The following is a 110,464-nucleotide window of genomic DNA, read 5'->3' on the forward strand; positions in this document are numbered from 1 at the left end:
TTATAAAAATACCATCTATCTGAGATTGCTTTCCCAGAGCAGGCACAGGTGTACCAAATGAGAACATGGCATAGAAGAAAGATGCATGCATGACAGCCAGTCCTCAAGATCAGGCAAATAAAAAAAACCTCAAGAAACTTCTCAAGCAAAACTTTCTTTGAAAAGGTAAAAAAAGCAGAAATGTTTGCTATAATCATGCATTTGTTATTCATTCGGATGTCTGTATTGCTTATGCGTATTTATAAAACGTTAATACTGTAGCATCAGAAACATTACTCACTTGGTGCAAGTAGATCAGATACTTCACTGAGTAATATGAGACTGTGGTGTTCCAACAGTCTTTTTTCTGAACTGGATCTTTCACATTGCACCTGAAGCTGCCTGCAGGGACCAGCTTCATTCCTCCTGCCCACTTGTAAATGACAGGAAGTAAGTTACTGAACAGAAGCTGTGACTTCCCCTAGAGGTACAGGGGGAGAATCTGAATGTTCCCACTTGCTAAGGTTATTTGCATATGCTGCTCTTTGGTTCTCCCATGGGGTAAAACTGATGGACTTTCTACCTGATGACAGGTATACATTAGCATATTATGTCAACAGTCCCATAAAGTGGTCACATATGTACAATCTGGAATCACCTTGTGTGCCACACGTATGAATGGTGATAAATTTGCTGTGTGACTGAAGTTATATGGAAGAAAGAGAAAGTATGAGAACATATGGGGTTAACCAATGGACAGTGGCCCACCCTAATCTCAAAGGCATTGAGCCCAGTTTGGGTAGCCTGCTCCAAGATGGTCAAGAGGATTGGATACCTTTTGAAATACTGTTTTGGGTGAACAGAGATACCCTTTGAAGCACCATTTAATAAGAGGCAGCATGGAACCCAAGCCAACAGGATGGGAGCAGTAGCAGCCCTCAGAATGAGAGCTGACTTGAGGACTGAGCTGAGCAGCAGGCCAGATCAAGTCCCCAGATCAGAGAGGCCTTGTGTTCACATGAGGTCAGGGTTGACTGAACTTGCAGGTGAAGCACAGATGGGATTTCTGCTGAGAGCCAGACATTTAGGGAGCTGGCCATTTATAGCTGGGTTTTGTGTACCTCCAATATAATTTGGGAGATAAGTGCCATTAAAGGTGGCCATAAGGGTTAACGTTTTAATTTCTTAGAGCCAGAAATGGGATTGCAGCTCTAGATGGGGACTTCAAGATTTTTTTTAATGGAACCTCTAGCGAACAGCTAAACCTGCCTCCCCTTTCTACTGCTAATGACATCTGGCACAAGGGTTACACATCACTGTATGGCCATCCAGAGTCATGGTATTTCCCAGCCTTTTCAAGATACAGTGCCAGTCCTAAGAGATGAAGCATCTGTGGAAATATCTGGGTAACAACTGAAGTCACAGGCTGTGATACTCCTCTCCAAACAGGTAATCAATCTCTCAACTACCCCCACTGAATTACAATAAAAATAAGTCATGGACATCAAGTCTTCACATATAAACATTGCCAAAATGTACCATTTGTGACTAAGGGACCAGCTCATTCTGGACACACATGTACAGTACCATGTGTATAGCACACAAGGTTTTGTGAACCCTGTATCTTGATAATCCCTGCTTAGGCCATCTACTGTGGCATGGGTAATATCATCATCCCCAGATGCTTCATCTCCTCCAGGCCCACAGGAACCTAATTAAGTCACATGAAACCACATGATCTCCTCCCCCAGAAACAAGACCTCTGGCAGGGCTGTAACTAGGGAGGGGCGAGCAGGGCAGGCACCCAGGGCACAAAGCTGGGGGCAGTGTCAGTTGAACAGAGGGTGCTCAGCCCACCTGCAGGATTGGGCCCAGCAGCATCAGCCAGAGTGTTCAGAGTGCCCCCCGCCCCCCAATACTGGAAAAATTCCATGAACTCCATCTTAGGTCCCTAGCTTCCATTTTAAAATAAGTAAGTGTCGTTTCACATTTGAAAAATTGAAGGCTGTATACTAATTGGAAGTTGTGGAGCACATGATTGCTACAAGTAGAACAAAGTACGGCCACGAAGTATCTCTGGGCTTAGCATACCCAGTTGAAAGTTAAAATGGTAAACAACTAAAGGTTGCTGTAGACCAAAAGGCTACTTCAGGTCCCATAGCTGAAAATATGGGTCACTAAAGGCTACAGAGTAGAAGCTAAAGGTTACTGGAGGTTATTAAAACTACTGGGCACACACAGAGCAAAAATAGGCTAAAAATAAAACGTGAGACTAAAGGGTCAGATCTGGAGCATGCTCAGTAACGGTCTCGCTGCTGATAGAACAGTGTATCAGGCAGTCAAATGAGATAGTTGAGAGAGAGATCGGACAGCTGACTGAGCAGGCAGAAGAGCTGCTGGAAGGATCGAGAGCGAGAGACGACCTTCAGGGGTTCTGAGGAGAGAGTGACGGTTTAGAACCCCGAGGAGAACACTGCTGAAGAGAGCACCCACCGCAGCCGCCGCGTCACCAGCAGCTGTAGCCGCCACAGCGCCATAACAGCACCAGCTCCACCCATAACATCTACGGCAGCGAGACAAATAACGAACGGAGGAAGTAAGCTTGCTATTAAATTACACTATATAGTGCAGCATAGTCTAGTAGTAGTAGTATTATATGTGTGTGTGAATGAAAGTTTATTCATTGCAATTTTCCTATATGAACCTTAAAGTACAAAGTAAGCACTGCTGTCTGAGAGCTGTTACAAACTGGCCACCTATAGAGGATTGTATCTATGTAGTATCATTTGAACTGTGCATCATTGCAGTTCAGATTGCCCAAACTTGCAATATGGAATTATGTCTGATATTTACATTTAGATTATATATAGTGTAGTAGAAATTATTTAGTTATATTAATAAAAAGAGTATTGCAGGGAGTGCCTTGGGGAGCATCTCATGGCAGCCAGGCTCCACAGGCAGGGGTCCGACTTCAGGAAGTGTCCACTGAGCAACTTTGGGCAGGGGCAAGAGTGCGTCAGGGACACAGCTTTGAGCTGTACTGCCCACCCTGCCTGGGGAGCACCCAGACAGGTATTGAGGGGGGTCTGGCCATTGGGGGGACAATCCCAGGGGGGTAGGGTGACGGGGAGCATTCCCTGGGTGGGGGATTGGGTGCCCACACCAGATGTGAGGGTGCCCCACATCAGGCAGGACTCCCCATCTTTGCAGGCAGGCTTCACAGCCGCACTCTCCGGGTGCTCAGCCCAGCCGCGCTGCCAGTAGCAGCACAGAAATCAAGGTGGCAATACACCATGCTATATGCCACCCTTGCAGTAAATTAATTAACGTTAACAATTAATGTTTTGACTTATTTTGCTAATTTAAAATGACCGTGGTAGACCTTTGCCAATGTTGAAATGAAAGGTACTGTGCTGATTTGAATAAAACCTCGTTTTTTAAAATCGATGTACAGGTAGTATATATATTGTGTGGATGTGGCCCACATAACACAGTAAGCTGCGTATGTGGCCCACAATAGTAAATAGGTTGAGAACTATTGCCTCATAACAACTAGTGGCAGCCCCTCCGGCTCAGCCCCCAACACCACATTGCATCTCTCTGGAGGAAGGCAGCCACAGAAATACTGATCCAGTTTGGGAGCTTTTCCAGAAGGTGGTAGAGAAGCTGGAGATAATGATGTTTTGTCTCTGAGAAGTTGGCAGCTAAAAATCGTAACAAGACACCATGCCCGATGGACCCACTCTTTTAAACAGCCCCAAGCTATTAGTGTTTCAGCTCTGCATCAGGTCCACTTAGTGAAGCACGAAGAGCTGCAACCTCCTGATTATGATCATAGAAATAAAGCGTTTTCTTCCACTGAGCTCCAGGAAAGAAACATCAATAAAGCTAACAAAGGAGAAGTCTACTACTCTCTCAATCAGGAGATGGGGAAGGCAGGGGCCAAGGGAGAAGGAAATGGCTACTAGACAGACTCCTGGAGGACAAGGTCTACTCCCATCTTCTCCTCTGGTTTCTGCAGGCTCCTCCCCAGCATATCAGCTTTGCAAATGCCCATGTTCAGGATTATAGGACCTACTTCAAAAGCAGTACGGAGTCAGGTAGTGATAGACAATTACATCAGCAAGCAGGTGGGTGGCTCACTATGCTCTCCTGTATGCAGAGGCACTAAGTATCTGGGACCGCTGTATTTGTCACGATGGTTAGCCTGTGGCCCTATATTTGATTTGGCAGGGGAAAACTATGTACTTGCAGATCATTTCAGGAGAAACAGCACTCAGATGCATAAATGGTCCTTAAAGGACAAGCTGGTTCAGACCAACTCCTGCAGCTGGGGTCAACCAGTTGTGGACCTGTTCACAATGAGGTCCAACAAGAAGCGTTGCCTCTTCTGTTCCAGAGTGGGCAGTGTTAGTATCCCTATCAGACCCTTCCTTTCTTTCTGCACTTCGGAAGAGTTTTGATACATGCTTTTCCATTGATCCACAAGGCAGTAAGAAAGATACAACAGGACAGGGTAAGGATGATTCTTCTTTGAGTGCTTACTCATTCATTCCACATTAGGTGTGTGCATGCCACATGCACCATTACTGGAGATTTTTCCCTCAGTGGTATCTGCTGGGATGGCAATAGTGCCCTCCGGAGCCGCACGCTCATGCACCAGTATAAGGGACACCAATGGCCATGCACCCTCTCAGTTTCTTCTTACTGCCCGTGATGGATGCTGTAAAAGGTTGGAATTGGAAAAGGTTCAGAAAAGGGCTACAAAAATTGTTAAGGGTATGGAACGGCTTCCATTTGAGGAGCGATTAATAAAAGTGGGACTTTTCAGCTTGGAAAAGAAACGACTAAGGGGGGGGATATGATAGGGGTCTATAAAATCATGACTGGTATGAAGAAAGTAAATAAGGAAGTGTTATTTACTCCTTCTCATAACAAAAACTAGGGGTCACCAAATGAAATTAATAGACAGCAGGTTTAAAACAAACAAAAGGACGTACAGTATTCTTTTCACACAATGCAGAGTCAACCTGTGGAATTCCTTGCTGGAGGAGGATGTGAAGGCCAAGATTATAACGGGGTTCAAAACAGAACTAGATAAGTTCATGGAGGGCAGGTCCATCAATGGCTATTAGCCAGGATGGGCAGGGATGGTGTCCCTAGCCTGTTTGCCAGAAGCTGGGAATGGGCGACAGAGGACGGATCACTTGATGATTACCTGTTCTGTTCATTCCCACTGGGGCACCTGGTGTTGGCCAAGTGTCAGAAGACAGGATACTGGGCTAGATGGATCTTTGGTCTGACACAGTATGGCTGTTCTTATGACCCCTCTTGCTTCAGCAAGTCTTCCCCGTGGTTTTTGGACTCTAATTCTTTGTTGTTGTTTTAAGCATAGTTTTTAGTGTATATAGATATTGTAGTTAGAGCAGTATAAAGTCATTGTCTTTATGAAATTTTAGTCTGTACCAACTTCGCTAGTGCTTTTTTATGTAGCCTTTTGTAAAACTAGGCAAATATCTAGATGAGTTGATGAACCCCTTGGAAGACCTCTGCGTACCCCCAGAGGTGCACGTATCTCTGGTTGAGAACCACTGATCTAGAGTATCCATCTGTTTAGGGAAGGGGCCCTCTGTACATAGTCAATTATAATGTGCAGCACATCAAGTAAAGATACCTTAACAGAAAAGTGAAATGGAAGTTATTTTTTGGCTTGCATGAGACAGCAAAATGTGGCATGCCAACCTTGATTTCATTGTGATACTCTGAAATTCATCTTAATGCATGTTTTGTTATGCATTTTTTCTACAATGAACTATGAAAAAATGTTGTATTTGACTCCCTTAAACTCATCTCAGAATTTGTAATAGAAAATGTATAACAGCCTAAATATAGTGTTCATGTTTTACTAAGATCTTACAAGGGTATTTCCACTGCTGAATGCTCCCACCTCAACAGAAGCTGCCAAGGTAGAAAAATTCAGCTTTCATATTATCTTACTAGTTGCTGGTGTTTGAAAAGTGAATCATTTGCTGCTACAATATGATTACAAACAATCTCTCTACTCTGTATTTGGCACTGGTGGGACTGCTGCCACACTACTATGAATAGTTCTGGTGCCCACAATTCGAGAAGGATGTTGAGAAATTGGAGAGGGTTCAGAGAAGAGGCGTGAGAATGATCAAAGGATTAGAAAATATGCCACATAAGAGACTCAGTTATCCATCTATTTAGTTTAAAAAGAGAAGCTAAGAGGGTAATTTGATTACAGTCTAAGTATCTACATGGGGAACAAAAATTTGATACTGGGCCCTTCAGTCAAGCACAGTTATTCCAATGGCTGGAAATGAAGCTAGATACATTCAGCCTGCAAGTAAGCCATAGATTTTTGCCAATAATGGTAATTAACCATTGGAACAATTTACCAAGAACCATGGGGGATTACCCATCACTGACAATTATTAAATCAAGATTGAATGTTTTTTTCTAAAATATAGACTGTAAGAATTATTTTGGGGAAGACTTATGGCCTATTTTATACAAAAGATCAGACTACATTAACACAGTCATGCCTTCTGGCCTTGGTATCTATGATATTGTTCCTTTAGGATGCCTCCAAGAACTTTAATAGCTTCATATTGTCATACGTAGTAAGCTTACCTCTAAACTCTAATGCCAATGTTGACATTTAAATGTGGATCTAGAAAAGTGCTCACTAAAATGAACAGGCAAATTTTCATTAAATATGTTAGTAAATAATTTAGAAAATCGTGGGTAAACTGAGATTTGAGTAAAAAGAAAAGGAGTACTTGTGGCACCTTAGAGACTAACCAATTTATTTGAGCATAAGCTTTCGTGAGCTACAGCTCGATGAAGTGAGCTGTAGCTCACGAAAGCTTATGCTCAAATAAATTGGTTAGTCTCTAAGGTGCCACAAGTACTCCTTTTTGTGTATACAGACTAACACAGCTGTTACTCTGAAACCTGAGATTTGAGTATTATGATCCCAAGTTGAGAACGGTTTTCTTGGAATCTCTGATGTTTACAATATATTGAACTTTAATAGAAATATTATGCACACTAGTTGCATGCTGAGTGTTAACACAAGAGCTCTTTTCAGCTGCATGAAAAATCTACTTTCTGACAGAGGGGAGGAGTTCTCTGGCCATCTCTGATGACACACAGTCTCCATGGCAACAAATCCATGACAACGCAACAGAGGAGGGTACTGCAGGCTGCAATTTGAGCTGTCTGCTTCAGGAATGCAGTGGTTAATGGCTGAACGGAAGAGCTAGGAAGTCAGCAAATTTTAATGACCAATTTTGATCAAGTAAAGAACACCCCTGTATGTTTTGGAATAAAATGGATAACTCTTTTGTGGAAGAAGTGGCTGCATCTTTGGTTAGAGAATTTCTCAGCAGAAAGGTAATTTTGTCTCATTTTGCTTCAGTCAATGCATGTGAGAGACCCTAGCAAAACAACACATGAACACACACACACCCCGCCAATGAAAGAGATTAAGGGATGCTTGGAGAGGGGAGGGAAGGGGAGAGGAAAGACTTTTTCCAGTTTTTGGGTGGTTGTATTTACATTGTAACAAGCTATTAGAATAAAAACAGTAGACTACATTTCCCATAAGGCATTTCTTTAACAGTAACACTTCTGAATACGGAAGTTGGGTTTTACCTAGCTTAAGAAACATGACTTTGGAAATAAAAATCTGTTTTGTTGAAAATGCCCCCATCGACACTTTAAAAAGGTTATGGAATATTTCTGGGGGCTACTGGGAAGTGTCCATTCTGATACTGTCTAAATATTAGGTGTTCCAAACCTAATAGAGATCAAGCAGTCAGAATGGATGTGGGGAGCAGGGGAATACAGAGAAACAGTACAATCATGAATTATGCATAGGGGACTGATTTCATGGTTGTAAAAAAATCCCATTCTAAATGTATTTAATTTTCAAACATTCATGCAGCTCCCTCTGGAAAGTTTCAGATATTAAAGGGAAAACTGAAATCCTGATAAGGGTTAATTGAAAAACTAGTTTTTCTGGAAGCCCCATTTAAAAAAGCTACTCCATGTAAGGCGTTATCGTCCACTCTAAATAATGTTCTTGCTGCTCATACCAAACTTAGGATCAGAAATAAAAAAAACACATTTTCAGAATCATAGAATGATAGGACTGGAGGGGACCTCGAGAGGTCATCTACTCCAGTCTCCAGCACTCGTGGCAGGACTATTATCCATCCCTGACAGGTGTTTGTCTAACCTGCTTTTAAAAATCTCCAATGATGGATATTCCACAACCTCCCTAGGCAATTTATTCCAGTGCTTAACCACCCTATCAGTTAGGAAGTTTTTCCTAATGTCCAACCTAAACCTCCCTTGCTGCAATTTAAGCCCATTGCTTCTCGTCTTAACTTCAGTGGTTAAGAAGAACATTTTTTTCCCCTCCTCCTTGTAACAACCTTTTATGTACTTGACAACTGTTATCATGTCTCCTCTCAGCCTTCTCAGAGTTAAGGCCCTAGTTGGTAGGGATTATAGAAAGCCCCACATTCATACATCTCTGTACTATCCACTCTTCACCTCATAATATTCTCCATCTGCACCCCAGCCTATTAGAGCTATAATTTTAGTATATGGTTTGAGATAGTTAGGATTCCAGGATCCAGATGCTGTTCCCATCCATGGGAATTAGTTTAAAACAAGTTTTAATTCTCTATTTGTCTTATGCTACCAACTCTTTGTTTCAAAGTACAGCAGAAGTTATCTGCCAGGATGACATTGTACCAAGATGTTCCAGTAAAAATATTGCATTGCTTTTTATTTTAGACATGTACATAGAACACATAGCGAACCACTATCAAAATTATCAGTTTAAACTGAACAGCGGGATGATGGCAGAATGGGCAAATACAAGACTTGCTTCAAGGTCCTTCATATCCAAAACCTAGCACTTGTGCCAGATTCAGCTCCTGGAATTTATTCTGCCATTAAGCAAGGGACACACTACAATTGAAAAGAGGCTGCTTTTATTTCATTTCTGCCATAGTGCTTTTTGTGTGTTCATGTGACTTTCTATGGAGCTATTTCATAGCTCAGAAGCATGGTGTCTGCAGCAGAGAATCATTCACTAGCAGTTTTGCCACACATCTTTGTGACTGAAGCCAGCCACCTTAACTCCTTAAAGCAGTCTCTCACCGTAACTATCAAGTAGGAATCTCATGTCTCATGAGAGCAAAGTAATTTGTTTTGCTGGATTTTAGCTTCAACCTTCCCATTCGTGGGTTCTTGCCCACGAAAGCTTATGCCCAAATAAATGTGTTAGTCTCTAAGGTGCCACAAGGACTCCTGGTTGTTTTTGCTAATACAGATTACCATGGCTACCACTCTGAAGCCTTCCCATTGTTTAAACTAAAATTGGGATTCTTCTCCAAACCTAGCATTTCAGGGCAACTTTGTATGGAGTCTTTCTAAAGTAGAGATTTTATAAGATATTCAGGTGTAGATCTAATATTTGAATCTTGTCCTGGGACTGCTCTTAATCATTTTTGTGTAATCTTTCAACTCAACCTGATTCATAAGTTCACTAAGTAGTTTAGAAAGAGACTTCATATAACTAAAAGTCGTGCTTTGGTTCTCTTAACTGGAGAAAACCACAAGAGTACTGTAGAAGTATACATTTTGAAATTTTGGATTGGTTTTTAGCCTGCTTTAAGGTCTCTTCAGATCAAGCCCAACATTTTATGTTAGACAAAAGATAATACATTACAAAGCAGATTCAAGTTATTATTTATTAATGGTCAAATACTTTCTGAAAATACCCAACAGCTTGTGCAACACAGGAGGAATACGAGGCCTTCCAGACAGCCATTATCAGATGTCATGCGTGCCTGATTGACCTTTGAACATACAATACATCTCTGTTTTCTACAAATATAACGAGACCTGATCAGTGGAAGTGTTTAGACTATAAAAACATAAGCTACTGTTTCAGATACATGTTATAAACTCACAGCATCCTCTTAAAGATTTTCAGCTGCTGCCTAATTATTCTGGGAATTTATATTCACAACAGGCCCAGTTTTCACTGGTAATATTGGCCGCCCCATCAGATATTAATGAGATTCTGAAGTTCAGCACCTATGAAAAAGTCAAGCCACTGGTGTACATATTTCATAACCAAGCTTTATTATTTTTTATATATTGTGAGCATATAGATTTTATTCCTGACGTACAAGTACTGTAAAAATGTTTTAAGCATCACCTTGGATAATGTAACCATTGTGTTTGCAGTCTTCCCTTGATTAATTATAAAAGAAGTTTAGATAATATAGCAATAGTTAAATTATCTAAGACAATAATAGGAAGCTTAAGCACTACTGCTGTATGTGCTGTAGCAATTATAGCAAGCTTCAAATTAGGTATGACCTATTGAATAAAGATGTTGTAAACTTTAAAGTTGTACAGTTTCCTGCGGTATGTCTAAAATTGACATTTCTTCCCTTGAGGGTTTAAAAAAGACAAGTGCCATTATGGACAGAGAATTTCCACGTACTGCACTTAGCATCAACAATAGAAATGAACTGCGAAATGTTTTGCATCTACAATCTTTGTACAAACAAAACAAGGTAAGGGAATTTTCACTTTTGTACTTAAGTGCCAGAAGTTAGCATCACCAACAGTTATACGTTATTACATGTTAAAAGCAATCTTAAAAAAACTGGTCAGACAAGAATCATCATTATGGGGTTACTTTAAAGTACAAAGAGCTGTTAGCTGGACTTACTACGTGTCATTTCCCATTACTGGTTGTAAAGAATAGACCTGATCTACATTTTGACTTTAAGGAGGGGCTGAGGTAATGAGGTTGTGTAAGTTGCATAGCACAAGGTTAAGGGCTGGAGATGGAACACTAACTCTTATTATAACTTCAGTCTACATAAACGTTATTTAGAGTAGGGAGCAGTTAATTTTCCATCAGAGATTATTCACTTTTAGTGTACCCATTTTCCAAATGAAGTTTTTTGTACACCAGAATCTAACCCAGACAGAATGGATAGTAAGCGTCATCTTGAGTGAGAATTGAACAAGAATGCAACATTGCCTGGTTTTACAGGCACTGTTATCAGATGATGCTTTCAAAACTTTTTGTAAAACTAAGCCTTTACCACTTATGGGCATTGTAGACGATACATTTTTATTTATTTTTTGGTAAGAGTAGGTGTGTTAGCACGGCTGTCCTAACTATATTTCAGTTCAGGTAATTTTACCTACCCAAGTTTCTCCTGCATTTTTATGGGTATATCATGTTCAGCTACTTCACTTGTCCCAAAATACTGTATTGTGCTTCTGTATGTGGTAGCCTTGTTCAACTACAGATGTTGCTGGAAACATTAAATGGTACACATGTAAATTTGTTTAGGATACTTTCGAACAATATATACTATGTAAAATGAGTGGCAATTATCCTGGTATAACCATAGTTATGTTAGGTTTGGTTTTGCTTTTAATGCTCAGCTTTGTACGGTTACACAGTGTAGTTTTTTACTGGTTTCGAAGGACATATGTTTTGTTCAGTACCTTTTCCTTGTTACGTTTACACAGAAGTGGTTGATACCCAATATTTCTGACTTTCTTTTAAAACCAACATTTGAGAAATGTAGTTCAACATGCATGATTGCATTTACTTATATCTAATTGGATAGCTAATGCTAGCTGCAGAACTAAAGATTTTTTTTGCAAGAAAAACAGAACAGAAATCAGAAGTTTGAGTTATTATTGCATGTATAATATTCTAGTTAGTTCAATCCATTATGGTCAGTTTCCCAAGGAGTAGTTTCTTACTGGAATAAACATATCACTTTAGTAATTTCTTTGGATATTGTATTAAGAAATATTTTTAAATATGAAGCCAAGAAAAAAGGACTGGAGAAAGAATGTTTTGTTTCACTGTCTACCTATTCTGTTTTAATCTTCTGACTCTTTAAGAATCTTTAAGGTGTAAAATAAACTGGATCTCTGACTACTCAACATTCCTTAATATTTTCCTGAATCATACCATTTATGAACTAACATGACTTTATATCTGCAAAACCCCTCAGTGCATCCTAAAAGACCATGAGCCGGTTTAAATTGCTGCACTGTAAAACTAAAATGTTTCTCAATCTTCTGTTTTAACTAAAGTTAACTGGAGACTTTCAGTAGTTGTAAAGCAACGTATTCCCTCCTCCCCCTCTCCAGGCAAAGGAGAATCCACTGAAAACAATTCTTGAAGTTATCACCAATTATTTTCTTGAACATTTTGGGACCACCAGATGCATCACAAGTCCTGTAGCTTCAGTTCCACAAGCTAAGAGCTCACAGTCTAGGTGTATAGAAACATCACTAGTTAATGACTACTCAGATGAAGACATGCATGGCAGAACAACTGTGTCTGATGCAAGTAAAACTGAAGTTTACAGGTATAGTTCCATTTTACTTTATGTAAGTATGTATGCAGTCTAATTCCTACATTCAAAATTACAAACATAAAGAGGTTTCAGTTTTTACGTTCAGTTTTGTCACCTTTTCCTAGGTGCCTTTAACTTGCCACACTATTAAATGGGGTACTATGATCAATATAGGTGAATATATTCTAAATTGAGACCATCCTCTTAATTATGTGCTCCTTGAGATTTGTCTTAGGGTGCCCTCTGCTATCATACTTGGTGTTTGACAGTCTCTCTAGCCTACATCTTCATTCTGCTGTACAAGGGGTTCTGAGCTATTATAGCAGATGTTTGAGAAAGTTCAGGTATGAATGCATGCCTTTAAATGAGTGGTGGGCAACCTGCAGCCAGTCCATCAAGGTAATTTGATAGCACGCCGTGAGACATTTTGCTGACATTGACTGTCTGCAGGTACGCCCCCCCCCAACTCCCAGTGACCACGGTTTGCCGTTCTGAGCCACTGGGAGCTGCCGGGGGCTGTGCCTGCAGCTCCCAGTGGCTGCGGTTTGCCGTTCCTGGCCACTGGGAGCTACGGGGGGCCGTGCCTGCGGACAGTCAAAGTCAGCAAAATGTCTCATGGCCCGCAATTAGATTACCCCGATGGGCCACAGGTTGCCCACCACTGCTTTTAGTGATAAATCTCTAGGTAATAAATTCTCTTTTCTGTAACTAGAGTACATAGGATCAGAACCATAAAAAAAGGCATGATAGTATTTGTTTCATCCCCACTAACTTAACAACCTCAAGTATTTTAAGTCCATTTCTACCCAACTGTATATCCTGCAGTGTGGAGCTTGTATAAATCCTTTCTATGACTTACTTTTCAATATTAATGTCCCTTTGTTGTTCAGATGTTTATGTTTAGTTTAGGCTAGATACCATGCTTCAACTGAACACTTTTAGAAGCAGGTTCTTCTATTTGCTTGATCAGTGGTTCTGAAACTTTTGTACTGGTGACCCCTTTCACGTTAACAAGCCTCTGAGTGTGGACCCCCCTTATATAGTAAAAACACTTTTTTATATATTTAACACCATTATAAATGCGGGAGGCAAAGCAGGGTTTGGGGTGGAGGCTGACAGCTTGTGACCTCCCACGTAATAACCTTGCAACCCCCTGAGGGGTCCCCAACCCCCACTTTGAGAACCCCTGGGCTAGATCAATTGAAGGCCCAGAGCCTCTGGCGATTTGAAACATGCTTGGACCCTCGCTCCCATGGCTTTCAAGTCCTCTGTAGCTGCCCCTGCTTTACTCTTGGTTCCTTTAGCAGGGTCAATGCGCGGGCAGGCTGAACAAACTGGATTTCTAAGCGTGTTGCCCAGCTGCCTCTCAGCCAGCGATAAAGCCTCACCCCAAATGAGGGAAGAGCCCTACCGACATGGCAGGTCTGCAGCAGTGTGAGGGAGAGAGATGCTGAAAGCAAACGCGTCCGCCGCACCTCCCCCTCTCCCCCGCAGTGAGACAGTTTGAAACAAGGCGGCGCGAGCTCCTCTCCCCCTCCCCCACAGGCGGGCTGCCCGCCGGCGGGGGCAGCCAGGGAGCTCGAGCCCTGAGGGCGCGTCTGTAAGCTGCGCGCTCCGCTCCCGTTCAACACCTCCGTCGCGCAGGCGCAATGAAGCAGGCGACCGTTCTCTCCCACCCCCCCGCTGCGCGCGCGCAAGGAGGCAGGAATGATTGACCAGCGAGCTCTCCGCTCCGGACGCAGGGCGGCCCCGACTGGCAGGAAGTGTGATGGCGCAGGTTTACTCTCTTTCTGTGCCTCGGTGGGACTCTATGACCCTCACCCTCCAAAGCCGGACAGCCCTAGTCTCTGGGCTTGCGCAGTGTTTCCCTGGAGGAGGCCGGCGGGGGAGGGCAGGGAGGAGTGCCCAGCTGTTTTTAAAGAGACACACCCACGTTGCTCTCTCGCCCCTCCCCAGTAGCATATGGTGGGGTTTCAGGGTGCAGCCAGGGGAGGGGTGACCCCAGTGACATGCCTGGTCTCACCCCCCCTTCTCTGTTGCTCCAAAGATAGCTTGAGAAAGGTGAGTTGCCAATTCTCACAGGAGGTGGTGCTTTTTTTAAAAAAGCCCCAGCTCCAGGAGTCAAGTGATTACCTGAGACACTTAGCTTTCTTTACAGAAAGATTACACTTCTAGCCACTGTGGGTGCAGAGATAAGCTTGATGACGTGACCCCAGTGTACTCTGAAAGCTCAGAAACCAGAAGGCAAAGATAAAATAACACAATGTAGTCACTTAAAAAATAATGATGGTTTGTTTTTGTTTTTTGTTTTGCCAGGCTTGTGGGGTTTTTTTGGATTGCCTGACTCATGATTCTTGCATGCTTGGGGTTGGCGATGCTGAGCGTGGATGCATGTGGGGATGGAAGAAAGTAAATTGAGTGGGTGTGCCATAGAGGCATACGTTGTGGGTTTGTGCTCAGGTGGTATTAATCAGTGTAGCTCTATTGACTGCAATGGAGCTGTGCCGATTTACACCAGCTGAGATTCAGCCCATTTGTATGTTGATCTCATTCCTACCTTTGAGTGGCCTTGGACAGGATGTGAGTAAAGGTGGGGATTTCTCTGTCCCATCTTTAATACCCATGAGGCTGCAGATCTCTGTCAGCGGGGACAGTGGGACGCATATTGGCCCATGCTCTGGCAACACAGAGGGGCTGCAAAGCTGCCATAACAAGAAATGGCATGCGGGACTGCCCACCTGGCTATGCTAAGCCCCTCCACTCCCCACAGAATGTCCAGGCATGAAGGAGTCTGGCTGGAGTATGCTACCTCCAGTGACCCCCGTAACCAAGTCAGCCCGCAGCAGCCAGAGGAGAAATGGGGCAATTACAGTGTAAAACGCCAGTGCCTGAGATGAGTCCTCATTTCAGCCTTCCTGATAATTTAAAAAAAAAAAAAAAAAAAAGTGAGACGGCACAGAATGAGAGTTAGATTTTCTGTGCTAAGCGCTGGTTCCTTGAGTGATGATCTAATAACCATCTCTTATAGATACGTTTACCTCTTTGCAGCCTTTAGAGAGGCTTTGACAAACTCTTAAAAACAGCCCCAGCATTTCCACATGGGCCAGATTTTTAGAGGTAGTTAGGTACCTAAGTTGCAGATAGATGCCTAATGGGATTTTCAAAAGCACATAGGCACCCATGGAGCTTCAGTGCCTTGGCACTTTTGAAAATCCCAGTAGGCACTTATCTGCATTATTAGGTGCCTAAATACCTTTTAAATCAGGCCCACTGTGCCCTTTGCCAGCCAAGAGTTGCATGGCCCTGATTCACAAGTCATGGTCCCTATCACCTCTAGAACTTCCATGTATCCTTTCTGTATACTGTGCCCTTCCCTATTGTGCAATATTTTGGTTGCTTTTAAAAAGCAACTGTTTAACTATTTAATTAAAAGGAATATTTTATAACACAACATATTTTTTAACTTCATGGAACTTGCTGCTGAAGGATCCTAATGATGAAAATAGTTAATTAGAAAAAAAGGTTAAAAAGGTTAGATATTTATATGAACATGTTAACCACTTAATGTTTTAGCCTCTGCAGTTACATTAGCTGGGATCAGAGTAACAGCCGTGTTAGTCTGTATTCGCAAAAAGAAAAGGAGTACTTGTGGCACCTTAGAGACTAACCAATTTATTTGAGCATGAGCTTTCGTGAGCTACAACTCACTTCATCGGATGCATACTATGGAAAGTATGCACACAGTATGCATCCGATGAAGTGAGCTGTAGCTCACGAAAGCTCATGCTCAAATAAATTGGTTAGTCTCTAAGGTGCCACAAGTACTCCTTTTCTATTAGCTGGGATACAAATTATATTGGTACTAATACTCATGCATCAGGGCATAAATTGCTCACCAACTATAGTCAGGAAGTACAATCCCCCCATGATATACCAGTTGGGTTGCACAATACTGTAGATCAGAGGTTCTCAAACTGTGGGTCGGGACCCCAAAGTGCATCGTGACCCTGTTTTCATGGAGTCGCCAGGGCTGCCATTAGACTTGCTGGGGCCTGGGGCTAAAGCTGAAGCCCAAAGGCTTCAAGCCCTGGGTGGCAGGGCTCAGGCTTCGGCTTCACCCCAGGGTGGCAGGGCTCAGGTTACAGACCCCCCACCCCCCACCCAGGGCTGAAGCCCTTTGGCTTTGGCCACCCCCACCTAGGGCAGCGGGGCTCAGGTAGGCTCAGGCTTCGGTCCCCACTCCTGGGATCATGTAATAATTTTTTTTATCAGAAGGGGGTCACAGTGCAATGAAGTTTGAGAGCCCCTACTATAGATGCTTTATGGGGTTTTATACCTTCCTGTGAATCATCTGGAACTGGCTAAAGTCAGAGGGTGAAATTCTGGCCCCACTGAAGTCAATAGGAGTTTTGCCAGAATTTCACCTATCAACCAGATACTAGACTAAGGCCTAATCCTGCAAAGACTTATGTACATGGGTGACTTTACAATTTGAGTGCAATCCCCATTGAATTCAATGTGGCTACTCATACATAAAGATAAGCACCTGCATAAGTCATTGCAAGATGGGAGCCATATAGTATTCTTGCACATCCTATGTTTAAATAAGGAGTCAGAACTTTTGGCAATGTAATATTAGCAAGACACAAAAATCTAAGCCTTACAGAAACACATTACAAAATGTAAATCATAAGAATGAAATACTTTAAAAACATCCTTAACTTTAATCCAAAATCAGTGAGTTTCATTCCAAATGAGAGACTCTTGGCAAGCTTTGAAGGAATGGCAATGGTTAGGCTGCTGGTTTGCTGCGACCCCTGTCCATCATGCTGACCAATTTTGCCTCATTGTTTCCTGGTATTCCTCCCTCTGGCTGTATCTGTCTTGTTTTATACTTAGATTGCAAGCTCTTTGGGGCAGGGACGATTAATCACACTGTTAAACAATAATAGAATATCATCTATTTAAATATTTGTGGATGTTCTCCTACATTTTCAAATACATTGATTTCAGTTACTCAACACAGAATACAAAGTGTACAGTGCTCACTTTATTTTTATTCCAAATATTTGCACTGTAAAAAACAAAAGAAATAGTATTTTTCCATTGCACTGTAGAGCCATCTCTTTATCATGAAAGTTGAACTTACGAATGTAGAATTATGTACAAAAAAACCTGCATTCAAAAACAATCAATGTAAAACTTTAGAGCCTACAAGTCCACTTAGTCCTACTTCTTGTTCAGCCAATCACTCAAACAAGTTTGTTTACATTTGCAGGAGATAATGCTGCCCTCTTCTTGTTTACAGTGTCACCTGAAAGTGAGAACAGGCATTCGCATGGCACTGTTGTATTCGGCACTAAAGAATCATATATCTCTTCATGCTTCAACCACCATTCCAGAGGACGTGCATCCATGCTGATGATGGGTTCTGCTTGATAACGATCCAAAGCAGTGCAGACCGACGCATGCTCATTTTCATCATCTGAGTTAGATACCAGCTCCAGAAGGTTGATTTTCTTTTTTGGTGGTTCGGTTCTGTAGTTTCCACATCAGAGTGTTGCTCTTTTAAGACTCTTGCAAGCATGCTCCACACCTTGTCCCGCTCAGATTTTGGAAGGCCCTTCAGATTCGTAAACCTTGGTTTGAGTGCTGTAGCTATCTTTAGAAATCTCACATTGGTACCTTCTTTGCGTTTTGTCAAATTTGCAGTGAAAGTGTTCTTTAACAAACAACATGTGCTGGGTCATCATCCAAGACTGCTATAACTTGAAATATATGGCAGAATGTGGGTAAACAGCAGCAGATACACAATTCTCCCTCAAGGTGTTCAGTCATTAAGTAATTAATGCATAATTTTTTTAACAAGCATCATCAGCATGGAAGCATGTCCTCTGGAATGGTGGCTGAAGCAAGAAGGGGCATATGAATATTTAGCATATCTGGCATGTAAATACCTTGCAATGCTGGCTACTAAAGTGCCATGCAAATGCCTGTTCTCACTTTCAGGTGACATAGTAAATAAGAAGCGGGCAGCATTATCTCCTGCAAATGTAAATAAACTAGTTTGTCTCAGCAATTGTCTGAACAAGAAGTTGGACTGAGTGGATTTGTAGGCTCTAAAGTTTTACACTGTTTTATTTTTGAGTTGCAGTTATATAACAAAAAGAATCTACATTTGTAAGTTGCACTTTCACGATAAAGAAATCGCACTTCAGTACTTGTATGAGGTGAATTGAAAAATACTGTTTCTTTTGTTTATCATCTTTAAAGTACAAATATCTGTAATAAAAATAATAATATAAAGTGAGCACTGTACACTTTGTATTCTGTGTTGTAATTGAAATCAATATATTTTAAAATGTAGAAAAACATCCAAAAATATTTAATACATTTCAGTTTGAATTCTACTGTTTAACAGTGCGATTAAAACTGATTAATCATGATTAATTTTTTTAATCGCCATTAATTTTTTTGAGTTAATTGCATGAGTTAACTGTGATTAATCGACAACCCTAATTACAAATAAGAAATAATAATAAATTAATTCTCACTGAAGACAGCTAATGGTTTAAAAGCTATTTAGGACTTTATACATACTTTCTCCATTAGGATATGGTATGTAGCACATTAAGATATCATAAGATTAAAATAATGATTTATTTAATTTATAATTCATTCCAGAAAAAGTGCAGGATTAAAAACTGAAGAGCTGTATGTAGACATTTTAAGTGATTTGAGCTATCATAGTCATATATAATTGCTAGATAATTCACAAGTAACTTAACCACGTTATTATTGTAATTTTTTGTTGATAGTATTTGTGTATAATTTCATTTTAAATACGTTTCTTCCCTTGTAGATATGACATTGATGTTCCACGAGATAAAGTCATTCCATCGAAGAGACATCAACATAAAAGAGAGAAATCCAAGACTGTGGTAGAACCCAACAGTGGTTCATCCTCTGAAGGAGATAAAAAGTTAAAAAATAGCAGAGATGATTTGAAAATAACAGAAACTTCTGAGGAGATGAAGACCACAATGAGAGAGAAGCAAAAGTCCAGGTCTAGTCTCATTGTCAGAGGAATGATGGCTGGACCCACTGCAAGTTCACAAGAGGTGCTTTCCTGTACTTCTAGAGAGATTAAATAGAGGGTTAAAGTTATAGATTTCTACATTATATTTGCTAGTAAAGACATTTGAATATAACATGCAGATTGTTTTTGTATATTAAATTACTATATTTAGAGTTTGTAGTAGAGCAGTAATTTAAGGAAGCAACTGTAGTTAGTAATTTAAGAAAATCTTTTAGATGATTTAGAACCATCAGCAATCATCACATTGTGTAATAACTAACCTATGCAACTCTCTGATCTTTGATTACACCATGTATAGTTATTGTTTATTTTCCATTCTCATTACCTTTTATTTCTTTAAGACTGGAATTTTCAAGGGTACCTAAGGGAGTTAGGCACTCAAATCCCAATGAATTTCTTTGGAAACCCCAGCCTAAATCAACAACAGTTCTTGGTTCCAGCAATTAAACTTCAACTAACATTCTCATGTGTTTTGTACTGTACTCTTTCAGCGAGTATTCTTGAAAACCAGCACCAAGATTCATGTTTTTGGTTTTTCTCCCTCTTCTGTTTTTTTATGTCAATGGGAGTTTTGCCTGAGTAAAGAGTGTAAAGTTGGACCTATGATCATTAGCAATGGAAAAACTCACACGATCAGTTTGAGTAATTTCTCAGATGCACGTAAAAGTTTGTGTGTGTATCTGAACTTGTCTAAACCACTTTGGTCTGGAAATAGGACTGGATACTTTCCTGTACTTCCTGGTTTCATCTGAGCTGGGTAAAACCTCAACAACAAGCTTTTGTGAACTATTTCATTTCTGATCCTGGATGACAAGAAGGAGTGCCTGAAAATGCACAATAATTAAGACACCAAAAAAGTTGATCCTTGTTATTTATTTATTTATTTATTATGTTGTAGCACCAAGTAGCACTAATCATGGGCCAGGTGGACCCCACCCCAAGTGACTTATCATATAGTTCTGGCTTGATACTGGCCAAATTTTGGTTGAAGATGCAAGTCAGTTCTTACTGTTATTATCCAAACAGGCTCTCCCCCATCCCTAATAACAGAATAAACTGCATATCCCAGTAGTTAGACTAATAGGGGCTTCTGCTTTCTTGTGTGTTTGTTTAAAAAGGCTGAACATTGAATCTGGTATTTTCTTTATTTACAACTTATTCTAGGATTTAGTAAAAAGGAGGCTTCTGAAACGATCCTCTGGCATAAATAGCACAATGCAATTCAAAGGGGAAGATCATCAGAAAAAATCTTCAGAGATGCCAACTAGTGATTTTCAAGAGATTAAAGGAACTTCCAGAGAGTCCATGAGTTACCTTTCATCACATAATGCCAGTGCTCTGAAAGTAGATATGGAATTTTCATCAAAGATTTCATCAAACTCATACACAAGTTCAGTCAGTGAGAAGCTAAGACATATGCCCAAAGACACAGCTGATCCACTTGCCAAACTCTTATCAGAAAGAGAAAGAACCAAGGTTGAAGAAAGGAAACCAATGGCAAGCTTTGATATAGACACCAGTGAAAAAACCATCAAATTAAATGTTCTTCACAGACATTCAGAAACTGGAAGAGAGAAGAGAGAAAGATCTCCCAAAAACAATGAGAATCGGTTATCAGGCCGCAGGTAAGACTGTTGGGTATCTTTGAAGAATATCTGTAAAACTACTGCACTGAAGAGTTCAGGAAGTGTTGTAGTTAACTAATATTGATTTGTGCAGGAAGCCTAGATATGATTTTCATTTAGCTCAGAGGCACAAAAGGAGGTGCTCAAGAAAGACACCTCTTATGCATTAAGAACTAGCACTGATGAGCTTTGGATTGTGTTAAGATGGTGAATAAGGAAGTATGATATATCTCTTCACATAACCTAAGAACCAGGGGTCACCCAATGAAATTAATAGGCAGCAGATTTAAAACAAACAAAAGGAAGTATTTCTTCACACAATGCACAGTCAACCTGTGGAACTCGTTGCCATGGGATGTTGTGAAGACCAAAAGTATAGCTGGGTTCAAAAAAGAATTAGATAAGTTCATGGAGGACAGGTCCATCAATGGCTGTTAGCCTCTGCCAGATGCTGGACTGGACAACAGGGGACGGGTCACTTGATAATTGCCCTGTTCTGTTCATTCCCTTTGAAACATCTGGCACTGGCCGCCATTGGAAGACAGGATACTGGGCTAGATGGACCATTGGTCTGACTCAGTATGGCTGCTCTTGTGTTTTTATGAACTGAGTCCTGTTGCATCTGAGAAGTATGAGAATATTGTCTCCGTGTCCTCATGTAAAATGAGGGAATATAGAAGGTGATCTTCAAGTCTCTAAGAGGGAGAGAGAGAGCTTCCTTAACCCCAAAAACATATTGATGGCTTTCCCTCTCCTTCCACCCTTATATGTCACTATCTTCACATGGATTATAAACTCTTCAGTGCAGGATCTGAGGTGTTTTATACATAGGAGCTTTGTACAGCTCCTAGCACATTGGGACCTTGATGCTGATCCATGCTTCAGGGCGCTAATGTGAAGTAAATACACATTGTCTAAATGGGGCTGTGATCTTGATTAGGCCTTGGAATAATGCAGGGCTATAGTGCATCAGGTTTAAGCAGGCTGATTTCTGAACATATTAGGATGCTTTATATCTGAGCAGCAGAAGAGGAAAAGGCTAGAGATAGTGTTGTTTTTTCCCTTTCAAGTGATGCTAGGACAGGTTGTCTTTAAGAGTTATCTTGCCTGAAGTTAGAATGAACTTGGCTAAAAGTTTCTAATTTTTGTCTCCATCTTCATTGGCCCATTGCTTATAGCAGTCTATAATTAGGTGCATAAATAAGTGGCCTGAACTGCAAAGGTATTTCAGTCAATAGAAATTGAGGGTGGTCAGCACCTCTTAAAATGAGGAGACTTGGGTAGGTGCCTTATTGTGGGTATAGAAGAGTAGCATTAGGCACCTGGTTTGAAAATCTTAGACTGAATGTAATACTGGTTATTAAAAGAGTAGGTTTAAAACCAAAACACTGAGGATGACCTGATCACTATTCCAAACTGCAAACTTAAATTCTCTCTTTTGGTTTATTTGGTTTCTGTATTTAAATTCTGCAACCTAATGAGTATGGGGCACTGTTGACATCCATGATAGTATGTTAGGTCCCTCCACCTTCCTTTTCGGTGGACTGGAGGAAGCAGCGAGCAAGGGACTCACTTAAGCTGCATGGAGACCAGCGTGGCACTTTTCTCTTCCTGGGAGCCAAAACACGTTTGCAGAGGCTGTTGGATTTCCTCCCCTTTCCTCTTCCTTCACCTGCATGACACCATTATTTGTTCGTGTTAGCAGGCTTCATCTGAGTGATACGGCTTGCTGAACAACCTGTCAGAACACTGTCTTCAAGGTCCCAGCATTCCAAGAGGTTTACAGTAGATGGCCAAAAAAGCCGTTAGGTCACGAGTAAGAAAAAATAAGTATTCTGCACTACCAGAAAGAATTGTTTTAGGGAATACAGGGTGAAAAGAGTGAGTATGTTCCCAATACTGATGAAATAATAGGAGTATAGCAGATTATTTATCACCGCTTTGCATTGTTGCACAGGGCTGGCTCAAACCGAGCAGGAGGTTTTGTTCAAACAAATCGCTTGTAATACCTCCATGCAGCTGCTGCTGGGCCTCGCAGCACCTACCATGCTAAATCAGCACCTGTGGGACAGAGACAAAAAGCAATAGCTGTGCTGAAAGGAATTGACACCGCATGCACAATCCTGCACAATGTATGTATGTCACTGAGCTAAAACAGCTTTGATTCCTCTGATGGAAAGAGCAGATTTCAGAAAGAACAGTGGAGGGAGCTGTTTCATAAACAGTCTGTCTAATCATTGCATTGGTATTAGTATCCTAAGACCTTGCTGACATAGGGCTCTCAGGCTCCTGCCCGGTGCTGAGAACTCTGGCCAAACCCAGCAAAGTGTGGAAGTACTGTGAGCACATGAGTATTCTCTTTGAAGTCAGGGGTCTGCTCCTGTGCTTAAAGTTAATCATATGCTTAAGTGCTTTGCCAGATTTGGGCAGAGAGTTTAGCACTTCAGTTGTAAACTTTTTTAGGTAGGGATTGTCTTTTTTGTTCCCTGTTTGTACAATGCCTAGCATGACTGGGTCCTGGTCCATAAGTAGGGCTCGTAGGTGCTGGAATAGTACAAATAATAAATAATAATAACTTTGCAGGATCTGTCTCAGAAAGTATAACAGTCACTATTTATTGGGAGGCAAAGTTCACTCTCTGTAACTCCCATGTAGTTCCATTGACTTCAGTGTTAACAAGGACAGAATTTGACCCTTCTCGATTAATATTTGAGATTTAGTTTAGGACTGATTGCAGCTGGTTCACCCGCAGGGTTTTGTAACCTTTTTCTTTTTTTCCCTTAGCAAAGTAAAGACATTCCAGTCTTATTTTTCATTCCTGTTTTCTTTTCCTTTTTCTGGCTAGCCATTTTCAAAGGTTCCTATTGTTATTCACCACCCCAGGCACCTTTTGTCTATATATGCACTTGGCAAAAAAAGAAGGCAAAACCACAGTGCTACGTCAAAGGACTATCTGAATATCAATGAATAATGGCTGCTGACAGAGCAGACAAAAATAACTGTTTATAAAAATCTGCTGGAAAAATATGGATTCCTCAATATTTGGGCTCCCACACTTAAGTAAAAGAGAAAGATGAACACCATGCTGTGTTTGCTGTTTTGTGAGTCATTATGTCATTAATTAGTCTTAGACAAGGCAAGAATTGGGGGGCACAGGAGGCTATCTGTTAACTAACTTCAGTTTAATAATGATAATAATAATACTGATCTCTTATGCTTTTCATCAGGAGATTTCAAAGCAATGACAAAGGAGATCAATATCATTTTCCCTTTTCAGCTGGAGAAACTGAGCACAAAGAGGTGATGTGCCTTTCCCAAGGTCACCCAGCAGGCCCATGGCAGAGCTGTGAATCAGAGGCGGATTGGGTGTGTGTGGGGCCCTGGGCCAGAGCAAATGGGGGCCCCTCCCCACCCCTTTTACCTGCAGTCCCCCCTCTCCCCCCCCCCGGCGCTTCTGCTGGGGAAATGAGGTCAGGGTGGGAGAGTCTGCCCCACCCCGCCTCCCCTCCTGGCACTCCTGCTGGGGAGCTTGGTCAGGGCTCAGGGGCTTCTGCCGCCCGGTGCTCCTGATGGGGAGCAAGGTCGGGGCGCGGGGGCTTGCCCTACCCCGCCTGCCCAGCACTCCTGCTGGTCAGGGCGTGGGGGCTTCCCCTGCTCCCTGGTAGGAGTGCCAAGTGGGCAGAGTGGGTTGGGGCTTGGGGGCGCCCAATTGGCTGGGGTCCCTGAGCACATGACCAATTGGCCCAGAGGCTAAATCTGCCACTGCTGGGAATAGAACCCAGGTATCTTAAATCCCAGTCTAGTGCTCTATTGACTAGTTTAGACTAATAAAATATATATATATATATATAGTACATTATATATATATTTAAAAATATAAATGCAAAACTAGTCCTTTACATTCAACAGTAAGTACTGAGGCCAACATTGCATTAGCTTTGTTGGGAGTTTGTTCTGAATAAGAACTGCAGGATTAGAATCTTATTTTTATAGGCACATTTTAGCCAGGTAGACAAACTGAGAAGACATTTGGATTTCTCTTACAACCAAAATTAAATGCCCCGCCATTTTAGATTTACATATAAGAGGAATGATGAACTGACTATGAATGGAATCCTTCCAAAAATGATCAGCTGTAGTAATAAAAATATTCTCCAAATATTCTTAGAAAAGCAAACTTAGTTGCTATTGTTTCTTATTAAGTAGTTTTTCATAAAATAGCTGACTGCATTTAGGAAAATCAATTAGAAACAAAGAGTATGGATGTAGCTTGTGGCATTTATCAGTTTATTTAAAGGACACCATTAGGGATCTCTGGATTAATATCTGATTTATTTACCTTAACAGATATTCTCCATTTTATAGGTCTGACAAAGATTCCAAACATCCACCATTAAAAAGTCAACATTTAACTACATTTACTACACTACCACTGGTAATTGTGGTAAAATGTTGACTTCTTAATGGAGACCTCTCTATTTTTCAATACACTTCTGACTTACCATGCATCCCCTTGTAGATATACTGTGTCTACTGCCATGTAATAACTTTTAAAACATCCCTTTAGTCACAGAAGTTAGAGATGGAAAAAATATCTATCTTACATAGTGCCTATCACTGTGGTGTCTTAGTGCTTCTATACAAAACTAAAGCGTGCAAATGAGAGGAACAAAGGTGTTGTTTTCTCTGTGTTCCTCAAGAGTTAGAACTTGGGAACGGGCTGTAAATATGACACCTTGACATGACTTCATATCAACATTGCTCAATTTAACAAGTCAAAAATGATTTTTCAAACTTCCAACACCAGTCAATATAAAATCTCAAAATCAAGCTGTTTTTTCCTTACCCTTTCTATGTTCATCACCAGTAATGCACATCAGTCTTCAACTATCCCTTTCTATCCTCATTATCTTTTCATTTGAATTTATGGTACTTGAAAATAATGTTAGTGATGTGCAATGCAGTTCAGTCTTCTTTAGCTGTTTTGGCTCTAGCAGGAATAAAAATATTTTTTTAAAAATAAGTGTACAGCACAAAGAGAGGCACAAGGATCAAATATGCTAAGTGTGACAGTGACTTTTCAGACCATAATCACACTATAAGTTCAACAAGTTCAAGTCTGAAAGAGCATATTCAGATATGAGGCTATAAGCTAACAAAGACCTCACCAAACCTTCTAAGCTCCTACCTGAGCAGAGTCTTGAATGGGAATGCAGTGCAAAAAGATAACAAAAAAATGTCCTGCACCTCTGATGTATTGTCATTGATGCTGAACCCCTAAGGGTAAGAATTCTATTATCAGTGAACTGAGCATGCAGAATAAGGAATGAGGATCAATCATGGAACAGAATATATGATCACTGTGGATGGGAAAAATTAAATAGGTAAGAAGACTGTCTAACATGGATCAAATTAATTCTATTGCTTGTCTATACCTCATATAGAATTGAGGGCATTCCATGGCACCTTTTGCCCACCTACAGAGTCATCCTACTCCTGTCAATGCAGCTTTAGGATGGTAGTAGACTTCTAGTCTGATGTGTCCTCAATCTCCTCATTGAAAGGATGAGGGATATGAGTTGGCAAGTGGATCCTTGTATTTGCTGATCCAGCATCCTTGCACCCACCCCTAAATTTTTTTCTGTATTAATGCAAATGGAGTCCATGCAGCTTCATGGCATCTCTGAGGGTAGACTCTCTGTGTAACTGCAACAGTTCTGATGTTTTCAGGACCTCTGTCTACCCATAGCTGGGTAAGAAGATCTGGCCCATCAAACGGTATCATATTCTGGCAGTTTTGACATCTGTGTTCTGCCTGCCATGACATATGGAGCTGAAAAAAATCAATTCCCAAGGAAAACAGGGTAGAGGCTAAAATCTCAACAGCATAGGAAGCATGACAAAACTTAAGACTGGAATTACATGGAGAACCAGGAGACCAAACAAAGAAATTATCATAATGGTACCTTCTGACCTTAGTATCTATGAGATCAGGCTATAATATCTCAGAAGATCCCATTGTCCAAAGGAAGGGATTTATAATACAGGATCAGGAATGAGGCACTTAATTGAGTTTTTACTCATTCTTTCATTGTGAACACTAGTCATCCCTACCTCTTCTGTACTTCTAATTACTCCGTCTATACTGTCCTCTTTACTGCCTGCAGTCTTGGCTAGGAATGGAATGTGAGCTAGGGATTTCCTTTCAAGACTCTGCCAAGGTAGCTGGGTAATTTGAAGAGTAGGGACTGTTTTATGAGCATGTGGCATGGCGTCAGCCTTCTTCTTCCAACCAAAACCTTAGCAGCTCCGTGATGTGCTCCATCTCCACTAGCTGTGGAGTAAGTGCCAAATGAGTCCAGTGCCAGAATTTCTTTTCCTATATGGCAATGCATAGCCTTTCAACCAAAATTCCCCAGATGGGAACGTTTTAATTGTTCCAAAAATATCACGGCAAAGACTCATTATTCAGTCATGAATTCTTTCCAAGCTGTGCTACGCATCCAAACACAAACAGGCCAAGTGTAGTGAATTGCCATAGATACTAATGCCTTCATTGGAACATTAGTCATATTTCATAGAGTCATTGAAATTAGAGATGGAAAAGACCTTTTTAGGTCACTTTGTTCTACAGTATATTATTCAGTGCTATATATATATATTTGCTACAGCACATTTTCCAGGGTTTTGTCCAGTTCAGTCTTTAAATGGCTCAAGTGGCAGAACTCCCACCACTTCCCTTGGGAATCTATTCCAAAGTCTAATAGATCTTAGTTTTAGGATTTTCACCCTTATATTCAGCCTAAATTTTCTTTTGCTTAATTCTGTCCCATTATTTGTAGTTATAGCTGCTTTTACCGTCCTGGTCATTCCTATCCCTGCTTTTTGTTTACCCCTTTTAAGTACCTGTAGACAGTTATCTTATTCCATTAGTCATCATTTGACTAAAGTTTATATATAATGATTTTAATATTTGCTCATAATTCTAACCCTCCAACCCCTGAATTTTTGTCTGTTGCTGCTCTTCTTTAATTTCCTTCCTATTTCTTTCTCGTACTCGGGGCTCCCATAACGGTACAGTATTCTAGGCATGACTCACCAGTGCCATATGGAGATTAAAAATCTTTCTGTTGATGTTATACTTCTTAGTATGTGGTGAAAAATCACATTGGTGTCTCTTGCCACTACATTGCATTGCAAGCTTGTGTATTATTAGTTTCAGTTTTGGACAGTGATGCAAACATAACCTTTCCTGAGTGTCTTCCTCTGAACCATTCTTTATGAGCCAGTGCTAGATATAGGATACGGGGTTAGATGAATCTGTTGTGGTACAATAGTTCTGCATTCCTGTGCCTTGGTGAGTAAAGGCACTTTCTCTATGCTTTGCAATACGGCATGTCTACATGTGACTGTCGGCTGTGAGTCTGAATCACTTTGTTTTGTCTTCTGAATCATCGCTCGCTTTCTCACTCTCACCTTAACTGAGATTAATGAAGGTGGACGTTTGTATTATGCTACTGACAGTTCTTTCTTAGAGATGATGAAAAATTCTTGGCTAAGAGAGGATTTTCCCTATGTGTACATTTCAGTAAAAAGAATAGAAAAAAACCCAACAACCTGAAGACACTTTTTTTGGAATCGGAGTAAAGCTGGGTAGGAAAGGGCTTTGCTGTCCCACAAATATATTCAAGAGTTTGAAATATTTTCCCATCTTTACCCTTTTTTAGTCAAATTAGCTTACATTTTGAAACTATTTGGATTGGAAAACTGGAATTTTTCATTTTGAAAATGTTGCAATTAAATATCTTGACAAATTTGAAACATTTTTTCTCAATATTTTTTTGAGTTGGGAGATTTGTTGAATCTGACTCTGTTTCGCTAACATTTTCAATAGCAACAAATCGGCTTTAAAAAAAATTGACCAAAAGTTGTTGACCAGCTCTAGATAGAAGACCACTGGAAGCAAACAAATATACCTCTTGCCCTCTAAGAAACTCAGTAGAGAAATAAAGGTGACCAGTTTTAAAATACAAATGTTATTTCTTAGTATTTCTCCAGTTATCTGAAACAAGCAAAAATAAAAATTATCAACAAAAACAGTGACTTGGCCCTTTAAATAATCAGCATTCTTGCTTTAAATGAGTTTTAAAACTGGAGTAAAACAGCTTAATTGCCTACAGGAAGACTCAAGCCTATGCTTGTCAATTCTCTATGCTTAATTAGTTTAGAACTGCCTTAGATCTCAGGGTTTTTTTTTTCTCCTGGTAAACTGTTGCATGCTTCCCACCCACAAGCCGTCTGTGCTGGCATACATTAAAATATAAGCACAGAAGATGGATATTCATTTCTGAAGGACTGACGGACCGCGCGCACACACGCACACAGTTTGTCCCTTGTGCTAAATGAGAAATAACCTGGAGGAAGTCTGTTATGTTGGAGCTGGAACAGTTGTATCCTTGGTTCGAGTGGGCAATTAAGGGCTATGGGGCTATGGAAAGCATTTAGTGAAGGTGTACTGTACATTCCGCTAGACTAACTCGTTATGAATCTTGACGGTGCTAACTTCCTTCCATTTATTTTCAGCTTTGCTGGAAATGGCCAAGCCTTTATGTTCTTGGGGAAAGAAGGAATCTTTCCATTTCTGGGGATTCCTCCCAGTTTAAAGCTGGCGTCAAAATAATTGTGTTGATCTAACATAATAAATATTGGTTTCAATGGAAGTGTACATCTGGATACAGTCAATATTGCACTTGAATTTTATCTGCATTCTCTCCTTGTCTAAAAGGAAAATAATAGCTAATACACAAAGCACTTTATTTGAGAACTTCAGTGAAATAAGAAATTCTTGTTCTAAAATGTGTTCATATGGTATACTCTGGGCCAGATCTTCTCTTCTCCCAGGTTTACAATGGTGTAACTCCATTATCTTCAGGAAGGTTACTCCTAATTTATACTGGTGTAGGTGAAATCAGAATCAAGCCATTTACCCAAAGTCTTCCTAATACTCTCCCTAATCTGAGTGACAGTAGTATCAAAAAGAAAATACTTCTTGGTTTTTCAGATAAATGTCTTCTTATTTTTCACAGCTCATTTTTGTTAAGTAGGAGAGAGAATTGTCAAATCCAGAACAGAGCTATTCCACTTGGAGTAACAGATGTGGATGGCTTTCAGACAGTACTCAGCATATCACACTGAAATGACTTTTCAGCAGCCTGGGAAAAATGTAATAGCTGACTGCAAAGGAAAAGTGCTTATCAGCATCGTAACTTGGTTTTTAGTGTTCATAAACTTTTATCAGAATAGTAAAGTGGAGCATCTGAGCCAAACAAGTTCCTCCAGATAGAATAAAATAAACATCTGCAGACATCCACTTCCAGCGTAGAGCCAAACCCTGTCATCCTTCACCAGGCAAAACTCCCATTGAATTCCATGAGAATTTTGTCTGGTGGTGGACTACAGGATTTGGCCCATGGGATGGAAAAAAATCAGTGCTGATGTGATGTTATTAAGACATCATTAATTACTTGTGAGGCAGGGTACGGGTGAGCAGGTCAAGGAGAAAGGTGTTGGACTCCTAACATTACTGAACTCTTGTGGAGCTTTCTCATTTTAGTTTTGCATCTATGATATTATTGTTATGCTGACATCTAGTAACAATATTTATAAAACAAGTTAAATGTCACAAAGACCTGCAGCTGGATTCAACTGTTTATTATCTATTTAAAATAAATTTTCCACCCAACTTTTCTGCCCATCTGTTTTCCAATTTGTGCTTCAAGAGGAGTCTTTTGTGAAGGGGGGCATTAGAACTTGGGTTGCCGCATGAGGATGTTTCTTGAAATTATACGTAATTAGTTAACAGCAAGGAAGAGACAAAAAATATTCCGGGATGGAGAAAGTCATGATTTTACAAAGATTTGTGATATTGACAAATCCTAGTATATTCAGAGCTTGATTCATCACTCTGTTAACTCCATTTAATGCTGGTAGCTCCATGGAAATCAGCAGAGATGCATCAGAATACAACTGGTATAAAAGCCGGGTGAATTAGGCCCTCAGAGTTAAAATGGCTGCTCCTTTAACATATATTGTCTTTAAGGAAGAGGGGGGAGTCATACTGGCTTCAGTAAAGGATAAGGTTTCATCTTTAACTTTTGATTTCCTAGATTTCATTGATCAATGTTCCAGATTTAATGGTACATTTTTAAAATTTAATTTAATTTCCTTGTTAAAAACAATAAACGTCTTTCCAGGAAGGTTATATAATGCATATCGTTTACCCAAGAGTTATGAATGACTCCAATCCTTTCTGTCAGGCAACCCTGTGGATAAGTAGTTTTTCTAAGCATAATAAATATTTTTAAATGTGTTGTTTACCCAGTGGGCTGTAATGCTCTCTTGTTAAATATGTAACTTAATTTATCAGCTCGGACTGTTTTATCTAAACTAACTAAACCTTCTAATTAGCAAGCATTAATGCCATTATCCTACAAGCTGCTGAGCAATGATGGATGGGTCTCAAACTATGCTCTGAGAGGGTGTGGCCTGATTTGAATGACTGTGTAGTGGGGTCTAATCCAGATCTCACAGAAATCCAATTGGCTTCACTGAGCATTGGATCAGGCCGTAGGGCCACACCAGCGTATGATAGGTTTGTTTGATGTTTCAAAAATGTGTTTAATTGTTCCCATAATAGGCAGGAGAGGATGAGCTTTACAATAGTAGCATTTATAGAAAAGGTCAGTTTAGTCTGGGTTCGGCGTTCAACATTAAAGCATTGCAATTAACGTAATTACTTGCACATGCTTCCTTTCCATCCTCTCTGAATTCCCAACCCAGCTCGTCTGTGTGGCCCCATGCCGTACCCTTTGCCATGAGAGTAGGCATGTGGCTTGATCCGCAGCTGACGTCAATGCTGCTGTGTGACTCCGCAGACAGGAAGCACTGTAAGAATAGGACAGTCAGCACCTCTCCACAGAGACTAAACATATCACCTCTACAGTACACTCAGCCTTGAGCCTGGGAATAAGTCTGCACTTGACTCTCTTAACTGGCAGCGAAGTGAACTGCTGTCAAACAAGATCAGGTCAATTTAGAAGTTATGGATTTAAATAGCCCATATTAATATTGCACTTGATTTTTTTCAAATTAAAATGGGAAATAAATGACGGGAGAAAACCTTCAGCTATCTCAAATTGCATTGCACCTTTCATAATGGAAAGTCTGGACAGGTAAGAAAAGCTCAAAGAAAGATTAGTAATCTATTGTGGCCTTTTGGTGCCAGTGGATTCATGGCACCAGATATGTCAACTCAACATTTGTGCATGTTGCCATCTGCCCTTTCAATATTTTCCCAAAACTTCATAGGAAGAGGCTGTGTGCAATTATTGGAAATGTTTAATTGCTTCTTCATTATATTTTATTTTTGGAAAGCATATCAGACTGGAAGAGGACAATCACATGGCCTAAAATGCAGTCAGTGAACAAGACAACTTTCTTAATCAGAGCACTGGAAACATGGTATCTCTAGAGCATACTGTATGTAAAGCAGAAAGGCGGTACACATTAATTTACGCACTTAGGGCTTTACATGTTTCCTTTTCAGTATGTCTGCTTGGGAACATCAGGTGTAACACATTAGGAAGGAGAATTAGTGCAAGAAATCACTGTCCCACAAGAACAATTCTATGTATGGCAGTAGCTCAAAGAGTGTGTTCTCCCAAAGCCTTACACCCCTTTTGATTACTTTAACAGGAGGTAAAGGCTATCTCTACAGTACCTGTTCTCACCAATCAGCTATCATCTTTGTTTGGTTTTGATCATAACAAATGGAGATAAGAGAGCGTATCCGCATGGCCCCACAGTATGCCAACATTTTTATGGCTGACTTAGAACAACGCTTCCTCAGCTCTCATCCCCTAATGCCCCTACTCTACTTGCGCTACATTGATGGCATCTTCATCATCTGGACCCATGGAAAAGAAGCCCTTGAGGAATTCCACCATGATTTCAACAATTTCCATTCCAACATCAACCTCAGCCTGGACCAGTCCACACAAGAGATCCACTTCCTGGACACTACGGTGCTAATAAGCGATGATCACATAAACACCACCCTATACCGGAAACCTACTGACCACTATTCCTACCTACATGCCTCCAGCTTTCATCCAGACCACACCACACGATCCATCGTCTACAGACAAGCTCTACGATACAACCGCATTTGCTCCAACCGCTCAGACAGAGACGAACACTTACAAGATCTCTATCAAGCATTCTTACAACTACAATACCCACCTGCTGAAGTGAAGAAACAGATTGACAGAGCCAGAAGAATACCCAGAAGTCACCTACTACAGGACAGGCCCAACAAAGAAAGTAACAGAATGCCTCTAGCCATCACCTTCAGCCCCAATTAAAACATCTCCAACACATCATCAAGGATCTACAACCTATCCTGAAGGACGATCCCTCACTCTCACAGACCTTGGGAGACAGGCCAGTCCTTGCCTACAGACAGCCCCCCAACCTGAAGCAAATACTCACCAGCAACCACATACCACACAACAGAACCACTAACCCAGGAACCTATCCTTGCAACAAAGCCCATTGCCAACTGTGTCCACATATCTATTCAGGGGACATCATCATAGGGCCTAATCACATCAGCCACACTATCAGAGGCTCGTTCACCTGCACATCTACCAATGTGATATATGCCATCATGTGCCAGCAATGCCCCTCTGCCATGTACATTCGTCAGACTGGACAGTCTCTACGTAAAAGAATAAATGGACACAAATCAGATGTCAAGAATTATAACATTCAAAAACCAGTCGGAGAACACTTCAGTCTCTCTGGTCACTTGATTAGAGACCTAAAAGTGACAATTCTTCAACAAAAAGACTTCAAAAACAGACTCCAACGAGAGACTGGTGAATTGGAATTAATTTGCAAACTGGATACAATTAACTTAGGCTTGAATAGAGACTGGGAGTGGGTGGGTCATTACACAAAGTAAAACTATTTCCCCATGTTTATTTCGCCCCCCCCACACCCCCCACGGTTCCTCAGACATTCTTGTTAACTGCTGGAAATGGCCCACCTTGATTATCACTACAAAAGGTTTTCTCCCCACCTGCTCTCCTGCTGGTAATAGCTCATCTTAAGTGATCACTCTCCTTACAGTGTGTATGATAACACCCATTTTTTCATGTTCTGTGTGTATATAAATCTCCCCACTGTATTTTCCACTGAATGCATCCGATGAAGTGAGCTGTAGCTCACGAAAGCTTATGCTCAGATAAATTGGTTAGTCTCTAAGGTGCCACAAGTACTCCTTTTCTTTTTGCGAATACGGACTAACACTGCTGCTACTCTGAATCCGGTATTCAGTGTAAGCTCTCTTCATGTTCCTATTTCAGGTTGGACATTACTTTTCAGGAAGAGACTTCATTTGGCTAGAAACTGTTAGGTTATATTGTCTGGCACTATTGAAAGTCCTAAGGTTTCTCACAGGAAATGTCAGGCCAGACACTTTCCACATCCTTAAAAACAAATGAAGGTCAAAAACTGAAGGAGTGGCTACTTTCTCCTAGACAAGCAAAGGAGAGAGTTACCACCCACACTGAGAAGACTCATGTGACTGTTAAATGCTGGGAACCCAATTTTTATGTGGGTCGTGCATTATTTAGGGTTGTCATTGCCACATGTACAATGGACAGTGTCTTGAATGTGCCTTTATTTAATGTAAATCAATTTACCTCCCTTAGCTCTTCTGTTGGTCGCTACCGCCATTGTTTGAGTGTCTTAGGGTATGTCTGCACGGCAACTGGAAGCAAGCTTCCCAGCCTAGGTAGACAGGCTTGTGCTAGCAGGGCTCAATCAGCTTGCTAAAAGCAGCAGTGTGAGCATGGCAGCTCAGGCTACTATATGTGGTGTTGGGATGCGAGGGAGTTCCAGTGTGGAAGTTTTAATTTGGAATTCTTCATTAGGAGTAGAATCTATAACTGAACCGCACCTTCAGCATGTTAGCTCCTTGTCCATATCCAGTGATAATTGTAGTTATTTATTGTACTATTTGTGGTGTTTAGATGTTGCTTGTAATTATTAGAATTGGGAGCACTGGCTGTTGGGAGTCTGAAAGGACAGGAAACAGGAAGCAGGGGGAGTAGTTGAGAGGCTGGGAGAGAGAACAGAGGGTGCAGCAGCAGCTTGGTAAAGAGGTTTCCACTTTGAAAATAAAGTCCTGTTGAAGCTTGTTAGTACCTTGCCTGGTTGATACAACATTTTGGCGACGAGGATGAATCTTCTGCCTCTGAACCCACCTGCACCCTTTCTGCAAAGCCCAGGTGAGCCTCCAATTGCTTTTACTACCTGGATCCATATGTTTGAGACTTATCTGCTTGCTATCAGTACTACAGAGATTTCTGAAGTAAGAAAGTGTGCTCTGCTAATCCACTGCCTTGGAGCAGAAGGGCAGCTTATATTTCACACTTTCCCTCTTGCAGATGATAAATATGAGACTGCACTCACTGCATTAAAGAATTTTTTTGTGCCAAAGTGAATGGAGTAGCTAATCGCTACAGATTTCGCCAGCGTGAGCAGAAACCAGGGGAAACTATAATGCAGTATATTGCTTCCCTGAGGAGTCTGATTGTAATTTGTGATTTCGGGAATATGGCAGATGAGATGATTAGAGACCAGCTCATTGAGAAAACAACCATGCTTCATGGAAGAGAATGCTTACTTCTAGAACCACAACTTACACTAGAAAAAGCAATAACCATTGCTTCTCAGATTGAGTCAGCTACAGCTGAAGCCAAAATAATGAGCATGGTTACAAGAGGCACAGTCCAGGCTGTGACTCCTTTGCAGAAAAGTTCACTACCACTGCAGACACACAATTGCAAGAGAAAAACTAATGAAAAACTACTGAATCAGCAAATTCAAAATACGGTAAAAGCATGCTTTTGCTGTTGATCCCCACAACACCTTGCAAGCTACACAGGATGTCCGGCAAAAGTAGCTCAGTGCAATCATTGCAAAAAGATTGGACATTTTGCCAAAGTATGTCACAGAGGCCAGTTCAATCAACAGGTCCATGCAGTTACAATACCAGATGTTACTGTGCTGAGCGTGGACAAAATCACTACTGCACATATTCCAGAACAGGTAAAGTGCACTGTAAACGTTTCTGCCATACCCTCAGGCAAACCACACTCTATTCAGCTAATGCTGGACACTGGCTCAGCAGTATCTGTACTACCTGATTCCATCTATCTGCGTTACTTTAAAGATGTACCTCTTACTGAACCCAAACTTCACTTGGTGTGCTGTTTGAAAAACCATATTCCAGTACATGGTTGCCTGCCAGTAATAGTTACTTTTGGTGATTGCTGTGTAACTGCAGAGTTCTACATTGTCCACAAAGGCACTCCTATCCTTGGCAGAGATTTAAATCTCAGGGTAGTTAATGGACCAATTGATCTTCCTCAGCAAAGCACTCTTGCGGTACACACACCAGTTTCAGCTGGGACCCAACACCAGGTTGAGGAGAAACTCGACTGTGCTTATGGGTTTCTGCATAAAGTTAAAATGCGGAATAATGTGATGCCTGTATGACAGAAGTTACGGCGCTTACCATTTTCAGTCAGGGAAGCTGTTTCAGAGGAACTCAGAAAACTTGTTCAAAAGGACATTAGTGAAGAGATCAACTCCTCAGAATGGGTTTCACCTATAGTAGTGACGCAGAAGAAGGGTGGAGGCATTCACCTTTGTGTGGACTTAAGGTAGCCAAATAAAGCTATTGTGATTGACAGCCATCCTCTTCCTCACATAGAAGAAGTTTTTGCAGAACTCCGTGGAGCAAAGATGTCTTTTACTATTGATTTGCAGAGCGCATACCACCAGGTTATGTTGCATGAAGATAGCAGAGACCTCACAGCATTTATTACACGAGGAACTATTTCGTTTTAAATGTGTTCCATACAGTCTCGCATCTGCCCGAAGTACCTTTCAAAAAATGATGTCACTGATTCTGAAGAATCAACAGGGAGTTCAGTGCTATCTGGATGATATTATCATGTTTGGAAATACTTCTGAGGAGCATGACAATAACCTGCAGTCTGCACTAAACTGCATCAGCACAGCAAGCCTCCAGCTCAATAGGTCCAAATGCAAATGTAGACAAATGGAACTCTCCTTTCTGGGGCATACAATTTCACAGGTTGGACTAAAACCTGATCCAGATCATATCCTGGCAATTTCAAATGCTCCTCCTCCAGATTTGCAAACCTTACGTTCCTTCTTGGGTCTTACCTCCTGGTATGCAAAATTCATTCCCAATTATGTTTCTGTCATTGAACCGTTACGGGAATTACTATGGAGAAGTTCAACCTTAGTGTGGACAACGGATGCACAAACTAGTTTCGAAACGGTGAAAGACTTGATTGTACATAGTCCAGTACTTGCACTATTCAGTCCTGCATTGCCCACAATTGTAACTACTGATGCTTCTGATTATGGACTTGGGGTTGTTCTCACACAACTGCATGAGGACAACACAGAGAGGACTTCAAGGATACTAAGTAATGCTGAGAGAAAATATTCTACAGTCGAAAAAGAAACACTTGCTTGTATCTGGGCTACTGAAAAAATGACAAACTTACCTGGGGGGCCGCAAGTTCAAGTTGTGCACAGACCACAGCCCTTTGACGACGTTGCTCATCACGAAAGGACTGGGAAGAGCAGGATACCGTATTGCTCGATGGTCTGCAAGACTGCTCTCTTTCAATTATGAACCGGAATATAAGCCTGAAAACCAAAATGTGGTCACTGATTGCCTTTCTCGCCTGCCTTTGCCTTCACCAGATGGTCCACCGGAGGATGAGGATGTAGTGGTTGAGCTTATTACAAGCACTCTTACTGCAGTTACAAGAGAACAATTTCAAGCTGCTTGTTCAGCGTGTCCAATTCAACAAAAACTATGGAAATTTCTGACAAAGAGATGGCCCAGTCACCCTAAAAACCTTGACCCAGTTTTGCTGCCTTATTTTAGAGTTTGGGATGAACTTTCTTTGTTTGATGGCTGTGTGCTACGAAGTACACACCGGCTCTTTGTGCCAGAAGAATTACAGTCAAAACTCATACACCTGGCACACAATACTCATCAAGGAATTGTCCGAACCAAACAAAGACTACGGGATCTGTATTGGTGGCCAGGGATGGACTCTCAAACTGAAGCAGTCATAAAATCCGGTGTCACTTGCCAAATGCATGATAAGAAAGCAGTGACATGTACCCCTCCATTACAGCCTGTTCCTCTTCCTGAATCTGCATGGGAAAAAGTGGTGATTGACGCTGTAGGACCCTTTGACACTGCTCCAATTGACTGCCATTATGCCATCACTTTAATAGACTATTTCAGTAAATGGCCTGAGGTAGCGTTTACATCGCAAATCTCTTCTGCTACAGTAATTAAGTTCCTCTCTTAAGTTTTTAGCAGGGAAGGTAACCCCAAAGAACTGGTTTCAGATAATGGTAGTCAATTTACTTCCCTGGAGTTTGAAATTTTTCTAGCAGACAGGAACATTTTACACAGAAGGTCATCCCTATATTACCCTCAAGCCAATGGGGAAATCGAACGGTTTAACAGAAGTTTGAAAGAGAGTTTGCAAACGGCTAAACTGGAAGGGCAATTGTGGATACCCTTCACTACTGAGTTGTTGCAAGCATACTGGGCTACACGACATGCCACAATGCAAAGATCACCCACAGAGTTACTGCATCGGAAACAGATGAATACTAAACTGAATATTGCTGGATTGTTAAAGGCACGACCTAATGCCCTAAATGAGGATGATGTGAGAAAAACAGTTGAACAGAACCAAGCAAAATCTAAAGCTTTCACAGACAAGCGGTGGCGTGCTAAGGAACCAAAGTTTGAGTGTGGTTCCTTCGTTAGAATATGAAAACCTGGAATTTTACACAAAGGGGACCATAAATTCACAGCTCCTCTTAAAATCATAGAGAAGAAGGGACCTTACACCTATCGACTTTCTGTTGGGCGGGTATTGAATGCTTCTTATCTTGCACCTGCCTATGCACCAAGAGGAGATTATGCCAACACCCAGTCTGCATTGGATGATTTCACCGTAGTACCAACACAACAAGACATTGCACTGGAACCGGGGCTTGAGAGACGGTCTGTCAGACCCAGGCGATCACCTGTCTGGACTAGAGACTATGTTATGTAGTATCTACAGTGTTTTCAGTGTAATATTTCTGCCAACAGTATAGTTTCAAATTTGTTCTTGTTGTTAGAACAATAATGTTTATTTTAATTGGGAGAGTTTCTTAAGAGAGGAGGGAATGTGGTGTTTAGATGCTGCTTGTAATTATTAGAATTGGGAGCACTGGCTGTTGGGAGTCTGAAAGGACAGGAAACAGGAAGGAGGGGGGAGGAGTTGAGAGGCTGGGAGAGAGAACAGAGGGTGCAGCAGCGGCTTGGTAAAGAGGTTTCCACTTTGAAAATAAAGTCCTGTTGAAGCTTGTTAGTACCTTGCCTGGTTGATACAGCACTATTGTTACAAATCATAATTAGTTATCTGCATTAAAAACACGTTATTTAAGAAAGCCTGGCATACCGTGCAATTCATATTGCTCAATAGAAATGACTTGTCATCATTATTTACCACTTCTCCAATTTTTGTGTCATCTGAAAACTTTGCCAACAGTTATTTAGTTTTCTTCTAAATCATTGATAACGATATTACTTTACATTGGATCAAGAACAGATCCCTGTGGTATACCACTAGAAATGCCCCATTAGATGATGACTCCCCATTTACAATTACTTTTGAGATCTATCAGTTAGCCTGTTTTAATCAATTTAACATGTGCTTTGTCGATTTTGTATGGTGCTAATTTTGAATCAGAATTTCATGCTATACTCTATCCAATGACTTTCAGAAGTATATTATGTTAATAGAGTTATCATTGTCACCAAAACTTGCAATTTCATAAAAAAACTATATTGAGTTTATCTGACCAGACTTGTTTTCCATAAAACCATATTGACTGGCATTAATTACGCTGCCACCCTTTAGCTCTTTACTGATTGCATCCTGTATAAGTCTTTCCATGATTTTTCCCAGAATCAATGTCACTCTCACCAGCCTATATATACACGGGTCATCCCATTTACCTTTTAAAAATATTGGCACAAAATACATTAGTTTTTTCCCAGTCCTCTGGAACATCTTGTAGCCCAATGTAATAATATAATATTGAATATATAATTGTATTGATTACTTAAGAATTTCCAGTTATCCCTTTGAGGGGTGACAGGTTCTTGTCCCAAGATCAGACCCAGTTTTATAAAATTACTAGATAGTTGGGAACCCCAATGTGCACAGTTGCAACACTCACACTATAGGAACTCTTCTATATTTCCAAATATTTTATTAATACTTTTAGCAAGGTCACAAGCACTCTAACTCAATAAGGTAGATAGAGAGACTATAGAATATACCTCTACACATCCATATACTCACACCATGCCTTGCAGGATCACCTGAAATGTTAGCCATTATCTTCCTCATCATCATCACCTTCCTCCTCATCACGAGTGGCCATCATTCTGGTTCCTTCCAAGGGCCACATTTCTCTCTCTCTTCTACCCCATCAGGCTGGGATGCGACTTTTATGATATGTTGCGCTGACACCACTATATCTAATGCATACTCAGTAAGAGGTTCTCCCCTTTTCCTTATTTGTATTTTCTCATCCTACTAATGCTGAGGTGTCCTTCATCTATAGGTTAGTATATTGCTACATGTACTACCATGTCAACTCATGATCATACCCATCACCCCTTGCTTAAGCAGACGCTGGGTTATTACTTCTATGTTCCTTGTGATGGCACTTACTGGAACATTCTACTTCCTACTATTGAGCAAGGTCTCCCTAGTTCCTAAAATCTAAAGGTAACAGTTGATCTATGCCATGGGTTATGGCCTATTTAAGAACACTTATGCTAACTTACATTTCATCTAATGTCTTACAGGGTATTGTATGTATGTATATAGATATCTTCTTACTGTATGTTCCATTCTATGCATCCGATGAAGTGGGCTTTAGCCCACGAAAACTTATGCTCAGATAAATTTGTTAGTCTCTAAGGTGCCACAAGTACTCTTGTTCTTTTTAGGTTTCTTGTGTTATAGCTAAATATAACGAAAACAGCTAAATATAATGACGGCAAGGCAGTGAATATAATAAAGGCAAGCTAGCTCTATGGGCTCCAGTCTCCAGTATCACAAGAATGGAATAAGGGCTGTATACTTCTATTGTACTGTGTGTACAGCAACAGAACAGTATACAACCCTAGGATTGTTTCAGAACCTGTAGGAATTCTTCTGAATCTCTACATTATTTGAGAGGCAAGATGTAAGTACCATGCAAGAGCTGCAGAATGCATTAAATTGACAAGGAAACTATGGTTTTCCAACACAGTTAGTTATTCTGAACTAGCTGGTGACCATTGCTTATTTTATAAGCACGTTTGTTTCTTTGACCTCCAGCATAGGTTAATATAAATAGGAAACCATAGAGGACACATGCCTTATTGTGCAGAGGGAAGAACTTTCTCTGAGTTTGGTTATCCTATGTAAACAACGTTTTCTATGCATGGAGATGAGATAGGAATGTTCAAATATTTGGAGAAAGTACAGTATGGTATATTTATAATACATATTTTCTTCCTGCCTCATTTTTCTGACATGACGGATGACTTCCTCCTTGCAAAGCGCTTTAATTGTATGATTTTATATGCACAATAAATGTTCCTGGAATAGTGGCCATCTGTTGAAGTGGAAATAACAGTAAAAGTTCTGATGAAGTTTCAAGTAGCTTAAGAAGGGAGCTCACAAATAATCTCCACCTGCAAAAATACCCTTCTGTGCAGGAAAACATCCTACGTGGATCTGTGCTTTTGGTGCTTTCCCCAGTGATATACGCCTTGGAAGTTCTCAGATCATCCATTTAGACTTTCTTTCAGTTCTTTCAGTGGTGGGTCTATGTATTTTTTCATTTGCAATTGCTTTCAGGTTGGGGATTTTTTGGGAGAAGAGGAGTTTGGGAGAGGAAAGAGTCAGAATATTAATTTAACCTGTTTCCAGTCCTTTCTGTTTCAAAAGGCAGTCAGATACTAAGGTGATTGGGCACGTTATAAGAGCCCAGATGGAAGGATGGTCTTGTAGTTAAGACCATGGATGGAGCTCTGGGTTCAATTTCTAGTTCTGCCACACACACCTTGTGTGGCCTTGGGCAAGTCACTTAACTGTTCTGTGTTTTAATTTCCCATCTATAAAAATAGGGATAATAATACTTCCATACCTTTAGAGTATTTTAAAGAGAATAAATTTATTAATGTTTGTGTGGAGCACAGATACTATGGTTGTAGAGCCCATAAAAATTATATATAGAGAGAGACAGAGATGTAAATGCTGGTGCAAGAAAGCATGATAGGCTCCTTCTAAAGGGGGATAGAACATGACCAGTAAACCCTATCCTTCCATTTCAGACTGCCATTGGCAGCATTTGGCAGTCATCATCTCCAACAATCCTAGTCTGTAATCTCTGTAATATATCCTGTCACCTTTGTGGCTCAGTTCATGATCAAATCTTCGACCTGGGACATGGTGAAGTGCAATGTAATGTAAACGGGGTTGAGTGACTTATTTTGGTGACACACACACACTCTTTTAAGTGTAAACAATGCTGATGTAGATAGGAACAATGACTTGCTCACCAAAAAGTACACCAAATGACACTTTTTGTAACTTTCCTTTATATCCAAACCCTATCTGTATTGTGATCTCAGCTTTCAGAGTTACTGTATGTGTAAGACTGGACCCAAAGGGGTTGACCTTGGAGGGAAAAACATTCTTGCTAGGAAGCCAGGTGGAATAGTTGCAATCTCAGAAATAAAAATAAAAAAGCATGTTGTTTTTGTAAGCGTGGTTCAGTGACTTCAGTATTCCGTTGAAACACATTCTGTGCGTAAACACTGATTTTATTGGGACCCTCCACCTGACCAGTAAGTATGAAAATATTAGCAAGTAACGCAGAAAAAAATAAACTGAAAAGAATGATGGAAACCAATATTAGTAAGATCTATTAGAATGTACTGTAATTTACTTGACAATGGTTAGTCCGCTGGTGTGCTGAGACCGTTGTCCATCATGCTGACCAATACTGTTTCATTGTTTCCTTGTGCTCCCCTGTCCTTCTGCATCCATCTGAGGTCTCTCATCTTACCCTTTGATTGTAATCTCACTGGGACAGGGTCTGTGGTTTTGTTCTGTTTCTATAGAGCACCCAGCACAGTGGGGTTCTGGTCCATGATTATCACTTCTAATGCATAATAAATACCACCACTACTACTAACTGTATTTTAAAATACACTGTAGTAAAAAGTCCTGCTATTCTCCACTGTAGCTCAGAATCTTTTAGTATGTTGCTATGCATATTTGCTCTCAACCCACATATTTAGATCTCAGGACTGATCTCATGAACATTAATTATTTTACTTTGACTTACTAGTAATATGGGTGATTCATTTCCTGCTGTAGAGTGTCTGTTTGTTGTGACTCTGTGCGTGCTGCCAGATTTAGTTGAATCAATTCCTTAATGCTTTTATGAAGAAAAACAGCATGGTAGTTCCTACTTTTAAGTTCTAGAAAGGCTTGTAAAGGAAAAAGGTGCCAGAAAGTTATCAGACTGGAAAAGTCCTGAGTGTGGTGTGTATGTGTGTTCTGCTTTCATTCATCTTCTTTCACACAGTGAAAAAAGGAAATTAAGTTAATGGAAAATATGTGATATGGCTGCAACTGTTGCCATAATAATAGTGTGCATAGAAAGAGTGTTTCTGAGGAAATGATTCCATACAGTTTTTGAAAGGACTGTCATTTGCAACACAGTTTTCCAAACAAAAGATGGATGAAAAATGATTCAGTGTTATTATTTTGAAAAAAAATAATCCTCTTTAACAGCGAAGGTAGGAAACTTTTCCTCGGACTGTATTCCCTTTCGTGTGAATTCAGTGGGAGCAACAAGCCTGTGCTACCTCTGAAAATCCGACTGATATTTAGGAGTCTAACTTCATAGCCAAGTTTGAAAAAATTAGCTTTGATCATCATTTGCTTATTTCTATAAACGTTTAACTTGTTGATGACACAAATAAGGCCAATATGTGAGCCAGCACAATTTATATCCCACTGAAATTTTATTTTAAGGATTTAAGTTGGATTTAAGTGGTCCATAGGCCTCATGCAGGAGTGAATTTCACTTCATGGGTCCCAATCCTGCAAGCTGAGTTGTGGGCACCCAAACATTGTACTCATGCAGAGCACCACAGACGTCAGTTGAGACTCCATGAGGGTGTAGAGTCCTGCCCATGCATATGAACTTGCAGGATCTGATCCACAGTGGAGTTACATTTAGTGATACAAATTGATTGCATTATGTTGCAATGTGCAGACTGCTATTCTGGCTTTAGTGATTGACTATATACTATATAGAATGCCATATACTTCTGTGAAAAATTTGATTTTGCCCTAATAAGGTTTGGTGGTTTATACATTGTTTAACTTAATCTTCTGTATTGCTGTTTCATTAAATGTGAACCTTTGGTAATTTGTTCTTTAATTCATTTTAATTTAGAAAGACTCCATCATCCATATCCAATAAAAGTGACCAGATGAAAGATGTACTAGAACTAGGTATGTCATGTCATGCTTCGCTTTGGTCTATCTCTCATATTTTGCACAACAAATAAAACTTAACAGCAATGTGCATAATGGTCTGCTTTTGATCAAGTCTTAGTTGATTCAGGGTACAGACAGTTGTGTTTTAATTTCCTAGATAAGATTGTGTGCTCGCTTCAATCCCAGTTTAACTTTTAGATGCCAGGCCAAAAAAGTGCAACTAGCACTTAGGAAATTTAAACAAACAAATAAACCGCTTTCATTTAATTGTCCTTTGAACAAATTTAATACTAAATTATTGGGGCATAAGAAACAGTGGCTCTCATGATCTAATTTGTATCATCACTTTTCAGAGTGGAACCGTACTTGTAACTTTTTAAAGATCAGAGGTATTAAAGTTGCATCTGTCATTATGATCAACCACTAGCAGTGGGTTACCTGGCGGTATTGGAGGGCAGAATTTGGTTTACCAGACAACATTCTGCATATTACAAGGTTTCTTCTCTTTCAGTTGATTTCGATGATGAAGCAACCATTGGGGAAGTTAGTAGGATCCCAGAACTTTCAACGCTGTATACACTTGAAATAGTATCAAAGGCAATTGATATTTCCCTAGCAAAAGTAAGACACATGTATGATGATAAACACAAAATGATGCATTAAAACCTGTTATTTTTATTGAGTAAGCCAAAGCTACAATAGGTTTTGTTTTTTACATTTAGTGCATCTGAGATTCATAATCCAATAAATCCTAATGATCATTAAAATTGTATTTTTACATTCCTTTGTTAATGGTTCCAGTCAATTGTGCTTCTTTGACGTGTTCTAATTTTTAATCAGTTATTTCAAAATCGGTATTTTAAGGGGGGGGGGTTAGAATGAGGAAGGAGGACTACTGGGGTCTCTTATTGATATTCCACTGACTTCTATGTGACCTTGGGCAACTCACACTCCTCCATCCTTCATTTTATGTATTTGTAAAATGGTAATAATTGTATTTTCCTTCCTCATAGTTATATTGTAAGGCTTCATCCATCAGTTATTTTTTGTAGAGTGCTTCAAGATCCTTGGATGAAGTGCACTATACAGGTGCAATGTATTGTTATTATTTCATAGAATATGTTTGCCGCTGAGAAACCTCACAAACAAGTACAAAATAAGAATTTATTTTCCCCATTTCACTCGGGGCCTAATCCAATGTCACTGAAGTCAGTGGAAAGACTCCCAATTGATTGACTTCAGTTCAAGGTAAATCAGGCCCTTGGTGTGTTGGTATTGTATGTGTATGAGTGGAAAAATGTAGACTTGCTCATTAGCACACCTGGGTTATCACTAGTTGCAGACAAACTGGTTTGAATAAAATAAGAGTTATTCTGTACTTTCATCTCTCTCTCTGTAACAGAAACAAATTTACGTGTTTACCTATCCTCCAAACCAAACCTTTCATGAGGTATAGAGTAATTTGATTCATTTTATTCCCTCGTGCTCCCTCCATTTTCTCATGCATCTTTATCTCTTTTATTTTGGGCAGAAGCAGAAGTATCTAAAAACCATGTGAAGGGCTATTCTTATAGTACTGTACTTCCCACTCAGCCAGAGCTAAAAAGCACTACAAATCTCATGAGAACGATTCACAACCTGATTTCTAGACCAAAGCAGTCTGAATAAGTATCCAAACACTGAAGGAGTCTGATTCTTACTTACATCCATTTACACTAGCATAAAAAAAAAGGAGTACTTGTAGCACCTTAGAGACTAGCCAATTTATTTGAGCATAAGCTTTCGTGAGCTACAGCTCACTTCATCGGATGCATTCATTCATTGACTTCAGTGAAGCTGCTCCAGATTGGGGTCAACAGTCCAAATTTGGTTGGGGCTAGTATCTGAATTTGACAGTTTGTTACATGTCCCAAGACAAGTGTTATTCAAAACTTTGAACAACATCGGTCTCAGACCACCACCTTTGGTAGGTGAAACAGATTGTCTATTCTACATAATGTGCCAGCTAAGGTACTCCTTTCACAGCTTATATTTCATCCCATTGGATGATATCTTTTATTGGGATGTGGGAAATTGAAAACTCTTCAATAGAAGACCATAGCGATAATCTTTTTTTTTTTAACCAGTAGTACATATTATTCCTCTCGTAGTTAAGTTTGAGGCTGTCTTCTGTGAACGTTTCTAGAAGCACCGTTTATCCAGTGATCTACAGAAAAAAGCTCATAATGCTGAGCAACACATAGCATTATGTGTTGAAGGAACATTGCAGGAAAAGGAAAAAATGACTCCTTTTCAGTGGAATTGCCCTGCTATTTACAGTATTTATAAAACAAAAATTAAAAGGGTGGTTATATAGAGTTAGTAATTATCCTGCCACATGCCTCCGTTCTTATAAATTATGGAAAGAAAATATACCTATTGGATTTGTTTTTAAAATGAGAGCTTTTTTCCCTTTTTCTTTTTTTTGTAGGAAATAAAAAATCTTTTGTTTGGCTCAAGCCTTTGTTGCTTCAGTGAAGAATGGAAAATACAGAACTTTACATTTAATAGTATACCACAGCTAAAATACGGCATCGTGCAAAAAAAGGTACAGTAAATGACTTCCTTAAAAGCTCAATGATCTTTACCTTTAACCTAAAGTTTCCAGAAGTTGTGTGTTACCTTAATAAAAGAAGCCATCCTTCGTTAAAAGATATTCCTTTTTCTTTTTCATCACTGGTTCATGAATGGAATTTTACTTCAGAAATCTTCAAAATAGCTAAATCTTGTAAGGAAAGTTGGGCTAGATGGAAAACTTCAGAAGAAAACTCAGGGTGCTCCAGGAAGTATGGGGAATCAGTAGGTGACATTTATTCCTTTAAGTCAGTCCTGAACCATTGCTTTAGGAAACACTCTGCTACAAGAGGTGCCATCACCTTGAGGTCTAGAACATCTTTGGCCATTAAAGTTCCTATGGAGACCAAGAGAAGGAGAGTAAGCCCTGGAATTCTTGTTACATTTGTAAATTTCAAATGGAGACTGTATTTTTCTCTTCACTTCCTAACTTGACTTCACTTAACTGGTTGTATAGTGATGCTTTACAGTGGTAGTTTCTCTGTTTCACTTTAGTTGTTAAACCATAGTAGTTCTGAGTGATATTAAACAATTGCTGTGTTTCATGTAAACTTTTAATATTGGGAGCTTTCCTTGACAGACTGAAATAAACCCTGCTGTTTTCCGCAAGTCAGTTTTCCAAAGATTCACTCATTAGTTATTTAAATGATTTATTGAGAGAGTGAAGAAAAAGTTAAGTTTCTCTGCTGGATATTTGTTCTGGATTAAATGCATTTATTATCTATTATTTATATTGTGGTTGCACCTAGGGGCCTCATTCGGGGCATGGGGCCCCATTGTGCATGGCGTTGCACATAGCAATAATAAGCAACAAAATGAAGTTGCTAACTAGATAAAAATTGCATAACTGGATGCAGTTTAAAATGTGAGCTTGTGGTGGGCCATGCCTCTCTAGGACTTTGGCAGAAGAGTAGATTGAAGCCTTTTTATATTCTTTAAACAGTGTTGTGGCTGACCTGTTTTTGATAATGGTCTAATATGGCAGATCACATTAATGCACAAGGTTATAAAGGGTTGGCTCAAATATTTAAGTATGAACCTGGACTTGAGAACAGTAACATATGCAGAGAGAAGGGCTTTTCATCTTCCCATGACAGTGTCTGAATCAAGCCCATTTAGCACACAACTTCTCTCTCTCCGTTACTCTCTGTGGGTGAAATTCTTCCCTGTGTAGAGGGCCCACACCAGACATATGCACCACTGAAACCCTATTTTGAGAGTTTGTATGGGATTTAATTCATGAATTGATGGGGGGGGGGGGGGGCGGGGGCTCTGCCTAGGGGTTAATTTCACCCAGTAGGAATATAGACCTTCGGGTTTTTTTTCATCTTCAGACAAGGCGCATGTTCAAGGGGCATTAGGAGGAATATTTTTGCTTGATGGTGGAGTAGATAAAACTCCTGTCCTTGGCTTCATAGATGTCTGTACGGTATGTTCTAGGGACTTTCAGACAAAACACAGAGGAAACAGAACCTCAATTAGTAATGCTGACTTTTCAGTGGCTTCAAAAAGCAGCAAAATGCTGCAAATTCAGTAAGCAACACAGATAGATCAAAGGATGGCTTTAAACTTGAATGAAAACACAGGGGTTGTGAAAAGTTCTCACCAGCATCAAACAGTGCTAGTTGTTTTGTTCATCCAGTGTATTATTCGCTTTAGGGAGGCCCATGTGGAGTATTGGCCGCAGTTCAAGCCTGTGTCCTGCAACAACTTCTCTTTGGAGACAGTAACAGAAATAGCGATGTGCGGTGAGTCAACAGCTGACACCAGAAATATTTTCCATTCTAAATTAAACTAAAACTTTATCTTAGTGTGGCCAGAAAAAAGCCTTTCTGAGCTTGGCCCTCTTGCCCTTGCATTTGTATCCAGAAGAGAGAAAGTGCCAACTGCTTTACTTGTTCTTCTTGAGGCTAATAGAAGTTGCCTTTAAACAGTAGATTTTAAAGGCTAGCTTTTTATTAATATACTAGTTTTTTGTGATTAACCAAGAACCGTTCTAAAAAAAGAAACCCTGAATTATGGCCAGCATCAGTTACTGAACCTGCGGAGTCCCATGGTGAAGCAATGATTTCAAAGAGAATGCAATCATGTATTGTAAGACCATGCTATGCATGGGGTCTTTCATGGCAATCTAAAATCCCAATGAACTTGCAAAAAGTTAGTCATATCAGCTCTTTTCCTTGCTAATTTTACACAGCTAAAGTCCCTAATGGGGTTTAAAAACTGTGTATGTCTTTTAATTACTTTACAGAAAAGTTACAGAATATTCATAGCATCAAGGGAAAATTACTTGCTACGTTCTAAAAAACTCAGTGAACACAGCATTTCTGTCTGTGCTAAAGAGACAAATCTTATTCACTGTGGGATTTTATCCTAGTGGGATTTTCATAAGCACATGGACACCTAATTCCCATTAATTTCGATGGGATTTCTGCACCTAGACACTTTTGAAAAGGCTTTAGTGCCTGTCTGCATCTTTAGGTGCCTAAACACCGTTAAAAATAGTCTCTTAGCCCCTTTCTCTACTTGGACAGAAATTCTGGCCCTATTAGGACTTCACTCTGGCCACGTAAATGGGTCTTAAAGTGAGTGTAAGTGTAATTTATTTCCACTTTAAAATTCCCTTTCCTTGCCGGAATTGTGTAAAGGGATGAAGGACTTTTTACATGAGAAAGAGAATCTGCACCAATATATGCAGATTCTTGTGGAAACTATGTGATATCTGTTAAGATTTTCTGCAGTGATTCTTGATGATGTAATATACAATTCTGAGTGTTTCAAAGGCCAAAATTATGATTTGACATAAAATGGGAGAGAATTAGCAGTTAAATTGTTCTGTGAACAATTCTGGATCTCCACTCCTAAGTCTCAGGGGGTATGTCCTCAAAGTGAAACAGTGATTGCACATGTCTCTAATTGCTGGAGACCTGGGTTCAAATTATATGTTAGTCTAAAATTAAAAATCTATTTTTGGATCTTATTTTATTCCTCATCTGTCCTAAAGACACCATTAGTGCATAGATGGGTATAAGTCAGCATTGCTAGCCAACTAATCTCAACATAGGCCCAAAATGAAAATACCAGAGGCCAAATTCTGCCCATTGTCACACTGGTGTAAATCTGCAAATCAATTATTAGTTCCTCACCTTCACTCCCACAGCTGTGAAGGAAAAAAAAGTTGAGGTTTGGGAGCTACCCCATTGTATTTTATACGCTCTCGAAAACAGGCTGAGCCTTATACGTTGGATGGGACTAAAATTCTCTCTCTGTCTCTGTTTCTCAACTAAACAAAAAAATGTTGAACATGCAAAAATTACATTGATACATCCCCAAATGTCAAATGACGTTTGTGATCCCTATCCTATTATATTTAGATTCTTATTCTGCACTCACCTCCACAGCATCAGCTCAAAAAGAGCTCCACAGGAATCAGCATTTAGCAGATAATGGTTCAGACCTATCATTCTTGAGTAGATAGTAACATAACAGTAATATCTGGAACTTGAGAGGTCATAGCCCTTTAGAATATTGCCAGCACGAGAAGCCCCACACTTGCTAATCTGTCTGTTGTACTATACCTGGCATTGTACTTGGATATGATCGAGGTATGTAAAATCATGAGTGGTGCGGAGAAAGTGAATAAGGAAAAGTTATTTACTTGTTCCCACAGTATAAGAACTAGGGGCCACCATATGAAATTAATGGGCAGCAGGTTTAAAACAAATAAAAGGAAGTTCTTCTTCACAGAGCGCACAGTCAACCTGTGGAACTCCTTGCCTGAGGAGGTTGTGAAGGCTAGGACTGTAAAAGGGTTTAAAAGAGAACTGGATAAATTCATGGAGGTTAAGTCCATTAATGGCTATTAGCCAGGATGGGTAAGGAATGGTGTCCCTAGCCTCTGTTTGTCAGAGGGTGGAGATGAATGGCAGGAGAGAGATCACTTGATCATTACCTGTTAGGTTCACTGCCTCTGGGGCACCTGGCATTGGCCACTGTTGGTACACAGGATACTGGGCTGGATAGATCTTTGGTCTGACCCCGTATGGCCATTCTTATGTTCTTATGTATAATATTTAGGCATCAGATTCAAAGCTGGTGGAGTGCTTGAAAGAAATGTCCAGCAGAGGGAAGAATCAGAGATGAGCCTGGTGCTGACCTTTTAAAACATTCTTTTTAACCACAATCGTTTAACTTCACTTTTCTCAGTAATCTCTTTGTGACACTAGTGCGAAATTAGTGCTCTAATGATATGATATCAGTTAAGGCATTTTAATTGTTTTGTCATTTGAAAATATTACACTTTAATGGAAAATATTATTTTGATTTGTCTTTAGATAAAGGATATTCTGTTTGAAAATATATATATATATATATATATATATATATATATATATATATATATATATATATTTCAATTTGTCTTTTTCTGATAAAAACAACTTCACTATCTGACAGCTATCTCAAATCCCTAATCTAGGTTACTTAGGCAAACATATACTGTGAATACACACACACACACACACACGCAGTATACACGGTAGCCTATTTTAAACTCAGTTGAATAGATTTTTAAATGTAAGCCTCATTTTATTGAGGGATATTGTCAAGCTCTTGGGCACAGCTTCCCTGGTTCATCCTTTCATTAAATGATTTCATAACGGAGAGTGCACCGTGCAAATGTGGGTTTCGAAATAGGCTGTTTGGTAGCTTTACTAGGAAAAAGGGAATTCTAACTGGAGATGATAAGGCAGAGACAGCTATTGCTGGGGTAGCAAATTCTTGTATGTATACATGTATTATCAGAGGTGGCCTTTGTTTCTAATATTTATGAGGTACCGATTAATATGTCTTTAAAGATATGTGTATGCTGGAGTTGGCAGTGTGATTACAGCACATCTAGCTATACCCAACCTCACTTTGATTTATCTAGTGCAGCTAAAAATAGCAGTGGGCGATGAGGCACCATGGACCCCAGTACAGACTAGGGATACAAATACCCAGGGTACCAGGTAGGCCTGTGCTGAGTCTCGTGTCACTGCATCTTCACTGCTCTTTTTTAGCCGTGCAACCTAGATTAAAGTTAGCGTGTGTATGCCTGCACGAACTGCATTCACACCTCTGATTACAGTTAGAGATAGTCAGTGTCATAGAAAAAAGAATGTAAAGCATTAAAATCAAATAAAGAACCAACTCTCCCAACCTATCCAAACTAAAGTAACCCTGCTTTCAAAGGTAGGGATCCCTGGCACAAGAGTCAACCCCATAATCATGAGGAAGCCACCTTACCAGGTGAAAAGGACTGATTCCTCATTGACAGAAAGAATGGGGATGGAAAGACATGAGACACAGTAAACCAAGAGAACCGGGGAGAGGCCCTTAAAACCCTCAGGGATGAGTCTGTTGCAGGGCATGTGATTTGAATCATCCAAGGCAGCTAGTGAATGATTCTGGCAGACCACTTCTGGGAGAGAGTTCCAAACAAACAGGGTGTGAAATCATGTTAGTTCCACAATTTTTGTTATTTTGTTTCTTCATTTTTTCTCAGTTCTTCCAGAAGAGCATATCTGTCCATAGCTCCACCAGCTAGCCTCTCGTTCAGAACAGACTTATTGAAATACACAGTGATCGACCATGTTTTACATTGTGGTGCCATGCTCCAGTTTGGGCAAGGAGACAGGAAATTTCCTGAATTTTAGAAGGGACTATCTCTGGTTCATCATATTAGAGAATATGAGGGAAATATAGCAGAAATCATTTCTTTCTCAATGCAGTGAGAACAAAAATTAGCTTCAGTGGAGGGGGAAATTATTAACACATTGCAAATTGATGACATCTGACATATAGGTCAACTAAGAAATCAACTCAGGGGTGGCTCAAGTACTGGCTAAAGGAGCATTAAGAAATATGTAGCAGTCTATTGTCTTTCAGATACGACGGTACATTTTTGAAGACAGTTTCTAACCTTTGTCCGTATTGTAGATGTCTGACACCACCATGAGGCTTAAATTCAGTTTTAGAGTTTATTGCATAGGCATCTCCTTTGGAGTCAGTAAAGGATCATTTTCTGACCATGAAGACCAGGAACCTAATTTCATCTTGGAGGTCAATGGGAAATCTTCCTTCTTTTTCTGGGGCTAAATGTGGCCCAGAACATTTAAGAGGCTTGGGGTTCCATGTTTAATGGAAAAATGGAGTCTGATATTTGGTAGTTTACAAAAAGGAGAGCAAGAAAGATTCAGTGGTTAGGATGCTGTCCTTGTTCTTAGGAGATGAGGGTTGAATTCCCAGCTCCTCAGACTTCTTTAGGGAAGTCACAGCCAGATTTTTAATAGTTTTTCGGTGCCTAGTGGGATTTTCAAAAGTGCCTAAGCAGGTTAGATGCCTAAGTCCATCAATTAAATCAATGGGAATTAGGTGCCAAACCTCCTTAGGCACTTTTGAAAATCCTTCTAGGCATCTACTGCATCTTTGGGCACCAGATACCTTTGAATATCTGGTCCTTCGTTTCACTGTCTCTCAATTCCCCATTTGTAAAATGGGAATAATAGCACTTCCCTAACTTACAGGATGGTTGTGAGGGGCTCAGATATTAGGGTGATGGCAGCCATATAAGTACCTAAGATAGATTTTTTGCTTTAAAGTGGCTTCTCCCAGCCCTGTTTATCTGGAAATTGTTCTCCTCTCCTCGTTTTTCTCATCCTCGTCATTCTAAAAGATTTTATTTTCCCCTATTTTGTGTATGAGAAGGACTGACGAAGTATGCAGAAATTCCCAAAAGAATTCTGGTTAACAGGCAAACGCTTTGTCTTTATGGGCAGAAACAAAAAAGGCCTTCAGGCATGTAAAACTTGAATAGCGAGATGGGTTGTTTTATTCATGAGAGAGGCATATTTTTCTTCAGATGTGTCTGCATAGAGTGGAAGCTGATTCTTGATCAGAAAAGGACAGGAGTCTCCATGGTTGAACTGTGTAAATAAACATCTTTTTCTACCGTACCTGCCTTTTCAAGGTGTTGACTGCTTCACATCAAGCACTAGGCTTCAGATTTCTTCTAGCTACATGAATAAAATAATGGATTTTCTTATTGTTCCTTTACCTCCTCCATCCACAGAATATAATTTTGGCACTGCCCACAAATACCTGAACAACTCAGCTAGGCTACAAGAACATGTGAAAAGGCTATGGGCACATTTTTTTTTAACCTGAGTTCTCTCATCTGTTAGTTCAAATGTCCCATGTCCTCAGAGAGGGAAGAGTTTTCTCACTAAACATTATATTCCAGGCAGACATAGAACTTAAAAATCTGTTTTTTAATTTTTATTGGTTGATGTTTAGTGTTTTGAATTATTAGATCTTTTAATTCAAGTGCTGCAAATATTTTTTTAACCTCATCTCTCAGGCTGGCAGTGCTCTAAGACTGATATTGTCTAAAGCTCAAAGAGGACAACCTTAAAACCAGTGGAGAAAGACTCCAAACTTCCCATTTGGGAGGGTGTATTATCTAGTAGTTACAGCAAGGGGCTAGGAGTCAGGACCCCTAGGTTCTATTCAGAGGTCTGCCAGTTTCTCAATTTACAACTTTTGGTCCTATAATCACTTAACCTCTCTGTGCCTCAGTTTAATTAGAATCATAGAATATCAGGGTTGGAAGAGACCTCGGGAGGTCATCTAGTCTAACCCCCTGATCAAAGCAGGACCAACCCCAACTAAATCATCCCAACCAGAGTTTTGTCAAGCAGGGCCTTAAAAACTTCTAAGGATGGAGATTCCACCACCTCCCTAGGTAACCCATTCCAGTGCTTCACCTCCCTCCTAGTGAAATAGTTTTGTCTAATATCCAACCTAGACCTCCCACACTGCAACTTGAGACCATTGCTCCTTGTTCTGTCATCTGCCACTACTGAGAACAGCTGAGCTCCATCCTCTTTGGAACCCCCCTTCAGGTAGTTGAAGGCTGCTATCAAATCCCCCCTCACTCTTCTTTTCTGCAGACTAAATAGGACCAGTTCCTATAACTCGTGTGCCCCAGCCCCCTAATCATTTGGTTGCCCTCTGCTGGACTCTCTCCAATTTGTCCACATCTTTTCTGTAGTGGGGGGCCCAAAACTGGATGCAGTACTCCAGATTTGGCCTCACCAGTGCCGAATAGAGGGGAATAATCACTTCCCTCGATCTCCTGGCAATGCTCCTACTAATGCAACCCAATATGCCATTAGCCTTCTTGGCAATAAGGGCACATGTTGACTCATATCCATCTTCTCATCCACTGTAATCCCCAGGTCCTTTTCTGCAGAACTGCTGCTTAGCCAGTCGGTCCCCAGCTTGTAGCAGTGCATGAGATTCTTCTGCCCTACGTGCAGGACACTGCACTTCTCCTTGTTGAACCTCATCAGATTTCTTTTAGCCCAATCCTCCAATTTGTCTAGGTCACTCTGGACTCTATCCCTACCCTCCAGCATATCTACCTCTCCCCCCAGCTTAGTGTCATCTGCAAACTTGCTGAGGGTGCAATCCTTCCCATCATCCAGATCATTAATGAAGATGTTGAACAAATCCGGCCCTAAGACCGACCCCTGGGGCACTCCACTGATACCGGCTGCCAACTAGACATGGAGCCATTGATCACTACCCGTTGAGCCCAATGATCTAGCCAACTTTCTAGTCCCCTTATAGTCCATTCATCCAGCCCATACTTTTTTAACTTGCTGGCAAGAATACTGTGGGAGACCATATCAAAACCTTTGCTAAAGTCAAGGCATATCGTTCACCGCTTTCCCCATATCCACAGAGCCAGTTATCTCATCATAGAAGGCAATCAGGTTGGTCAGGCATGAATTGCCCTTGGTGAATCCATGTTGACTGTTCCTAATCACCTTCCTCTCCTCCAAGTGCTTCAGAATGGATTCCTTGAGGACGTGCTCCATGATTTTTCAAGGAACTGAGGTGAGGCTGACCGGTCTGTAGTTCCCTGGATTCTCCGTCTTCCCTTTCTTAAAGTTGGGCATTATATTCGCCTTTTTCCAGTGGTCCAATTCATCTGTAAAACTGGAATAATATTGCTTACCTATCTCAAGGGGTATTGTGAGACTTAGCAAATAATTTTTGTAAAGAGCTTAGAGATCCTTTGATGAAAGGTGCTGCACAAGGGCAATGTATTTTATTTACGGCACATGACATTGTAAATAAAGTCAATTAGTAGATAAGGATTTTCAGGCTTAGGCTTCAAGCCAACAAAAGCTAAATCATTCAGAGTTAGGACTGAAATGAAATTTGAAGGTCTTTTTTGACTATAAAGCATATTCAGCATATAAAATAATCGTATCATAGAATGTAGAGATGGAAAAGATATATAAAGACACGTGGTTAAACTTCCTGCCAGTGCAAGATTAGTCCCCAAGGGACAGTTACTTGTATTTTGAGATAATTTTAAATGTGCCTACTGATGGAGTTTGTACTGCTCCCCCTAGAAGTTTAAGCCATAGCCTATTACTGTAGATCTCACTGTCTAAAAGTATTTCCCACTATCCAGCCTAAATTGGCTGTCTTGATTTTTGCCGCTTTATTCCTAGTTATAAGCTTTTATATTATGCTAAATAATTCTCTGCCTCATTACTTGACACCCTTTATCATGATCCCTCCACCCAGTCATTGCTTCACCAGGCTCCACATGCTAATGTATGTGAATCTTTCCTCGTAAGTGAATCTTAAAAAACAGAGACTGCCCGTTAAAGTTAAACCCCCAGAATTAAAGAAGTTAGTGTGTATCATGCATAGTGTACTAGGCATGTTCTAACAGTGCAAAGAGAATGTCCTGCGTGAGGCAACTTTACTCATTGATTTTAGTCATTTAGTCTCAGATTCTCAAAGGTATTTAAGTGCATAACTCCCATTGACTTCAATGGGATTTAGGTGCCTAAATACATTTGAGGATCTGGGCTTTTGTACATACCACACCTTCTGTGAACCTGTGCACACTGAAAGAGGAGATGTTCACCTTTACAGGGCTGCCTCACTAACAGTGTGAATTTTTGCTTGTTTCTCATATATCCAAAAACAACAGGTGTCTGCAGCCTTCAGATGCTCATAGGACCAAATGCCTCACCCTGGCTATTGCAGATATTTTATGGCGTGCGGGGGGCAATGAAAAAGCTGTGGTTGCACTGTAAGTGGGAGGAGCATTTTTAATTATCATGTAAGACTCTCGTGTGTGTCTAAAATGATTGTTTCTGTTTATACTCCTAAGTAGCTATCACTATGTTTGAAGGTCAGTATGTATCCGTTTAGTCTGAAAGGGTTTATTGCTAATGGGCACATGCTGGCTGGAGTTACCTGTCCTAATAGTCAGAGAAATCTCAGGGTGAATTCCTGGCCCCATTCAATGGGACAGTTTTTGATGAGAATTCCTTCCTATTAATCTGGAAGTAGAACTTTCCCAAAGCAGCTCACTGACTATTGTAATTATATTTTTAAATGTTTTCGAACTACAGTGGGTAACTCAGAAGAGACTTTGAATGTCTGTTCTACTTTTGTTATGATATTATTGTTCTTATATTTTGTTGCAATGAAAAAATTCAGTAAGTTCTTCCATCTATACCTTTTTTCTTTCTAGATACAGAAACATGAACTGATCAGTTGCAAACAAATCTAAAGGCAATCAGAGCTCAGATAGAGTAATATTAAAAGCCAAAGGTCTTTTATTTGGCGTCACTTTTTTTTTGTTTAGTCTTCCAATTCATTACAGACCATGGATTTCTCTTTGTTGTGTTGTTGGTGCTTCTAAAATGAACTGCTGTTTCATTTAATTCTCCTCTTTAGGTCTTCAGGAAGGCAGCAGTTCACTCCAGCAGGAAAATACAAAGCAGATGGAATCTTTGAAACAGTAAGGTTTTATATGTAATCTTCCTGTAATATATTTTGTAACTTCACTTATATAGTGCAATGGGCCTGATTCTCCCCTGGCTCACCAAGGTTTAACTCTACTGACACCACTGTAATTACTCTAATTTACTTGTCAGAGGAGAATCAAAGAGGAAATGACATAATTGGCTCCCAAACTACCTCACCCTTCAATGGGAATTGGGCTTTCCGACATCCTCCTTTTTCCTTTCCTTTCATTCCCTCTCCTCTCCCAGGCCCCAAGTAATAGCAGTTTCCCCTCTTGTAGAAGAGATCTGGAAATGGATCCTTCCATAGCTCTTCACAACACTGCCAGAGAAAGAAACCCTGATTTTCCCTTCTTGTCCTTCCTACAATATTCCTTGCCCTTTGTTTTTCTGATTAATAAATAATTAATTGTAAACTAAATTCTTTTCACTTATGCATTTTTTTCCATCTGAAGATGCAATTGTTTTAATAAAGCAATAATGCATTAAGCCTTACAAATTATAGCTCCGTGAATTAGGGAAATATTTTTATCCCCAAAAACTGAGACAGAATGGGAAGAAGAGCTTTCCCACAATCACACACGAAGCCCATGACAAAGCCAGAAATATAACCATCTCTCCTGACCCTGAGTCACATGATTTGGCCTCAAGACTATTACTCCCCTCAAAATCAAGGGGTGTAAATCAGTGATAAAGAACTGACACTGTTTAAATAACAGACACTGTAGGACTGGAAGGGACCTTGAGAGGTCATCTAGCCTAGTCCCCTGCATTCATGACAGGACTAAGTATTATCTAGACCAGTGGTTCCCAAACTTGTTCTCTGCTTGTACAGGGAAAGCCGCTGGCGGGCCGGGCCGGTTTGTTTACCTGCCGCGTCCGCAGGTTTGGCCGATCGCGGCTCCCAGTGGCCGCGGTTTGCTGCTCCAGGCCAATGGGAGCTGCTGGAAGTGGTGCGGGCCGAGGGACATACTGGCTGCCGCTTCCAGCAACTCCCATTGGCCTGGAGCAGCGAACCGTGGCCACTGGGAGCCGCGATCCGCCAAACCTGCGGACGCGGCAGGTAAACAAACCGGCCCGGCCCTGCACAAGCGGTGGAATAAGTTCGGAACCACTGATCTGGACCATCCCTGACAGATGTTTGTCTAACCTGCTCTTAAAAATCACCAGTGATTTGGTATTCAGGAACTGGCTCCAGGAATCGCCCTTCCGCCCACAGATCATTCTTAAATTAATAATGAACTTCCATGCAATAAATGTCACATATCAGGAACTAACATTTTAAAAGAGCTCTCAGAATATATGAATTTTATAGCTAAAATAGGATTTAAAGTATGTTATTTTGGGAAGTGTTGTTGTAGCCGTCTTGGTCCCAGGATATGAGCAAGGCAAAGTACGTAAGATAATACTTGACCAGATACTACCTCACCAGTGTTGTCTCTCTCATTTTAGTAACATTGCTGAAAAAAGTGAGAGTTGTGAACATCATGGGCTTCAAAATGGATGTGATCCAATTTACACCAGCTGAGGATCTGGCCAAACATACAGATTTTGGTTAAATCTTGATTAAATAATTTGGTTAAATCTTGGTTAAATCTTGATTAAATAATTCAGGCTTGATTTATACCAGCTTATTGTTATCTATTTTAATTGCATTATTTTACATTTTGTTACAGCTAATACTACATAGCATCACAAAATACGAAGATCTGACCATTTTTCTTCAGCAGAATATTTATCAGGTATGATGCATGGAGAGGAAATTAAACTTGTCATTGTTCAGCTTTTATTTTTTCAGTATTTAACGTTTTGTAGAAAACTGTATAAACAACATTTTGGGTATGACACTGATGCGTCCCATGTTTGAAAAAAATGAAGGACCAAATTCAGACCATAATGTAAATGGGAGTGAGTCTTATTGACCTCAATTGGAGGTGCATCTCCTTATGCTAGGGCTGAAAAGCATGTTCAATGAACAAACAAATGTAAACACAGTGGAACTTTTTTTTTTTCCAGTTTGAAACTGGTCCATTTGGGTGCATTCTTCTTACCCTGTCGGTTATCTTTACAAGATCTATCGACCTGTGAGTATTTTTATATTCCTGTTTCCTAAACTTCAGAGTTGCCTTAGCCATGTGAAAGGTGTAACACAGGCAGGGAGTGGTCACCCTTCTAAACCTTTCTAGTTTCCACAGACAGTCCCTTGGCCTACTAAATAATATTAGTTCCGCATTTTCAGCATTCTAGGTGTTGTTTCTTACAAATACAGGGAATACTGCTGATATTGATTGATTCCTATGTTTGGCTTATCAAAAGCTCAATAAATCAGTAAGAGGCTTTCTGTTAGTTTTAGATCAGGCTCCTAATCTATAGCTGGTGAGTTTTTATGGGTGTCCACCGTGGAAAGTGTTCTAGTAGAAAGATGCTGAGCCCAGTCCTTTGGACCACATGGAGCCTGGTTTGTGTGAGATCTGCAGTGAGGTACAGAATGTCCACACAAGAAATCCAGCCAGCAGGTGACACGTACTGTGCTAATTGGGTTAGTCTACTCTAGTGTCTCTCTGCCACATAACAAATACAAACAAAATAACAGACCTTTTTTATTCCGGGCTCTCCAATTCTGGCAGAATTTCTGATAGCCTGCGCAGTTTTACTTCATTTCAGTTTTGGATGATGATTCCGTTTTATATGGTCAGATGTCACTCAGGAAGCAGTGATCACTAAGTGAGTCAGTTGGTTAGTGTAATAGACATGCTGGCTCTAATTTAGAAGCATTCTTTAAGACAGCCTGTTTTAAATTGAGGGTCACCAGCATGTGGGACAATGGGTGAGATGTTTATTTTCACGGCCATCTGTCTCATGACTAGTCAGTAAACTCTATATCACAATGTCAAAGCACACCCTGCAAAAGCCTTTAAGATTCATACCCAAGTGAAAGAGAAGTGTCAATACATGAAGTGAGCTGTAGCTCACGAAAGCTTATGCTCAAATAAATTGGTTAGTCTCTAAGGTGCCACAAGTACTCCTTTTCCATCATCCATTGTATACCATCTCTCAACAATAACTCTCATGAAGAAACCATTTGTGTTTACATAAGATTATGCATTAGGGTTATCAAAGTGCTTTGCTGCAGTTAGGATTTTCTTCCTCTCACCCCTATATTGTGTTGAAAACAAATCACAATTTGGAACTGAGTTATATATATATAATATATATATATTCAATTGCTAATCCACTGAGTTTTGTTCCAGGGTTCACAGGTTTTTTTAGTTGACTTAACATTAACATTGCACTACGTTTCCTTTGCCCTTATGCAGAGCTGACACCCAAGCGGTTGGTTTAATAATAGCAATACAGTATCTGTATTTTATAATATAAGTAGCATTATCTTCATCTTATTGGCTGGGGGACTCAGGCCCAAAGAGATGTGGTGGCTTTTTTTAGGCCACACAGGCATGAGATTTTAAAAGATATTTAGGTGCCAAGTGGGTTTTTCATAGGCATGTAAATGCCTAACTCCCATTGATTTCAGTCCATGAATCAGCCATTAACTAGTACCTATTTCTTAAAGATACAAGCAGTGAGGTTATAGATCCTGTTATTTTTGAAATCCTAACAGAAGGATTATGCCATGTCTACTTACCCGTAATTGATTTCTGTGGGAGTTAGGTGCCTAGACACTTTTGAAAAATCCCACTTGGCACTGATCTGCATTTTCAGGTGTCTAAATATCTTTATAAATCTGATCCACAGTTGCAGTGCTGGTACAAAACCCAGCTCTCTTAAAAGCCAGATCTAGCACCATGCCACTGGATGACTTTCAGAAACTATGCTGCTTTCCTGGCCCTGAGTGAGGTAAATAGGACCCAAACCGATCCTTTGTTTATAAGAAACAGGAATTTATCACTAAAGACAGTGAAATGTATACTCAAACCTCTGCACAGTCTTTAAATAGAAAACTAAACCTTCTTATGTATATTTCAATGACAGATGAGTGGAGATGTCATAATCATCAGTTAGGGTTTGAAAAATAACAAGAGATATGACCTTACTACTCATATCATTCAGAAATATGTGCCATTTCGTGGCTCGTACACAGACGTAGTGAGTGGTTGTTATTTACACAACTGACATAGTTCTGGGTGAGAATTCAAAGGCCAGGGAGAACTGTTATATTCAGGGCCATCCCTAGGGGGGTGCGGGGCCTGGGACAAATCAGCCTGTATGGGACCCCTTGGGGCAGGGGATGCACTGGCTCTCCCCCGGGGGTGCTAGATGGGGCAAAGGGCACGCTGGTGGGGGCAATGGGGCTGCAGCTGCTCCACGGGGTGTGGGCTGAGGAGGCTTATCTGGCGCAAAGTGGTCGGGTGTGCCTGTCCGCTGGGTGACAGTGCTGCCTCCTGCCCAGCCTGGGCTGGGATCCCCACATTCCCTGGCCTCCGCATTCGAATAATGGCGGGACCAGGGTGGGCATGCGGGGCAGGGGAGCTGCGTGCGCAGCACCCATCTGCCAGCACTACCCCGGTTCCGGCAGGGGCCCAAGAGTCCAGAGAGCAGGCAGGGGCCATGTGATCTGTGCGCTGGTGCCATGGGGGAGCCCAGCTGTCTGGAGGAGGTAGGGCCAGACACACCACGCTGTCTCCTGCTCACTGGCTGTCTCTGCCTGATCTTCTCACTGCTCAAGGCAGACAGCTGTTGTCTTCACCGCGTCTGACACCGTGATGTCGAAGTGCGGGGCCCCCCAAAGAGCGGGGCCCAGAGCGGTTGCCCTGGGGACAGCTCTGGTTATACTTAAAGGGATCAAATCCAGCAGTAGAGCTAATCGGGAATTTTCTGTTACAATATTTTTTTCCACAGAAAATGAATGTCCACAAAATCAAAACTTTCCATGCAAAAATTTCAGTTTTGCCAACATTTCTCAATTGTGCATTGAGAAAATCAAAACAAAATATTTTGTTTCAGCTCATGTCAGCCCAAATCAAAATATTTTGGTTCCTCTAACTGAATTCAAATATTTCATTTCAGGTCAGTTTGCTATTAAACTGTGTCTGAGTGGTCACAATGCCTCATGGAAGGTGTAGTTTGGGTGCCTCATTCCACACTTCTCTATGGGCTACAGTCCTTAGCTGGACTACTGATCTCCGAGACTGCACTACAGTCTCTCCTCTTGTTGAACCGATGCAAGAGCCCAGCCCATGGTAGAGAATGGGGGCACTGGGCATTCAAACTACAACTCCCATGAGGCTCTGCTCAGCTCAGAGATACATAGGTGAGCGTCAAACCAAATTAAATAAAATGTTTGAATTCGGTTCATAAAATCACTCAGAAATAAAAATTTGGGAACTTTCTGTTCCACCAAAAATTTCAAAGTTTTGACTTTTCACCACAATTCAGGAAGAAAACAAATTACGGAATTTCCTGCAGGACAGAAATTCCAATTTTTGACCAGCTCTATCCAGCAGTCATTGTAAATCAGTAAGATGATAGGCATTTTTAAAATAGATCTACACAAGTAACAAAGGTGAAGGGTTGCGCTTTCATGCTGCTCTCTGTATTTTGCTTATGATTTCTTCATACAGCATGCTCACATAACCCTCAGCTGCGGAACTGATAACAAATGGAAAGAGGCAAGAGAGAATTCCTAAGTGAGTTCCTCATGATTTGTTGTTGCCTCTGGTTTGGGAAGCAATGCTAGTTGCTAACGATTGTAACTGCATTTTTACTGCTAGTGGTGAAAAAATCAGAAATAATTGCAGTCTTACATTAGACGCTGTCACATCTCTTCAGACTTCCTCCTCAAACATCTTACTCATCCAGGCAATGTTAGGCACACTCTGTTGCTCTATTAGGACCTTTCTGGCACTGATCCATCCATTCAGAAGCCTACTTTAAAGTCCTGCATCCCACCAGAATGGTCCTGCGGTGAGCCCCCATTGTAGCAACATAAAATCTTCTTGGCCTCTCTCCCTCCTCTGTTATACATGAGACCATCAGTTCTATAACCTATTGCCAAACCGAGGCCCAATTGACCAATTGAATATGTTATCTCAGATTCCTGTATGCAAGCACAGTGCATTACCACTTTGAAGCTAGCTTGTCATCCCCTCAAGACTAAATATAATATTGGCTACATCACACACACCGTCAGTGTATTACTCACAAACTTCAGGAACTTATTTGGCCAGTGTGGACCATGGGCATTTCACTGCTTAATAGTAGCTCATTGCAACTAGATTTGTGCACACAGCAGTGCTTATTTGAACCTTTTAACTTTTTAAAAAGTGCTTCTTGTGAATGAAGAAAATAGTCATTTGATCTCTGAAAAACCACCAAAAAGTTAGAGGTCAAGAGGAGGCTGTGTAGGTCATTAAAGGTGACTTATTATAAACCCAGCAAAATGTGAGTCAACCTGTATCTCCTTATTGCGATCCCCAATCTCTAGTAATTGCATCTTTGTAGTCTTTTCTCTTCCACAAATGTGTCCAGCTCCTTCTTGAATTGACTTATGCAGTTCTTCTTCAAGTGCTCACACATGTCCATTCTGCTGTATGTGTGTGTTAGCCTCGTGTACAGTTATTTGAGAACTTTTTCCCTCAGTGGTACCCATCAGGTCAGCCCAAGCTCCGTCTATTGCCTTACGCGGCTGTGCACTGGTATAAGAGGATGGAGCTGCCCACTGATTCCTTCAGTTCCTTCTTACTGCGAGCGATGGTTGTTGGAGTGATCTTAGACTACTTATCACAAGTGTTTCCCTCACTCCTTTGTGTTAGGAATTAGTTAGTTAAGATAAGTTAGTTTTAGCTAGGTTTTTAACGATAGATTTAGTCTTAGGTCTTTTGGACTACATTTTTCATTCTTTAGTACAGGGCTGGGTGCCAAAACGATGCCATGTTCACCAGGGTATACGTCCTGCCACACTTGTGCTAAATCCATGCCAGGCAGTGACCCGTGCCTGGTGTTTGGGAAAATCCCACACCAGCGACAGATGTCACATCTACAAATGGTTTGAACCTCACTCAAAGGACAGAGTGGTCAGGCTCAAGGGTCTACTCTGGGAGGCAGCACTTCAGGCACCACTGGACTCATTTCACACAGAGAGAGCACCGAGTACATCAGCCTCGGTGTGGAGCATGCCAGAGATGTCTGTGGTTCCTTGGTCCCTCTTGTTGGTACCAAAGGAAAGGCTTAGACCTTCCTCAGGCGTGGCACCACATTTGATTGTGTCAGTGCCTAAGCCTAGTAAAGGCAGAGACTCTAGCCTAGGAAACACGGTGGGAAAAGTCTTTTGCTTGAGCAATCTGCAGCTAAAACGAAGAGATCGCTGGCTCTGGAGCAATATATTCACTGATATGTGTGATAAATGATTAAATATAAAATAACCACAAAAGTGACATTCATGCTACTCCACTTGTTAACTTTCTCAATTCAGAGCTAGCCTACACTACCACATGGGGTCAATCCAAGGTATGCAACTTCAGCTACGTGAATAGCGTAGCTGAAGTCGACGTACTTAGATCTACTTACCGCGGAGTTTTCACTGCGGTAAGTCGACAGCTGATGCTCTCTCATCGACTCCGCTTGTGCTTCTCGTTCTGGTGGCAAAAAGTTCCATTAAAAAAAAAAAAAGAACAAAGCAACAACAACTAACTCAGAATATGTGGAAAATGAAACCTTGGGCTTTTATGAAACAGAACAGAGTGGAAAACGCTCTCAAATCTACCAAAGTTTCAGCTGATTTTCCCTCCCCTCAAGCTTTGATCAGTTATATTTGCTAAGCTTAAGTATCAACATCAATGTGGACAAATAGGTCGGTCTTGGTTTAGTATCTTTGTTTACTGTGGCAGGCTTTGATACAAAAGAGCTTCACATGGTAAATACAGAAAACAATCAGCATACTTTGGAAAAATGAAGGGCTGAGTTGAAGCTGCCTGGATTTGAAGTACCTACATGGAGTAAGTTGTATTAAATCAGAATACAGAATGTATTAAAACTGACTGTCTTGTTAATGGAACTACTCACATGCTTAAAGTTAAACATGTATTTGCTGAGCTGGGATCCAAACAAGAAAAAACAGTGAGTTAAGAACAACACCGTGTCCTTGCTTTTATTGAGTCACATCACAACCTTCACAGTTTTTAAACATCGGGTTTTTTCTGCCCTTTTATAAACATCTGTTACCTTTGTAAAAGGACTTTCATACTGTGCAAATGTGGAAAAAATTAGACCATTAATACAAAAAGCCATTAATCTGCCCTGTCATTCCTCATATCTCCTTTATACTTATTTGAGATCTTTACATTCAAAGAGGAGTTTTTCTCCTTCTTAGGGCCAATTCTATTTCTGTAGTGGACTCCTAATTGTGTGTTTGTTAATGTAACAGTGTTGCCATGAAAATGGGTGTGATGTCATCAATTTACTATTACAGCTTCACCTCAGGATTAAGGAACTGACATTAAGTTAAACACACACTTTTTTTTTTATAGCTAGCAAACTGAAGGAAAATCTAAGATAAATAATGAACAGTAACCAGTTTTATGCTTGTTTTGCTATGTCAGCGTTTCCCCCAGTATTAAATGTATGCCTGGTTTTTGGATTTAATGTGCAATTCTCAGCTGTTTTCCATTAAAGACGGGGCATGGATTTTCCTTGGAGCTTGCAGGTTTTTGAATCAACAGATTGAGAACATAAACCATTATAGAGCATTGTTTTTTTAACATGAGTGTCATGCATCTGATGTCCATCTGATTAAGTATTTCAAACCGTCATGTTCAGTATTCAAGTATTTTTGTTTCTTTACATTTTTTGAACTCATGTGTGTGCATTCTTAAAAATTGGATAGAACCTGGATACCGCTCACTAGAAATCCCCATTCCCACTACAGTTTCAGTTAAATATGGTTTTTTTTTCTTTACTTTTCCTAAACTCTTGTGTAATTTGTTTGTAATTTCTAAATCAGGAGTGGCTGCAATGTACTGATAGGTTTAATAAGAGGGACAGATTGAAGTAGGTGAATGGATACAAAGTTTTGGGGCTGATAGTAAGCTGATGTAAATTGTATTCGCTCCATTGATTTCAAAGGAGCGTTGTCAATGGAGCAATGAGAATTTATATCAGCGGAGGCTCTTACCCATACAGTTTGTATAGCTCTTTGAGATTAATGGCACTGTAGTGCTTATAATTCCAATAGGACTCAAGGTTAATATATAATAATACGGTTGAGCCCAGGCAAAATGAGATTAATTATATGTCAGGATGATATTCTGTAACGTGTATTTGAACCAGTCCTGCCTCTAACAGCAGCCTTCTGAGACAGTGTTGGAAAGTATCAGAAAAGTGCATGCGGGCCACTGGATTGTTTTATAACTATAGAAGGGCTCCACTGTGGTATTTTTGTCATGAAGGGATTTCCCGAACTGATACAAAGCAAAAGAATTACACTGGGAACTTACCATCGCCAAAAAAATATTTTAAAAGAATGATATGTGATGATAGAGATGGCTACAAATAATTGGGCATAGGGAAGGGAGTTTTAACGTCAGCATTTGGGTTCCAAATGGAGCAAATGTGTTTCCCGTAAATACAGTGCAAGCTGAAAATAGAAAATACATCTAGTAATAATAGTTCATCTGTAAGACCTTTGAGAACAATCTGGAAGTCCAAAGCTATCATTATGGCTTTATGCAAATAGGTGCCCATTCAGGGCAGCACTTAAGAATGAACTTAACTTTAAGGATGTTCTTAAGCGCTTTCCTGAATCAGATCCTTGGTATCTAACTGGATCATTTTCTTTACAGACCATTGCTTATGACCCAAATCCCATAACTAACTTGATTCCATGTTTTCAGCCTCCAATCAAAATATTTTCTCCCACTCCACAGAAATACTTCCATGCTATCGTAACAGAGGAAAATATTGATAATGTCACACCATGAAGATGCACAAGAGCCCTATAGGGTAATGAAAGAAGGCAATCCCCCTTTTTAATGGCCTTGTACTTGAGCAGCATCTTTTCATTGACTTGAGACCCTCCTGACCTAGGGAATAGAGTCAGGAGACTGGGATTTTATACCCAGCTGAACCACTGACTCACTGTGTACCATTGGACAAAATTCTTAGTCCCTCAGCTTCCCCATCTTTAACTTAAGGATAATGATACTCACCACTGTAGAGTGCTTGAAGACTTAGGGCTTGTCTACACTGGCCTGGTAAATTGGTGCTGCTGTGATTGATTCAGTGGCATTGATTTAGCGGGTCTGGTGAAGATGCGATAAGTCGATGGGAGAGCCCTCTCCTGTTGACTTCAGTACTCCACCTCCCCGAGAGGTTGAAGCTAAATTGGCGGGAGAGCATCTTCCATCGACAAAGCATGGTGTAGACACTGTGTTAGGTTGAGATAAGCTACGTCGCTCACGGGGGTGATTTTTTCACACCCCTGAGCGGCGTAACTTACATCGATTTAGGCAGCAGCATAAACCAGGACTGACAGATGGAAAATGCTATTGAAGTGGTATTATTAATAACAATAATTTATTTATTAAGGTTCTTTAGACAATTTATTACCAGGACATCAAAATTAATGACCCTTTCACAAGCTGCATGTCTTCAACATATTGCATTGCAAGCTGACAAAAATATACAATGCAGTGTCGTTACCTGTATTTATTTTCTGTCTATACAGTGCCTAAAGTGTGCTAGGCCTGTCAAATACCACACCTCTTATTGTACTGTAAATAAATACTCTGGCTCGCATGCTAACTTCTTGGGAATGGGGAACTGTAGTGACAGTATGATTTATAATCGTTGTAAATATTATAGCTATATGTTTGGTGGTTGTTTCCTCCCTAGCAGAAATGATTTGAAACGCAGATGTGTTTCTTCTTGAAAATCTGAGATACACCTCTAAAGTCCCATATTGTTTGCACCTAAAGAGGCAATTAGAACTTCCTTCCATTGTCCTGCTTGTATGTCCCATTGCCCCTAGCTGACGTATATTGTATAGTCCGCTCATTTCGGACAAGGCTATGGCATTTTCAAGATGCAACTGTTTCTAAAACTAATAAGTGGCCAAATTCCAAAGATTATTATCGTTCCATCCATGCCTTGAAAGGTTGTGATCTCTTTATACAAGACTTTTCCACACCACATACACAGTGTTCATGGATTCTTCTTAGCCCTTTTGATTCAGCACAAGTAATATTAGCTAGTAAGGCACTTAGACATCACTGGAACTGGCTCTTGGATTGCCCTTCTCATTTATACACATGAAGTAGTGCACATGTGAACCTCAACAGGTTCAGTTCAGATATAGTGATTCTAAGGACCTCTTCAGTCCTGAAAGCAGGCTGGAAATCTTTAAAGATTTACAATACATCCTGCTTTTGGCACTACAAGTAATACCACAAGAAACATATCTCTACAATATCTGGGACATAACCGGGAACTGCAGAGTTGCACCAACTTTTTTATTCTTGGAACCAAATTTTTGAACTGAAAATAAGGGTTAAGTTCGTGTTTTGGATTAAATGTCAAGTTAAATCCTATTTTAACCACACCAAGTCCACCATAATACCTGTTCCATTGTCACAGACATATTATACCGCTATATGTATTTTTTAAAGCTGAAATTTAAGGGGTCCAAAGACAAGCAACAAAAATTGTTAGATGTATGGAAAGGCTTACGTATCAGGAGAGAGTGAAAAGATTAGAATTGTTCAGCTTAGAGAGGAGACAAATAAGAGGGAACATGCAACAGGTATATAAAACAATGAAATATATAGAGAAAGTCAGTCAGATAAGCCCTTTATCTTTTTACTAATACGAGAATAAGGGGAACCAATGTAACTGGAGTTGGCACATTTAAAACTGAAAGAAGAAATACTTTTTAGGCCAGCACATGGAATTTATTGCCATAAAATTGTCATAGGGTCCAGTTGATTGATTGCATTCAGAAAAGGATCAGACATTTATAGGTATAAGAATATTCACAATTACATTAGAATTATAATGGATATAAACCCTCATGTCTCAGGGCATAATCCAACCACTAACTGATGGGATTTAGGATAAAAACCTTCCTCTTTGGGGAGAGTATTCCATAATTGTCTACTAGGATGTCTTTTGAGTCTTCTTCTGAATCATCTGATGCTCACCACTATCTGAGACAGAGTACTGGAGTAGCTGGACCAGTGGCACGAAGCACTATGATGATTCTGATGTTTCTAAGAATAAAGGACCTCAGAATAGGGTTTTTACTTTGCATATTGTTCTTCCATGTTGTGTATGGTAGATTCTACTATGTATAGTACATATACAGAATTGTCTGCAGTTAATGGACACATTCCATTGATAGCAATGAGAATTTCCCTAGAGATCAAAGACAGACTAACCTGGTGGAGGCACTTTTGTTAGTAATATCTATATTTCATATCTGAAACATTACATAAAATACAAAATCAAGTATGTTCCTAAAACAATCATCCTTGGAAGTAATGCGCATATATGAAGAATACTTGCATATCTTCTTCTAACACTCTTTTTTTGCTCAATAGTTATTTAAGCAAAACACTCTAGTAGCTGTGAGTTTTGTAGCTTTAACTATTGTTGAAAACAGCTTCCCTTTCTCTTTACTGCTACAGTTTACCACTTAATTACTAATTTCTTTTAAAACAACTTGCTATGTCTGCAATGTCTTCAGCAGGTTTTAGGTAACTACATAAACAAGCATATTTTTTCTTAGAGAAATGTACCCAAAACAAATCCAAAAACTGAACCATGTTAGCAACTTTCCAAGCCTTAGAAATGTTAAATCCTGTGAAATTATGATTAAACTTTCCCAAACCTTTTTCAGGGTGCGCAATGATTTTGATGTGCTCACTAACCAACTGATTGGCACCCACGGATACTGTACACAAGTAAGTAAGGGAGGTGGGTGAGTGTTAAAGACAGCATGTGCAAAAAGCCAACATGATATGAACTATACTCCATGAAGAAACAACACTCTTGACTTCAGATTCCTCATGTGTTTTTCCCTTTTTTTAAGTGTCTTCCTCCTTTTTTCTTTTATAAGACTTTCGTTTTCTCTTCTTTGTTCTGAGAGCATCTCGCTTTGTGAATCTTCTCCTTACCTGCCTGAAACAAAAATTTTTATTATTTGCCATTTTTCTAATTTTGCTTTGTTTTTCTAATTTTTTATTTTTGCAAGCTCAGTTGGGACCTAATCCAAAGCTTGCTGTAGTCAGTGGGCTTTTGATCGATACCTGAGTTGGGTTTCTGGTGCATCTTTCTCCCATCCCCATTTAATGAACTGGATGTTCAGTTGCTGGGTTCTTGGGTCAGGGGGACCTAACAAATACCACTGAGCCGCCATGTAAGCATCAATGATGCAGGAAGCAGTGTTTGTTGCTCAGAAATTACTGTTCTTCCTTCCGAGTTAGTATTGAACTAAGGCTGCAGGGCTGGTGGAGTTCCTGTCTTCCAATGAGAAATAAAATTGAGGTCCTGAAAATCTGTAATCATTAAATTGGCATGTCCTCATAAAGAAGTAGTTGTAATCTTATTGCCCTGGTGAAACTTAAACTCAAGACATTCTGTCTACAGTACCTAAATTATTGCTGCAGGAAAAAGGCACCATTCACTTCCTTTCCCAAACCTGTTGTGCGGTGTTGCTGTGTGTGTTAAACATCTTTGCTGCCTCTTGTAAGATGGGGCTGTACTTCCCTGGTGGACTAAGAGCTCCCTTGCTGTAGTTTGTACATCAGTGCAAGTCTATAAAGCTCCTGGGCTCCTTTGGAATAAAACCTGGCTATAAATATGTAAATTTGTTATTGCTATCATAAATCAAGTCTAAACTGACAAGAGCTTAATTCTTTCTGCCTTCAAGCTATGGCAACTTGAAACTTTTTTCCTCAAAATTATCTTCATATTTTGTTTTTTCTCTGTGGACTCTCACAATGTTGTGTATTAATGCTCAGCCAATTCCTTTGTGTGGCATAATCCACTTCTGTGTATTGCCATGTGCCATTAGTGTCAGCGTGTTTTGTGGAGACCTTATCCAAAGTGAGATGTGCGTGGTGTCCCATTCAGTTCCATCGGCTTTATACTCACACACCACTCTGACTCCATGGACTGGCCAACAGTAATATTAGAAGGAACAGAATGAGCAGACTCTGGCAGATGTAGTGTGTAGGCCGTAAGGGGTGGTACAGGCCATGACTAAGCCCACCACTGATTATTGTATGTAAGTGGCAGAGGAGGGTGTTTCGGAGTTGTACTGAGTGAATTTAATACATTGTTACAACATGGAAGGCTGTTTTGTACAGGCAAGATTTGTTCTCTTCTCTGTCCCTAGAAAATGAACACATCCATATAACGCTCATTTCTTGGCCTTTCTTTATGAAACAATGTTAGGAATCTACCCTGCCTGATTTTGAATTTCAATGTGAATGGATTAAATGCTCTCCATGGAAAGCCACCCAATGGCTTTATGAGTTTTGGCTGTTTCAATTCACAGGGCATGGGAGGAACATGTTCTTTGGCCTAGATACACACGGCATTTCGCCCTTTGAGATGTGCTTTGGGATTCAGGTTCCAAGAAGCCCAAACCATCAAAGCACAGCTCAGGTCAAACCCCTAATGGCTCAAGCCCCTGCCACAGTCACAATTTTCTGAGGCCCTTATTGTATTTTAAAGCTGTCCTTCCACAGTGGATCCACCTCCTTGCAGTGTTCTCCAACATGATCTTCAATGGTAATACCATTGCAGTGAGAGGCCTGGGGTTCACACTGGCTTTCAAAGGCAGCAGTGATATGGGCCATATAGATAGATACTGCATCTCCCTGCCTCCACGAAGGTAAATCCATCTCTGAGTGAGTCCAGGTTCACAAAAGTTAGTAAACCTTTGGCAAATCTAATCTGATAGAAAAAGTATGCCCACACACATGCAGAAATGTCAGGAAAATATTATAAAATACTTGTTTACTCAACTCCTAGTTAACCATATCTTGATAATGTCTTCTGGTATTGCAATGTTTCTCAACCAGTGGGTTGCAGCCCCTCAAGGTGACGGGTAATGTAAGTCAATTGGGGGTGGGGGTATCCTTAGCCAGTGAAAATTTTATTACAATCTAAAGCAAAGAAAATCACGCTCCCCCACTCCCTGCATCTGCTCACCCTTCAAGCTCAAGTATGTCAGCCTCTCGAAAAACACGCGCACATCGATTACATAGGCTTAGCATTTATGCTGATACATTTTTTACTCTTACTGTTACAGAACATGTCAGGGCTAGTGAAAATGACTGACTTAGAATAAGGGGTGCCAACCTAGAAAGGTTGAGAATAGTATTGGATGTAAGGTTGTATTGGATGTAAACTGGCTTTCCTGCCCTAATCTGGCTGGCCTTTTAAATCCAGTTGATGTTTCTTCATTGCACTTTGGGGTAGGAATCCTGAAGCACATCCTTTGAAAAGCCCACTGCTTAGCTAATGCCTTTATTCCAGATAAGGGTAACTCCCCACTTCAGTAAAAGCTGTGGTTACCACAATGTGTTGTGTTGATTCTTAATGAGCTGGCGAGATGTATAGTTGATGACTTTTTTTTATATTATAAACAGGAACTTGTGAACTTGCTGCTGACTGGTAAAGCTGTGTCCAACGTGTTCAATGATGTAATAGAGCTGGACTCTGGAAATGGAAATATCACAGTTTTGAAAGGAATCACTAACCGCAGTGATATCGGCTTGCTGTCTCTCTTTGAGCACTATGATGTTTGCCAGGTATGTACCATTTGCTTTTGAGTTTAGTTTAAAAAGGAAGCAATTTACAAATCCGAAACTTAACATAGACTGAATGCTTGCAGTAAGACATTATATTTCACTTACTGTGTGATTGCACACTGGGGAGCCGGCCTGGATGAATCCGCTAGGTGATGCCACCATATAATTTTGCTACTACCACTAATAATAACAGGAACATAGGACATAGGACTGGAAGGGACCTCCTGGTTCACTGCGTCCAGTTCCCTGCTATTACAAGCAGCACCATCATATAATCACAGATCTAAACTTATCAAGCGCCGTTTTGAACTTAGGTTATTTGTCCCCACTTCTCCTGTTGGGAGGCTGTTTGAGAACCCCACTCCACTAATGGTTAGAAACCTACCACTAACCTTCAGCCCAATAATATTCATGACCAGTCTATGCTCATTTGTTCTTGTGCCAACATTGTTGTTGATCTTAAATAGCTCTTTCCTTCCCTTGTGTTTACCTCCCTAATGTATTTGTAGAGAGGAATCAAATCCCTTCTTAGTCTTCATTTTGCTAGACTAATAAAAGACAATGATAATATCTGGCAACATAAAGGGACATGTTTCTTTTCAACATTTAATTTTGAAAATAATATTTTAGTTTCATTTAGAAAGAAAATGCAAAATTAGATTGAAAATTCCAAAATAACCCAGTGAGAGTAATTAACTGCTGGAACAATTTATGTACAGCTGTAGTGGATTATCCATCACTTGAAGTCATTAAATCATGACTGGGTGTCTTTCTAAAAGATATGTTCTCTCACAACCAGAAGTTATTGGGCTTGACTCTGGAATAGTGTTGGAAATTCTATGGCCTGTGTTATACAGGGGATGAGACTCGATGATCACAATGTTCCCTCTGGCCTTTTCAATTTAGGAATCTGTGAAAAGACACCCATCAAGTAATTAGCTAATAATTTGTTTTAACTGATCAAATGCAAATAAATGTATCTGAAAACAAATCCTGACTTTAAATGTTTCCTATATGGCTGAAGTTAGTGGGATTTTCTTAACACTGATAAATTCTAGTGTTTCGTTTTTGTAATGGAAAAAGAGTACTACAGTATTCAGGACTAAAACAATAAAGTCAAGGAAATAACCCAATATGATATTAATGTCCAAATTTGATGAATACTGATCAAAACAAAGCAAGGAAAACATTTGCTTCATCTGGTTCATGCTTCTAGTCCTTCCTTAGTATTATTATAAAGAATGTTTCACTTCCTTGGCTTGAACCTCAAAAAGATTAGCACCTCTTACAGATGTTTTCCATGCTCCAGAGTGGAAGATGTGTTGTATGTAGCACAACATTAAGTGAGGTTAGTATAGATGATAACTCATCTACTGCTCCACTCTCCCCAAAAAATTCTACATTACCAAATCCCAAAACATCTGAAAACCTAACCCCTTCAACTTATTCTTCAGATACTACACTTAAGGGACGTGGCGCCTTCTATGAATATGCAGCTGCTTGAGAATTAGAATCATGATCAGCGATATATTTTCCAAGTCAATTATTCTTACTCAGTTGCAGAAACCCCAGTAGACATAATTTCATTTTTTTTTGGTCTACACTAATTCAAGCATCTGATGCAAACTTTCTTACATTTTATTTGGAACATCTGTCACTGCTGTACATTTGAGTTTTTCGAGTACACCACAATACACACTGGAGGGAATGTAACAAAAATCGGATTCCAGTGGACTCATGTCACCAGGCCTGGAACTCATTGTCATGGTTTCAGAATTAAGGGCCAAGTTCTACTCTCAGTTACACCGATGTGAATCTAGAGTAGCACCAGGAAAGTGGGTGAGGTTACACTGTATTTACTTTGGTGTAACTGAGAGCAGAATTGGGCTCTAAGTCTTTAGAATTGACTGTTTCCTTCTTAGCAGCATTTCAGTAAATAGGTTCTGCATGAAATTACAGTGTGGCAATGAGGATGGTAACTGGAACTAGAAATGGATAAGAACAGTAATTTTTTCAACAGTTAGAGGCTCATGTATGAGACTTATAGTGAATCACAGAATCAGAACGTAGGGATGGAAAAGTACTTTGAGGTCATATCCAGTCAACCTCCCAAGTGTAGGATTGTGCCCATTGTCAAGTCTATCTTGAAAAGACTAAAGCAACAGAGCAACTCTATAGTTGAATACGGTGCACACCATAAAAACGCAATGTTAGCCTCGCTGCCATGATCCAGACACTATCATGTCTTTAACTCTCACTGCCTTTTCCCATAGCTACTTGGTCATCTTAGCTCCTCATTTTCCCACTTTTTCCTAACATGTTAAGTGCCATGTGATCTGATAGGAGGACTCGGAATCAAGAACTAATCTTGGTTCTGCCAGTGGTTCCCCCTGTGGTGGCAATGAGCATGTTAGCAAACTTTTCTACCTTCATTTCTTGATTTAGAAAACTGGGACAATGACAGTTATCTGTTAACTCAACTTATTCATTAAAATGCCACTGATGGGAAATATTAGCTTCAACCCCTTTGACGCAACCAGCACACTGTGTGCACTAACAAGATCTGCTTTACAAATTAACTCACAAATTCACTGCATATTCTCTGTCTTCTGGTACTTCATCTGTTTATCTGCCCTGTGCAACACTCTTCCCATAACCTTTTGTCTGCTTTGCAGGTGCCTCTTGCACTTAAATGTATTAGAAGCAACTCATCTGGGGGAAAAAGATATCCAACCATCTTAGCTAAGAAACGAGTCATGAAAATATGCACATGCAAAATGGGAACTGGTGGGCAAGCTTTATTATCCATCAGTTTGGCTTTTTATTGTTCGGTAATGAGCACGCAGTAGAGATTCTGCTTCATGTATGGATTCTGCAAAGGCACTGTAATATCTCTATAAATTACTGGTGAGCTCCATTATGGAGAAAAATGTGTGTTCCATCTTAAGGTATCCATCATTTAAAAAAATTTGTTCTTGACTCCTTGTTTATTCAAATCCCTTTCTAGCTTGGAAATGAAATGTGTTTCCTTACAGAAAACTTTTTGTCTTCTATCTCATCCGTGGATTTGTTTTCATAGGGTTGGTCATTACTGTTGGGATATTAGCACTGACTTGTTTAAGAAAAGACAAAACAACAAGATTGTGGCATTTCTTTATTTAAACCTTAGATTTTAGAGATTTTCACAGATTTTGCAAGCATCTATAGCAGAAAGACTTTGGTCAAATATAGCCCAAATTTCTGTAGCATTGGACTGTCTCTGATACCACTGTGAGTAAATCTTGACTTCTTGAAAATGAAATGTGAAACTTTTGCACTACCAACCTCTGTTCTCAAAACCACCACTGTTATTTTTACATGTATTATTTACATTGCAGTGGCACCTAAAGGCCCCAGTCAGGGTGGGATCCCATTGAATTAAACACTGCATCAACATGATGAGAAGAACCAAAGAGCTTACAATCACCAGCCTTTGGACCTAGCACTTGCAAATTATGATTGGTGAAGCCTGTAACTGGTGTGGAAATTCATTATTATTACCTGTCTGTCTTGGATGACAGGCTTCACTCAGCACCATGATGTCTGCATGCCTTTTTGAGCTCAAGTTGCATATGGCCTTTGACCCACAGCCATCACTTCATTTGCTATAGATCTCTTTAATCTGACCTGCGTAAGGCACCAGTGATATAATAATTGGTAATAATTGTATGTTGTGGCTGCATATAGGGTCTTGTTCAAAGCCCACTGCAGTCAAAGGGAGTTTGGTCACTTATTTCAGTGAGGTTTGGATTGGACCCAAATCTTTTTCCATTCCTCTCCATTATTTTTCACCTTTTCATCTGTTTCCTATTTCATCATGTGAGATAGTTCTTCTTCTGTATCAAAACTATCCAGTGCCATTTTGTTCTGTGTTTGTCCAGCACTTAGCACAGTGGGGTCTTGGTCCATGACTAGAGCTCTTAGGTGCTACCACAATACAAATAATAATATTAATAAATTACATACTGCTTCTGTTATACTAATGACTGTCTATTTCTAGTTGAACTCAAAGATCTCTGTTTAAAACTTTTTTGTTTCTGGCAGGGCTGGCGTATTCTTCTATTTATCAGTATTCCCAAACATTTGTAATTGAATTTTGTTTTCTTTAATCTACTTGAAACCTGCTACATTTTAATGGCCACAACTGCTCTGCCCCTCATGCCACCTGGAACTGGAAAACATATAATTGCAAGTATACTAAATAGTGTATTACCCAGGGGGAGTGAGCGAATGTTTTATTGCAGGTGGAACAGGTGTGCTGGGGCTGTGATACTCTAGATGTCCCAAGGAATGTAAAAAGGGAATCTTCTTTTACAGTATCGACTCCTCAGACTAACGTTGTGGGAACATCATTTAATATTAATTCCTGACAGCAAAGGTCATTGTAATCAAAAACGTTGTTGATAGAACAGACAATGTGCAGTTTCCTGTAAACACTTAAGCACCGACTAATTATATCCGTTTGTAGTAGCACGTCCACCCCTCATGGATGCCCCCTTGTCTCTGGTCGCAGCATTGCACAGGGTCTGTGTCTCTGGTGTCCCCATATCAGGCTCTCCCTTGCACCTATAATAGCCTTTCTCAGCCTGCCTCTTCTCCCATCTCCCACCTAGATGTTCTCTGGCTTGGCACTCCAGGCAACTCACAAAAACTCCTTCTGGGATAAGCCCTTCTGCCCCTCTCAGGCTTCATGATAGTTTCCTTGTTGGCCCTACCTCAGGGCTTCCCCTATAGGAGCCTGACCTGCTCCTGTAATGTTCTTTCTCCATTGCTTCCTGTCTACTAAACCCTATCCGAGGACTTCTGTTTGCCAGAGACCTGTCTCTTCCGCAGTCTGTCCCCATCTGAGCTCCCTCAGTCTACTTATAAGGCATAGCTCTGCCTTGTCTGGCCAGGAGGCAATTAGTCAATCACCCCCTAGGAGCAGAGCATGACTAATAGAAATTCTTCCCCTTGCCTTGCAGGTGATGGGGGTTGAGCCCTATCACACCGTTACATCCATTTTATCCAGGCAGGACAAAAAGTAATGGGCTTAATCTTCAGCAAGAGAGATTTAGGTTGGATATTAGAAAAGTTTCTAACTACAAGAGCAGCTAAACTCTACAATAGACTTCCAAGGAAGGTTGTGGAATACCCATCATGGGAGGTTTTTAAGAACAGGTTGGACAACCACCTGTTAGGGATGGTCTAGGTTTACTGGTCCTGCCTTAGCACAGGGGACTGGACTTGATGACCTCTTGAGGTTCTTTCCAGCCCTACTTGTCTATGATTCTATGCAAGTGAATCCCACTGAGTTCAGTAGGATTGGGGAGGTTTTAAAAGGGGTATTAATGAGTTAGCAAACTATTGCCTTGATCCCAGACAGTGATCTGTATGGCCGGGCCTTTGTACCCACATAGAATCCTATTGACTTCAGCAGTGGTGCTGGGTGAAATTTTAATAATATATTTGCTGAAAAATGCAGTTTTGTTGACCCAAAATTATTTGCAAATTCATATTGAGTCCACTGAATAGATTCAATTGAACTGAAAAAAATCAAAATATTTTGGAAATGTCAAAATAAAACTTTTTTTTTCCTACACAGAGGGGTTTTTTTACTTTTCAATTCACTAGAAATTTTGAAAAAAACGTTTTGGTTTGCCCAAAAGAATTAAAACAATTTTTTTTTCAGAATTGCCAGTAAACCTATATTTTTCCCGCCGAGCTCTACTCAACTTTGCAAGATGGGACTTTGCAGGAGGGGAGCTTGTAAGTGTAACACTGTAACAAGTGTTGCAGTACCCAAGCAAACAAAAATAAGGCAGGAAATGGCAGGGTTGATATTATAAATAAATACAATTCAAATTTAAATAATGTAAAACACAGCAAGCAGAAAAATTAAAAACTGTGCTAGATAAGATGGAACTAAAAAAACAACCACATCAGCCATGGCCGTTCAGTCACCTTGTTTTTTCTGATGTTGCATCCTCTTCCTATCTGAATTATAAACGTTACAAGGAATGATGAGAACACTAATTTGTATCTGCTCAAGCTGTGTGCCTTACTAAAGCACCAAAAACAGGAAAAAAAAAACCTCTGCCTCATATGTATTGTGTCTGAAGAAAACTTAGCAAGAACGCAGTTGTCCTGTGCTATAAGAAGATAAGCTATGAACAGTGAAATATGTGTAGATTCAGGAACTTTCACAAGGGCAGATACATTGGAAATGATTCTGCCACAGTAAGTGTTGGTGAGGAGAGTTAAATTTGCCATTGTGCAAGTATGAAATTAAGTCAGATGGTTAAAAAGACCACCCACAGAGTTGGAAATGAGTCTTTCTTTGCAGGTGCTCTCTTCTGAAAGGTTGACATTTTCCAAAGATGAAAATTGCCTCAGTGAAATTTATGAGGGTACTTAAGGGATTTGTAAGGGAGGGGCACCGTGGTAGGGAAGTCTCTGTAGGATTGTAAACATGCAGCATAAGAAGATACCTAACTCCCTATATTCCCCCCACCTTTCTGCCTGCAATAGATTAATAAGCATCTGTTAAAAGTGATGAAATATTTTAAAACTGATGCATTATAGTATTTAATTAATTTGTGATACGAATATAGGCTCCTTAAGAGGGGACTCTCTTTATACTTGTCTCCTGTAAAGTACAAAGCATATGGCTGGCCCATAACAAAAATGACAATTGTTAAATATTAATAGGTCCAAGAGCCAGATCTCTCTGCAAGCTCTTAGGGTTGGTTTACACTACCGTGGTAAGTCGACCTAAGTTTTGCTACTTCAGTTACATGAGTAATGTAACTGAAGTGGACGCAGCTTAAGTCGACTTACTGCGCCGTCTACACCGCACTGTGTCATGGGAGATGCTCTCCCACTGACTTACCTTACTCTTTGCAGGGAGCTGGATTACCGGAGTCGACGGGAGAGTACTCTGCCATTGACTTAGCGGGTCTTCACCAGACCCGCTAAATCGACACTGCTGCATCAATCACAGCACTGCCGATCTACCGGTAAATGTAGACATGGCCTAAGTAAATAGGCCTTGCCTAAAGGATTTCAGCAGACCAAGAGGAGAGAAGGGAATCTTTGGGTTTTTATTTACATACTCTGAATGCTGCATGTGCATCAGTGTGATTTCAGCAGACAAAGATGAATGAGTCTCCCGAGTGTGAGACATCAGGAAAATATGCAAGCTCTTCTTACTAGTGGGCGAGGCTGGGCAAACAACTGGCTTCTTTGGCCAGCAAGAGGCATGGGTACAGCATTCATTTCCTCTTGCAGAAAACGTTGGGTATTTGACTGCCATTATCTTCTTGAAGGTGACTACATCAGAAATAGTATCCAGGGTGGGATTTTTAAAAGCCCTCAATGTTGGCCTAAATTTGAAGTTTGATCATTGACTTCAATGGAAGCAAGTTAGGCCAGCAAATGAGCACTTGTGAAAATTCCACCTTTAGTGTAGCATATTCCCCTTCTCACTGTGTTATTGGTCTCTGGTCTCAAATCTTGGGGAAAGCTGATAGTATTTGTTTCATTGAAGCCCTTGATTATCAGTCCTACGAATAACACTACTTTATGATATAGTTAAGACCAACTCTTCCTCTAGTGTAATTGGTGTAGCTCTGTTGTTTACAATAGCTGAGGATTTGGCATGCAGTATTTTAAACACTAGTGGAACACTTATTATGTTAATGCAGTATGTGCTTTTAGTTCTTTGTGCAATATGCATATCTGAGGCTCAGTCTTGCAAGCCTTACTCACATGAGCAGCCCTATTGACATCAGTGGGACTGTTCGAGTGAATAAGAGCTAGAGTGGAACTTTGGTTGGAAACCTTTTTCTATTTCCTTAATCTCACATCAGCACATATTGTTTGAAGCCTTTTGGGCATTATTTTAGCAGCCATTTATGGGATGACAGCATTACAAGGAAGTCACTGTTCACGTTTGTCTTTGATTTACAAGAATACTAATATAAGCATCTTTGTAAAGTGAAATATTTTCATCAATTTCCCTCTCATTTGAAATCTTTTGAAATCTTGGATCTATGTACTTCTCTTATTGTTATTCCTTTTATGTTCTATTTTTTTAACTTTTAACTTTGCAAAATTTCTTCTGTACTTTTGAGCCAAGAATTTACAAACCCTCCCTCTCCAAACTGTTGAATAAAAGGTTGTGTTATATAGACATTAACAAAGTAATGAGTCAGTTACTTATTGATCTAGAGAATTGTTTCCTAACATCACAAGGAACTCTGCTTCAGGAAGATGCTTGATTTTGTATTTATATAACATTTCAGATGCAAAATACATTTCTTATTAACAAAAGTGCATAATTCACAACGCTGAGAATTTTGTTGAGATTTTTATAATAGAATGGGCTATACACCATATGCTGTATTTTTTCTGCTGATTAGCTCACATTGGTGGCTATAGGCAATGTGCCTGAGAATTGGAAGCAGCATTATATATACAATATATACCATAATGTCCACAGTAGCAAATATACCTGCTAGAACCCTCTCCTGACCTCTTTATTCAGTCCCAGGAACTCAGGAACAAAGGAATGATCACCTTAATTGATTAGTCTCGTTACAGTTGGTATGGCAACACCCATTTTTCATGTTCTCTGTGTATATATATCTTCCTACTGTATTTTCCAGTGCATGCACCTGATGAAGTGGGTTTTAGCCCACGAAAGCTTATGCCCAAATACATTTGTTAGTCTCGAAGGTGCCACAGGTACTCCTCGTTTATTCTAATGTTAAGCAGTTCTAAAGTTAACATTTGTACAGCACCTAGCACAATAGGGTTGGGGTCTCTAGGCACTACCTCAATAGAAATAATTATAGTCATAATAAAAGCTATTCTGTTAAAATAGAAGCTTTATTTTTGTCTTTAGTTTCCCTAAATAATTTCTGGAAGATAAAACTGTCAGCAGTTCTATGGGAAAAACAAAGCTGCTTTGTGTTAAGATGCCATATTTCAATTACAGGAATATAGCAAATAACTAAATATCCGTTATAGCTGAAAACTAAAATCCCAACAGGAAGAAAAAAGAAAGGTGTTCCTGATGCATTAAACAATCTAGTTACTATATTTACCCATTTACATGTTAGTAGAGGGGCTGAAATCCTGAACTTGCTCCCTGCTGTAAAATGTACTGCATGATAGTCAGGTCCCAGTAAGTGAACACATCTGCTGTTGCTCACTGTGAACCAATACCTCCGGACATTGCATTGATTTCAGGAGGGTGTCATCGTAAAAGGGCAATCCAGGACTTGGGGAGGGAAGGGGATGGTGTTCATCATGGAACAGATTAAGGCAGGAAAAGAAAATCTCAAATAAATCTCTTATTGACTTCAGTGGATATAGGAGCATGGCCTAAATAATTTACCCAGTATGTTGTAAACACCAGAATATACATACATATACATATATATATATATATATATATATATATATATATATATATAACATGCACCCCAAGAAGAGTTTTTATCCCAAAAAGGAAGACGTGTCAGAGACTCTATGAAGTCCAATAGGGACTTTGCTATTGCTATTGATTTTACGTGGAAGGTGGTCAGATTCTACAGTGGTGGGCAGCAGGATAAAACCCTACGATAGATAGATAGATTAGATTAGATGATAAGTTAGGTGATTATTCAAAAAACATCAATAATACTGTATTTACTTATATTTCAAACTGTTGGGAGATTTAAAAATAATGGCTATTCAAGTAAAGTACACTTTTTTTCCCCCCCATGAAGAATGCTTATGTTGTGCCTTTAGTCTGAGGGTAGAACTTCCATATGAGGTCAGCAGGAGTTGCACATGTGACTTAAGCGCATGATAAGGCCTTTACAATTGAAGGTTAAAAAGAAAGGACTGAGGTTCATCAAAGGCGGCCCAATAATAATGTGTTGATTTTACTCCATCTGAGATTCTGAGAATCTTTCTGTTTTAGTAACAATGGAAAAGGTTGTTCAACGTAAAAAGATTTTATTGTTTTATTCTACTCGTTCAAAACAAAACAAAACCCAAACCCCTGAATTTGAAATGCCAATGAAAAATGTGTTGAAATGCAGGGATTATATTAGATTGTAAACTCTTCAGAACGGGGATTTAGTCTTCCAATATGTCTGTACAGCACCTCGGAATAACTAAACCATGATCATCATATTACTCTGCTCTTTTCAGTGTGGTTTAGTAGCTACGGCAGCTAACTGGATTCTCCTTGTTTCTGAATTCCAGGGATGGAATCCTGGGTCCATTGACGCCAATGGGAGCTCTGCCACTGACTTCAGTCAGGCCAGGATTTCACCCTCTGTGAAAAAGAGGTGTTCTTAATTGTGGTTAGCTAACTCAGGTTGAAATAGCAGTGAAGATACAGTAAATTGGCTTTTAACTTAGGTTAGTAACTTGAGTTTAACCCCAGGCTCCCCTGTAGGCTTTAACTCAAACTGCTAACCTGAGTTAAAGGCCAAGTTGCAGTGTCTTCACTGCTAATTTAACTCCTGTTAATTAACCCAAGATAAGAACACACCTTTGTTGCAGTGAAAAACATATCTGTGTGTAACCTTGGGCAAGTTACTGAGCCTAATTGTGCCTTAGATTACCTAATTGCAAAAATAGGGGAAATAACCTGTACCGGCTTTAGAGGTGTACTATGAGCCTTAATTAATTAATGTTTGTTGAAGGCGATACATAAGTGAAAATTATTGCTGTTTTTATTATTGTACACCATCAACTGTTTTGTTTTTCATGCTATCTCTCTGTTTCTTCCAGGTTGGCTGCTATTTGAAGACCCCTAGGTATCCCATTTGGGTCGTATGCAGTGAAAGCCATTTCAGTGTGCTTTTTTGCTTGAGAAAGGACTTACTAGGTGATTGGAAAACAGAACGGAGATTTGATCTCTATTACTATGATGGCCTGGCCAACCAGGAAGAGGAAATACGGTTAACAGTTGGTATGTATAGGAGAACCTTTGCATTTCCTCCACGGTGACAGTAACAGCATCACACCTGAAAGAAGAGTCCTGATAATATAACCCAAATCTAGCCGGACTATTAGAGGTTTGGTGCCCACTGCCTAGGTTTCCATTATTAGTTACAATAAATAGTGGTTCGCAGCAGGATAATTTTGAGGTTAAGATAAGGGTCCTTAAATGTCTAAAAGTTTAAAATGTGCCCTGTTTCCCAGAAGCTGCTACACCCTTAAAGAAAGCTGATTTCTAAGGGCTAGATTGTGGTCTGGTCTGTCCAGACTCACAGGGCCATAAACCAATTGTGACTTTGGATAGGCTCCACATCTCTGCAGGCGCAGGGGACAGAGTAGATCCCGCAGTCTCAGTATTTCCCCCTCCCTTTGCAGGATGGGTTGGAAATGACAGAGAGGGTGGGGAACAGTTATAGCCTTAGCTTGAACCTTAATGCTCCTTCGGGGACAGCTGAGTTGGTGCAGAGAATATAGTAAGCTGCTGCTAATACGGTCCAATTCCTTCCTTGGACTGCTCGTGAGGCAGCACAGCTGCACACTGCCCTTTAGTCATGGCTAGTTGTAAAATGGACAGTCTGGCCACTCATTAAACAGAGCTGATGTGCCCAACCCTTGAGAGTTGCAGTGAGGAGTTGTGGGTGCTCAGGAGAATCTTTCAAGATTTGGTGTTTGGTAAGTGAAATTGTAGCAGCACCATAGTTTGTGTCATCTTACTCAAATTCACCGAGAGCCCACCCTCCTGGGATGATTATGATGGTTGTATGTTATCTCCATAAATAAACAGGTACCCATATGTGGTCTAATTCAGAAGTGAGAAGACTTACTAACATATATCGTACAAAGGGCCACTAGGAGAGGACGTTTATTATAACTAGCTCCTGCTATCCTTACATACAGCTACTAATTTTTTTTTTCATATGCCCCAATTTTTTTTGAAACAGATGCCTCTTGGGCTGACCTTTTCTGTGATTTTTTCCAATGTTTTTGTAAGTTTGAGAAAAAAACATTTCAGTTTTGCATTGTTAAAGAGCAACAACATACCTTTTGGTTTAAGCCAGTCTTATTAGTTGTCTGTGGTCAAGGAGAATCCTTACTTATTAATTATTTCTAACGGCGGTGAGTTTCACTTTGTGGCAAGGACGTCCCTTGTCAGCATAGCAGTAGAGACCTAGGTTCTATTTACACCTCTGCTGCTAACATCTGTGTCAACTTGGGCAAGTCACTTCACCTCTGTTGGTCTGAGTTTATCCATCAGTAGAACAGGAATAATAATACTTGCTCACACGTTGAGATCTGTGGATGAGAAATTGCTAATTAGTATTTTGTGTATTGTTTCTTTGTACCATTCAACCAACTCTTATCACTCCAATTTATTTCTCCTCTGGAATTAGGCTTGGATTCAGAAGTATGTTTTAAGTTTAAGGCATCACACCCACAAATAGTTTGTACTACTAAATCTTTTCTTATCTTTGGAATTTTGCAGTACTGCATTAACGCCAAATAGTTTCACCATTCTGGCTAGAAAATCTCTCCAAGACTCCTCTGAGCTTGTTGTGTGTCTTTGGAGATAGCCATCCTGCTCAGTACAAACTTTGTTTGATCTAGAGAAAAGTTGGGGTTCTTTAACATCTCCTAAAAAGTGTAACTGAGTCTTCTGAGTCCTTAGGTGCTGTGCTTTCTTTGACCAGATGTGCAAAAGTAATGTTCCTTGAAATGATGACCTTCACCCAGGGCTGTACTTTGTAACCAAGAAGGCAGGATCAAAGCCTGGTAAAGCCTTTTGCAAAAATAGAGAAAGAGTCAAGAAGTGGATAGCAGAATTAACTTCATTCGGAGTGAAATTTTCCCTTGTGTAGGGGACCAGAACACAATCTATGTAGGACTTAACTGATGTACAGTCTCATACTAGCCCTTTGCATAAGGGCAGATTTTATCTATGGTGCTCACTCATATGGACCCATTTGCCGCAAGATAGAGAGCATACCTGTTATCTCTTTCCAAAAAATAGAGCAAATCCAGGGTGGCAGAACTTCACTCTGCCTTTACAGGGCAAAAAGGGCCTTCTTCCACTCAGAAAGTCCTACTCAAATATAGGAGGCAAACAGGCTAATTTATTTGGAGGAAACGATGCACTCCATGAGAACTTTAAATGTCTCTCGTGTTTTACCCATGTGCCTTTGTCAGTCATTCAGAGAATCTCCATGGGTTTGGGGATATTTATTATATATTTTACACAGAACTTTCAGAAAAGAATAAAGGTTTTTTGGACTTCTGGAGAAATGTTGCTGATCTTTATAATGATTACAGATGACGACCATCTGTGTATCTTACCCCATTCAAACATCCTTTGAACTCAGTACTCTTTAAAATGGGGTTCTCAAGAGCATAGTCATTTACTAAATTGCTGGGGGAAATATAACTGTCGTTGAAGTTATTAGAAGGTGGCATTTTCTCCAGAGGCACATTTACCACCCCCAACTTCAAGGCAGCCGCCATAAGTTACAATAAATAGTTTGATTGACTTAATTGAAATGGAATTGATTGAGGCTATTAGGTATTGCATGTATATTTATTGCTGTACTTCCCGTTAAAAAGAGTTTTGTCCCATATTTAAGAAGAGAGGTCTTGTGTGTCCCACTGTAGGCTTTGTGGAAAAATGATTGGTAAAACATAAGTGGTTCTGAATGGCAGGGTACCATTTTTAAATAATAGAAGTACCACTTACGAGGTTTTCAGACTATCATACTTTTCTTTAAACTACACCTTTGCTCATATTACATTACCAGACTCCTCCTGAATGGAATCAGCTCTATATGATAATATTTGATCTGCCATTCCATGCCAATATTGTTTGCAGGATTTGGAAAGAGGATTTAGCACGTAGATTGTCACCACTTTGGGGCAGGGACTATGTTCTTGTTCTGTGTTTGTACAGTGCCTAACACAGTGGGGTTCTGATCCATGATGTTGACTTCCAGGCATGATGATGGTCATGATAAATATCTGAAATGTCTCTGCAGATACAGTTCAGCCTTACACTGAAGATAAAGAAAATGACCTTATTCCTCCACTTGAGCACTGTATTAGGACAAAGTAAGTAACCCTCATCTAAAATTTTGTAGCACAGATAGTTTCAGTTTCCTAACTTTTTTCTCAAAATGAGGTTTTGACTTGCCATAAAATAAATATGTTCAGCTTAGTCGTAAAGAGTTGTTGGTTAACAAAAAGAAAGGACCTCAATGAGCCAGAGTTGGTAACAGAACATATCGGAAATAGGGTTCTGTTCCTGTATGATGTTATGATGACCACATTAACGGGCTGGGATGTTCAATTTAGTGCTTAAAGAAACCTTCAGTAAATCACTAAGAGCTGACCGTGTCACAGTAATTCTCCTTGACTTCCATAGGACCAAAATTGGGCCTCCGAAAGCAATTTGTTACAAGAGCACAAAATGCATGAACATAAGAACGGCCATACTAGGTCCGATCAAAGTTCCATCTAGCTCAGCATCCTGTCTTCCGACAGTGGCCAATGCCAGGTGCCCCAGAGGGAATGAACAGAACAGGTGATCATCAAGTGATCCAACCCCTGGTGCCCATTCCCAGCTTCTGCCAAAAGGAGTGAAAAGGAGAAGAAAAGCCCTTTTTTTCCTGTCCTCTTAAATGTCCAAATTCAAAGCACAGGGAAGCACAAGGAACTGTAATATGAATGGGATTTAGACATGAATGGGGAAAAAAACAGCAACAGGGCAGACACTGCTGTGAGCTTAACAGAGCAAACACTACTTGTAAGATAAACATGCATGCTTTAAATAAAACATGAGCACGGGGGCAGAATAAGGTATTTGTACCGATACTCATAAATATAGTGGATATGCTGTTATAATAGCATTAACTCAAACAACTCATGGTATAGAAGTCATCCTGGTGATGGCCATTATAGGTAAGGCTACAGAACAGTTTCTATTATAATTTTCTCTTTTCACATGCTCACAACTCTCTGAAACATTCAACCTTTTAACCAAAATATTCCATGCTTGGGGTCAGCCTGACGGTGTTTTATTGATCGATTGATTTTTTTTTTTGAAGGTTTGAGTAAAATCCTTTTTATCTCTGGTGGTGGTAAAAAAAAATCTCAAATATTTCCATAGTAAAAAAAATTGTGATCACCCTTTCTTTTATTGTGATAACTACAAAAAACCCCACTGCTATTTGAAACTGCAGTCCTGGATTTTTAACAGGCGTCTATGAGGAGTATGTGATTTCTCAAGATTGCAAAAGACCATGTTTTTACACAATGTTCTGATTGTTTGAAGAAATGGGACTGAGCATGCACAATAGAAATTGGTTTGGTTTTGTTAGGTAAGCTCTTAGGGCAAATTCTGCCCTCAAATATGGACACCACTCCCACTGCAATGGAAATTTCATGCACATATCAGAGGACAGATTTTGGTATTTAAAAATAAGTGTGGTGGTCATGGTTGTGCAGCTATTTAAGGGCTTAATCCAGTTAATACATTAAAGTGGATGGGAAGATTCCCAATTGTATCAATGAAGGGGGATGGGGGATTATGTAAGGGGGATGGGGATTATGTGCGCAACTAGCTAAACAAAGAAATGTATCCTCTCCACTGGCAGAGCTTTGAAAATCCCTTAACTGGGTATCTCTGAAGCAAGAAACGTATGTGCATCATAGGTGAAGACTGTAGCACTTGTTAAATCAGCAACACAAACAGCTCCACATTTTTTAATTTCCTATTGTCATCTTCCACCCTCACCCCCAGTTTTCTTTTAAAAAAACAAGCTGGGACATTAACTGTCTAACATCATTGCAATGCAAAGCTGATATTACACAGTCAGCATCACAACAAGTTAGAAAAGGCACAACATAACATTACAACAGATACATTAGCACAGCTATATTGCATCTATTCTCATGATCTGGCTAAACACACAGCCTAACAGATGACAGTTTAGGATGTGAAACCTATGCCCAAAGAATACACCGGATGGGCAATGCAGACAAAGTTAAATTTGTTGTTATAATCACTTTGTTTCCTGACTTTTGGGGATTGCCATATTGCAACACAATTTTACACAGCGTTTCTTTTAACTTTTCCCTGCATTAATTTTTAGAGGGTGGAATTAAAAATGAATTCCACTCTCAGTGTATCTATATGTATCAGTTCTAAGGACTAAAGGTTGTCTCATTGATCTGTCTGTCTGTCTAGTGCTCTTATTGATAAGTTGCTAATCATTGTACTGGAGAACTGTCAGCAGGCAGCCAATCAAAAAGTAGCAAGTCTAGAGGGTGGTCATGTTACACTCCTTCCCCGAGCCCCCATTTGATTACTGTGTTCCTTAGAATCACCAGAAGGCACAGAGGGAAAATGAAAAACAAATATTGTGTGTTCTTATGTGTAACCGAAAATCCATATGCTAAGTATGTTCCGGAAACAAAGGTTATTATAAAGCAGGCACTGAAGTATACATGCAGAGAGAGAGAGAGAAGGAAAAATACTTTATATGGTACAGGCAGGGCAGAGGAAATACTTCAAAAAACCCCTTGTATTAAACAAAAACAATCCCTAGTCCCTACTTGATACCTGTTGCCATAAGACTCTCACTATGGAGGCAAGAATAGCTGCAAGATTTGGGGCAAGTTTGTTATTTGCCCCTCTAGATTCTCAGAACCAAGAAGTTTTGCTGAGGACTCCAATCCTAGATTGGGATTTTCAAGAGAACTCAATTTTCCCCTTTCTTTCCTGCTATTCTGTTCTATACAGGTTCTTACATCGTGCCCATCACCACAGTAACTGAGCTCCTTCCAGTAGTACAGAAAGCAGTTTCGACTAACATCTGTCACTTTGGTTTCTTCTCTCATCCTCTCCCTAGGGGGAGAAATGGGTGTGCAGTGCAGGGTTTTTGTTTGTTCTTTTGAGGGGAAAGGTTTTAATGTCCATGTTGCTCTGAGAAGACAAGGTTGGAGAAGTGCACTTTGCATTTGCAGCAGGAGGCAACACAGTCCAAACTTTGCCACCCGATGTCGCTTCCAACTGCAGACTCCCAACCAATGAGTCAGAGCAACCACATGCCCTTCCATTGTGCCTCCCAGTTCCAGACATCTGGGGAAACCGTTCGGTTCTGACCACAAGATGCCTGGAATGTGCGTCCTTGGTTTGTCTCGGTGATGCCGTGCAGACTTCAGAAGAACACGCTTGTATCATAGTCCCCGTCCTCAGTTGTTTTCTGTCTTCAGTGGTGGAAATAACATCTGTCATCTCTGCCTGAGGAGGCAAAACTTTGATCTTACTTTATCATCTAAATTCAGCAATATATTTTAGTAACCCGTCCTCTACCTTCCTCTGCAGTTTCCGGGCTATACAGTAGCAGAATACTGCTGTTGTCCTTTGAAGTGACACACTCCACTGGGACAACAGGGATGTACCAAATACCATATGCAGGGCAGCACTGCATGTACATTTCACCCCAAATTACTCACACATTATGCAACAGCCAAATAATCAACACAGCAGCAGCTTTATGAACTTTATTCTAGACTGAATGCTCTGCAAGGGCTTAATGCAGCTTCCTTTGGAGTCAATGACAATACTCCCATGAACCTCAGTGGGCTTTGGATGAGGCCTCAAGTGAATGGCATGAGTTAGATTTTCTTTTGATTGTTAATCTGATAAAGTAGAATTGAATCAGAAGCAAAAATGCCAGGGTAGAGTTGAGGTATATTTCAGCAGGGTAGCGTGAGGGGAAAGCTCGAACTGCCACTCTCTATGCCCTACCTATTCTGCCAATAAGGAAAGAACTTGCCCAGGACCTGACAGTTCAGCACTTCGTGTGAGTTCATGAAAAGAAAAACACTGACATTCCAGCATCTTCAACTCAAGCTTTTATGGGAGGTGAACAACAAAGGGATTTTTTTTCAGCCTACAAATAGCTCAAGGGAAGTGGTTTGTAAATCAGTAAGGAAAATCAGTGTTGTTATGGGAGTCATCCTGATTTTTGCCACAGAATATTTTTTCTATTTTTGTTTTTGCAAAAGACTTAATGACAAAAAAAAAATCATCAGTGTAACATGACTAACATGTGTCTCAAAGTGTACAGGAAGAGTGGCGCCTGCTATAACTATGGTATCTCAATACTTTAGTTGATAACAGCACATTCACTAGAGTGTTTTCTCTACCATGTGGTTTTGCATTTGCCAATCCAGACAGTTGTATCATATCATTCCACCAGCTCCTGATGATGGAAGATGATGTGGTGGGCAGAGTGTGCATGAATGGTGATGTGTCTGAGCTCTGTAGCATTCCCAAAGAGGCCAGGAGAGGATGGGGGTTATATTTCTTAGCTACATTTTATTGCTTTTTTGGTCACATCAGGAAAGATGTTGATACATTGGAGAGGGTTCAGAGAAGAGCCACAAGAATAATTAAAGAATTAGAAAACCTGTCTTATAGTGACAGACTCAAAGAGTTCAATCTATTTAGCGTAATAAAGAGAAAGTTAAAGGGTGATGTGATTATAGTCTAGAAGTATCTACACGGAGAACAAATATTTAATAATGGCCTCTTCCATCTAGCAGAGAGAGGTATAACACTATCCAGTGGCTGGATGCTCTAGCTAGACAAATTCAGACTGGAAATAAGATGTAAATTTTTAACAGTGAGGGTAATTAACTATTAACAACTAGTAACAATTTACCAAGTTTCAGAGTAGCAGCCGTGTTAGTCTGTATTCGCAAAAAGAAAAGGAGTACTTGAGAATAAATTCGAGACTTAGAGACTATCAAATTTATTTGAGCATAAGCTTTCATGAGCTACAGCTCACTTCATCGGATGCATTCAGTGGAAAATACAGTGGGGAGATTTATATACACACAGAACATGAAAAAATGGGTGTTACCATATACACTGTAATGAGAGGGATCACTTAAGGTGAGCTATTACCAGCAGGAGAGTGGGGGGGGGGACCTTTTGTAGTGATAATCAAGCATTATCAGGTGCTAAGGTGCCACAAGTACTCCTTTTCAATTTACCAAGGGTCATAGTAGATTCTTCATCACCGACAATTTTTAAATAAAGATGGGATCTTTTTCTAAAAGCTCTGCTCTAGGAGTTATTTTGGGGAAGTTCTATGGCCTCTGTTATACGGTTCAGACTAGATGATCACAATGGTCCCTTCTGACTTTGGAATCTATGAATCACCGTCTGAACTTTTTGCAATGATTCCAATGTGATTCCAATTCGAAAGTCCACAAGACCTTCAAGCCAGATCAAGTAACTGGTGGTTGGAATGTATTAGACTAGAGGTGTCTCATTTTCAGAGGCTTCTAAACAGGCGCTTGCAAATATCACATGTACAAGTAGCTGTTTGTATGTGTAGCTCAAGTAATGCTTCATCTAAATACCCAGCTGTACTCTCCATGGGCCTGATCTTCAACGCAGTGAGGTCAACTTCAACTTCAATGGGCTTTGGATCAAGCCCGGTCTCTTTCTCTGTGTTTGACAATGCCTACCACGCTTTGGCTTCTACTGCAAATTACTGAATAAATATGTTGATGAATACAGATGTAGAGGCCCATTTGAAAATGTTCTCCTAAATATGTATCTTAGCATTATTTCCAGGGCAGGGCAGTGGCAGAGAAGAGAAGAGAAGATATAGAATTTTCCTGTAGACGTTTGTCTATTGAGCATTTGAAAGAAATAAACACTAGCAGCAACAGCAAAATGTACTTTCCTAGGCTTAGGGTCACAAATACAAATTGCCTATTCAGAGGCCCATCTATTTAGGAATGTGCAAATTACCTAGTGGCATTTGAGAGTTTAGAGCAGTAGTAGGTGCTTAGGGTTAACCCTTATAGAGATCACTAAGAGACCACAAAAAATATATGTCAAATCTTTTGTGGGGAGAGACGTTAAGGCAGAAGACAGTATATAATAGGAACAACTATTTGATTTTAAGTGTGTGCCTCTGATTATAGTGGAAGGGGAAGATAAGGAGTTTTCAAGTGTGTCCCCCCTTTATTTCTCATCTGATGCTTGACCTTAACAAAGTTTAAATAAGATCAGTAATATTATCCCCAGAAAACACATTAGGAAGCCTGGAACTTAGGCTCTAAACTGGGATTTGAAAAGGAGTCTAAGCGGGGAGCAGCTCCAAATCCCATTGAAATCTAATAGGAGTTGGACACCTAGCTTCCTCAAGTGCCTTGGAAAGTCTCACCCTTGAATATTAAGGCAGAAACCTAATAAGAGACCTCTCAGTCTCCAGGCCAATTCAGTTTTGGGGTCCCCTCTGCAGAGAGTACCATCCAGAGTGCGAATGGGTTCCAGTTGAAGCAGTGGTTCCAGAGAGGTGGATTCCTGTTGAATTCACAATGGGTGTGGTTGACATTAATGGGTCCATCCCAATTAAACGCACCCTACACTATTTTTTTAGGAGGGAGGGGCACCACCCCAACTGGCACCTTAACCCCTGAGAATAAAACAATCTCTCTTGTCCTTAGGTGGCAAGGAGCAGTTATTGACTGGAATGGCACAGAACCCATCTTGTGACTGACCTGAAACAGAAGGAAACCTGCTATAACAGCACGTTCTTATTCTCACCAGTAAAGAAGCAGGGCGAAACTCCTGGCTGCCCTTGCAAATTGTGGTGAAGCTGAGTGACATGCTGCATGCAGGCGGGAAGAATTTCACCTTGCGCTTCAGATATTTCATCCATAATGTAAACATCACTTACGTAAATACTGTGTCACTTCCTTTTATGCACAATGTGTGAAAGGAGACAGAGCCTCCACTGCCAAAATAAGTTTTCGGACAAAGCAGTAAAGCTGTCAACTTCTACTTGAGTTCCATTGATGGATTCATTCTGCATCTTGCAAAGTTTCTCCAAAGATCAGACTAAACAGGCCGCACCCAGATTTCTTTGATACTGGCTTTTCCTTCCTCCCCCTCACAGCCTCCCTCACCCCCAAGGAAACCAAGGTACAAACGTGAAGCACTGCTAGAGAAAGAATTATCTTCTTTCACTAGTTTTTGTACTTCACACTTCCCAATGAACTGGTTATTAACACTGTAGGCACTTGCAGTATAGCCTGGTCTACACACAGGTTTTGTACTAGTGTAACTAGGTGGGGATATAATATTTACTGATCTCATTATATTGGTACAAGCCCTAGTGTGGAAGCCAGTTATACCAATATAAGGATCTTTATACCAGTAGAATTTATTCCTCTTCCTATACAGGAGGCTATGTCTATATTATGAACATCTGCAGCCATAGCTATGTCAGTCTGAGGTATGAAGAGGTGGAATCCCTGACCAACATAGCTGTGCCAGGAGAAGCCCCTAGAGTAAATACAGCAATCCTGGCAAAACTTTGCTCTTACTCATATAGCTTGTTTCACGCATGGGGGTGGTTTTACTATTTCAGGACAGAGTGCAGCTATGCTAGCACAGCTGCATCCACACTAGGGATATCACTACAGTACAGAGACTATGGGCTTGTCTTCACTTTGGAGCTAAATCGGTGCTGCTGCAATTGATGCAGCAACATTGATTTAGAGGGTCTAGTGAAGACATGCTCAATCGATGGGAGAGCGCTCTCCCATCGATTTCCATACTCCACCTCAACGAGCGGCGGAAGTAATGTCAGCGGGAGAGCGTCTCCCATTGACATAGCGTAGCGTGGACCCCGCGGTAAGTAGATCTAAGCTATGTCGACTTGAGTTATGCTACTAACGTACCTATGCCACCATCGCCAGACACAGTGCAGATACAGCCTATGCTGACAGAAGACGTTTTTCTGCTGGTGTAGGAACACCACCTCCCTGAGCAGTTAGCTATGTTGGTGGAAGCCCTCTTTCATCAACATAACTGTGTCTACACTGGGGATTATGTCGGCATAGCTAGGTCCATCAGGGGTGTGGTTTTTCAACCCCCTGACAGACCGATGTAGATATAACTTTTCAATGTAGCCCAGGCCTCAGAGCACTTTGCTTGTACAGTATACTGGCATTCCTGTACAGGTAAACGGTTCTAGTGTAGACGTAGCTGGAATAAGCTATGCCACTATAAGCACTTTTATACTGGTATAACTGCATCCACACTAGGGGCGTTGTACCACATGAACTATTCTGACATAGTTAAAGCCATATCATGTTTGTGTGTAGACAAGGTCTAAGATGCTTTGCCTCTTTGCAATGTAAAAAAACAGAGCAGCCATAATGTTCTACATTTAAGATGCACATATCTGTGACAGGTAATGTGCCTGACAGTTAAATAAAAGGCATGTGTGAAAACATATTCTTGTAATTAATCCAGAAGCTACCAAACCCAGAGCTAGGGGTTCATGAATGAACTGTGTGAGGGTTATGTTGCAAATGAAATGTGTAAAACTGGGCCAGATCAATCAAAGGAACAATGGAACAAAAACTTTGAAACAAACCAACAATATTATTTACTAATGAAAAGGCAACAGAGAAGTGGTGTATCTATAATTTATTCCTATGCCTTTGGGAGCAACTATCATAAAATATGTTTTAATGAGGGATTTTTCATGTCTGTTTTTTATGTTCAAAATAGTATCCTAGGAATATCCATTTTTTTAGTTGTCCACTTTGTCATCATTTAATATTTAGTTTCTACTTTTCTATCAATAATAGTAGAATTTTTCAAACTGAATTTTCAGATTAAAACTTAATTTTACATCTGCACGTATTCAGACAAGTTATAGCAGAGCATCCAACTACACAGAAACATATATACACCAAGGGAAATTATCACTAGGGATAGATTGATGAGCCTGTCTGAATGTGAGCCAGGACACCAAACTTGAACAGAAACTTTTTTTAGCCTAAAAAGTCTTTGGATATGTACCCTCCTCCTCTCTTGCTTCCAGTTCCCAGCAAGCCTTCTACCTTCACACATCAGGGTCTCTGCTAGTCTGGTAAGGTCAGCTAGGCCAGATACTGTACTTAAACCTTGTGAGATCAAAACCTTCCATTAAAGTAAAGATCAACAGGAGCTGGCGGATCTGATTTCTATTCCTGGCTCTTCTACAGATATATGACCTTTGCCAAGTCCCTTAACCTCTCTGTGCTTAGGTTTCCTCATCTACAAAATGGGGATAATAATATCTACCTCATAGGTGTGTTGCGAGGCTTGATTAATTACTGTTTGTAAGGTATTTTTTGAATTCTGATTGGAGGGTACTATAGGAGAGCAAAGGAAGTTGAATTCCTGGAGTCAGATATAATGAGAGAAAATATCTTTGTGTGCCCTCTAGCCTGGAAAAACCCAAGTGCATGCAAGATGTCAATAGAACACCTAGCTGGACCCTTGTAGAAAGAGTGCCAATCCCAAGAACATCTTCCATATGGAATATCAACAAAGGTAGAGGGTCTGTTGGAGTTTAGGGAGCTTTTTAGTGTCAGGAAGATAGTGTCAGGAAGATAGTGTCTGGGTGTAAGAGACAGGAAGTTGGGACTTAAGACAAAGGAAATATAGGACCAGGGAAAGAGGGAATGTTTTGTTTACGCCTGGGATGGTAGAGGAGTGGAGTAAGGAAATGGGGAGTTTAGGTAAGCATGTGAATGTCTGAGTCTTTCTCCAAACCAGACTGTAAAGATTTTTGAGTCTCTTCTGTGACTGGCAAGTATTTTCACTGAAAGTTGTTTTTCATCACCGCAGAATCCTATGGATCCAACTCCCTCTGATCCAAGAAGACCTGTTACCTGTAATTGTTATGCCCTCTCACACATACCATTTGCTTTGAAAAGTCCCCTGTGTATCTGAAATCTGAAATTTCTGAATAAAATCCAAGTTCCATTTCATCCAGACAGAAGATACAGTCAAATCCTGTATATCAGAAAGCCAGAAATAAATGTGCTCAGTACAATTCCACAAAAGCACTGTATGTATATATTGATTAACTTCCACTCCTACAGCATAGTTCTCCATGACCTGGCTGGGGCCCTGAGAATCAGCACATTGCTAAGATACTTGCATCCCCTTCAGGGCTCACCATACAGCCACCATCCTAGCTAAAGGGCACTGAAGGGTTTGATCTTCAGAGCTCAGAGATAGCTCTCCAGGTGAGAGGAATCACTGATGAAAGATGTTCGGTGATCCTTCTCTCAAAGGTGATGAGGGCTTATCTTGGTCCTGAGACCAAGGTATTGGGACCCTTACTCAGATCTAATTCTTCTGCCTGACATTACAGAGCATCAACACTATCACTGTTCACGCTATCCACAGGCCTGATGATCAACCCGCTTGAGTGATTCTATTTCATTTAAAATACAAGTGAACACTGACGGTTGCAAATGTATAGATCTCTTTTTGGATCAGACAAGCATAAAGGGCCCCCAGACTTTGTTTTCTCTAGGGGTTCAGTGGCAATATAGAAACACAATTCTCTGCAGAATCAATCTTGTTCCAGCAAATTGCCTGTTTTTTAAACTACATTTTCCTTTTGATTGTTTCCCCTTTTGGTTTTCATTGTCCTGCAAATGTGACTTCCTGAAACTAACAAAGCAGCAACCCCTGTAATATTTAAAACCTGTCATATTCATAAATTGCAGTATATCTTAATTTCATGCTCATTCCTTCTATAGTGTAATAAATGTGCCCTCGTCTGAAAACAGACCCCTTAGTAGACAACAGAAGTGACATATTGTATACTCAGATGAGGATTTGATCAGAAATTGAGTAAATTGTTGTATATAATTTGCCACCTTTGTGGGAAATATACCTTTCAAACCAATCATAATATTAGCATCTTTGATCCCTCACCCTTTTTGAATAATGAATTTGTTAGTAGAAATTAAACCGAGAGATTTGAAAATGAACATTTCATGGGACTAGCCGACCCATGAAAGTTGTTATCATCTCAGAGCTCTTTGGAGTCCTCTGTGAAATTAGTTTGATGGCCTTTATCTTGTTCTCAGTAGAAAGGTGTCCACAATACAAAAGATGCCACTTGTTAACAGTTTCAGCCTGGATACTAAATTTTTTTCTCACCGCTAGGCAGGCCTTTCTACACCAGAAGAATGACTGCAACTTCCATTAATGGTGCAGCTATTGCATTAGAGCTAGTAGCAATGTAAATGCTAGTGTTGCTAGGACTCTTGCTTTGTGTTACATTCATGTCTTGAAAACCTGGTAAAATTGCTTGAGTCCTGTCTATGCTAGTGGTTTAGTACAAATGGAGCTACAACATTGTTTTCTATTACTGTGATGTGAGCCTTAATTTTTCCAGTGTAGACCCACCCCTAAGGTGACAGGCATATCTAGGAATAGGTTGAGGTACACTAGCAGGACCTATGGAGAAGCTTGTCCTAACGTTATTTGTGCTGTCCCCGTCCTGTGCAAAAATGGCAACTTCTTGTCAAACCAGCATCTGCCATGAACATGACATTCAAATTAATTATTTTTTAAAATGACATACTGGGCTCGACGGAATTGAGCTGACATGAGGTGGTTGCTGTAGAAAGCAGTGGGAAGCTATATAACTTGGTAAAATCATACAGCCTTAGGCCAACATTTTCAAAAGCAGCTAGTGTGCTTCAGGTTTTGATTGACCAAACTGAGACGCTTTAAGGAGGCCTGATTTTCAGGAGGCAGGTACGCAGCCATTAAGGGGGACCCTATAAAATATCTCAGGTTGGGAACCCCCAAATTGGGCATCCAAAATCCCTAGTCCCTTTAGCAAATTTTGGCCTTAATTTCTGAACTAACAAAATGTATACTTTTCAAAAAAGCCTAAGCAATTAAGGTGCTTAAATCTCACTTGACTTTCAGTGGGATGCAGGCATCCCAGTCCCCGTTATGACTGGTGGCTATTATTTTTGTTTGATGTTAGTAAGGTCTGAGAACTAAAGAGGTTTATCCACAGCAAGAGAATAATTAGCCACACTGTCTGGTTCACTTTGCTATGTAAACTGTGGAAGCTAGTCACAGCAGGCTCCCATTAAAGTGACTTCCTATATATTAGTACTCTTTATTTATTTGTTTTCTTTGGCTGGAAGATAATAAACCCCACTGTGAGCTCTGAATTGAGGAAGTTGTTTTCTCTCTAGCAACCTTATTTATAACTGGGAGGTGTGAAAAGGTTTCTCTTCAGATATTTCTTTGGTCATTTTAACCAGCATGGAATGGGATTGGAGCTATTGTAGAAAACAACTTATTTTAATGATGTTCTAAGTTAACAAAGAGCTGCCAAATGAATTATATCAACACGGAAACAAGTGCTGTATTAAAAAGAGAACTGTAAGAGATGGCATGTGTCATTCTTTAGTGATACCTATTCCAAGATTCCAAGATACATTTGCCAACCTCATTTTACTTGACACAATGATCTTTAATTCTAACGCTACATTATAACTCATATGTTTTGCTTAACTGTAATGCTTCATGAAAGTTGGGTATGAAGGGTATGCAGTGTATTGGTTATTAAAGATGGAATTCAGCACCGTGCAGAAGTCCTGCAGAATGTCCTTACACCACCTAAGCTCTCAAAGTAGCCCATGAACACACCACATTGTTATCCGGTTCATTGATGTAGCAGAACCTAGTTATGTGTAGGCCAACAATTTCAAGAGCAACCAATGATTTTCAATGCTTTTGGTGCCCACTTGAGACACCTCAAAGGGATTTGAATTTCAGAAAGTGCTGAACACCCGCCTATGAAAATCAAGGGCCTTTAAGGTGTCTCAAGCTGAGCATCCAAAAATTGGGGCATCCATGATCATTAGTTGTTTCTGAAAACCTCATCTGCAATGGATATTATATATAGCAACCTGCTCAAGGGGCTTCCTGCTGCAGTAGCTTTGCTCTTGCTTGTGGAAACTCTGTGAATGGTACAGTTGTTGATAGATACATATAACTGGTGAAATCAATAGGGATCTTGGTGGGTGGTAGAATCCTCCTTGTATGTATGCCGTTCCCACCTCTGTCTTCCATATCCTTATTCACCTTCCATATATGAGCCCGAGAAACCTCCCAGTCAGTTCAGGAGTTAGTCAAGGGGGTTTATGAAAAGAAGTCAGGAGGCTTTTGACAGCTCGGAGATTTGCCAATGTGGTGGGACTGGGTTGGTGATGAGGGTAGATAGCTCAGATCAGGAAACGGGAGGTTTATCAAGGTTGGGATGTGGAGGGAGTCTTGGGGCATGTCCTAGGGAGGATGACACAGAGGGAGTTTAACCGCCCTAAGACTGCGTAAAAATCCCAAAGGCCACTAATATAGCAAAGATGCAGTTTTCTTTTATGTGTGTGTTCTGTTTATTTCCTAATCATTATCTTGAATCCATTTTTCATGGAAATCCAAATCATCAGCAAAAATATGCCAGGAATTCAGCCCATTGGTATTTAGCAAATATTTATTAGTTAATGAAATACTAGCAAAGAATGTGCAGCAGAACATATTCCACTCCAGTCTTTCCTTTGTGCAGTACACCAAGAGTGCGAGGTTAAAAAGCTATATTCGAAAAACAGATTTTCCACTAAGATGTATTTGGTTTAGTAAGTGTTGTGGCTAACAGCCAAGCTCTTCAGACGCTGGATTTTGTCCCATCGATATGACATACTGCAGTGAACAGGGAACATTTTAGGTTATTGGTAGGGAGGAGTGTGGTCCCAGCTGTCCACGTGTGCAGATGTACAGGGCATGATCTGTCCGAGAGTGGCTAGGTTTTTCACAAGGTTACTTTCAAAGAGAAGTTGTAAACCCAAATGAGGAAATTGGAGTAACCGAGCCGTGGATTGAACTGTTATTGACATGATTCATCTGGGTTTTGACAGGGGGAAGGGTGTTCAAATGCTAGACCATAAAAAACGTATCACCATAGGTGAGAGCAAAAGGATGCAATGGTAAAGGATTTTTAAGAATCCTGGGTTAAAAACAAAAAATCCACCTTACATACCAGGCAGTGACGCTAGAACAAATTGTTTCATCCCAGAGATGCAGCACATTGTGAAACATGGACTCGATGATAAACACTCTCTTTTTTTTGAGTCTGTGACAAACGGCGTTTCACCTGCATTTGCTTCTCTCTTTGTTCTATTAACTAAGTTAAATGAGAAGGTTACTACAGTTAAAGCCAAATTCGTTCCCACTATAATTCCACTGAGGCCTGCCTGTTTCCACTGTGTGGAAATATATAGCTCAGTTAGAAGATTAAGATCTTACACAATTTTGTTTTTCCTGGCTAATAAAAGGATTATCTGTCTCTTTGTCTCTCTGTCTGTCATTTTTATCCTAGATGTCTCTATTCATACATTCTATTAATTGGCTATATTTGTTTGTGGTTGTTTTTTAAAAAATTGATATTATGTGCTTTTGATCTATAAAATTAATAGGAACACAAGAAATCACTGTGTTCTAAATCGCTTGTGTTCTAAATGTCAAGACTAATTTTAACCCATTAGTTGCTGGTTTATTATGTTGTGCAAAGCATATATCTTCAGGGTTACAGTGACTTAGTGAGTGTATTTCTTCCATGGACTCTGAGAAGCAAATTTGCTGCAGGTGCCTAATACAAGAAGAAAGTTTTACAAGGGAAGGGAGGAAACAGATGACTATTGTTTAAAGGAATACCATTCTTTGCTTTCAAACAAAACCAAAATCAAGTCCAGTCCATCCAAAACCAGTCATGAGGAGGGTATATATTATCTACAACTGTTCCAGAAAGACAATCCTACAGAACAACCATTACAGGTTATTTTAAATCTCCTGGGAACAGCAGTTAAAAACATCAACAGTTAATTATTAGAATTTCCTATAATCAACCTTCCTTGGCATGACATGAAGTGAATGAAAGCAATAAAGGCAAGGAAGTCCATTGTGCTTTGTCCTGTCTAACTCCTGTTCGGACAGGCGTAGGTTGTGAGCACAAATGTAACCAGCTGTGAATTGTTCTTTTTTATTATTATTTATTTTAATTTGTGGCCTTGGATTGCATTAAATGAGCATGCAAGAAAGGCCAAAGTAAAACATGAGGGCAGATCCTCAGCTGGCGTAAATCAGCGTGGCTCCACTTACTGACTTACACCGACTGAGGATATGGCACACATCCTTAACAATCCCCATAGGGTTTGGATTATTTAAGTTATTATTCTCCACTGCTTTGAGCCTAGAAATTCATGGGAATAAAAGTGTATTTATTTTGTAAAAGCAAGTAAAAATAACAGATACGTGCAGGAAGCCATTCTCTTTAGGGTCTGATTTTGCAAGCAAATGTTCAGTCTTGGAAAGACTTTTGGTTTTTTTTTAACCTTCATTATGCAAGTGTCACGACCCCAGGTTTTCTATTACCCGGTCTCAGTTACTGGATATCACCATCCAGCTTCTCATTTGGAAATCTTATCTCAAGTCACCCGTCCTCTGATCCCATGTTATGAGGAGCCTGTTCCCAGCAGTGGGGGTCCCTGATAGGTATGGTAAGCATTCTTCAAAAGCCACCGCAGAAATCCCCAGTCACCACAGCTCTACTCCAAATGGAATTAATGAACTTGTAATTTGTTATTTACAGTTTGTTATTTACAATTAAAACCTATGAATGAATTCTGGTACTGATCCTGGCCACTTCCTTTTTCAAGCCTCAAAAAGTCTTATTTCATGCCCAGTTCAGGTTTTCTTTTCACAAGCCACAGGGTCCGATGCTCTCCTATCATGTCTTACCACCACCTACTCAGCAACCTGGACCCTAATGGACCAGTCCCTGGAGTCTGAAGAAACCTTTATTGGCAATTTCATCCAGTCTGAACCCAATTGCCTCGAGCTGACAAGTGTCCACACCCCCTCCTCCAACAGTCCTCTTCCCACTGATGATTTTCAATCAGACATTCTGGGAGGCTCCTAGAAACCCAATGCGTCCTCATGGAATCTGTAGGTTTCAAACCATTATTTCACTTCCACCCACATATTTCACCTCCCACATTCTTTATACCTAGAATAATAGGTACGTAACACATATCCTAACATTCTCCACAGCAAGGTATTGCATAGAGAGAGTTGTGTGAGCTGCAGGAGAATTTGTGCTTTGTCTTGGTTTCTGGTTGGGCTCAGTCCTTGATAGACAGAATTGTTTCCTGATACTTGTGCATTGGTGCTAGCTGAGATTCCTGAGAGATGGGATTGCCCTGTATGTTGTTTGTGAACACCTCTGTTCCAGGACAGATGTATATGTGTAACTCAAGTAGGTTACATGTAGAATATACCCAGGTTCTGCATCACTGATTTCTCTTCCACTGGGAAACTAACCTACAAGGCCCTGGACTCAGCGGAGGGGCATTATTATTTATTAATAATTGTTAATTCCCCCACCAATTTGATCTTCCCCTCTTATCAAACAAGGGGGTAGAGAAGACATTTCATTGATGGGGCTAGTGAGCCTTGCAACCAAAGAGAGTCTTTAGGAGGGATCTGAGTAAAGAGAGGGCATTGGTGCAGCACACAAAAAGACTTAGAGACAGGAGTGAGCGAGAAGGTAATTGGGCAGTGAAGTTGGCTTCACCAGTGGAGGGAAGAGGCTACGGGGAGGAGAACACAATAAGAAATTAGATCTGACACATAAGTTGGGCAGAAATCTGCAGTGCCTGGATGTTTATACTTGACATAAATTGAGTGAGGGGAACCCAGTGAAACAATTTTCGGAGGGGAAGTGATGTGCTCAGACTGACAGGGGAGTAGAATCATGTTAGCTGTTGCCTTTTAGATGGACAGAAGGGGAGGCCAGAAAGAAGGAGGAGATCAACAGGGCTTGGACAAACTTTTTAGCTGTTGAAACAGAAAGGAAGAGCTGGGTTTTTGCCAGGGAGCGACTTTGTTAGCTGCTATACCCAACAGCTGCTGTTAGCTCTAACCTGTCTGTGCTCTCAATCTCTAGAACTGGGACTTGCTCCTGCATAGACATCATGATGGAAAATCAGCTAAACATGAGCTCCCAGTACAACACTGTGGCCAAAAGGGCTTAAGTGATCCTGGAATGCATAAACGGGAATCTGGAGTAGAGTATAAAGATAAAACCCAATGCCTCTGTATTTTTACCTCTGTATTTGGCATTGGCGTGACCACTGCTGGAATACTGTGTGAAGTTCTGGTGCCCAGTATTCAAGAAGGATGTTGAAAAACTGGAGAAGGTTCAGCGAAGAGTCATGAGAATGATTAAAATATTAGGTAACATGCCTTATAATGATAGACTAGAGGCATTCAGTCTATTTAGCTTAACAAAGAGACGGCTAAGGGATCACTTGATCACAGTGTATAAATTCCTACATGGGGAACAAATAGTTGATAATAATCTCTTCAAACTAGTGGACAAAGGTATAACACGATGCAATGGCTGGAAGTTGAAGCTAGACAAATTTAGCCTGGAAATAAGGTGTGAATTTTTAACAGTGAGTGTAATTAGCCACTGGAACAACTTACCTAGGGCTGTGGGTCGATTCTCCAACACTGGCAATTTTTAAAAGAAGATTGGATTTTTTCTAAAAGATCTGCTCTAGTTCAAAAGGAATTATTTTGGAGAACTTCTGGCCTATATCATAGAGGCTGGACTAGATGATCACAATGGTTCCTCCTGGCCTTGGAATCTATGAACACACAGCCGTTGTTGAAGGCTACTGGCCCATATGGAATTCATGTGAATACTCTTGGATTCAGGATTTCATTCCTCTTACCCTTCAGCCCGGACCCCAGATTCTTACATGTGCCAAAAGCTCAAATGGGGATGTGCAGTCTCTAATCCCATTGGAATTGGATATGCAGCACTTTCATGAGGTCACCCCCTAAATTCCTGCTTCCTAAAGAATATGGATCAAGTTCTCTTCCTATCCTCTCTGTATAGACAAGTTCCCTGGATCAGAGCTGTCACTTTCTGCCATGTACCTTCTAAATTGCTAGAACATTTTTCTTCAATAAGGTCGTCAATGTGGCACCACATTTCTCATATGTTTTTGTGTTCATCTCTAGTTTTAAACATCTAGTCCAAAATGAAGGTAAAATTAAAGGGTCCACATTAGGCCTTTATTACTGATTATTATCAGTGTTTGTATTTCAGCAGGTAAAAGCCCTGTCACAGATCAGGGTTTTAGTGTGGTACACACATGTAGTTAAAAAAAAAATTGTTCCTGCCCTAAGAGCTTACAAACTAGATAGATACTGAAGACAATAGACATTATGCCATGGCTGAATAGAGCCTTGTGATCAAACACCTAAGCAAAACAATTATCCGTTACCTTATCGTAATTATACAGCTCCTTTAGTCTTGTATTTTTCATGGTTGGGAATGGTTTCTGCTTTGATGTTTCCTCCTGCTGTTTATCACCTTTATTCCTCACTCACTCAGGTTTGGGCTTTGCAGTTTGTTGCTAAGGATTTTAAAATTAAAGGGTGTTGATGTTGTGGAGCAAAAAGCTACTATGATTTCCAAGGAAGGATCTGAAACCAAAGGCTGTATGTATGCTGAATGTAACATTCTGCACCCAGAATAGAGGTGGATAGACAAAACCAGGATGGAGAAAGCAACCAAGAGTTTAACAAATGCTGAGTGATTTTGGGTGCCCAGCTTAAGAAATAAATTGACCGAACACTAAAAATGATGAGGAGTCCTTGTGGCACCTTAGAGACTAACACATTTTTTGTTAGTCTCCAAGGTGCCACAAGGACTCCTTGTTGTTTTTTCTGATACATGGCTACCCCTCTGAAACCTGTGGCCAAACACTGAGGCACGCAAAATCATTACAATTCCCCAATTTTTGAAATTCTTGGTCATATTGTTTGATGCCAGTCAGGGCCGGCTCCAGCGTTTTTGCCGTCCCCCAGCGGAAAAAAAAACCCAAAAAACAAAACCTTGTGGCCGAACACGGAGGCGGAGTGATGGTGCGGCCACCGAATTGCTGCCGGCGACCGAACAAGAGTCGCGTCCCTGTCGCCGAATTGCCGCCGACCGCGAAACGCACTGTGACGGAGCGGCCGCTGAATTCCCGCCCCCGCCGAGGGCGGATTGCCACCCCAGAGCCCGACGTCCTGCCGCCCCTTTACATTTGCCGCCCCAGGCACCAGCTTGGTTCTCTGGTGCCTGGAGCCGGCCCTGATGCTAGTCATGGGTGTTAATGCATCAGGGGAAGGTGCTGGGCCTAAACTATATACATCTATATACATTTTCTCTCTTTTAATTTTGTGTCTGTCACATATGAACATGTCCTGTTACCTGCTTTCTAGAGAAACGAAGGGTATGACAACACTGCAGTCAGAGGGGTCATTGCAGCTTGTGTAGACGTACTCCAGCTAGTTTTAATTTAGCTAGCTCAGGCTCGCCCCTTGAGTACAAGCCTGTCAGGGAGCCTGGGTAATTACTCAGATAGCTAGCCCATGTGCTAACCAGGGCTGCCATGGCTTCACCACTATCCGTAACTGAACGAGCTAGAGTAAAGCCTAGCTGAGGTACGTCTACATGGGCTGCAATCACAGCTCTGATTACCGTGTACCCATACGCCAACTGTTTAGTGCTCTGAGTACAGGAGATGGGACCAGGCTCTCCTGAGTTCTAATTGTGGCTCTGACACTAATGCCATCTGTGACCCACAGCAAATCGCTTAACCTCTCTGTGCCTTCATTTATCTCTAAGCACCAGAGTATACAGCATCAAAGACACTCTTATGCGGTCCAAGGAATGAAGCGACTAATGCTATATTTTTCAACGAATCTCTCTTTGGGTAGCTGCAGAAGCATATTTTATTTACCGCAGCATCTACTCATCCTCTGATTGGGCCCGCTTTCACAGGAGCATGCCTTCCCAGTGATAACGTCTCAGGGCAAATTCATGAATGGGGAGTGAAATTCGGGGGAAGAGACACGTTCTGCATTTCACACATGTTATGCAGCTTGTAGCGGGGTGGTCACCCGCTCCGGCCCTGACAGGGTTAAAACAGCCCAGGGAAAGGGCTGCCCTGGGGGAGTCAAAGGCTCGGCTGATGGGGAAGCTGGCCATATAAAAGGCTATGAGCCAGGAGCTCAGGCACTCTCTCTCTAGCTGTGGAGAGACACAGGCCTGGCCGTCTGGGAGCTGAGCAGGGTACCCAGAGTGGAGCAGGGCTGGGGAAAGCCCAGAGGAGCTGGGGAGCTCCAGGCTGGAAAACCCCCAGGCTGCAGGCCTTACTAAAGGCTGGGAAAAGTACTGGGGTTGCAGAGGGGCAGCCCAGGGGTAGGCAAAGGCAGCAGGTCCAAACCCCCTTGCTGATGATGAGTGGCCATTACACAGCAGTCTGCCCCAGAGAGCGGGGGCTAGATGATGACTGGCAATAGCCACTGAGGCGAGGTGGGGATAGAGGGTTGGCGGTTCCGTGGGGTGGGGAGACCCAGAGACTGCAGGGGGACTGCAGAGGGCAGAACCCCGAGGGAAGGGGCATGGAGTCCGGGAGGGACCCGGGGGCCTGAGGCAAGCGGTACACCGGCCTGCACAGGGCGCTCTGGAGGCTGGAGAGCTAATTCCCAGGATGACCAGCAGGAGGCGCCATACCGGTGAGTCATGCCTTACTACACAGCTGATTAGCTTAGATCATTTGTCGGAATAAAGCCTTATGCTGGGCATGCTCAGCTACTTATATAAGACGAGCATCTTGTCCATTCCTACTGCTAAGTCACTGGACCATCCCTTGGTCCTCACTTGGACTGTCTCTCCTTGGTCTCCTTGTCTCTACCTCTCCCCATCCTGGGATGCACAATGCCCTAAGGGGGCAGGAAGTGTCTCGCTTTTTACCACAGTCAGGCATCTGGGAGTATCTGGCTTGTGATTATGCTGCAGTCTCTGCATTACAGGAACCCACAGTGAGACCAGGAATACACAGTTTAAACCCCAATTCTCTTTGTTGGATACATGCTGAGATGGCTCCTACAAACTCCAAGCAAGCAGATCCTGACTCTGCCTGCATCCTGTGAGCAACCCCTCACAAGGGGAAGCCCTCTGACTAATTTTACAAAGACGGTACCACAATATACTACAGGGAGGAGAGCAAACCATGGCCTCACCCTTTCCTCCACACCAGCCTGTAGAGTACTTGAAGTACAGTGCTGCTTTTGTAGCCCCTGTACACAGCATGGGGACGGATCATGCTCTGGGTGGACTGGCTCCACTCTGTCCCAAATGCAAGCTAGCCCAAGCTGGCATCCTTTGGCCCTATACAATTTTCTTCTTGTATCTCTTATCCAAAGGATGTCTCTTGCCAACCCTTCCGCATGTGAATAGTTCTGACTATATTCTTTTCTTACTCAGACATCCCGAGGTCCTTAGCTGTTGGCTAATGTTTTCCTCGGCATTGGACAAATAGCTGGAAACACAAAGGCTTCTCAAGAGGAAGCCCTGCGTGCAGCCGCTGTGACAGCTCTGAAGCTTTAATGTAGGGTCAGCCAATGATACCTGTGTACAGATAATAAACCTACCCAGGAAAATAATGGCAACATTCAAATCTTGCTTTGCAGACTTTTTCTGGTTTCTGTTCTGTGTCCGCAAAGCATTGGTAACTGCTTGCTCCAGCATCGGGACAAGTGTCAATTAGGCAGGAGAAACACATTATGATCTCAGGCCTCAATAAGTTGCCTTCCAGCTGAGATTTTTGAGCACTTCCAGTGCAGTGTGTAGGAAACGGCCTCTGGTGACATTATTCTGCTTTCAATGGCAGCGCTGGAATGTGCCAAGAGAACTACTACCATAATAAATAAAACTAAGCCTCATTCCAGTTCCCCTCTTTGTGAACAAGGCATGTGGAATTTGAATGCTCCTAAAATTTCCCACCCCCCAAATTATTAAATCACTTCTTTATCCAGCAGGGACTGTGTGTGCTGGCCCTGTGTTAGGAGTGTGTCCCTCTAAAGGGTAAACTCCTTCATGATGTGTTATTAACGCATTCCTGATATACACTGAATAGGTTCTGCTGCTTTTGAACCCACTTTGAAAGGAAACAGGCTAGGGAATCTGAAATTAAAACATCCCACCTGAGTGCCATAAATAATTACCCATCAGCAGTTACAATAATACAATAAACACACATAATAAACCCCTTTAAATTTTAACCCACCCCCTCCCTAAAAGCCCTGGAGAGATGGTGACCTTTTTTAAGATGTCTGGAAGGTTAACTAGTTTTGAGATGGAGCTTAATAAATTCATGAATGGGATTATATAATGGGTTGGCTGCATTAGCAAACAGGGATCTGGATTTGACTCATGAGGTCC

General features: G+C 40.5%; 1 protein-coding gene across 1 annotated transcript; it reads left to right on the top strand.

The window, feature by feature from the left end:
* The first annotated feature begins 1,695 nt into the window (after positions 1-1,695).
* On the top strand, positions 1,696-96,784 carry MINDY4 (MINDY lysine 48 deubiquitinase 4). The gene is made up of 19 exons (XM_027828862.3): positions 1,696-2,575; positions 7,097-7,401; positions 10,494-10,613; positions 12,226-12,446; positions 19,297-19,555; positions 20,698-21,158; positions 44,889-44,947; positions 45,444-45,553; positions 47,403-47,519; positions 49,205-49,293; positions 57,606-57,707; positions 58,361-58,424; positions 60,105-60,170; positions 60,445-60,512; positions 71,276-71,339; positions 74,037-74,198; positions 85,011-85,191; positions 88,241-88,313; positions 94,740-96,784. The coding sequence occupies exons 2-19, from the start codon at positions 7,324-7,326 to the stop codon at positions 94,786-94,788; spliced, it is 2,343 nt and encodes a 780-aa protein (XP_027684663.2). The 5' UTR covers positions 1,696-2,575; positions 7,097-7,323; the 3' UTR covers positions 94,789-96,784.
* Positions 96,785-110,464: the final 13,680 nt, after the last annotated feature.

This window comes from Chelonia mydas, chromosome 2 (genome assembly GCF_015237465.2).
Source record: "Chelonia mydas isolate rCheMyd1 chromosome 2, rCheMyd1.pri.v2, whole genome shotgun sequence".
In the NCBI taxonomy this organism is placed as follows: domain Eukaryota; kingdom Metazoa; phylum Chordata; order Testudines; family Cheloniidae; genus Chelonia; species Chelonia mydas.

What these genes read in the sequence shown, in the direction of transcription:
- MINDY4 (XM_027828862.3), top strand. Translation starts at nt 7,324, where the DNA reads ATGTTTTGGAATAAAATGGATAACTCTTTTGTGGAAGAAGTGGCTGCA. An exon ending in GAGAATTTCTCAGCAGAAAG is followed by an intron (nt 7,402 to 10,493) that starts GTAATTTTGTCT and finishes TCTTCCCTTGAG; the next exon opens with GGTTTAAAAAAGACAAGTGC. An exon ending in AATCGGTTATCAGGCCGCAG is followed by an intron (nt 21,159 to 44,888) that starts GTAAGACTGTTG and finishes ATTTTAATTTAG; the next exon opens with AAAGACTCCATCATCCATAT.